A 144,179-nucleotide genomic window follows, 5' to 3' on the forward strand; every position below is an offset into this window, starting at 1 on the left:
AGGGACCTTGAAACAACATAGAGTTGTGGCAATAAACATTGCTCCAGCCAGTACCTCTGCCATGAGGCTAGACTCTCAGAAAGCTAAAGAATGGGCTGGGTTCAGCTGTCAAAGCCACAGCTTTAATCCTAGCCATATTGCTTAGCAAATTAAAGATTCACATGGACAGAAAAAGATAGATTCAGATGAAGAAAACCTCTAAATGGTGGATGGTGTGTTTAAAAATATATGTAGGCCTGGGAAAGAAAATATGGATAAAGTCCTTAAATGAAAAAGAGAGAGTAGCCTGTTGTGCTGGCACACACCAGTAGGATTTGCTGATGGAGCAGAGGCAGACAGATCTCTGTGAATTCAAGGTGTAGTGGCACACACCTTTAATCCCAGCACTTGGGAAGCAGAGGCAGGTGGATCTCTGTGAGTTCAAGGACAGCCTGGTCTACAGAGTGAGTTCCAGGACCAAGATACATAGAAAAACTCTGTCTCAAAAAGCCAAAAATTAAAAATAAAAATAAAAGAGGGCTGGAGACATGGCTCAGTGGTTAAGAGCACTGGCCGCTCCTCCAGAGGTCCTGAGTTCAATTCCCAGCAACCACGTGGTAGCTCATAACCATCTGTCATGAGATCTGGTGCCCTCTTCTGATGTGTAATATATAATAAATAAATCTTTAAAAAAATAAAAGAAATAGAGTTTAAAATAAAGCCATGTAAAGATGGAAAACACACAGAGAATCTGGATTTGTATGTTATTATGTTCTCTTTGAATTGTTTGAATGCTGAGGAAGGAGCAATAGCTGCTAAAAGATATTTGTTTATAAATGCTGCTGAATTAATCTAAGATAGGCATTTTGAAAATACCTTGACTTCAAAATTGAAGTCAAAAGATATGTTACTTTGGAGAAGAGGTTTTGTTTTGTTTCCACAGGAAATGAGAGGCTGTGGATTCATTCCAGGTTAAGAAAAATCAGGTTTGATAAAGGAAGACTTCCTGAGAAATCTCTGATAGGAACAGATGGCCCAGATGTCTGAGTTCTACATCCAGAACAGATTCAAGACGCTGCCTGAGATGATCAAGCCTCACAGCATACTCCAGTCAGGACTTGATCATAATTCAAAATTTTCTTCAGGTCCCCAAAAGATTATCAGTGCCCCTAATCAGCAGGAAGTATACTGAAAAAACTATGCCCACTTTTCCAAAAAATATATTATGGATTTGTTTAGAATGTTGGTTACAAGTTGTTATGAATAATGGTCAGGAGAAAAGATATACAAAGTGATGTAGGTGTGTCTTCTATCTATCTGATGATTTCATTGGTTAATTAATAAAGAAACTGCCTGGCCTTATAGGTCAGAACATAGATGGGTGGAGTAGACAGAACAGGATGCTGGGAGTGAGGCAAGATGCTTCAGGCAATCGCCATGCCTCTCCTCTCTGGGACAGTCGCCATGAAGCCAGCCACCAGGTCAGACATGCTGAATCTTTCCCAGTAAGCCACCACCTTGTGGTGCTACACACATTATTAGAAATGGGTTAAGCAAGATATGAGAATTAGCCAGTAAGAGGCTAGAGCTAATGGGCCAGGCAATGTTTAAAAGAATACAATTTGTGTGTTGTTATTTCCGGGGCTAAGATAGCTATGCGTGAGCTGGGTGGCGGGGCACAGTCCGCCTGCTTCCTTTTCACTACAACAAAGGAGATTTGATTCAGAGTTCTTGTACTGGCTTTAGGAGAGGGAGGCCTGCGACCTGAACTTTACACAGAGAGCCGAGAAGGTGGTTGAAGCCTGGGTTCCTGTTGTCAAGCTGGCAAAGCTATTTATCAGTCATCAAACTGCATCAGAGTTCTGGAGAAAGATGAATTTTACCTGAATCAATGATTAAAAATAACAGAGACTTACTTTTTGGCTCCCTAGACAGCCAACCCCCAGATCTTCCGTGGTCGTTGATGGCAGCATCTGTCTGCTGTTAGGTCTGGACCTGCCGGGCTGCAGAAGAGCCTGTGATTAGGAGCTTGCAGGAACACCAGCCTACCTTTGGCGTAGGCAGCTTGAGGCAGTCGATTCCCAGTGTCCTGTCATCTACAATCTGAAGAGGGTCTCAACAGCAGTTGGGTGAAATGCAGCTTGCTCAGTGGCTCGTGTTGCCACGGATGAAGCAAGCTCCGAGTAGTTCTGCTTCCATCTCTCTTCTTTGCAGGAAACAGGGGTGGTGCCAGGAGCTGACCTGTCTCTCTATTACAAAGTCTTTTTAATTAAATGTTTTAAATGCCGTACTCTCTAGATCTCTGAGCACCTGACGGCTGTCTGTTGGGTATATCTTGAGTTAAGACTACAAAGGCGCTAGCACAGCATCTGCCTGGAGAGCTGGATCCAAGATGAGAGGTTGTGGAGGAATGTTTTGCCCAGAATCCTCCAGCCTGATGATAACTGGTTTTAACTTAGCAGGTCAGATTTATGCTTGTGAAGGACAAAGAAGAAAAAAAAAATTCCCTTTTGCAATAGAAGCTTAACACTAAAAACTGACAACAATGAAGAACAGTTTACAGGAAGGGCTGGATGGTGGAAATCTTTAAGTTAGCTTTTTTGAATCTGAAAGAGATCCATATAACCTTAACTTTTTATTATTATATAGAATATATTTTAAAGCAGAATTAGGTGAAAATCTCTAAGTTAGCTTTTGTTAATCTGAAATAAATCTTTATTATTTATTTATTTATTTGGGGGGGGGGTTTCGAGACAGGGTTTCCCTGTAGTTTCTAGAGCCTGTCCTGGAACTAGCTCTTGTAGACCAGGCTGGCCTTGAACTCAGAGATCCGCCTGCCTCTGCCTCCCGAGTGCTGGGATTAAAGGCGTGCGCCACCACTGCCCGGCTGAAATAGATCTTTATAACATTAAATTTTTATCACTGTATAGAATATATTTTAAAACAGAGTTAAATCACATATACAGTATGTTGTAATAGAGCTAACCATATATTTTTTTATCAAAAGTACAAACCAGTTTAAAATATCTGAAATGTTCTTTTTTAGTTTAGTTGGAGATATAATAACCAGAGCTTGTTGGAACATTTTTAACCATAATTTAAAAACTTTTATTTATTTATTTATTTATTTATTATGTATACAACATTCTGCCTCTATGTATGCCCCCACACCAGAGGAGGGCGCCAGATCTCATTACAGATGGTTGTGAGCCACCATGTGGTTGCTGGGAATTGAACTCAAGACCTCTAGAAGAGCAGCCAATGCTCTTAACCACTGAGCCATCTCTCCAGCCCCTTAAAAACATTTTTAATCATAATTATATGAACATACATGCACAGTTGAATTTAAGATGCATATACATATATTAAACAGGAGATGAATAAATAAGAACGGAGAACCAATGAGTATTGAACGAGACAAAGCTGGCTTTTCCATCTCTGACTTGCACATTGTAACAACCAGACAGGGCATTTAAAGAGAGAGAGAGTAGACAGACATATGCAGGTCTTTGGAGCAAATAAAGAGAAGATTTGTTGCATGTGGAAGAGAGCAGATCTGCTATAGAGTGGGTGGGTGGGGGGTGGGGGTCCCTGTGTGAATTTGTGTGCTCTGGCAGGCCCTGCCAAAAAAGCACACTACTGTGCAAACATGCCACATACAACAGAGTTAGTGTAAGAGGAATTCCACACAAAAATATAAGTAAGAGGTGAGAGACAAGGTGAAGACCCTACTTAATAAAGACAGCGACTAGGTCATCTGACCTATCTGTCTTGCCCTTAGTCTAGATGGTGGTGGTCACATGGTCGCCCTTAACAAAGATGGCAGTTAGGTCATCTGGCCTGTCCTTTGCCAAGATGACACTGCCCACGTGTTGTGACTCCTTCCCTTTATCTGTCCACTAGCAGAAGTTAAAAAGGTCCCATAAAGTTTTGGGCTATAAAGAGCAATTAGGTGGTCAAATTGAGTTGTTATCTAGGGGATATTAGTACAGAGATGAGTGAGTAAAATACATCCCAGAGGAGTGGATGGCTTTATACTTTTTTGTCTGCTTGTTTCCCATGAGGGAGGCAGAAAGATTTTAATGATGATGGCCCAAGTCGTTTTATGATTATTCAGCCAAAAGAAAAAAGAAAAAAGAAGAAAAAAAAAAAAACAAGGGCCAGGGCGCTGAGGCCCCCAAAGTATATGAGTCCAAAAGACAAGAAGGCACGAAGGCTGTAGGGCTGAGCCCGAAGGATGCTTAGGTCTGAGAAGGTGGGGGGTGGGGACCTGTGTGCAGGGGTCTGAAGCACGTGGAGTCTGAGAGACAAAAAGCCTCACTTGTGGGAATTTCCCCAAGGTGATTGTTGGCAAATGCTGACCCGGAGAAGGGGATCTCACTGATCGTAGCTGATGTTGTGTGGAGAATCCTAGTGGATTAGTAGTTAGAAAGCGGGCCGTCGGCCCAGGTCAGGGTCCCTGTGTGTCTCAGGCTGTTTGCCTGCGAGTGGGAGGAACCATGGAGAGAGGCTGGCAGAGTCCTAGCACCAAATGTAATGATTTGGCTGGGTGAGTGAGAGCCAGAGACTTCATGGCAGGCAAGATGCCATGCTTAAGTGAGGAGTTTTATTGAGGTAAAGGAAATGGGGAAGGGAAAAGAAAAAGAGAGAGAGAGAGGTAGAGATCTGCTTGCCTCTTCAGAAGAGCAGTGGGAAAGAGTGGGAATAGGTAGCGTTTGTCTCTTAAAGGAACATTTTGCACCTTCATACAGACTACATAGTGATGTTGTAGTCACCAGGGCACTGCCCGAGGGCATCCTGCCAGGTGACAGATGTTGTTCTTTTCCTAAATGCTATGAAGTCCCAGGTGGCAGCTGTAGGCAGGCAGCGGACTCTGTGAGCAGCCAGTCCCAAGGCAGAGACGGCTGCCGGTCCCAGAGTGGGGTGGCCCAAGCAGTGATGGCGGGCCATGCAGCCAGGAGAGCCAAGCAGTGGCAGGTTCCCAACAGCAGGCGGGCCTGTGTAAACAGGCGGTGGGTAAAAGGCACATAGACACAGAAAATATGCATAAAGCTAAACATTTATTAAAGGAGAGAGAGAGAGAGAGAGAGAGAGAGAGAGAGAGAGAGAGAGAGAGAGAGAGAGAGAGAGAGAGAAGGAGGGAGGGAGGGAGGGAGGGAGGGAGGGAGGGAGGGGGAGGGGGGAGGGAGGGAGGGAGGAGGAGGGGGAGGGAGGGAGGGAGGGGGGAGGGGGGAGGGGAGGGGGGGGGGGGGGGAGGGGGGAGGGAGAGGAGGGAGAGGAGGGAGAGGAGGAAACGGAGAAGTGGGGAGAGAGGAAGATGGAAAAGAGAGTGAGCTCAGACTGGAAGCTGAAGATCAGCCTGCCTCAGCGGATGGGGAAGGGAGTGGGCATGGCTTGTCTCTTAAAGGGACCAGGGACGAAAACCATAACAACAGGGGCCAGCATAATGCCAGAATCCTAACACTCTGCCTTCATCCTTCTCACCTCAGAGGAGGTGTGGACAGGTCCATTGTTCTGCGCTTGTTCACCGGGAGGACAAAGCTTTGTTAGTGTGATGCCTCCTCCAAGGCAAGTGGATTTTCCTTCCGCTCCCACCCTGAGCTCCTTTTTTTTCTCTCTCCCGAAGAGGTAGTCTCTCTTCTCCCCTTCCCCCTCTTCTCTCTGGTCCTCTCTCTCTCTCTCTCTCTCTCTCTCTCTCTCTCTCTCTCTCCTCATCCCCCTTCTCACTCCCTCTCTCCTTCCCCTCCACAACCCACTAAATAAATATCCAACGTCACTCTGCATGGAGTGCCTATCTGCCTCTATCTCTTACCCGCTGCCCGCAGCTGCCACTCAGGGAATGGTGCCATTTCATTTTTACCATTACAGTTAGCAAGTTAAATGTCGGCATCTTCTAATTATTTTTGATGGGATTGCTCATACTGACATAGTCAGGTACCAGAACTTGGTTTCATCCAGGACAGTCCCCTGTTTCTCACCCATCCTTGTGTTGTTCTAATATCACCAGGATCTTGGTGTCTCTTTGGTGAGCTGAATGTCATCTACTCTTTCTTTGAAGGAGCACTGCAGTTTGAAGGCCTTCAGTAGTAGGGTGTGGGGGTGTCTTGTGTCTCCTGAGCCTGCAGCTGGGTCAGAGGACAGATAGCATGCCAGTGGGGGTGGGCCTGGACCCTCTAAAAGAGTTTTGTTTGTTTTCAAGCAGGGTTTCACAACCTGGCCTTGGCTGTCTGAAGCTTGCTATGTAGCCCAGGCTGGCCTCTGAACTCACAGAGATCCAGCCTCCACCTCCCAAGAACTGGTATTAAAGGTGTGTCCTCCACGCTGAGTTAAAGAGGATTTTTTTTCTTTTTGAAGGTTAAGTAGCTTTAAACTTGCCCTGTAGTGAAGGATGACCTTGAATTCTTGATTTTCCTGCTTCTATCTCTAGTCCTGTGATTATTATAGTCACGTGTACCACCATGCCTATTTTCATATGGTCCTGTAATTTGACCTAGGGTTTTGTGCATATTAGGCAAACTAGTCGGGTTTCTGTCCAATAATAGGTTCTCTTACAGAATATGTTTCTCCACGAATGCAATAAACCAGATCAATCCTGATTGAACAGAAGAGCTGGGCGGTGGTGGCACACACCTTTAATCACAGACCTTGGGAGGCAGAGGCAGGCGGATCTCAAGGAGTTCAAGGTCAACCTTATTTACAGTGAGAGTTCTAGTTCAGCCAAGAGAAACTCCATCTTTTAGAAGAGAAAAACAAAAAGCAGAAGAACAGGTTTATTTGAACAATGCAACTCCTGGCTGAGTTGCTCAGTCTCCAAGGAGAAGCCCCACACCCAAACTAAAGCAGGAAGATTATATAGCTGGTAGGTGAGGGGTGATGACGTGTCTGGGTTTGTGCCCAAGTGTGGTAAAAAGTTGAATGCTTAGTTAGGCAGGGACTTGGGCTGCTGGCAGCAACAGGGGAGGAAGTTGCGACTATTGAGTCGCCCAGAATCCGGAACTGGGCTTTTTGGTGGCATTTTGTAAAGCTTTAAGACAATTCTGAAGCCATTTCTGACAGTTCTAAACCCTCTCAGCCTCCATGCCTTAGTGCTTCCCCTCCTCCCCTGGAACCAAGGACCTAACAGCTACACATGCACGTACTCAGTTCCTGCACAATTACCCATATACATATGTTTTGGTTCAGTGCCCTGGGAAACGGGGTCAAAATGACCTCTTACCTCATCTGATCTGGCAACAGCTCTCCAGCCAATTATTGGTAATAGCCCTTTCGAATAAGCCAATCATAACAGTCAAAGAACAACCCCCCTTGCTTCTGTGGCCTTCTCCTTTAAAAGTAGCCTGTACCAGCTATTTGAGGTCTCTCGGCTTCCCGAATGCTGAGGGACTCTGTCATGACAGAATTAATAAAATCCGACTCTCTATTCCATCTTCCTCTCGGAGAGGCAGCTTCGCTTCTGCCTTTCTCCCCACTTCTCTGCTTCCCCCCTCCCCCCTTTCCCCTCATAACTCCCCTGAATAAATATTCAACCTCAAAAAAAAAAGAATTAATAAAATCCTCATGCTTTTGCATCGGCTGTGGTGTGAGGGGTGGTCTCTGGGGGCGACTCCTCCTCGGTGTTTGGACTCTAGAGTCCAACAATTTGTTTGTTGGAGATTCTCTGAGAGGATAGGGTTTGGAGAGAGAGGGAGAGGGGAGAGGGAGAGGAATGGGGCTTTTTGGATCAAGTGGAAGTGAGTCGGAGGTTCCAACCAAACACAACTCTCTTAATTAACATGTTATATCCCCACTATGGGCTTACAATGTATTTATTTATTTATTTATTTATTTATTGATTGATTGATTGTTTTTCAAGACAGGGTTTCTCTGTAGCTTTTGGAACCTATCCTGGAACTAGCTCTTGTAGACCAGGCTGGCCTTGAACTCACAGAGATCCACCTGCCTCTGCCTCCCGAGTGCTGGGATTAAAGTCCTGCGCCACTACCGCGCGGCTCATGGGCTTACAATTTTTAAAGTTTCATTTATGTTTATTTAATTACCCATTTATTTATTTATGTGCTGGCAATTAAACCCAGGGCCTCCAAAGGCTAAATATCAAAGCACATCTTGTGTTTTTACCACAGAAACACATCCCAATCATTCATTTTTCCCACATTTATTAATTTAGTTTGTGATGAGTGTGTGTGGATGTGTGTGTGTGTGGGAGTCAGTTCTCCTCTTTTCCATGCGTATCTCAGGGACTGAACTCAGAACTCAGGCTGCAGTCTTGGTAGAAAATCCTTTTACCCACTGAGCTATCTCAATAGCTCCTTGAAGAGTTTAAGAAGGGAGGAATAAACCTATTAACGCTATCTTAATATATGTGCATGTGTGTGCATGTGTGTGCATGGGCATGTGAGTGCCCATGTGTGGATGCCTTTGGAGGTCAGAAGCGGGTATCATTTCCCCTGGACCAGGCTGTAGGTGCATGTTTGTTGAGCGATCCTGTGGGTGTGGAAACAAACCCCAGTCCTCTGCAAGAGCAGCCAGCGCTCCTAACTGCTGAGCCATTTGGCCAGCCTTGACATTTTAGGTACTAAGTCCATTTTTTGTCAAGTTCAGACTTTTCCTATCCCAAATTTACCAAAACGATCTCAGTTCTCTGTTTGCATTTTAATATTCTATCCTCTTACTCTAAACCTTTTTTCCAAAGAGCGAAAACATTTGGTCAAGCAGTGAGATGGTTAATGTCCCACATATATTTTTGCTGTGTAGAAAAAGCCAGCTGTTTGATCACATATTTCATAATTTAGCTCTCCTCATGATCTGACAATAACATATAGGCAGCTCTCACAGCAAACTATCCTAAAACTTTTACTTTTAATTAATTAATTTTGCATGATCAAGGATCAAACATAGGGCCTTAACCATGTTAAGCAATCACTCTACCACTGAGTTACACGCCTTGTCCTTTTTATACTTTTGATTTTGAGACAGGGTCTCCCTAAGTTGTCACGCTGGCTTTGAGCCTTGGCTTCTCCTGCCTTAGCCTTGCAAGTGCTAGGATTACCAGTGTGCCACCCTTCCTAACTTCATGATTTTATTTTTTTAACTTTTTTTAAAACATCTATGGGTTTTTTGCCTGTGTGCATGTCGGTGTACCACATGCGTGCCTGGTGTCAGCTGAGGCCAGAAGAGTACAGAACAGATGTTTGTGAGCCATCATGTGGGTGCTGGGAATAGAACCTGGGTCCTCTGGAAGGGCAGCAAGTGCTCTGGATGGTTGAGCCATGACTATTTTTCACAAGAGCACAGACTGCTACCTATCTCTAGGTCGGGTGTTGGCAAAGTTTCTCTTTGGCAGAGGCCTAAAGCAGAAGACACGTTATTCAAAAGACAAAATCAAGGTGGGACTGGAGAGGACTCAGTGGTTAGGAGTTCTGGCTGCTCTTCCAGAGGTGCTGAGTTCAAGTCCCAGCAACCACATGGTGGCTCACAACCATCTGTAATAGATCTGATGCCCTCTTCTTGCATGGAGGTGTACATGCATAGCACTCATACATAAAATATAAATACATTTTAAAATGTTTTTTAAAAGAGCACCTGTTGCTTTTCAGAGAACCTAGTTTCAGTTCCAAGCACCCACATGGTGGCTCACAGTTACCCTTAAATCTAATCCCAGGAGATCTAATGACCTCTTCTGACCTTCATGGACCCATGCAGGCAAAACACTGACACACATTTTTAAAAATGTATATTCTATAGTAAATATATACTACGTGTATAATGGCCAATCTTGAGTATACACTTGATTGTACTGAACACAGAGGAGGGAAGTGAAGATCATTTCTGAATCTGTCCATGATTGTGTCTTCAGAGATGCTCAGATGACAAGGGGTGGGAAAGTTTCTGTTGTAGGACCCACGGGTCTACCCCTCCTCTTGGGGTTCATCTTGAGGACAGTTCTGGCCAGACATCTTGTTGCAATTTCCGGCTAAACATCCTGTTTGTTTCTGTGCTCCCTCTGCCCCACTGGTGGTTAGCTATAGGACCACTGTGTATTCCATTTTGTGCTTGGTAATTTCCCACCTGCCTGGGAGGTTTTCCATTGTGCAGCAGTTAGGTATATATAAGGAATTTCCTAAACTTGAATAAATGGCATCTGACATTATCTCCTCACGAATGACCCATGTGTGTTCTTTTAATCTCCAGGCCCTTGCCCAGCTCGCCAACGGTACAGTAGAGTGAACTGTACCATAGAGAGTAACACAGGCGTCACATTCTGTATCCTGATAATAAACCTCTTTGCTGATGCAGCCAATCAAACCAAGCTGAACTAAGAATGAATAAATCCAGGTTTAATCTGAGCAGAGCATTCCTGGGAGGCCCCATGAGAAGAGGAGAAACCTACTCTGAGAGAAAAATCAGGAGAGGAAGTCTTAAAGACCTTAAATACCCTCCGGAGGTGCAGCTGCTGTTTGGTGGGCTTCCTTTGGGGTGGAGTTTGGAATGCCCCCCCCCCAAGCTAGAGATGCAAGAGTGCTGATAAAAAAATGCTTTAATTCATTGATTTATTCCAAATAATATGTTATCACAGGAGAGAGAGGTAAAAGTCCTTGCATGGTTGGAGAAAATAGATTGTTAGCTCATTCAAGTCATCCTTCGGCTATATCCTTTCCTAATCCCTTCTTTCTTTCCTTCCTTCCCTTTCTGCTTCTTGTCCCAGGTTATAAACCACTCTAACATGCCTACCCCACAGTGATGAAAACCTCCCCAAGGCCAGCCTTGTCTACAAAGTGAGTTCCAGGACAGACAGGGCTGTGCAACAGAAAAACCCTGTCACAATAATAATATAATAATAATTAATAATAATCCTTTCTCCCTAAAGTTGTTTATGCAGATATTTTGCTTACAGTGACAAGAGCCTGTTTACCATGAGGAAAATCAAAGGTCCACCTTTTTATTATGTGTGGTGTTGGGTACTGAAGCATTACAGCTTACAAGGATGGAAAGGGATCCTGGCAGTCAGGAGCCAAGGAATATTGAGTGTTTCAGCTCAAATGGAAAGGTATTCTGACAATTGGGAGCCAAGGAATACCACAAGGGTTGCATCTTACAGTCAAGCTCCAGAGAAAGGTTTTCCCAATATAACAACTCCAACAGGGGAGGGTTTCCTCAGCAAAGTTGTTACAGTTCTACCCTGGTCCCCCAGAGTGTATCCAGTCTACTCTGCGAGGGGAAGGTTTCCCCAGCAAAAGTGTTAAAGCCTTGTTTGGCTCTGTTCTGCTCCAGTGTAAAGTTGTTACTTCTCTCCTCTGCTCCACTCAGGTGAAAAAAGGTCTCCCCCAAACCTCATTCAAGAGACTTATTGGGAGGGAATAATCCAGGAGAGTGGCTGCCTCTGCCTCTCTCAAGGCAGATGTAAACGGTACAGGTACAAGTTTACCTGTTTATGAGGATCTTCTTAGTGGAGAGTTTTTCCAAGGAGATTTTCAGGGTGGGAATTGGTCAGATTTCAGTCCCTTGAGCTCAGATCGGCTAAATCTTGTGCTCAAGGATTGGTTGGTTTTCTGCTTAGTCGGTCAGGGGCATATTTGGCTCTAATTTCTGGGATCAGAGTATGTTTCTTTGTAGCTTTTGGCTTTAATTTCAAGTTAGGGTATGTTTCACAGGCTCTGGTTCCAGGACCAAAATGTGTTTCTTTGGCTCTGGTTGCGGAACCAAAGTGCATTTCTTTGGCTGGCTCGTATTCCCTATAGGCATGGTAGCCTGTGCCTCTAGCTTGCTAGGTAACTAACTGCCTTATGTGGAAGTTACAGTCCAAATTCCCATAAAATTGTCATTTTTTAAAATATTTATTTATTTATTTATTTATTATGTATACAGTATTCTGTCTGTGTGTCTGTAGGCCAGAAGAGGGCACCAGACCTCATTACAGATGGTTGTGAGCCACCATGTGGTTGCTGGGAATTGAACTCAGAACCTTTGGAAGAGCAGGCAATGCTCTTAACCACTGAGCCATCTCTCCAGCCCTAAAATTGTTATTTTTGTTATTGACAAATAGTTGTGTGAAATTTTCTGGTTTCCCCCCACCCATTTTTTTCTTTTCTTTCTTTTTTTTGACCATAAATGGTATCAAGGTTTATTTTTTTTAATATTTATTTATTTATTTATTTATTTATTTATTTATTTATTATGTATACAGTATTCTGTCTGTCTGTAGGCCAGAAGAGGGCACCAGACCTCATTACAGATGGTTGTGAGCCACCATGTGGTTGCTGGGAATTGAACTCAGGACCTTTGGAAGAGCAGGCAATGCTCTTAACCTCTGAGCCATCTCTCTAGCCCCTCAAGGTTTGTTTTTTTATTGATATTTACTGAGCTCTACATTTTTCTCTGCTCCCCTCCCTGCCTCTCCTCTCCCCACTTTAATTCTCCCTCAGGGTCCCCTTGTTCCCAATTTACTCAGGAGATCTTGTCTTTTTCTACTTTCTACTTCCCATGTAGATTAGATCTATGTAAGTCTCTCTTAGTGTCCGCATTGTTGTCTATGTTCTCTGAGATTGTGGTTTGTAGGCTGGCTTTCTTTGCTTTATGTTTAAAAACCACCTATGAGTGAGTACATGTGATAATTGTCTTTCTGTGTCTTGAGTTACCTCACTCAAAATAATGTTTTCTAGCTCCATCCATTTTCCAACTGGTGGCTGGCATCTTTCTCCTTTAGCTGCTACGTGGTATCTCTCTGACTCTGCCTACTTTCTCTCTACTTTTCTGTTTGGCATTCCTACCTTGCTCTATGCTGCCCTGTCTATAGGCCCAAAGCAGCTTCTTTATTAACCAATGGCAATAAAACATATTTACAGCATAGGGGGGGGGGGTCCCACATCAGATTGAGTTTACTGACGTTTGAGAACAAAAGCTAACACAAAAAGTTGATCAAAACATGAGCGTCTCTAAGAGAACACTGATGGAGACAAGACACCAAGCTTGAGTAGGTGGTGGTGGGAATGGTGAGTCCAGCTAAATAAGAAAATGTACAGATTCCTTATGCCAAGGGTGCGTGCGTGCGTGTGTGTGTGTGTGTGTGTGTGTGTGTGTGTGTGTGTGGCACATTGAAGCTGTTGAAGGCCAGTGAAGCTAGAGGGAGGGAGCCAGGGGCAAACTGGGTATGGCATGGCTAGAAAGTCTGGGCCAGATGATACAAGATCTTGGAAGAATTAACAAGTTCTTTTTCATGTTAAGAGGAATGGGAAGACATGGGGATAATGGTTGGAGAAGTAGAGAGCACTTTCTTTTGTCTTTTCTTTCTTTCTTTCTTTCTTTCTTTCTTTCTTTCTTTCTTTCTTTTTTTTTGAGACTGGATTTCTCTGTAGTTTTTTTGGAACCTGTCCTAGAACTAGCTCTTTTAGACCAGGCTGGTCTCGAACTCACAGAGACCCACCTGCCTCTGCCTCCCGAGTGCTGGGATTAAAGGCGTGCACCACCACCACACAGCTCTTTACTTTTTCTATGGCTGGTTGTATAACTAGGTAGCTGGCCCCTCAAGTCCTCCTCTCTTTCTCCTTTTCTCACTCCTTGATCCTTCTTCCCAGATTTCTCCTCCTACTTATTCTTTCTACCTACCAGTCCCTCCTATTCTTTCTCTTGCCTTGCTATTGGCCATTCGGTCTTTAGTAGACCAATCATGTGTTTTGGGCAGGCAAAGTAAACACAGCTTCACAGAGTTAAACAAATGCAACATAAAAGAATGCAACACATCTTTGCATCATTAAACAAATGTTGTACAGCTCAAACAAATGTAATGCATCTTCAACTAATATTCCATAACAACTTTCTTCCTAAACGATTATTTACTGCAGCTTGGACAAGGATTTCAGAGGAAACAACATAAAGAAGAAGCCAGGAGTATCTGAGGGCAGAAAGCTGACTTAAGATAGTGACTGCAGAAATGGATACAAATGGAGAGATTTGGACAAATATTTGAGAAGTCAAACTAGGAACAATCAATAATTTTTTTTGTTGTTGTTCTAATTGAGATAGGGTTTCTTCAACATTAGCCTCCCAAGTGCTGGAATTACAAGTGTTAGCCTGCCATTCCTGCAGGAGATTGGATAAGAGGAGTCAGTAATTGTGTGTTTTAAGCATGACCCATCCCTAATATAATCTAATATAGGAAAAAAGTATGTATTATTAAATTTTTTTAATTTTATTTTTTAAATGTTTATTACATATACAGTGTTTCTGCCTGAATGCCTGCATGCTAGAAGACAGCACCAGGTCTTATTAAAGATGGTTGTGAGCCATCATGTGGTTGCTGGGAATTGAACTTGGGACCTCTGGTAGAGCAGGCAGAGCCATCTCTCCAGCCCCATTTAAAAATTTTTAAAAAGTTTAACAGATTTTGTATGAGTGCTTGCTTGAAGGTGCACATGCACACTAAGTGCATGCTTGTACCTCCAGAAGCCAGAAAAGGGCCTCATATCCCCTGGAAGTTCAGTTAAAGACTACTGGGAGCTGGGAGCTGAATCATGGTCCTCTGGAAAAGCATAAGTGCTCTAAACTGATGAGCCATCTCTCCACCTCCTTTGAATTTTTTATTCATGTGTGTGTGTGTGTGTGTAGGCCAGGAGTGGACATCAGATACCCCGGACCTGGGGTTACAGTTAATTTTGAGCCACCCAATGTGGGTCTGAGAATTGAATTCTGGTCCTCAGGAAGAACAGCACCCTTAATGGCAGAGCCATTTCTACAGCCTCCAATATTTATCTTCTATGTATCTTTCCAGGGCAACTCGGTGAATAATAATACCATACACTGAGCTTGAGAATGTGGGAGATGCAGAGCATCTGCAGGGAGATTGTGAGTCTTCAACATGCTAAGTGTGTAAAGCCTTTCATCAGCCAGAGAGAAGGCAGTATGCACAAGGACCTTGACTTCAAAGGAGGATTGTGGGCTGAAGATACGATCTGGGGAGTTGTCACTGTATTAGTGGTAAATGAACCTGTGGCATGAATGGATTTATTTAGGGAGAAAATGATTAACAAGTGAAACTACAGTCAGGATTTGAGAAATTCCAACATCTAATGTCTGTGCACATGACAAATTAGTTTATGAAGGGTGGTGTTGGCTTGTCCTTCATCCCAGCACTCCACAGGCAGAAGCAGGCAGATCTTTATGAGTTCAAGGTCAGCCTGGTTTACAACTTGAGTTCTAGGACAACCAAGGCTGTTACACAGAGAAATCTGTCTTGAAAAACAAAAACAACAAAGAAACAGAAAAGCTAGCTTAGTAGGGCTGACTGTTCAAATTGTACACATTCTAAGGAAAACCTTGTCTTTGGCTTCCTGGGAAGTAATTTCTGAGTCCTTGGAATACTCTGACTTTCTGTCTGTTTGAGGAAGTGGCCACAGCATACATTTGACCTCTGGGAGGATAGTCAGAGTAGTTGAGCTGTCCCAAGGGCACTGCATGTCTCTGGGATTGACTCCCAATAAAGATCCTGCTCAATACAGCTTGGGTCTGCTTCCCTGATTGACAGCACAATATACACGTTGACACATATTGTTGAACTAATGTAACTCTAGCATGAGGGAACACCTGGAAACTTTGAGCCTATTTTCTACTGGAATTTGTTCTCCATGCTTTTTGCTGATGATTTTTTTATGGTTACTGTTGTTGTTTTTTTAAAGATTTACTTACTTATTTATTTATTTCTGTCTGCATGTATGCCACCAGACTAGAAGAGGGCACCAGATCTCATTATAGATGGTTGTGAGCCACCATGTGGTTGCTGGGAATTGAACTCAGGACCTCTGGAAGAGCAGGCAATGCTCTTAACCTCTGAGCCATGTCTCCAGCCCCCTGTTGTTTTGTTCTTGATTTTCGAGACAGGATTTCTCTGTAGTTTTGAGGCCTATCCTGGAACCCACTCTGTAGTCAAGCCTGATCTCGAACTCACAGAGATCTGCCTGTCTCTGCCTCCCTAGTTCTGTGATTAAAGTTGTGTGAGTCACTACCATCCAGCACCTTTGATGATTTTTACCTATACCTGTTCATGTTAATAAATTACAACAGACTTTTGAAATTGTGTAGGTTCATTCATCAAATCACTGAGCCTAAACATGGTACTGGGGGCCTCTAACCTAGTCTGTAGCATGGAAACAGCAGTTCAAATGGTTAGGAGGAAAACATGGAGAGGTTGTTATCTTGAGAGCCAAGAAAATGATTCCGGAAGAGAGAGAGGGCAACAGTATTGATTTCCTTTGAGAAGACAATGATGGTTGGGAGCCAAACATGTACACAAAGCAAAGATATGGAAATCAACCACAGTGTTGGCGAAAGCCATTTTGGTAGAGTGATTTTTTTCTTTCTTTGTTTCTTTTTTGTGTGTGTGTGTGGTTTTTTTTTTTTTTTTTTTTTGGTTTTTCGAGACAGGGTTTCTCTGCAGCTTTTTTAGAGCCTGTCCTGGAACTAGCTCTTGTAGACCAGGCTGGCCTTGAACTCACAGAGATCCGCCTGCCTCTGCCTCCCGAGTGCTGGGATTAAAGGCGTGCGCCACCGCCCGGCCGTGTGTGTGTGTGTGTGTGTGTGTGTGTGTGTGTGTGTGTGTGTGTTTTTGAGACAAAGTTTCTCTGTAGCTTTGGAGCCTGTCCTGGAACTAGCTCTTGTAGACCAGGCTGGCCTCGAACTCACAGATATCTGCCTGCCTCTGCCTCCCGAGTGCTTTGGCTTTGGTAGAGTGACTGAGAGGAAATCTGGCCAGAACAGATTCAGAAATGAGTGGACTATGAGGAAATAGAGATCTTAAATGTGATAAATGTAACAAAAACTGAAGGTTAACTTCAATTATATTTATGAAAAAATGCAATGAAACTATTTTTTTTGTGAGTTCGAGACCAGCCTGGTCTACAAGAGCTAGTTCCAGGACAGGCTCCAAAGCCACAGAGAAACCCTGTCTCGAAAAACAAAAAAAAAAAAAACCCCAAAAAAAAAAAAACAAAAATAAAATAAAGGTTCATTTCATCTTTCTCCACATCGTCTCCAACATTTGTTTTTAGATTTTTTGAAGTGGTACCTCAAAGTCTCTCTCTCTCTCTCTCTCTCTCTCTCTCGGTTTTTCGAGACAGGGTTTCTCTGTAGCTTTGGAGTCTGTCCTGGAACTCGCTCTTGTAGCCCAGTCTGGCCTCAAACTCACAGAGATCCGCCTGCCTCTGCCTCCCGAGTGCTGGGATTAAAGGAGTGTGCCACCACTGCCTGGTTTAGAAACTTTTAATTACATGTAGTCTCCATCTGTTGAAACTTGGAGCTAGTCCTGTGCTATTATTCTGTTCAGAAAGTTCTTCCCTAGCCTAATGGTCATTTAATGGCTTAAGGGGTTTGAATTTTATTATTAAAAACCTGTATGATGGCCCTACTATTTAAATCAACATTTTTATTTTTAAGAATATTCACAAGAACCCGGGCAGGGGTGGCACACGCCTTTAGTCTTTAATCCCAGCACTCGGAAGACAGAGGCTGGTGGATCTCTGTGAGTTTGAGGCCAGCCTGGTCTACAAGAGCTAGTTCCAGGACAGGCTCCAAAGCTACAGAGAAACCCTGTCTCGAAAAACCAAAACAAACAAAATATTCAGAATAAATAATAAGAAATATGTAAAGTATAATCACAGTGTTTATCACTGTATTTTGTTTGGTTTGTCTTTCTTTTCCTTCCTTTCTCATTCCTTCTTTGTCTCTTTCTCTCTTTTATTCCGAGACAGGATTTCTCTGTGTAACTGGCTGTCCTGGAACTCACTCTGTAGGCAGGCTGGCCTCGAACTCAGAGATCTGTCTGCCTCTGCCTCCTGAGTGCTGGGATTAAGGTGTGCAACACCATGGCCCAGCAATTGATGTTTTTAAACATACATTTAGAAATCACCTTATTGTTTAGAAATAGATAGCCAATGCATTATAATACATTCATATAATGAAATCTACTTATTGTCTAAATTAGGACACATCTTACTAATTGCAAGAATTACAGATAAGCCGGGCGGTGGTGGCGCACGCCTTTAATCCCAGCACTCGGGAGGCAGAGGCAGGCGGATCTCCGAGTTCGAGGCCAGCCTGGTCTACAAGAGCTAGTTCCAGGACAGGCTCTAGAAACTACAGGGAAACCCTGTCTCGAAAACCCCCCCAAAAAAAGAATTACAGATAATATGTTTGAAGGTCCTTTGTAAATTGGAAGTTTCTGCTCAAATACTGTTGTTTTTATTATTGGAATAACCAACGTGCCCCCTCAATGATCTTGGAAATACAGAAAAGCTGATAGATAATAATTGGATGCAGAACTCCTATCTGTTCTCATTCTCTTGGTCTTAGTGGTTCTCTAGTGACAGAACTCCGGAAGTACTCCTTGCAAGCCACAGTGACAAACTTCCCCCAACGAGGCCACGCCTCCTAATCCTTTCAAGCAGTTCTGCTCCCTGTGGACCATCCATTCAAATAAATGAGTCCATGGGGGCCATTCTTAGTCAAACCATCACAACAGTGTTATCTCCCCGTTCTCCTTTCCTGGCTCAAGCCATTCCAGCCCCACCGACTCCAGTCTGTTCCTTTATGAAACCAGGATTCTCTATTTGCCTCAGGGCCTTTGTATTGGCTACCTGTTCCTCTATCTGGGATACCCTTGTGCAAGCCAGGCTTCTACACCTTATCAACAGAGCCTTACTTAATCAGCACTAATCCTTCAAACTCCTTATTTTCACTCCACACCACGTATCCATGACACACTACCCGTGTCCATCCATTAGATTTGTCAACTTGTTGAAGGCCGAGAGCTTCTTTGTTCTAGTCTTGCAGAAACCCCAGTGTTTGTATCTAACACACAAGGGGTCCGCAGAGATTTTGAAGGGCTTAATGAAGAACGTTCATCTGTAAACGTAAGGACACCGACAAAAAATATTTCCTACAATATTATCTACTGTTCAGGACGGACTTCTGCGCCTAACATTAAAACAGCTGTTGCACCTACATACGCTCCCCTTCCCCCATTTCTTTTTGGAGACACCGTCTCCCTACGAAGCCAAGCTGGCCTTGAATTCAGCCTATCTGCGAGTGACTACAGGTGGCCACTATCACGTTACACCTGCACTGGCAGAACTGGGAAAGTGGAGGTCTGATGCCAGCCTGAGGCAGAGAGGCACGATCTCAAACAAAACAAAACCCTTTCCGAAAGCTACGACTGAGACGGTGAGAGGACAGCCAGCCAGCTCACCCAGGAACGCTGAGTGAGCCTCTCAGGATAGAATATTGGTTAGAAACGTGGTCTCCTAAACTAGCACATCAGCCACAGGGACTTTTCAACATCCATCTGCTCTCCAACTTCCTGATTCTGTTCTGGGGTGTGGCCCTGGCATCTCCGTTTAGAAAAAGCTCGTTTGATTGGCTTCTAGGTATGGAGCAACGTTGGAGAATCACCTTAAGAAGCTAAAAATAGCTATTAGGAGACTTCTTTCTCACCGGAGGAAGCCGATACCTTTGGGGGGTGTGGGAGGTGGGGGGAGTGGGGGTTCTCCCCAGCTGCTCTCCGGAGTTACATCCCTCTAGAGAACACGGTCCATCAACACCTAGCAGAGACCCAGGTGGTCCGCACCTCCTCGCTGGGAGGCCGCCGTGTCCAAGCGCGCGACAGGTGAAGCTTCCGCGGAGGCGCGCCCGTCGCTGGGGACGGCGTCGCCGCGGAGACGCTCGCTCGGGGACGAACGCAGGCCAGCCTCCTACTCTTGCACGCTTTCCCTCCCTCCTCCCACGCCGCTGCCCCTTCGGCCCTAGCAGCCACAGAGACCCAGTGCCACTAACTTCAGGCTTTAAAAGCTCCTTCCGAGCTGCCAAGCCCCGGCTCTGTCGCAACGCGCCGGCCCGAGGCGCGGACTGGCTTCGCCGACCGTTCCTCGCGCGCGCACGATCCGAGTTCCCGCCTCCCTCCGGAGGACGTCGGGGCATGCGTGCGCGCGCCCGCCCCTCCCGCCGCGCGACGCGAGGGCGGGGGCGCCGCGTGCGCGCGCGCTCCCGTGGGTTCGCTTGCTCGCTACCTCGCTCGCTCTCGGCGGCCGCTCTCGCTGTGGCTGCGGCTGAGGCTGGGGGCGGCGGCGGCGGCGCGAGCGGCGGGCGGCGCGGGGCGGTCCGGCGGGTTCAAAGAGGAAAACATGGCGGAAAACAAAGGCGGCGGTGAGGTAGAGAGCGGCGGCGGGGGCAGCGGCAGCGCGCCGGTAACCGCCGGGGCCGCCGGGCCCGCGGCGCAGGAGGCGGAGCCGCCTCTCGCCGCGGTGCTGGTGGAGGAGGAGGAGGAGGAAGGCGGCAGGGCTGGCGCGGAGGGCGGTGCGGTTGGGCCCGACGACGGGGGGGTGACCGCGGCCTCCTCCAGCTCGGCCCCGGCCGCCTCGGCTCCCGCGGCCTCGGTGGGCTCCACGGCTCCCGGGGGCGCGGCATCGACGCCAGCCCCAGCAGCAGCGTCGGCTCCGGCCCCGGGTCCCTCGTCGGGGCCGCCGCTCGGGCCACCAGCCTCGCTCCTGGACACCTGCGCCGTGTGTCAGCAGAGCTTGCAGAGCCGGCGTGAGGCGGAGCCCAAGCTGCTCCCCTGCTTGCACTCCTTCTGCCTGCGCTGCCTGCCGGAGCCCGAGCGCCAGCTCAGCGTGCCCATCCCCGGGGGCAGCAACGGCGACGTCCAGCAAGGTGAGTAGCAGGCCGCACCCTGGTGCGGGTCTGGTGACGCGGGCGGGGGTCCTGAGGCTGCTCGGACGGGGCAGTGCCGAGAGGTTGCGGAGGCGAAAGCCACAGCCCCGGGGACGGTTACCAGAGAAGCTGCACCGCCGGAGATACGGGGAGGCAGAAGGGAGGGGTGCCGGCCGCGAGGGGCTGGGGGAGGGGATGCTGCGAGGGAGGTTTGAGGCGCTTCTGCAGAGGGTGGACTAACAGAGACAGAGAAGGGGTCTGCGGAAGCCGCCCCGAGAAGTGTTTTTTTGGGGGAAAGGGTCTGGTCCGGGCGAGTTGGACGAGAGAGTGGTCAGAGGGGGTTGGGATGGATTGCTTCCGAGAGGGGAATTGGCCTGCTCCCGGTTAGGAGGAAGAATTACCGATTGAATGATAATAAAAGACATTGGAAACCTTGGGCTAAAAGAGGGCCCCACGCTGACATTGTGACGAGGAGCTCGGTAAGTGATGATAGTTGAGGGGCCTGCCTGGCTAGGGGAAGTCCTTGGATTTGAGGATGAAGAAATGAACTTGGAAGGGAAGACAGTGGTAGGAAGAGTGTTGGGCTTACGTTGTTTGTTATGCATTCTTTCAGGGCGCCGTGCTAGTACTGAATAAAATACTCAGGATTTCATTAAGTCTAGGTTGGGGGGGAAACCTTTGTAACCTGCGGCTGTAGAGGTGGGTGTAATGGAGGGAAGGTGTAGGAAGCTCCCTGGTGAAGGAAGTCCTGGAGCATGTTTCTTGCTGGCTTGGATGATACTCCCGGCACAGGGCACTTTCTACAACCCTTTAAAGGATATGTGAAGTGATTGGTGGAAGTTAGATTGTACTAATGGACTCAGTAGTTAAGGGATCTACCCTTCCAGTTTCTGAAATTGTTAGGTTTAGTTTGTTAAGGATTTGAGATGCAGTATTGGAATTTTTCTTTTTCCTAGAAAGATCTGTGTGTAGTACTCTAGCAGGCTGTAGGTACCCATTATGGAACAATGTTTCTATATAAAAATTAATAAATACATTAATGGGTTAGATACACCCTGCAATTAAGTAAGTTAGGCTTTATGACATGCTTGCTAAAAGTCTTAAAATTTCAAAGCTTTTAAAATTGATTTTGGAATTGCCGGGAAGGAATTGTGGATTATACCAAAGGGGTTTATCCCGTAGACTAGAGGACCTTCCTGAAGGGTCTCTTGTTGTAGGCTGGTCTCAAACTCTAGTGTCTAGGATGGCCTTGAACTTCTGATCCTACTGCTTCTACCTTCTAAATTCAAGGATTATAGCCATGCACCACTACTCTTAGATTTATGCAGTGCTGGCTGTAATTGGAATTTTCTTTGGGGTGCCAACCAGTTCCCAAATAAAGACACGGAGACTTCTTATTAATTATGAATGCTTGGCCTTAGCTTAGACTTGTCCCACTAGCTCTTTTAATTTAACATGTTTCTATCATCTACATTTTGCCTCGAGGCTTTTTACCTTTCTTTCCTTCTGTATGTCCTACTTGCTTGCTTTCTCTGTGTCTGTCTGTCTGGCCCCTGTCCACTCTCCCCCACCCCCCAGCCTAAATTTCTACTCCTACTTTTCCCTGGAGGGAAGTCCCACCTATACCTCTCCCTCACTATTGACTGTTCAGCTTTTTATTAGACCCAATCAGGTGTCTTAAGCAGGTAAGGTAAAACAGCAATGCGTCTTTACATAGTTAAACAAATACAGCACATATTTGCATAGTTAAACAAATACTCTGCAACAGCTGGTGATGGAATCTGCGGTTTCTTGCATGTTAGGCAAGCATTTGACAAACTGAACTAGCCCAGCTTCTGAAGAGTTTTTGTTTCAAGAGGAAAAAACATTCAGATTTGTGATCCAGAAAAATGATTAGGGCACTTGGAGGAACAAGGAGAGGCAAGGCTGCAGGCAGGGATACTAGATAGAATCTTGACAATGATCTTAGGTGAGAAATTGTTTGGAATAGGTACTAAAGTCTGATACCAGATATTACACAAGGGTACATTTGGTATTAGGGTAGGCATTGGCTTGGTAGATGTTGGCTTTCTGAGAAATGCTGAATTTGGGTTTTTCCCTTGGCCCATTTCCTAAGTAATTGGAGAGATGAATTCTTCCTTCCTTCCTTCCTTCCTTCCTTCCTTCCTTCCCTCCCTCCCTCCTTTTTTTCCTTCCTTTTCCTTTATTTTGGGCCTCTGGCTCTTTATTTATTTATTTAAAAATTTCCATTTCCTCCCCTCCTCCTCCCTTTTTTTTTTGAGAGATAGGGTTTCTGTGTGTCGTCCTGGAACTTGTTCTGTGAACCAGAATGATCTTAAATTTAGAGGGCCCTCCTCTACCTCCCAAGCGCTGGGATTAAAGGCATGCACCACTATTGCCTGGCCAAGAATAAAGTTCTGAGCAGAGTGTGATGGCATATATCTATAATCCCATCTCTTAGGCTGAGGCACTGGAATTGCTGTTGCTTTCAAGGTGAGCCTGGTTTACGTAGTGAGTTCACAGTGAAACCCTATCTACAGATACAACAACAACAAAACAAACTAAAATTTTAGTTTTTTTTTTTTTTTTTAACAGAACTTGCCTCAAGTTTATTTGTAAAAACAGCACAAGGTCCTGACAATCTGCAGACACTGTGTAGATGTCCACACCGGTCCATCTGTCTTCACACTGGCACTGAGACCTTTCTTATGGGGTCTTCACAGGGGCCTGGGCACCTTTGGGAGCCTGAGCTGCAGCTGAGGCCTCTGCCTTGGCTTGAACCTTGGGCTTTGTTTTTTGGAGCCTACGACCCCTGGCCATGTAGCTTCTAATCCGCTTCCCAAGCTTGGGGTGAGCAATAAAAGCGAGGCGGGTGAGTTTGCTGCTGGGGCCCTTTGGCACCTTGGGCTTCACCACCTGGGGCTTCACCAGGGCCTTGATGGCCTCCGCATGTGTGCTCATGGCCTTTGTATTATTTGCCTGTGTCTTCTTCAGGCCTTTCTTGTTGTGCTTCTTGGCAAAGCGCATGTTCCTCAGGAACTTGGGATCAACCCCCTTGAGAGATTCGTATCTTTGTGACCCGGGTTTCTTGATGCCATTTCTGTGCCATTTCCGGGACTGGTTGTGTGTGGTGTGGGTCTTGGACTTGGCCATGGCTGGATGGTAACCGGCGGCTCCCGAAGCGCCTGCGACCGGAAGAGAAAGAGCTAAAATTTGAGTTTTGATTGATGGAGATACGAAGTGAAAATAGATGTAAAGAGGATAACTGCTTATGGTCCTGAAGAGCATAATAGGACACATGAGATTCAGTGGACACACGAGATTCAGTGGACACATGAGATTCAGTGTTCTTGTGAAAGCCTGTGTTATGGGAGACATTTAGAGGGAACCAAAGATGCAAATGTATCTGACTGATTAGCTGAGGGACTGAAGTTACAAAGTTGGCTCTCTGAAATATGTTCAGGAGACAGAATAATCTGTAAATCCTTCAGTTCTCTTCTCTCTTGGTGGAAAGGAAGAAACACAGTCTCATCTAATGCTGCTTTCTAAGTAGTTTTGCTGAGAAGTATCTAAAACAAATTGAATATTAAATCAGCCATTTTTAGGCAGACAGCCTAGGAAATATTTTATCAGTAGTAACTTTAATATGTACCCTTTGCATTTCATACCACAGTTAAAAATCTAATTTTTTACTTGCTCATCTCTATTTCCTATTAGACTATTGCAGAATATATGTTCAATAAATATGGCTTTTGAGCAAATAAAAATAATCTAAAAGCCAGGGGTTGATGGCACACGCCTTTAATCCCAGCACTTGAGAGGCAGAGGCAGGTAAATCTCGAGTTGGATGCCAGCCTGTTCTAAAGAGTGAGTTCCAGAACAAACCAGGATTACAAAGAGAAACCTTGTTCCAAAAAAACCAAAAAACCAAAAAATTATCTTCCTAATGCTTCAGCCTTTTAGTACAGTTCCTCATGTTGTGATGACCCATAAAATTATTTTTGTTGCTACTTCATAACTGTAATTTTAATACTGTTATGAATTTGTAATATGAATATTTCTGGAGATAGAGATTGATAAAAGTCATGATCCACAGGTTGAGAAACATATCTAGAGGGACAGGAGAGACAGCTCTGGTTAAGAGTACTGATTATTCTTACAGATGACCAAAATTGGGTTCCCAGCACAATGGGAAGCCATCAGGGGGCTTACAGCTTCCTGTATTACTGCCTATAGCTCTAGCGTGGACAGACACACACAACAAATCTTTTAAGATAAGAATCATCTTCAGAGCTTTATTAAATGTTGATTTAGGGATTTTTTTTCAGAAATGTGTTTGATTTGAGATATGTAACTGTACCTTAAAAAAATTATTTGTGAGCCGGGTGGTGGTGGCACACGCCTTTAATCCCAGCACTTGGGAGGCAGAGGCAGGTGGATCTCTGTGAGTTCGAGGCCAGCCTGGTCTACAAGAGCTAGTTCCAGCTCAGGCTCCAAAGCTACAGAGAAACTCTGTCTTGAAAACAATAAAACAAAACAAAACAAAAAAAACAAACAAAAAATATTTGTGGGATGTTTTGCCTTCATGTGTGTAACTGGTGCCTTTGGCCAGAAAAGGGCATCAGATCCACTAAAACTGACTGGGAGCTACCATGTGGGTGCTAGAAATTGAACCCAGGTCCTCTTGAAGAGTAACCAGTGCCTTTACTAGCTAAGCCATCTCCATTTCTTTTATTTATTTATTTATTTATTTATTTATTTATTTATTTATTTATTTATTTATCTATTTATTTATTATCATCACAATTTTTTAATTTAATTACCTTTTTATTTTCAAGGGGGGAGTTTGGATTCAGGGCCTTATCATTTGAGGCAAGCTCTCTACTACTGACTATACCTTCACCTCTTGTATCTGCCCTTTTATTGCTGGTTTTGAAACAGGATCTCATGTAGCCTGGGCTGGCCTCAGACTTGCTATGTAACTGAGGATGGATGGTCTTTAACTCCTGATCTCCCAAGGATTATAATTATAAGCATGTGTCACCAGATTGGGCTTTGTACACAGACTTTGAACATGATCCTCATGTGGTTCTGATGCAGGTAATAATCTATCATACTTGAAGAACTTGGATTTGAAAATTTTAATTTTTATCTTGTGAGTGTTTTATGTGGGTGTGTTCACCATGTGCATGCAGTGCCCATGAGGTCAGAAGAGGGCATTGGATTCCCTAGAAATGGAGTTACAGAAAGTTATAAGCTGCTAAGTGGATGCTGGGACTTAAACCCATGTTCTCTACAAGTGCAGTAAGTGCTCTTAACCACTGAGCAATCTCTCCTGCTCCTAGATTTTAAGTATTTTGAGGAACAAGTTTAATTTAGTGTTAGGGCATTGGAAAATCAAGCCAGCTCATGCTTGTTGAATCTCAGTACTTTTAAAAGTGCTTTTGTGGTTTAAAAAAATGTTTGGTCTTGGGGCAGGGCAGTGGTGGTGCATGCCTTTAATCCTAACACTGGGAAGGCAGAGACAGGCGGATCTCTGTGAGTTTGAGGCCAGCCTAGTCTACAAGAGCTAGTTCCAGGACAGACCCCAAAGCTACAGAGAAACCCTGTCTCGGAAAAACAAACAAAACAAAACCAAAATCTGCCCCCTCCTCGCAACAGGATGTCTTTGTGTAGACCTGTCTGTCTTGGAAGTTGATGTGTAGACCAGGCTGCCCTTAAACTCACCTCGGCTTCCCAAGTGCTGGGATTAAAGGTGTGTGCCGCCAGATAAACTCGGGTACATTTGTGATAGCACAAAGGTGGTGCCGCTGGTCCCTGAGGTGTAGTGAGCCACTTGATGTGGGTGTTGGGAGTTGTACTTGGGTCCTCCAGAGGAAGAGTATGTACTCATAACAGCTGAGCCCCCTTTAATTCTTTTTTTAATTTTAATTTTTTGAGATAGTGTCTTATATATCAGAGCCTTGAACTTGAGCATGATTTTGAACTTTCTGCCTCTAACTCTTGAGTACTGTGATTACAGGTGTGTGTTACTACTCCTGGTTTTTATGGTGCTGAGGATTGAATTTAGGGCTTAATGCTTGTTAGGCAAAAATTTTACCAACTTAGAATTTTGGCCCCGTTTTTCCAGATAGGGTCTTGTAACTTTGCCCAGACTGTCCTTGAACGGGCTCTAGGCTCAAGTAATTGATCCTCCTGGTTCAGTTTCTTGAGAAATTGGGATTCTTGCCTGGCTAAACGGTAGTTCTTAAGGGGTGGTCCACCGAATGTGAATACAGTTATCTTTGAGACCCTTTCATGGTATGCAGGGTTAAAGCATTTTATTTTAAATAACTGCAGTTCCTCATTATTTGCTTTAATTAGTGTGCTGACACAGCAATGGTAAAAGAGCAGTAATGGGTGAAACTGCTGGTCTATAGCAGAAGACTTCATGCCTTACTGCTGAGCTGTGTGCCCCTGCCCAGCCTAAGTCATTGTCTCTGAACTGCTATTTGTTAAGAGTTCTGAGTTAAATTAGCTGCATTTTTTAAATAGAAAATAATTTTTTAATTGAAAATGAATGACTGACAGACGATGTTTTTAGGCATGTGTGTTTGGCAGCCATTATCTCAAGAATGAGTGAATTGAGCCTGTCACAGGAAAACAAGTTGCAAGTATATGTTTGCCAAGGATAAAAATTGAGTGAGCTTTTAAATAAAAATTGGAATTTTGGAAAAACGGTATCTGTTGCTGTGAGCCTGACAGTTTTTCATTATTTAAATCCTTTTCTGATGAGATTTGTAGAATGTGTGTGTGAGCATGTATTTATTATATTGCATAATAAAATGTCAGCATTTGGAAGATCTATACAACTCAGTGAATGAGTATTATCCAACTGATCAATGTAATGCTATAATATGCTTAGGAAAGAGATTCAAAGCACAACAGGCTAGAAGTACATACGTTGTAATATGAGAGAAATAAAAGTATACCTGTGAGGCTTAGGAGTCCACATTACTGCAGACACTTAGGAAATGTGCCTTTGAGATTTTTCTCTTATGAGAAAGAACTGAGAGGTTTTCTACAATTATTTGAAAAGACTACTCAATGTAATCTTCCTTTTTTTTTTTTAAAAAAGTATATAGTTATATGTGGTCAGGTTTTTATGTGCTTCAAAGAAAATAATTAAAAACAGATTAAATGAGGTTGGCTTGGTGGTGCATTTCTGTAGTCCCTGCTACTTGAGAAAGTGTTAGATTGCCTAAGTCTACAAGTTTAGGGCCAGTCTGATTTCAACCTAGTGGAACTTTGACTAGACAACTCTGATTAATGTGGAAGTTTATATCAGGCCAGCTTCTGCTAGCAGACTTTAGAGGAATTGAAAGTAACATAACACAGTGCCACTCTTAACTATGTATGTATGTATATGTGTTTGTATTTATTTATTTTGGTGGTAGGGATTGAATCCATGGCCTTGGGCATGCTAGGCACATGCTTTATCACTGATTTAGAGCTCTAGCTTGTGTACACACATGTGCGCACACATACACATGAAAACTATTTCTGATAGAATTCTTTTTTGTAATGTGTGTGTTTGTATGCATGGGTACATGTATGTGCAGGTATATGTTCACATGTGGGTGCCTGCCCATGGAAGCTTGAAGTTTATTTTAGATGTCTTCTTTGAATACTCCACTTTACTCAGGCAGGGTTTCTTGCTGAACCTGGAACTTGCCACTTTCTGCCAATCTGACTGGTGGTTCCCGTCTCTGACACTGAAGTGTTGAGATTACTGGCAGCAATCAGGCATACCCTGCTTTTCTTTCTCTCCTCTCCTCTCCTCTCTCCTCTCCTCTCCTCTCCCCTCCCCTCCCCTCCTCTCCTCTCCCCTCCCCTCCCCTCCCCTCCCCTCCCCTCCCCTCCCCTCCCTCCCCTCCCCTCCCCTCCCCTCCCCTCCCCTCCCCTCCCCTTCTTTTTTCTCTTCTCAAGACAGGGTTTCTTTGTGTAGTTCTTGCTGTCCTGGAACTCACTCTGTAGATCAGGCTGACTTCAAACTCACTGAGATCCTCTTGCCTCTGCCTCCTGAGTGCTGGGATTAAAGGCATGTGCCACCATCGCCCTGCTGGATCTTTTTCTGTAGACCAGGCTGCCTCTGCTCTCTTCTTTTTAGCCCTCTAGCACTCTTCCCCTGCCTCTGACTTCCAAATACTTGGATTAAAGATATAATAATGTTCATCACTACACTGGTCTGATTTTTTTTAAAATGTTGGTTCTGGGGATCTGAACTCCAGTCCTCATGCTTGTACAGCAAGTACTTTGTATACATTGAGCCATCTCCCCATTCCCTAATGAATTGATAAATATTTTAAATTTTTAAAGAAGTCTTATATATGTGCATTGTTGTTTTGCCTGCATGTGTATCTGTACAAGGGTGTTGGGTACCCTGGAACTGGAGTTGCAGACAGTTGTGGCTACCATGTGGGTATTGGGAGTTGAACTTCGGTCTTCTGGAAGAGCAGCAGCAGCCAATGCTCTTAACCACTGAGCCATCCCAATATTTAAAAATTTTTAATATTTTATTTAAATAGCTATAACATAGGCAGAAGTGCTTTGAGTCCTTTAAAAACTAGAATACAAGGATTCTGAGATCAAAATAACACCCAGTTCTTTAAAGGACAATATGAAAATGGTAATTACAGTCATTGGGATAGAGAGAAAGAGTAGGAGGCGGCAGGTTTATTCACTTAAAGCTTTGAGATTACATAATGTAAAAATGAAGTCAATGCTTCTTTCCTGGAGTTAGCCTTTTCATAAGTAGTTCATCATAGACCTACTATCTTGTTTTCTTTATGGTTATGACTTTTCTATCACTGTATTTTTGCTAGTGCCAAGTTCAGAGATTAGGCTCAGGGTGATGGATAAATTAACCTCTGTCTCTTCTATGAGTCACAAACTGCCCCTCTGTCCCTAGTCATTAGACTTCAAGGGACAGTGGGAAAGACTGCAAGGATGAATGAACACAGTTGCATCCTTTATAGAGAAGTGCTTAGTCTTTGGCTTAGCGATGAAAACCCATGCACTACATGGTACTAATGAACAACTCCTAATCCCATGACCTTTACATGTTATGTTAGAGAAATGCTGTACTGCTGAGCTACACCACAGCTCCAGTAATACTTTTTGAATATGACTTACGCTCCTTCTATGACTTGTCTATATATTTTCTATTTTTCTTCAGACTGCTTATCCTTTGTTTTTGCAAGAATTCTCAGTGGATTTTGTACATTTTTTTTGTTGAACATGTAAATTGAAGATTATTTTGAGCCTATGTATTTTGATAAGGTAACCAGCCTCTAAGGTAGATCTTTTTGTGGTTTGTCCACAGTTTCTCAAGGCTGATCCCTTTGACCAAGAGAACAGGACAGTTAACAGTGACTTCCTAAACAGCACAACCAGCTGGACACCAGGTGTCCCGTGCCGGAACCTAAGGGGGACTTTTCTCATTCAGACCACCACATCAACCAAATGGGAAACGCGTCAGCTACATAAAGCAGAGTAGTGAGTAGTCATTTAGTGAAGAAGGAAAATGAGGCTTGGATAGAGTGCTCAGGACATGTGTAGGGGAAAAGATGGCAGAGAGCAGAATTGTAATCAGGTAGGGCTGCAGGGAATAAAAGAAACAAAAGAAATAAAAAAAGAATAGACCCAGCTGTGGTGGTGTATGCCCGCAATCACCAGCGCTTAGTTGGTTAGTGGCAAGAAGATCAGGTCTTCAACATCTTCCCTAAGTACATAGCAAATTTAAGGACAGCATGAGCTATGTGATATATGCAGCCTTGTCTCAAAAAAACAAATCCTCAAAGTACCTCAAGAATTTGTCAGTTTGGCTCAGTGCTTCTTGTGAGATTGTAGTCAAAATCACTAGGCTGCAGTTACCTGAAATTGATTAGGCTAGAAGATGCACAACCTCCAAAGTTGCTCACTCATATGGCAGGAAACTTCTTTTCTGTATTGGCCCCTTTCCAAGGACTGAAAACACAACAACTTTCCCCCAGAACCAAAGATGCAGAGTATAAGGAAAATAGTTCTGTGCCTTAAATGACCTGGCCTGAATCACAGCAGAATTTCTTAAAAATAAAAAAAAAAAAAAAAATGAAAATGACCTTAAGGTCTACGTTAGAGACTGGCTACCATACCAAAATACATAGGCTCAAAATAATAAACAAGGTAAATTTTTGAGTGTCTTATTTATAAGTCAAGTGAGGAAAGTCCTCTACATGTGGGAGTCATAACTTCCTCAGTTGAGCAAAATGTTGCTCTCTAAAACTCTAAAACTACAGGGAAATCCTGTCTAAAAAAAAACCAAAAAAAAAGTTGTAAATTATTCTAAAAACGATTCTGTACTTTTTTGGTTTTGGACTTTTGACATGGTTTCTCTGTATAGCTCTGGCTGTCCTAGAACTTACTCTGTAGACCAGGCTGGCCTCAAACTCCAAGATCCATCTGCCTCTGCCTCTCGAGTGCTAAAGGTTAAAGGCGTGCGTCACCACTGCCAGGCCTCCATTCTTAGTAGAGTATTACAAATAATTTTACTAGGTTATTTTATTTTTAAATTTCTGTCAATAAAAATTACAGAAATTAGTTTTCTTTTGTTACATAAATTCCTTTAATATCTTTGATAATTGCCTTAAGGCCTAAAACTGTACTCTCCGGTACTGTGGCCCCATATTTGGATTTGGTGGGAAGTGTTAGGTAAGAGTTATGAGTCAGGTCTCAAGAAGTGTGTTTGCAGTGCAGTGTGCTATGCAGGATTTGAAGAGTGCTCAGATTTTTATTTGAAACAGTACAAATGACTGCTGGAATAAAATTTTTGCAGCACTCTGGCCTGTTATCCATTTGTGGGTTATTAGTAGAATGCTAATAACCAAATTATACAACATATTTTTTAGGAACAAGTCTCATATAATAAGTACTAGTGTACAGGGAGGATGTCATTATATGGAATACAATAGATATGAGGCAGGGTGCTTAGAATTATTTCACTGTGCTTGTACTTGTAAATCTGAAGAATCAAAAGTAGCAAAAAACACGGCATTTCAGTGTTGTCAGGATATTAAGTTTTCTGTTTTCTACTTAGTATTACCTTCATGTATTGTGAAGCATATTATAGGGGGATGTGTAGTAAACCTTGAGCCCATTGAAACTTGAAGTGATTATTGATCAGATTATTTTAAAAAAATGGTGTGATATTTTGTAACAGTAAGTCAAATATTCACTGAAATGTTCAGAAATAGAGGTTAGTTATGGTTGAAATTTGCTGCTTCTGCCCATAGTGTCGGCTTGGAGGTGATCCCTTTTGCTCATATGCATATTATTGTGATTGATTTTGGTCCTCCTTTCACTTGCAGCTCAGGCTGGTTTTACATCTATCCAACTTTTTCTCTTGTTTGTCCCTTATAAAATATTATATGCTTAGCCAGGCGGTAGTGGCGCACGCCTTTAATCCCAGCACTTGGGAGGCAGAGGCAGGCGGATCTCTGAGTTCGAGGCCAGTCTGGTCTACAAGAGCTAGTTCCAGCTCAGGCTCCAAAGCTACAGAGAAACTCTGTCCTGAAAAACAAAAACAAAAAAATTATATGCTTTTAAGATAGTGTCTGAATTAATAATGGCAGGAAAAATTAACTGTGGACAATTGGTGGATTATTAAAATAATTCCCTTGCATCTAGATCACTTTGTAAATAACATGAAGTCCAAGCCAGATAATGGTATTGCTCCTCTCCCTCTCCCTCTCCCTCTCCCTCTCTCTCTCTCTCTCTCTCTATTTTTTTTTGAGAAGAACTTGATTATGTAACCCAAGATGGCATCAAATTCAAATTTCCAAATGCAATACATACATACATACATACATACATACACACACATTATTATATATATTATATATACATTACTCCTTATATAGTAAAGGTTAGTATTTCCAACATGTAAGAGCCATATTTAAGTATGATTTTATCAATCTACCTCAGGGGCCTTATTTATTAAAGTGGGCTTACAGTGAATATTCTCAAAACAAGGAAATTACCAGTTTCAATGTAAAATATTTTCATGTTACCTTATTGCTTATAAAGATCTTCTCAAAGGTACAATAATGTTATTTTCTAATGCTAAGAATCAAACCCAGGACTTTTCCATGTCATGACCATCTCTACCTATTCACTCATTTATTTCCCCTTGGAAAAAAATGCCAGGCTTCACTGTACTTAACTTAAACTGCCAAGTTAGAAAATTAAACTGAAGTTGCAGACTGAAGTGAACTGCCGTGTCAGGGGGGATTGAATCCAGTTTCTCTGGAACAGCAGCCAGTGCTCTTTTCCATCTTCGCTATCTCCAGCCCCTCAGTTTAATTTTCTAACTTGGAAGTTTAAGTACTTAAGTAAAATTTTCCCTTTAGAGGGTTTTTAATAGCTGTATTGTAATATATTGATGTTATTTGTATGTGTGTGTGTTTATTCTTATGTGTGTCTGAAGTGTGCCTAGAAATATTTGAGGAAGAGTTTCTTATTGAATCTGATTGAGCTAGACTGGCTCTCCAGCAAAATCCCGAGATTTTTCTATCTCTGCCTCTCCAGTGTGGGTCACAGTGTTGTGCAGTCCATCTTTTTTATCTGGGTTCTGGAAATTGAACTTAGGTTCTTCAACTTTTATCCAGTGAGCCTTCTCCCCAACACTATAATATGTTATTAACAACAAGCATCATTATAATCATCAGTGTTTCACTGCAAGAAACAAATGCAAATGTGTTTTCAAATTAATATTTGAATCTTATAGTCATATTTGGAAAGTGATTGGAATGCCACACTAGTAGTGTTTGGGTCAGAATTCACATAAGCACTTTTAATTATGATATAGATGTCTTTAGAATGACACTAAATCTTTGTGTTGGGTATGTGATAGAATAATAAAAATTTAAAATGTTATATGTGTATGTGTTCAGATGACGGGCAGTTTGTGGGAGTCTGTTCTCTCCTTCCCATGTGTATGTTCTGGTTAATGAACTCAGGTCATTAGGTTTAACAGGTTTCTTTGCCTAGTCATCTCTTGATCCTAGGTATTTTGGTTTGTAGTTTTCTTGAGAACTTCTAAAGTTTAGCACCATTTGGTATGTTGTCCCCTTCTATTTTCTCCCTCTTTGTTGTTTTGCAATACTGGGGATCGAACTTAGGGCCTCATGTTTTCTCCCACTGAGCTACAGCTACACTCCCCCCAACCCTATGTGCCCACATTCTTCTTAGTGGATTTTCTGCCTCTTTTTTCAGTGATTCTGTATATGTATATATGTATATATATAATTTCCAGATATATAGCCTGGTTTGTGACTTGCCTTATACTTGCATTTTATAATTGAAATTATTTTTCGCTCTTTGTGTGTATATGATTTAGGGAGGTGATGCATGTGTGTCATAGCATGTGAATGGAGGTCAGTGGTGTTGGTCCTCACCTTCCATTTTTATATGGCTTCTGGGGATGAACCTCAGGTTATCAGGCTTGTGTGGCAGGTGTGGCATTGAGCTACCTTGCTAGCACATACTTTTCATTTTTTAAATCTTTATTTTACTTTTTATTTGCTCAAACATTAAATAAATATACAAAACTATACAAGGAAAAGGTTCCTCACATTTCTTGTCTTCGTGAAGTTCCTGACCCCTCAATCATAGCTTGTATTAAGTTTATTTTGACTGTCAGTGTAGTCAGGTCATTTTCTACTAGGGCGTCAAGTTGAGTGGTGGAAGATAGTCTCTTCAGGAAAACAGTATTGGGAAAATGGGTTTTCAAGAACAGATGAAATTATATCTCTGTCAGACACCATGTGTAGAAATGAACTTCAGATGGACCAACAGCTTAAGTATAAATGACAAAGTCATAAAACTCTTTGAAGAAAATAGTAGTAAGTATTCATGACCTTGGGGTTGACAGTGGATCCTTATATATGATACTAAAAGTATGAGCAACAAAAAGAAAGCAGAAAACTGGGCCTTATCAAAAATATATACTTACAGTGATATTAATTAAGAATGTGTAGACGACTAGGGAGATAAAATAGCGGATGGGGGCTCTTGCTGCCAAGCTTGTTGACTCAAGTTTGATTCCCTGGGACCTGCATTGTGGAAGAAGAGAACTCACACCCACAGGTTGTCCTCTTATATCCAGATGCATGCCTTGGCATAAGTGACCCCCCCCCCAATACACACACAAACTGTATAACTGTATTTAAAAAAGAAAGTGAAAAGACTATTTTAAAAGCAATATATTGAACAATGGTATAGTAAGCAGAAAGTTGTAGCCCATAAACACATGAAAAGATGTTCAGAATTCTTTGATAGAGCAGTATAGTCCTTAACTGAAGATGCAGCTCAGTGGAAAAGCATATGAAGCATAAGGCTGTGTGTATCATTGGGGGCAGGGTGTAAACAAAACCATACTGCTTCACACTTAGTAGGATGTCTATAATAAGAAATAAACAGGAAGTAGTGACCAGAATGAGGGGAAATTAGATCACTTGTACCTTGTTGGTGAGCTGCCATTGTGATGTTTATTGAACCCAGGGCTCTGCACATAAAAAGCAAGTGCTTGGCCAGTGAGCTATACTCAGTTTTGGGATTTTCTATTTTAAAATATATTAAATCAGTGAAATGTACTTGTAAACCCAATATCAATGACTGTGTTGCTTTGGGCAGTGTGGCAAGATATTTTACCTGATATAAGTACTTTCAGCTGAGGTTGAGCTAGGAAGGTAGTGTTCCTCCCCCTCCCCCCAGGGTTTCTCTGTGTAACAGCCCTAAATGTCCTGGAACTCACTTTGTGGACCAGGCTGGCCTTGAACCCACAGAGATCTGCCCGTCTCTGCTTCCTGAGTACTGAGGTAAAAGACATGCACTACTAAAGATTTCACTGTTTTAAAAATGGCCCCAAGTGCCTTCTAGTATTTCACTCACATGAATGCTCTATCTGCATGTATGCCTGCATGGCAAAAGGGCATCAGATCCCACTATAGATGGCTGTGTGCATCGGTGTGTGTGTGTGTGTGTGTGTGTGTGTGTGTGTGTGTTTAGAAAGTAGTAGAGGCTTTGTTCAGGCAAGAAGACTAAAGCTTGGAGGGGTGACTCATCTGTTAAAGCACTTGTTACCCTTCCAGAGGACCCAGGTTTGATTCTAGCACCTACATGGTAGTTTACAACTCTCTGTAATTACGGTTCTAGGGGACCCAAAACCCTCTTCTTGCCTCTATGGTTAAAAATGAGGCACATTCAAGGTACGCAGGCATCCAGGCAAAACATCCATACACATAAAATAAAAAAGGGAAAAAGACACCACACATCTTAAAAAAATAATAAAAAGGAAAAGACACCCCACATCTTAAAGTTTCAGAATTCTGTGGATTCAGTGTCATTGGGCCAACAGTATGTATTAAAAAGTGTCTTCAACAGAAGATTGCGTAGCATAACACTGTAATAAATGGTAGATGAAGATGTGACCAGAACTTTGTAGAAACCTATGTCGCATTTCTTACAGGGTAGTAGTTCAGTATTTGTTAATTTTTATTTACAGGCAGCCTTATAGAGAGAACTTTCCTACTTAATGAGTTGTCAGTGCAAATAAAGTCAATGTAAATGGAAATACTTCTCTGAAGACTGTTTGGTCTGATATTTTTTTAATTGAGATGTAGCTCATTGGAAGGGGACATGCCTCGCTGACCACAAGACCCTGGGTGTTCATTCCCCAGCACTGTAAAAACAAACCTTACTTGTAGACTCGGAGGTTGTGAGCCACTATGTTGGTACCAGGAACTGACCCCAGGTCCTCTGTAAGAATTTTGATGCAGAGTCATCCCTCCCTACAACACTACCTTGTTTTTAAAGGATTTTCTGGGTCCCTTAACTTTTTTTTTCACTACATATAGATATATGTTGATATCTGTATGTCAGTGCATCTGACCCATAATCTTGTCTGTCCAGCCATTCGAGGGACTGAACCTTTGGGTTCATGTGTGCTAAATATGTGCTCACCCCCCAGCTTACTGCATTAAAATTAATGTATTGATTTTTAAACTGGAATAGATTTTTTTTGTATATCTTTAGAGAGTCATTATTTCTATCTTAATACAGCTACTCCAGCTTTCTTTTTAAATTTTATGGGCATGGGTGTTTTGTCTCTCTCTAATCTGTGAACCAGTTGTGTGCCTGGTGTTCCCAGAGTACAGAAGAGTGTGTCAAATCTGAAAATGGAATTATGGAGAGTTATGAGCCACCATGTAGGTACTGGGACTCAGACCCAGGTCCTCTGGAAGAGCAGATAGCTATTAGCTACTGAACCATCTCTCTAGGCATGTGTACACCTTTCTCCCCTTGTTGCTTGCATGATAAATTCTTTTCTCACCCTTCTGCTTTGATTGTGTTTGCATATTTGAGTGTAAACTGTCTTTCATTTACAACATACAGTCAGATCTTATTCTTGTTTTTAATCTAATTTTTAAAAATCTTTGTCCATCTGTCCTGGGACTTGAATTGAGCTTGTTTTAAGTTACCACTGAGTTGTGACCCAAGTACCACTGTCTGCCTTTTGTTGTTTAATCCATTCATACTCAATGCTCTTATTGGTAGAGTTGGATTCATACTACCATTTTGGTTTATTTTATTTCTCATGAATCGATATGTTCCTCTTCTAACATTGCTACCTTCATTTATTTGCTTTGGTTAAATTTTTTGAGACAGGGACTCATGTAGCCCCCAGTTGGCCTAGAACTTACTTTGTAGCCAGGGATGACCTTGAATATTTCTGCCTTCCCAAGTACTGATGATTCTCACTTCTAGTACCGTCAGTTGTTACTTACTGAATTTTGTTTAGTGACTTCAGGAAGTCATTTTAGGAAAGTCTTATCATCCTCGCCTCTGTGCTTTTTAGGTTAATCTTAGAGACAGTGTTCTGCCCAGAGGAGGAGTATGCTTTTTAGTGACCTGTCTTGTCAACTTTGGTTTCATTTGTTCTGTAGAGTTGTCATCTTCATCTTAACTGTTTGTTACCAGAATTTATTGTTTTTAGGCCTGAAATTTTCTGTTTTGTTCCAAATGAAGTCAGTTTTTTGGGAAGAGCTTGGTAGTTCTATGTTCTTATGGCCTTCCTTTTCCCTGAGCAGATCTCTTTGTGTATGTGCATGTGCACATTGTTTTTTACAGGCCCCACTGCATGTGCATGAAGATCAGAGGACAAGGACAAGTCAACCGTGGATATCTGTCCTTGCTTTCCACCTTTTTGTGACTAGTGTCTGTCTGTTTTGTCACTGAATGAATATGCAAGTCTAGCTGGCCTACAGATTTTCAGGGATTCTTCTGTCTCTGCCTCCCATCTTGCTGTAGTAACGCTGTGATTGTTACACACTTGGTTTTAACGTGTTCTGGAAATTCGAATAAAGGTCTTCACATTTGACTTTACCCACTGAGCCATCTCAGCCACCTGGGCAGATTTTGAGCCTCTGCTCTGGAGTGCTAGACAGGAACTGTGGCTTAGTTCTCAGATGACATCAGCAGGATGTTGAAGAGAAGAGGGAAGCCATAGCTATTGACTTCATTGGCTTGACTTTCCTGGAATGAATTCTTCGTCCTACAGGTGAGCTGTCTCATTATCTTTTGGTCTGCAGTGCTTGGGACAGAATCTTTGCACTGGGAGTTGGGATTGGGGCAAGAAGGAAGCTCCAGATCTCTGGCTACACTGCCTTGGCTTTGGATTTGAAATTCAAACATGGGTAGGATAAGAAATATTTGTAGCTGTACCTTCTTGGGGATGATAATGTATGTAGTTCTTGACCTGCGTTTGACCAAAACCACAAAAAACGTCTTTTTGGCTATTTGACTTTGACCCAAAACACAAAAATGGGTGTGTTCACCTAGAATGTTGCTTTCATTATTTTGATAGTAGGAGAGGTTTCTTAAGATTACATTTTTATTTATGATTTTATGATTTATTATGATTTTAAGTAGTGTTTTGGCTAGTTTCTTTGGAACAGAGTCTCACATTGTAGCCCTATCTGGCCTGTAACTTACATAGAGAGATACGCCTGTTTCTGCCTTCTGAGTTAAAGATTTGTTTTTTAAATTAATGTGTGTCTGTCTGTGTGTGTCTGTATGCGTGTGTGCACATAGTGCACATAGAGGGCAGAAATATCCCTAGAGCTGTAGTTGCAGGTGGTTGTGAGTCACTCCGTATGGATGCTGGGAATGGAGCTCTGCAAATTCAGTAGGCATTCTTAACAACTGAGCATTTTCTCCAGCTCAGCTAGTTTCTTAATGTTTGTTCTATATAAAATATCATCTGCAACTTTTGTTTTTGCTGATGCTTTGCTATGTGGAGCAAGTAATAGAAATTTTAGGCTGAATGTGATGGCATACCTGTGATTACATGTAAGGATGAGGCAGGAGGATTGACAATTTCTATGCCAGACTGGGCTATATAGTGAGACCATCTCAAAAAACTAGTTGTTTCTGAAGACATTACTTGTTAGCTATCGATTTTGATTTCAGCTGTCCTTCGTCACTGAAATTAGACTTGTTTAAGTCAGTGAGAGACCTTGTCTCATAGAAATAAGGTAGAACGGCCAGGCGGTTCTACCTTTATCATGCCTTTAATCCCAGCACCCGGGTGGCAGAGGCAGGCGGATCTCTGTGAGTTCGAGGCCAGCCTGGTCTATAAGAGCTAGTTCCAGGACAGGCTCCAATAACTACAGAGAAACCCTCTCTAAAAAATCAGAAAGAAAAGGTAGAATGTAATTAAGGAAGACATTTGATGTTGACCTCTGTTCTCCACACACCCACGCACAGGCAAGCTCAACTCCACATGCATGCATACAATTTTGGGCACTTGCTCCCTTGTGAATGCACATGTACACAGACCTCAGCCTAAGCAAAAATTTAAGGATGTGGTATGTGTGTGCATAAGTGTGTGTACTGACCTGAAGAGGCAAAAGATGTCTTATCTCATTGGAACTGGAGAAGCAGTTATAAGCTGCCTGACATAAGTGCTGGGAACCAAACTCAAGTTGTTTGCAAGAGCGATACTTGCTTTTCATTGCAAACTGATTTCCAGTCTTGAAAGAGAAATTTAAGTGAGCTCCAATTTTGTTAAAAGCATGACGAAATCTGACAGAAAAAAATTTAATTTTTGTCTTTCAAGCTTAGTCTTTTAAAAATTTTATTAAAAGTAGAGTAACATTTTGAGAAAGTCTAGTTGCTTTGATAATAAAGTATGAAAATCCATATAAGCATTTCAGTTATGTTCTACCTTATTTTGTATAAATTATGTAAGACTTATTTTCTGTAACTCATAAATTTACATCTATACCCTGAAGAAATTATGACATTTGTAGATGTTGCATTTGTCAGATATGTGTACCATTATATTGCAGATATAACATATTTTTGTTGTAAACATGGAGTCTAGTGATCTAATGAACAGATTTTAAATGTAGTTTTGCCTTTTTTATGACAGTACTGATTTTAGCTTCTATACTCACCAAATATTAAAATTTCAAACTCCATAGCATTCATAACAAAATGTGTTATCTATTAGCAGTGATCTAATGTTGAGCAAAATTAGCCTGTCTCAACATTGACAAAGTATATGAAAATATAATCTTTAAATTTATTTTTTTACCTTTAATGTGTATGGGTGTTTTGCCTAGGTGCATGTCTGCACTATGTGCGGGCAGTACATGTGAGACCAGAAGAACATACTGGATGTACTTGGAAGAACAACTGCTGATCCATTTTCAGTTCTTTTTTTTTTTTTTTTTTTTTTAAGTTTAGTTTAGTTTTGTTTGAGACAAGTTCTGTAAGTAGTCCTGACTATTCTGGAATGACTATGTAGATGAGGCTAGCCTTGAATGCTCAGATATCTTCTTTCATCTGTCTCTTGTGTTCTGGGAGTAAAGGCTTGTACCTCCATACCTGATTTGGACTTAACTTTTTAAATTTAAAGTATAGTTTGTCTAGCTAAAAAGCAATTAAGAATTTTTCAAGACACAAGAGACTAGGTAGCTCTCTGGTAAAGCTACATAGCTCTTCTGTTACACAGAGTAAACTTACCCATATCCCAAATGTTACTGTTTGTTAGTGATGATGGGATCCTTCTGCAATTCTCATGAAAAATAAATTTAGTATAACAAACGTATATTCTTCATTATAGTATATCAAACATATATCCTTCATTATATTTATATGACAGCCTTAATAAAAACAATCTCACATTTACCACTTTTATATTAAGACGTTCTGGAAAAGAAACCTATATTCATATTCTAATAAAAGTCCCCTATCTTCTTCATTTGTTGTTTGTTTTCTTTTAAAAATTTATTTATTTATTTATTATGTATACAATATTCTGTCTGTGTGTATGTCTGCTGGCCAGAAGAGGGCACCAGACCCCATTACAGATGGTTGTGAGCCACCGTGTGGTTGCTGGGAATTGAACTCAGGACCTTTGGAAGAGCAGGCAGTGCTCTTAACCTCTGAGCCATCTCTCCAGCCCTGTTGTTTGTTTTCTTGATGGTAGTCAGTTATGCTTGAGGTGTGATGGAATGTCAATGTAGGTCTTTATTTCTTTTTCTTTTTTTCCATGTTTGAGTAGGACTACACATGCATATGGGTGTCCAAGATTGATGTCAGAAATCCTTGATGGCTCTTCCACCTTATTCATTGAAGCAGGATCTCTCAGTCCAACCCAGAACTCACTAATCTTGCTAGCCAGCTTGCTCTGGGGATCCTTTAGAGGCTGGAATGACAGACAGCTTCAGTGTCCACCTCACCACCTGGCATTTACATGTGTTCAAAGGACTTGAACTTCAGTCTTCACACTACAGGATAAACACTTTAATCACTGTCTCCCCAGCCTTTGGATATAATTTGTTTATTTTAATTTTCTCAAGACAGGATTTTACTATGTAGCTCCGACTGTCTTGAAACTCTCTGAAGAACAGACTGGCCTCAGACTCAGAGTCTGAGTGCTGGGAATAAAGGTGCACCACCAGTGCTCCAGTCTTTTGATATAATTCTGATTTTTATTTCCCTGATTGTTAAAGATGATGAAAAATTTATTTTAAGTATATTGTGGGCTATTTTTATTTCTTTAGAGAGCTGTCTGTTCAATGCACTTGGTTATTGTGATTTTATTTTGGGCATTTAATTTTCTGAGTTCTTTATCTATACTAGTATTTTAAAAATGCTTACATTCTGTCTAAGTGTGGGTTCAGTGGGTCAAATTTAGGGCTGGTTTGCACAGCAAGTACCTTTACCAGCTGAACTACCTTGTATAATTTAATTAATTAATATGGATGAATAATGTTTCCTTTTGTTTGTATGTGATATGTGTTTATGTGTATTTACCACATTTTAAAAATCTATTCACTTATTGATGGAAACCTTGTTTTACTCTATATGTTTGTTACTACTGATACAGTAGACAAAGGGAATTTTCAGATATCTCTAGAAGCATGCTGATTTCATTTCCTTTGAATATATACCCAATAATGGGATAGCTGAATTATAAAGAACTGTTATTTTAGTTTTTCAGAACCTCCATACTGTTGTATAAATTGCTGTGCTAATTCTACATTCTCACCAACAGTGCCTAAGACTCTTTTGCTTCCCCAACAGCATTTGTTATTTATTGTCTTTTTAATAATAGCTGTTCCAACTGGAGTAAGAGCATAACTCATTGTAGTGGTGTTGGTTTATATTTCTTTGTTATCAGTGATGGAAATTTTTCATGATACTGTGTGTGTGTGTGTGTGTGTGTGTGCATATGTATATGCACATATACTTGCACATGTGTACAAATGTGGGTCACAAGGATTGAATTCAGGCCATTGGGCTTGCAGCAAATATTTTTACATGCTGAGCCACCTTGCTCATCCTTGAACAGTTTTTATATAGTTGCTGACCATCTGTATGTCTTGAGAAGTATCCAGATCACTTTTCCATTTCATTTGTTGTGATAGGGACTGATTACACACTAGGCTATCACTCTTTCTGAGCTTCATTCTTATCTATTTGCCCATTTTTAGCTTGGATTATAACTACTACTGGTGTTTGCTGTTGTTTTGTGTATATCCTGACTATTAATTTCTACTCAAATGATTAATTTGCAAATCTTTTTCTCATCCTGAAGATTGTTTTTTTACTTTGTTTCCTTAATTATATAGTTTATTTTTCTGTTTTTGAGTCTTCTATAGTTGTGCTTTGTAATTTGACCTTCCTGAGTAGTTTACTTCTGTTGCTTTTCTATTTTAATGACATCCAGGTTTTAAAATGTAGAAATCAATTTATTTCATTCTTGCAGAGCTTTTCCTTTTAATTGAATTTCTCTGAGTGTTTTTAATTATGATGCCACCATCACCACTGTAGTCTCTCCTTCCTTTTTTGATTTTTAAAAAAGCTCCTCTTTCTTCTGTTTCCTCCTCTACTTTTCTTTTTCCTTTTTCCCCCATCTCAGATTTTCTTTTGTTTCTTCCATTAGTTTTGCCTTAGTAGGAATTTCCTCGCCTATTCAGATTGTTCAGCTTGGCTTCCCTCAAGTTACCGAATCTCCTTAAATGGGGTGTACTTGTTCTTTGCTTATTCATGAGTTTACTCCCTTTACAGGATCAAGTTGGTGCATGACTTTGTAGTTATTGGTCAGTGGTGAGCCAGCAGACCATGGTAGACAGGCTACTTTGTTTCAGTTGCCCTATACTGACTACATTTTCAAATTAAATGTTGGGTTCCAAGAATAACAGATCCTCACTATTCCTGGTTGGCTAGTACAAACCAAACGGGGTTAGGATAGGCCTCTCTTGATCTTCTCTTAACTAAGTCTCTTAGTACAAGACCTAAAGGGGAGTCAGAGAATAAGCAGATGCATTGGATCCTAGCAGTCATATGGGTCCTCAGTTCATTGGGTCTGTTCAGTTCAATACCTTCTTACATAAAGAGAAAAAAATATAGTTGTTTATATATGTTTATAAGTTTATATAGGCAAGCAAACATGAGCCCTGTGTCCTGTGACTATATCATTAGACTCTGGATTTCTGTAATTTGGAATTGAATATTTTAAGAGCTATCTTGAAATTTCTTGCTATGAGGTATAATTTCTGCCTATGTTAGTGAAAAATTGCACCAAACTTTATGTGAAGGACTATATAATAAATGTTTTTGTAGAAATACAGAAATCATTTAAAAATAAACATTAACAGTTTTTCACTATTTTGTACATACATAATGTATTTCTATGGAATTTTCTCCTTTATACCCCCTTCCACTGAACACTTGACCAAATCCTCCTCCTCCTTAAAAATCATTCTTGGGTTAGTAGCTGAAATCTTTTACTATTGGTTTGATTTTGCTTTGGGTTGAGATAGAATCTTGTTTTATATACATTTTAATTGATATTTATTGAGCTCTACATTTTTCTCTGCTCCCCTCCCTGCCTCATCCCTACTCCCTTCAATCCTCCCCCAAGGTCCCCATGCTCCCAAGTAACTGAGATCTTGTCTTTCTCTACTTTCTACTTCCCATGTAGATTAGATCTATGTAAGTCTCACTTAGTGTCCTCATTGTTGTCTAAGTTCTCTGGGATTGTGGTTTGTAGGCTGGCTTTCATTGCTTTATGTTAAAAAACCACCTATGAGTGAGTGCATGTGATAATTGTCTTTCTGTGTTGGGGTTACCTCACTTTTCAAAATAATGTCTTCTAGCTCCATCCGTTTTCGTGCAAAATTCAAGATGTAATTTTTTTCTGCTGTGTAGTATTCCATTGTGTAAATGCACCACATTTTCCTTATCCATTTTTGGTCGATGGGCATTTAAGTTGTTTCCAGGTTCTGGCTATGACAAACAAAGTTGCTATGAACATAGTGAGCACATGTCCTTGTGGCACAATTGAGCATCCTTTGGATATATGCCCAAAAGTGGTATTGCTGGGTCTTGAGGAAGGTTGTTTCCTAATTTTCTGAGAAATCGCCACACTGACATCCAAAGGGCTTGTACCAGCTTGCATTTCCACCAGCAATGCAGAGTGTTCCCTTTTCCCCACATCCTCTCCAGCATAAGTTGTCATCAGTGTTTTTAATCTTGGCCATTCTTGCAGGTGTAAGATGGAATCTCAGAGTTGTTTTGATTTGCATTTCTCTGAATGACTAAGGATGTCAAACATTTCCTTAAGTGTCTTTCAGCCATTTTAGATTCCTCTGTTGAGAGTTCTCTTTTAGGTCTGTACTCCATTTTTTTTTTATTGGATTATGTGATCTTTTGGTGTCCAATTTCTTGAGTTCTTTGTATATTTTGGAGATCAAACCTCTGTCTGATGTGGAGTTGGTGAAATCTTTTCCCATTCTGTAGGCTGTCGTTTTGTCTTGTTGACCGTGTCCTTTGCTTTACAGAAGCTTTTTAGTTTCATGAGGTCCCATTTATTAATTGTTTTTCTCAGTGTCTGTGCTGCTGGGGTTATATTTAGGAAGTGGTTCCCTGTGCCAATGCGTTCAAGTGTACTTCCCACTTTCTCTTCTGTAAGGTTCAGTGTGACTGGCTTTATGTTGAGGTCTTTGATCCATTTGGATTTGTGTTTTGTGCATGGTGATAGATATTGGTCTATTTTCATTTTCTACATGTTGTTATCTAGTTATACCAGCACCACTTGTTAAATATGCTTTCTTTTTTTTTCCATTTGATATTTTTTGCTTCTTTATCAAAGATCAGGTTTTTGAAGATAAGTGGATTGATATCCAGGTCTTCTGTTCGGTTCCATTGGTCCTCCTGTCTGTTCTTATGCCAATACTAGACTGTTTTCAGTACTGTAGCTCTGTAGTAGAGTTTGAAGTCAGGGATTGTGATGCCTCCAGAAGTTCTTTTATTGCCCAGGATTGTTTTGGCTATCCTGAGTTTTTTGCTTTTCCAAATGAAGTTGAGTATCGTTCTTTTGAGGTCTTTGAAGAATTTTGCTGGGATTTTGATGAGCATTGTATTGAATCTGTAGATTGCTTTTTAGTAAGATTGCCATTTTTACTGTGTTAATTCTTCCTACATAAGAGCATGGAAGGTCTTTCTACTTTCTGGTGTCTTCAGTTTCTTTCTTCAAAGATTTAAAGTTCTTGTCATACAAATCTTTTACTTGTTTTGTTAGAGTTACTCAGATATTTTGTGCTATTTGTGGCTATTGTGAAAGGGTGTTGATTCTCTGATTCTTCTCTAGCCCATTTATCATCTGTGTACAGGAGAGCTACTTATTTTTTTGAGTTAATCTTGGATCCTGCTATATTACTGAAAGTGTTTATGAGTTGTAGAATTTTCTTGGTAGAATTTTTGGGATCACTTATGTAAACTATCATATCATCAGCAAACAGTAAGAGTTTGACTTCTTTTTCAATTTGTATCCCCTTGATCTCCCTTTGGTGTCTTATTCCTCTAGCTAGGACCTCAAGAACTATATTGAATAGATATGGAGAGAGTGGACAATCTTGTCTTGTTGCTGATTTCAGTGGAATCGCTAGGAGTTTCTCTCCATTTAGTTTTATGTTGGCTGTTGGCTTGCTGTATATTGCCTTAATTATGTTTAGGTATGTTCCTTGTATCCCTGCTCTCTCCAAGACCTTTATCATGAAGGGATGTTGTATTTTGTCAAATGCTTTTTCGGCATCTAATGAGATGATCACGTGGTTTTTATTTTTCAGTTTGTTTATATTGTGGATTAGGTTGACAGATTTTTGTATGTTGAGCCATCCCTGCACCTGCCAGATGAAGCTGACTTGGTCATGGTGGATGATGGTTCTGATGTTTTCTTTGATTCGATTTGCTAGTATTTTATTGAGTATTTTTGCATCAATGTTCATGAGTGAGACTGGTCTGTAATTCTCTTTCTTAGTATTGTCTTTCTGTGGTTTGGGTATCAGAGTAATTGTAGCCTCATAAAAAGAGTTTGGCAATGTTTCTTCTGCTTCTATTGTGTGGAATAATTTGTGGAGTATTGGCATTAGTTCTTCTTTGATAGTCTTGTAGAATTCTGAGCTAAAACCATCTGGTCCTGGGCTTTTTTTGGTTGTGAGACTTTTGATGACGGTTTCTATTTCTTCAGCAGTTATAGGTCTGTTTAATTTGCTTATCTGGTCTCAATTTAATTTTGGTGATATTTATCCAGAAATTGTCCATTTCCTTTAAGTTTTCCAATTTTGTGGAGTACAGGTTTTCAATATATGACCTGATGATCCTCTATATTTTCTCTGTATGTGTTGTCATGTCCCCCTTTTCATTCCTGATTTTGTTAATTTGGGTATTCTCTCTCTGCCTTTTGGTTAGTTTGGATAAAGGTTTGTTTATTTTGTTGATTTTCTCGAAGAACCAACTCTTTGTCTCATTGGTTCTTTGTATTGTTTTTTTTTTTGTTTCTATTTTGTTGATTTCAGCTATCAGTTTATTTCCTGCCATCTAGTTCTCTTAGGTGAGTTTGCTTTTTATTCTAAAGTTTTCAAATGTTCTGCTAATTCACTAGTGTGGGATTTTTCCCATCTTCTTTATGTAGGCATTTAGTGCTATGAACTCACCTCTTAACACTGCTTTCATTGTGTCCCATAAATTTGGGTATGTTGTGTGGTCATTTTCATTGAATTTTAGGAAGTCTTTAATTTCCCCCTTTATTTCTTCCTTGACCCATTGATGATGACCCATTCAGCTGAGCATTGTTTAATTTCCATGTGTTTGTGGGTTTTCTGGAATTGGTATTGCTGTTGACTTCTAGTTTTAAAGCATGGTGATCTGATAAGGTACATTGGGTTATTCCAATTTTTTTTTTGTATTTGTTGAGGCTTGTTTTGTTACCGAGTATGTGGTCAATTTTTGAGAAGGTTCCATGAGGTGCTGAGAAGAAGTTATATTCTTTTGTGTTTGGATGGAATATTCTATAGATGTCTGTTAAGTCCTTTTGAGTCATAATATGTATTTTATTTCTCTGTTCATTTTTGTCTAATTCACCTGTCCAGTGGTGAGAGGGGAGTGTTAAGACTCCCACTATGAGTGTGTGTGGTTTAATATATGATTTCAGCTTTAGAAGTGTTTCTTTGACATATGAGGGTGCCCTTGTATTTGGGGCATAGATGTTCAGTCTTGAAATTTCCTCTTGATGGATTTTTCCTGTGACTAATATGAAATGTTCTTCTTTGTCTCTTTTGACTGATTTTAGTTTGAAGTCTATTTTGTTAGATATTAAGATAGCTAAACCCGCTTGCTTCTTAGGTCCATTTGATTGGTATATTTTCCCCCAACCCTTTACTCTGAGACAATGTCTGTCTTTGAGGTTGATATGCGTTTCTTGTATGCAGAAGAGGGATGGATTCTGTTTTCTTATCCAATCTGTTAGCTTGTGCCTTTTTATAGGGGAGTTGAGTCTGTTTATATTAAGAGCTATTGACCAGTGGTTGTTATCTCCTGTTAATTTAGTTTTCATCGTTGGTGATGTTAATTTGTGCATTTTTTCTTTTGGATTTGCTGTAATGAGATCATCAACTGTCTGTGTTTTTGTTGGTGTAGCCACCTTCCTTGGGTTGGAGTTTTCCTTCTAGTATTTTCCTTCTAGTAGGACTGGGTTTGTGGCTAGGTATTGGTGAGATCTAGATTTGTCATGGATTATCTTGTTTTGTCCTTCTATGGTGGGGTTGAGATAGAATCTTCTTCTATAGCCTAGGCTTGCCTTAAACTCAGCAGTCTTCCTGTCTCATTGTCCCAAAAGACTAGACTTATGATTTTATTTTACATAAACATTTTTTAAAAAAATATGTTCATTTGTTTTGTGTGTGAGCATGCATGTGTATTTGAACATGTGGACATCATAGCATTCTTTTAAAATGTTTTAATTTATGTATATGCTTTATTTGTATGTATGTCTATGTAACACATGTGTGCTTAGTACCCATGAGAACTGAAGAGGGCATTGGATCCCCTGGAATTGGAGTTTCAGACAGTTGTGGTCCTCCATGTTGGTGCTGGGAATGAGCCTGGGTTTTTCAGAGGAGCAGCCAGTGTTCTTAACTGTTGAGCCTCTTGCTTGTCATAGCATGGCATTCTTTCTCCAGCATGTGAGTCCTAATATTTACAATAATGGTTTTGGTTTTTCAAGACAGGATTTCTCTCAGTGTAACAGTCTTGGTTGTCCTGGAACTCACTTCGTAGACCAGGCTGGCCTAGAACTCAGAGATCTTCCTTCCTCTGCCTCCTAAGTGCTGGGATTAAAAGTGTGCACCACCACTGCCTGGCTCAGGACAGTGGTTTTGTTGGTCCTACTTTGTTTTTTAAACTTGCACTTTTAAAAAACATAGTTAACAATCTATAATTGCTTTAATTTTATGCATCACTGTTTGAAGTGTGTGTGTGTGTGTGTGTGTGTGTGTGTGTGTGTGTATAGGCTTCTACCATTGAAAAAACTTGTAGTGTATTTTAAACGATGCCGAATATTAATTTTATTGTATATTGACTTATTGTTTTCTGGTTACATAAGATTTTAAAATTTTAATTTGAAGATGTATAGATCCTTAAGAATATATGAAATTTAGCCAGGTGATTGATCTCACACCTTTAATCCCAGCATTTGGGAGGCAGAGGCAGGCAGATCTTGAGGCCAGCCTAGTCTACAGAGTGAGTTCCGGGACAGCCAGGGCTACACACAAAGAGACCCTGCCTGTCTCATAACAACCACACACATTGAAAAAGAACATGTGAAATTAAGAATATTAGTAGTTATTTACTCTAATATCTAATTTCATTATATTTGATATCAGAATTTGGCTCAATATGATAATGTGTGCACATATCTTACCATGTAACTAACTAATTGCAGTAGATATTTTCATGAATAGTGCTAAAACTGACTTGTGGGAATTTGCTGGATATTTATGATCATAATCTCAACATATGTTGCTATATGGTATTATATAGATGTGAGCCAGTTCATAAATTGTTTTCTGTATTACACCTCTAATTTTCTTTTCTTTATTTAGATTTATTTTATGTGTAAGAGTGTCTGCATATATGTTTGTGTACCATGTGCATACAGTTCGCTCAGAGGCCTGGAGAGAGTATTAAAGATTATGAAACTAGAACCACAGATGGTTGTAAGCTGCCATAAGGATGCTAGAAATTGAATCCGGGTCCTCTGGAAGAGTAAGCCTGTGGTCTTAACCACTGAGCCATCTCTCCAGCCCTCATCCAATTTCACCTGTATCAAGTAATGGTTTTTTATTTGGCTTCTCTTAGCTATTGTCTTTTTTTTTTTTTTTTGCCAATTGTTTTGTCATAGTTTTCAACACTTCTCATCTCCAGCTCTCCATATGCTGATATCTCTGTCTTCTGTTATTTTGTGGGACAGGCAGTTGAACACAGGGCTTACAAGTGTAGGGAGGAATAACTACTCAAAGATATCAGAAGGAAAATCTAGCTCTGAGTAAAGATTTTTAGGTTGTACAAAGAACTAACTGCTGGTCAAGTATGGTACATATTTAAAAGTAAATTGCTGCAGTGATGAGAAGCTAATTATAAATGATTAATGGGAAAGCAGTTTGCTATATGTTTATACACTTCAGTTTGAAAATGTTGGAAAGCTGCTTTTTGTGTCTTAGAACTCCTTTTCTTCTTTTAGATGTGTAAATATTGACATATTTAAAGGTTCCGTGTCTAAGCTGGGGCCCTAACCTTATGTATGCTAGATAAGCTTTCTCCTGCTGAGTTACAGCCTTGCCCAGCCCATGTTCCATCCTTTGCTTCTTTAGTAGTCACAGTTGCTTGTTAGAATTGGCTTGCTTACCTCCTGGCGCCTCAGTTGAGAAGCTATTTAAACAGTATTTGCCTAAATCATACTTGTTCCATTCGACTAAAACATCTTTCTCTCATTTTGAATAATTATGTAGCTTTCAATTAAAATTAACCATTTAGAAACTTGAAAAATATTTAGAATTTCTATTTTTTTTATTTTCTTTTATTTTTTTTATTTTTTTTATTTTTTTTAGAATTTCTAATTTCTTAACTATAAATATTATATTATCATAATGTCATTTATTTATGTTTTTGTGTATATGTGAACCTCATGTGAGTCCTTCAGGAGTTGTATAGTTTATCTTTTTTAAAAAAGAAAGTGTGTGTGTGTGTGTGTGTGTGTGTGTATCTGTGTCTGTTTGTGTGTGCATGTGCCTGCGCCATGAAGAACTATTTATCTGTTGAGATGGGGGAAGACAGAAGGATAATAGCTAGATCCTGAAGCAAGAGGGCCACTGATCTTTTCTATAGAAATTGTTTAGCATGACGATAACAGCAGACAGATGTTAAGAGAATGATGATTTTTTTCCTCATCACCTGGAAATCACCAGGTAGGCCAATCTGGCTAGCCAGCAAACCCCAGGGATCATCTTACTCTCTTCTTCCCCACCAAACTACCACCAGGCCTGACTTTTTAAGCATGTGTTGGGATCAGGTTCTCAAGCAAGCATTTTACTTACTCTCTAGCCCTAGCTAGAGAGTCCATTTGATTCTGCTGCATTTTTTCTTTATTTTTTAAAAAGATTATTTAAAGTGTATGGGTGTTTTGTCTGTGCAACATGTGTATGATGTGCCTGCAGAGGCCAGAATGAGGAATCAGGTTACCTGAAACTGGAATTACAGGTGGTTCTAACATGCCCTGCGGGTGAGTTGAACGCATTTTATCGGAGAAAAGCCAGTGCTTTTAACTTCTGAGCCATTTGCCCTAGCACGGTTCTTTTTAATTTAGCTAGTTAATTTATCTTTAAACATTTAGTTTACTTTTTAAATGAAGAGCATATTTGTGTGGGTATGTGCAGGTGTATGCAGGTGCCTAAGGAGACCAAAGGCATTGGACTCCCCAGAACAAGTTGTAGGTGCTGGCAGCCAAATTCATGTCCTCTGTAAGAGCAACAAATGCTCTTTATCACTGTTCCATCTCTTCAACCTCTTAATTTAATTTTCAGAAACATCTATTTAGGTGTGTGTGTGTGTGTGTGTGTGTGTGTGTGTGTGTATATACACACACACACACACACACACACATAGGTGCCTGCTCTGTAGAAACCAGAATAGGTCATTGGATCTCTGGAGCTGGAGTTGTAGGCACTTGTGAGCACTTGTTCTCTGAAGAGTCCTGTCATTTCCAAAAGCAGCAAGCACTTTTAACCTCTAATTGAATTCACAGAAATTCTGCTGCTGCTGTTTCCCAACTACTGGGATTAAAGAAGTTGCTGGCCACCATGCCTGGCAACTTACTTTTTAGATTTTTTTTTTTAAGTTATAAACTGATTGGCCTAGTCACCCAGACTTCTTATTAACTCTTGTAACTTATATTAGCCCATTATTCTTGTCTATGTTAGCCACATGGCTTGGTACTTTATTCAGTGAGGCAGTCACATCTTGCTTCTTCTGTGGCTTGGTCACAACTGCAGACTAGGACTTTTTTCTTCCAGAATTCTCCTGTTCTCACTGACCTACCTCCACCTCCTGTCTGATTGTCCCACCTATACTTCCTGCCTGGCTACTGGCCAATCAGTGTTTATTTAAACTATAATTGACAGGATACAGACCGTAGTCCCACAGCATTTCCTCCTCTTTTTTCTTAAAAACAACAACAACAACAACAACAACAACAACTCTGAATCTAATAATCTTTGTTTAGCATTTCTTCTGACTATTATTCATAACAACTTGTAACCAACATTCTAAGCAAAGGAAAATATCCATAGTCCAATTTTTTTTGGGGGGGGGGGAATATGGGCATAGTTTTCCAGGCTACTTGCTGCTGGTTGGGGGCATTGATACTCTTATGGGGACCTGAAGAAAATTTAAAATTGTGATCAAGTAATGACTGGAGTATCCTGTGAGGCTTGATTATCTCAGGCAGCAGTCTTGAATCTGTTCTGGATGTAGAACTCAGACATCTGAGCCATCTGTTCCTACCAGAAATTTCTCAGGTGATCTTCCTTGATCAAACCTGATTTTTCTTAACTCAGAATGAATCCACAGCCTCTCATTTTCTGTTTAAACAAAAACAAAACCTCTTCTCCAAAGTAACATACCTTTTGACTTCAATTTTGAAGTCAAGGTATTTTAAAAATACCCATCTTGGAATAATTCAGCAGCATTTATAAATAAATATCTTTTGGCAGCTGTTGCTCCTTCCTCAGCACTCAATTTAAAGATAACATAATAACATACAATATCCAGACTGTATTTTTTATCTTTACGTGGCTTTATTTTAATCTCTATTTCTTTTACTTTTATTTTTAATTTTTGGCTTTTTGAGACAGGGTTTCTCTGTGTATCTTTAGCTGTCCTGGTACTCACTCTGTAAGCCAAGCTGTCCTTAAACTCACAGAGATCCACCTGCCTCTGCCTCACAAGTGCTGGTATTAAAGGTGTGTGCCACCACACCCAACCACTCCCAACTACTCTCTTATTTTAAAGACTTTAACCTTTCCCCCCCTCCCAAGCTTGCATATATTTTTTAATACATTGTAAACCATTGAAAGGTTTTCTTTGTCTTTGAATCTCTCTTTACTGTACATCTCTCTTTTTCTGACCACATGCGTCTTTAAGCAATATGACTAGGATTAAATCCGTGGCTTTGACGGCTGGATCCAGCCCATTTCTTAGCTTTCTGAGATTCCAGCCTCATGGACTTACCAGTGGAGCCATTTTTATTGCCATAACTCTATGGCATCTCAAGGTCTCTGCCATCAAGCAAGCTGCAGCAGTCTGCTCACAAACAATACTCAAATGCTCTGTAGTCAGGACCTCCTGTCTGAAAGAATCAGAGTTTGCGCTGGCAGGACGGCCCAGAAAGCCAGCATTTAAAAGTGGCGCACCTTTTTTCCTGCTATGGTTGAAAACCAAAAAGCATGTGGTCAGCTTTTCATCAACACCTTTTAAGTGTTTTGTGGCAGAGCCTCTTAAAAGGGCTATAAAGTTTTTGCAGCTAAAGCTGAGTCAGGAAGCCTCTCTTAAATGAGAGCTTTTGCTTGCCTCTAGCAAGCAGAACAGACCCGAGAAATTGCTGCTACCAAGAAACCATGCGTAATGCTGTTATTTTGTGTCTAGAATTAGTTCCCAAGCTTTCTCAGGCTTTATGTGGATGCGGTTGCCCCACGTTGGGTACCATTCTGTTGTCTGAGTTTTCTGTCCTTCCCGGTTCCCGCACTCATTACGTCCCAAAGAAATCACACAGAGGTCTACATCAGTTATAAACTGATTGGTCTAGTAACCCAGACTTCTTATTAACCTTTATAACTTATATTAGCCCATTATTCTTGTCTATGTTATCCACGTGGCTCAGTACCTTATTCAGCGAGGCAGTAGTCACATCTTGCTTCTTCTGTGGCTGGGTTAAGCATTTGCCTGTATATATGTATGTGAGTACTTGTTTCCCATGGCTTTTTTCATGCATCCATAGTTTTGGTTAACCCTTTCTTACCTTCTTTCCTCTATCCTTGCTTAAATTTCCATACCGTCTATTCTCATTTCTAATTTTATTGCATATGTGTTGTGCTGTTACTGCCAAAGCTTCCTTATTCCCCCTCTTGTGGGCTCCTTTTTAGTTACTTGACCTCTACATATACTCCCATGTAAACACACACACACACAGCTTTTCCATCAACCATTTACAATTAGCTTATCACTGCATCAATTTAATTTAAAATTTATGTGCTTTGTTTAAATGTACTATAAAATTTAGAAGCTAGGATCTGCATATGGGAGAGAACCTGCAGTATTTGTCTTTCTGAGCCTGGGCTACCTCTGTTTATATATTTTCCATTTTCCTGCAGATTTAATAGCTTCCTTTTTCTTTGTGGCTTAATAAAATTTCATTAAATACATAAAGTTGTGCACCACCTCCTGGCTAGTTTATCCTTTCTAATAGATATTGAAACACTAATAGGTAAAAGCATGGTTGCTCTTTCTCCCACAGTTGCATAAGTTATATTAAGTATCAAGCTAAAATTTATAGAATGATTGTTTATTTCTAATTTGTTGATTTGGAACACGTATACCTTATACTTTTAAAGCTATGGAGGCAGAAGTTTGAAATCATTTTCCCTTGGTCAAAGGCAATGTTGATAGGCCTGGTTCTACAGGCTTTGGGGAAGAATCCATTATTATCTTTTTAGCTTTTAGTGGCCACCTTTCTTGGAACATCATTCCAGTCTTCTGTTTGTCTTCAGCTGCTCTGTTGTTCAGTCTGCATCTGAGTGCTAGAGAGGTGGTTCAGTGGTTAAAAATGCTTGCTGTTCCTCCAGAGTTGAGTTCCCAAGTCGGATGGCCTGGAACTCCTATACCCTTTTTCTGTCTTCCTTGGGTATCCTCTCTCTCTCTCTCTCTCTCTCTCTCTCTCTCTCTCTCTCTCTCTCTCTCTCTCTCTCTCTCTCTCTCTCTCTCTCTCTCACACACACACACACACACACACCTTTCTCACTCTTGTAGGGTCCCTCAGAATAATTCAGAAATAACGTACATCTTAAGCATCTTGATGACATCTTCCTCTCCCCGACCTCCTTTTGAGACTAGGTCCTTCTACATAGTTCTGACTGTCCTGGAACTCATTATGCAGACCAGACTGGCTTTAAACACAGAGATCTGCTGCCTCCCTAGTGCAGGGATTAAAGGTGTGCACCACAACCACCTGATTCAGAATTCTCTTCTTCCCATTTTGAAAAATATTATCCACTGTTAACCTTTGTCTCTTTTTTTAGTTGGTGTAATACGGTGTCCAGTATGTCGTCAAGAATGCAGACAGATAGATCTTGTGGATAATTATTTTGTGAAAGACACATCTGAAGCTCCTAGCAGTTCTGATGAGAAGTCAGAACAGGTATGCACCTCAATTTTTCTGTATATTTTCTGTTATTAAAATGTAAATTATAAGAAAAATATTTGATTAAGTTATTTAGGCACTTTTGTAGTTCTGCATTTCCTATTAGCAATAAATAATAACTCTTCCACACCCTCAGACTTGGTGAAATAAAGTACTTATTTATTTATTGGTTTTTCAACATAGGGTTTCTTTGTAACAGTCCTAGCTGTCCTAGAGCTAACTCTATAGTCCAGGCTGGCCTTGAACTCAAACAGTCTGTCTGCCTCTGCCTCTCGAGTGCTGGGATTAAAGTTGTGTGCCACCATCGCCCAGCAAATATTTATTATTTCAAAAGATAAGTTTTGCATAGACTTTTATGTTCTGAGTATTGGATTTTGACCTATGTTTTACCTAGGGTTATTGGTTAAGGAATTTTGTTGAAGATAAATGAATATCAAGATGATTTTATTCTTTGTATAATGAATTAGTGTTTATTGAGAACAAGTTGCATAGTTTTTTTTTTTTTTTATTTGTGGATCTACATTTGGCAAATGTAATTTAGATTGGTGCTTTTCTCTTTTAGGTCTGTACAAGTTGTGAAGACAATGCAAGCGCAGTTGGTTTTTGTGTAGAATGTGGAGAGTGGCTATGTAAGACATGCATTGAAGCACATCAGAGAGTAAAATTCACTAAAGATCATCTAATCAGGAAAAAAGAAGATGTTTCAGGTACGATACATACAGTTGCTATTTAAAAAAGTGTGTGTGTGTGTACGTGTGTACTCATGCTACAGTGCTTACTTGTGGAAGTCAGAGGACATCCTTCAGGAGTTAGATTTCTATAGCATTTGAGTCCAGGGATTGGATTTTCACCATCAGGCTTGCCAGCATCTGCCTTTATTACTGAGCTGTCTTGCTTGTCCCAATACACATATTTTGAATGCTCACATTTAACCTTTTGAGTCTAAAATAGTATGGTCTACTTATTTATGATTTTTGATTGCTACCACCAATAAAAATAAAGTTAGTAAAAAATTTTATTGTTTAAAAATATTTTATTTGTTACAGAGTCTGTTGGAGCATCTGGTCAGCGCCCTGTGTTTTGTCCTGTACATAAACAAGAACAGTTGAAATTGTTCTGTGAAACATGTGATAGACTGACATGTAGAGACTGTCAGCTGTTGGAGCACAAAGAACATAGGTACAGAAGTCAGTTGTTTACTGAAAAATATTAGAAATAGTACTGATAAATTTGTTTTTAGACAACTATTGGTTTCATAATTTTGTTTTTACAGTATTTAAGCCCAGATTTTATTTCTTGAAGCAATCTATGTTTGATAAGATGTCTTTCATGTTCATATCTAATTATATTATGAATATTTGTTTTGGTATATCATTAATGTGGGTTTGAGTTTGTAAGATTTGAGTTAGGTTACTTCCTTCTTCATTAGTCCTATGGTTCAAATAAGCTTTTTCCAAATGTAATGTATTTAGGTCGGAAGCTATATGTGAAGTAGTATTTGTATGGAGGTAACTGATAAATATTCTCACATATGCAACTGATACCATGTTTTAATATATAAGCATAAATATGCTGGTTTCACGTTAGATATATTATTTGCAGGAAAACAAGGACTCTATAAACAAACATTGTTACTTAGTATAGTTTTAATACATAACTTTATTAGCCATATTTTAACTGAATCAGCAATACTCACACATGTCTGTTTCATCTGAACTGTTTCAGGACTGAAATAGAATTTTTAGTTAGGCATATAACATAATTTTTGCAAGCTCCCTCACTTTCCATGGCATTTATTTTATGAATAGTAGGTGATGTGGCCCATCTACAAACTAGAAGTATCTAGGATATTTTTTAAGATAGATTTCTAAATGGATGAAAGTAAGTTTTATCAGTCTACTCTCAAGAAAGAGTAGTAATGAGTTTCTGCCCCAAACCCCCAACTAACCTATATTTTCCATCTCTTGCTTTCTTATTTTCTTTCTCAAATGAAGTCTGGTTGAGTTGCCCAAGTTGGTTTCCAGTTTATGATCTTCCTGCCTCTCTCAGACTCCCATGCACCTGGGATTATAGGAATGCACAACTGTTCCTGGAGCAAATGTTTTCTAACTGTATGTTTGCTTCAGTGGATTTATTGAGTGTCTCTGATGCCGTCATCTAATTGCTAACAGTTCTTGTACTTTATGCTGGGCACTTTCTCAGTGCTGAGTGCTCATTTAATTCATGAAGTATGAGTGTTGATGTTAAGACTGAACGGTGAGAGAACCTACTCTCAGGAGGCTTTAGTAATTTGTACAAGTGGTAGAGCCATGATTTGAGGACCAGTGTTTGTGCTCTAAATCTCTTTAGTTTACATGTTCATTTCTCCCCATATTGTGTAGAAACTATAGAATACAGTGTACAATATATAAAGCAGCTCACATTCGATTTTATAGGTAATGCCTTTTGGAAAAAAAACCCTCTCACTGTTAGAGAGCCCTCTTTTTAGCCTTAATTAGCTATATTCAGAAATGTTGCATGTCTCTCATCTGCAGCTTGGCCATGTTACTTATACCTGAAGTGACTAATCTTTGAAGACTTCACCTTTAGGGCCAGATCACAGTATTATTTTCCTCCAGTTGTCTCAGACATTAAGTTATCTTTGTCAGAGCTTCAGCCAGATACTTTGATCCCTCAGATATCTTTCATAGTATTTAAATTTTCATAGTATGTAAATTATATAAGTTAATTATTTGGGGAGTGCCAAAATTCAGCGTGGAGACCAGAATTGGTTCTATCTTTCCATTATAGGACTTCCAGGAACTGAGCTTAGGTTGTTAGACCTGACAGTGTCTTTCTCTTACTGAGCCATCATCTCTCAGGCTACATGGTAGAAAGGAAGATGGTATACTTTTTCTTCTGACAAGATAGTTTCATTGGTCTTAAAGAAGTAGAGGGTTCATGGGTAACAAGTAGTAGAAGAGTAGTTTCAACTAACTTCTCACCTTGAAGTTTTTAAAAAGTTGTTAACTTTTTTCCTTTATCATTTACATCTTAGTCCTGATTATATTAATCTGTTCCTGTCTTCTGTTGTTCCCCCTCTTTCTCTGTTTGAGACCGTCTGGAACTTGCTATGTAGACCATGCTGGCCTTACACTTCTAAGGATTCTTCTGCCCCTGTCTCCTAAGTGCTGAGATTATTAAGTATGCTTACCCTACCCAGCCCTAACGTGTGGTCTTGAAGATATGGAGGTGAGGGGGGATAAACTTTTTTTCCTTCTCCTGTATTCAGGACATTTCTTCAGAACATTTCTGTGGCCATTTATGTATGTATGTATGTTTGTTTGTTTTTATTCTTAGTGTTAACATTCTGACTAAATGTCCTTTAATTCACTTAGAACACCTGTGTACCTCGAGTTAGTTTGGTCAACTGATTAAAGGTCCTTTGGGGTGTTCCTTCTTGAGGTACCAGTTGTAAATTGGGTTATGGTCCATAGACTAGGACCTCTTTAATATACAATTGTGTTTATTATGAAGATGTTTTAAATACAAATAGATAGCCATTGGATGAGATACATAGGGCAAGGTATAGGAGAAAGGGGGGTGTATCGGTAGGTTTCTTATTATCCATATGTTCAGTAACCTAGAAGCTCACCAGATTCTGCCTTTTGTATTTTTTTAATATAGATTCATTATGTAGGTATTATTGTAAAGTCACTGATGTTTTGTGATCAGCTCAAGTTTCAGACCATTTCTTTTAAGTTTAGAGGCACAGTGATGAAATTTCCTAATGACAAAGCACTTAGCGTGTATCCCCCAGTAAGAGGCATATGACATATATCATAGTATCACATCTTTCTCCTGTGTTTGCACTTCCATTTTGTTTTAGTGAATGTTTGTTTTTTGATGTCTTGATGTGTAATCTAGGCTGTCCTCAAACATGCTGTCGTGCTGTAGCCTCTCAGATCACAAAGATGACATTATGCCCAGAACTGCATTTGCATTATGCTTTGCCTGGATGTATGATTGTAGAACTACTTAAAAAGCTGTTTCCCATTACTACAGAGAACTTAGGGCTGGTCTCACTGCTTTGAATCCTGCTAGGTTAAAATTTTTTCCTATCTACATTGCTGCCTGTTATTTAGTTGAAGTATGTTGCTAACATAAAACTTGAGTAGAACAGCAAAATACTTTTAAGTGGTCCCTCTTTAATAAAATATGAGTTTTCAGTGTACTGCATGCCATATAATTTTTATCTTTGTCTTCATCATCCATTAGCAAGACTACTTCTTTTGATATCATCTTCAGAGTACAGCAAAACCCCAAATGTTTGGGCAAGTGGCCTATCCACCAGAGTGGTAGTGTTCTAACGAAACAGGATGCTGGTCCTTCATGCTATAATTATAGTCTATAAACTATTCAACATTTTGCTAACCAAGAATAGTTTGCTAGATCCTAATCAAAGGATCCAGCAGCTCTTGAGTTGACCCCAAGTTCCTTTTGGGGAAGAGGGTACTTGTTTACAAGTATGCTGAGCACTGTTTTGTATTCTCTTGGTTACATATTCCTGTAAAAAAAAATTTCCATTTTATAGGATCCTTTATAGGATCCATTGGATGCTTCTTTCCACATTAGAGTTTCTGCAACACTTGAACATGTGATAGTTATTCTAGGCTTCAGGATTAATTTCTGTCATCCAGCCACACAGTCTTGACCATTTTCCATCACCCTTAGTTTTTCTCGAGTGCTCTACATTATCTCTCAGTGTCTAGAAATTTCCTCCTCCAAAAGTGTAATGCTTGTTGTTGGGTGCCACACACAACCTTTGCCATAAGCAATAGCCTGCATAAAAGTGTTGCCAGATATCTACAGAAGCCACATATAAATGTGTATCATATATATTGAGTGTAAGAGTATTGGGAGAGTTGACTTTTGTATTTCAGAATAGCCTGATTTCTTCAGACCTCATTAAAGTATGGGCTTCTTTCAGGTATATTGCACCCCACTTTAGTTTGGTGCAGCACGAATAATAAAAACCTAGAGACAGATACTGGGGTTAATGCTGAGGGTCAGAAAAAGCAAAGCATCCAAGCCGTTAGATAGTTCTAATCTCTACCAAGGCCCAAGTGACTGCAGACTGCAATGCTCTCTACCAAACCTCAGACTGCACTGAGCTCTTATCTCCTCCCGCCTTATATACCCAGTGCGGCGAGCGAACCCTGACCAGCAGGGAAAGATCACCACCGACACAGGATTCTTCTCTGATCACACTTTAATGAAGCGCTGCTTGGTTGAGGGAGAGCTGGAAGCAGGGGGCTCCGAGCCGGGCTGGGTGGCGGCTTATATAGAGGAGGACGGGGCGTGTCTACTGATTAGGTGACGTGGCAGAAAAGGATTGGTGGAAACCTGTTGCCAGGCAGATGTGGCGCGAAAAGTTCGCGCCACATACTTGTTTACTTTAGCCCTCGGCGCCATCTTGTAATGGCGAATGTAAGTGCGGCCGCCACAGTTCCCCCCTTTTAATTTTATGAAATTTAAAAGACAGTCAAGGCTGAGGTCAGAGGACCTTACCCTGAAAATGTAGACATGTCCCGTTTTTCTCAGGGATGGGAAAAATAAGCGGGACTACCCATATGCATAAGGTCATGATCTCCTGAGTGGATCTACTCAGTGCACTCTTAGGTGCAAAACCTCCTGTCCAGGACAACACATCCCCAGATTCAGGGGAACCTCATCGATCCCTCTTTCCGAGTGCAATGGCTCAATGGCCTTCGGGTGCAAAAGCAGGGATTAGGGTCAGGAGTCCTGTAAGATGCTGATCCAAGCTTGGGGGGAGTTACCGGCCTCCAAGGCTGCGAGGGCACGAGCAATGGCCACCTTTTCCCGTTTCCTTACCCGAATCAGCCTTAGAATCAGAAACAACGCCAATATCACTCCCGAAGTTAATATTAATCCTAGCACGCCAACCCCTGCCCATTCCTTAATATATGAAAAGGTATCTACCAGCCAATCTGTAAATTCCCCCAGCGAAACCATAGTCGCCTGGGTTTGATTCAAAGCCAAAATCTTCAAACTAAAATTTGCTTGCAATTGTTCCAATTCCCTTGTCCAATTGCCATTTAGATATTGAGAAATCGCTCGGGATTCATTAAGGGTAGCAGTATAGGGGGTAACACACAAGTGCTTAGTACGATCCACACAACCAAAGGTAACTATATCAAACATTTTTAACATATTTCTTTCCACCAAATCAACTCTCTTATTTAACAATAAAATACCTGACATTAATTGATGGTTAATCTTTTCTTGTATATACATAGCGTCCGAGGTTTTTTGAACCACGGAATTGATAAAAGTAACTGTCTGAACTTGATTGGCCATAGCTACTCCTGCAGTAACAGCTGCAGCAGCAGACACTGCAATAGCCGTCACAATAGTTGCTGTAATGCCAAAATCCCTTTTCCGGCGAACCAGGGTGGCTAATGGGAAGTTCTTAGGATTGGCTTTTACAGGCAAAAACACAAAGGTAGGGATGCGCATAACAATTGCACCTGAATGGTAGAAATTCCAACATTGTGACAGAGAGCAATTATCCTTCTTGCAATCAACTGCAGTATTATTTGAACTCCCTGTAGTATTAAACAAAAGCCAGACAAAGGGAGGATCCAGGCAAACTCTGGTTTGCCGTAGAGTAGTATTATGTTTTTTCTCTACACTAGTTATATTAATTTCTTTAGAAGTGTGATTCATAATCCCTGTATAATTATTTAACATAATTATTCCAGAGCGAACAAATGTAGCAAATGGAGACAACTCAGTTATAGCTCCTCTGGAATTCATAAGTATCCACGGTGTAAAGGGTGATCCAACCTTTATCATAAGTTTTCTTTTAACCTTAAAATGGTTAAGATTCCTAAGAACCCATCCAGAATTATTGTAAAACTTATCATATCGTCCTCTGCAATCCACAAATTCAGGGGGATAGCTCAAATCATTACCAGAGCATCTAGGGACAGACGAAGAAAAAATATTATTACTAGTATGATTACTATTGCCAACCTGTGAATCACTATTATTAACCTTGCTAACCTGTACCCAATTGGGCGTTGTAAGGTTGCAACTGATCCCATAAGTGGTAACATTAACAGTATCATTGGAACCGGAATAGGAGCCAGATCCAGATTTAGCTCCAGATCTGACCTGAGGCAGGGCTACGCTAATGGCCTTTCTCAAAAAATTAGGGGTATCTTCTAAAAATGGATCTCTAGCTACAGTAAGATTCATAGCATCTAGCAAGATGCAGTCTGAGATAGAAGTGCTCTGATTTGTGGTAAAACATAAAGTTCCTGCTAGGGGCACTACAGTTTGATTAAATTTCTGTTCCTGAGCATCCACCTTTTTGCAAACTAAGTTCAATTGGCAACTATCAACAAAAAATTGTGGCAATATTGTGGACTCATTGTGAACAGGAATTGGAATGGGCCATGTACGGGCCACAGCCCAGAAATAAGATTCTTCAGATTCAACTGGAACCGGCAGGTTCACCAACAGGATCAGGAGCAGCAACATCTCCTTGCTCTTCGTCAGGCTGTTCCAGTGTTGTCACGATCCTTGTCAGTCTGGTAGGGATCCACACCGGATCTGGCCGATTCTGAGGAAAGACACAAACAGCTCCCCTGGACCTCTGTATCACAGGGTCCGGTCCATACCATTTGTTATCAATTACATCCTTCCATTTTACTAATTCTGTATTTCTGTGTCTGTGGTCCATATGTCTTTCCGCGGCTGAACAGCCATTGGAATCCAAGGTCAAAAAATTAAATGTAAAGAGAGCGAGAGATATTCTATCTCGCGGGGATGCGCCCTCGGCTATTCCCCCTTTTTGTTTTTGAAGCAATTCCTTAATGGTGCGGTTAGCCCTTTCCACGATGCCTTGTCCTTGTGGATTATAGGGCAAACCAGTAGTATGATTAATTTCAAAAATAGAGCAGAACTGTTGAAAACTTTTAGAGGCATATGCCGGGCCATTATCAGTTTTTAAAGAATAAGGCTTGCCCCAAGCAGCCCAGGCTTCTAGGCAATGGGTCCTTACGTTAAGGACCTTTTCACCACATAACGGGGTGGCATGTATAACACCTGAACAAGTGTCCACAGAAACATGCAAATATTTTTGTTTGCCAAATTCTGAAACATGAGTAACATCCATCTGCCAAAGGGTAAGTGGCTTTAACCCACGTGGATTAACCCCAATATGAGGCGGATGATGAAAGATCACACAGGAGGAACATTGTTTAACTATCTCACGCGCTTGGTCGCGAGTAATATTAAACTTAAGGCGAAGGGTATTTGCAGGCACATGAAACTTTCTATGAAATTGTTCAGCCGATTGCATAGGATCCAGGGCAACTAAAGCCATTTCCCTGGTAGCCCTATCAACCATATCATTAGCTTCAGTCATAGGTCCAGGAAGACCGGAATGAGCTCTAATATGACCGATAAAAAATGGTTTAGCACGTTGAATTATACAATTCTGAATTTGTAATAACAAAGATGCAACCATGCTACTAGGTTTAACATATGCAGCCACTTCCAGATGTTTTACAGCATTAACTACATAGCATGAATCAGAATACAAATTAAAAGGCTGATGGGGAAAGGCCTTAAAGACCTCCAACACTACTTGACACTCCACGACTTGGGGTGCTCCAGAGCGAAATTTCAGAGTAACAGGCGGGGAGCCATATACCATATAGGCTCCAATTCCAGTTTTGGACCCATCAGTAAAAATAGTCAAGCCATTATTCAAAGGAGAAGCACTGGTAATCTTTGGAAAATATACAACATTCTGTGCCATAAAGGACAGCAATTTATCAGACGGATAATGATTATCAATAACGCCTGAATATGAGGAAATCAATACGGCCCAATCATCAGTAGTCCCTGTCAAAACTTCAATTTGATCTTTGGTATAGGGCAATATTAACTTCTCTGGCATTTTTCCAAAGGTGGTCAAGCTGAACTTCACTCCCAATAATGCCTGTTGTGCCACTAAATCAGGATAATAGCTTAACGTGCGTGAACCAAGTGTATGACCATGTATCCACCAAATCGGGCCTGTCTGCCACAATACTCCAGTAGGATGACCAACAGTGCGCAGAATGCAAAGCAATAATGGTTGTTCTGGATCAAACCGAAGAACCTGCGCTTGTTCTATGGCCTTTTCCACTATCTTTAATGCTTCTTTTCCCTTGGGTGTAAGCTCTCTAGGTGACGTTACATCAGGATTTCCTTCTAATATTGAGAACAACGGCTGCAAAGCTTCACGGGTAATGGGGAGATATCCTCTCAGCCAATTTATATCTCCGAGCAACTTTTGAAAATCATTTAAAGTGCGTAAATGTGATGTGCGAATGCAAATTTTTTGTGGAAAAATCTGTTTTGGGGTAACACGGGCTCCTAAAAACTCTATAATACTTGTTTTTTGAATCTTATCGGCGGCAATAATCAGCCCCTTTTGTTTTAAGGATGCCTCCAGGGCAACTAATGCCTGTTCTAGCATATGCTCTTGTTTTGCTGCCAATAGGATATCATCCATGTAATGGATCAGCCTAACTTTGGGAAAACTACGTCTCACTGGTTGTAACGCCTGATCCACGTATAGCTGGCACATGGTGGGACTGTTGGCCATACCCTGTGGTAAGACCTTCCATTGATAGCGTTCATCAGGCTGTTCGTGATTTATAGAGGGAACAGTAAATGCAAAACGATGTTTATCTAAAACATGCAAGGGTATAGAAAAGAAGCAATCCTTAACATCTATGGCAAAAACAGGCCAATCTCTTGGTAAAGCACTTAAAAGAGGCAACCCTCTTTGGACAGATCCCATGAGTTGCATTTGTGCATTAACTGCTCTAAGGTCATGCAGCAGCCTCCATTTTCCTGACTTCTTTTTTATGATGAAAATAGGGGAATTCCAAGGAGACACAGAAGGTTCAATATGACCAAGCTGAAGTTGTTCTTTAACTAATATGTGTGCGGCCTGGAGCTTTTCCATAGACAGGGGCCACTGAGGCACCCAAACGGGTGTATCTGTGCCCCAGGGGATGCGTAACGCATCATCAGTGGCCCCTAGGAAAAACCCAAGCCCTTCCGATCAGATTTGGGAGTGGGCAACACGGGATCACTTCGTCCTTGAAGGCGAGCCCCCAGCCCTTTTCCTGGTACAAAGCCTTGTGCCTTCATGACATCTTTACTCACTTGAGAATAATCATTGGTAATTATCAATTTTAATTGTTGTTGTACATCCCTTCCCCATAAATTTAAAGGAAGGTCTATGACAAAAGGCTGAAAAATGCCTTGACTGTGTTCCATCCTCCAATGCAATTGCTTAGCACTCATATCTGGAGTATTTTGATATCCTAGACCCTGTAAGGTTTGTGCAGCCGTCTGTAACGGCCACCTCTTCGGCCAATCCTGTTTACGCATCACACTTCTATCCGCTCCGGTATCCAACAGGCCCGTAAAGAGCTTTCCTTCTACTTCTAGGGTACATATGGGGCGATCATCAAGTCCTATAGACAAGCATGCTAGTTCAACCCCAGAGGAGCCGAACCCTCGCTTGCCCCTCTCTTTCTCATAAGAGGGAAATTTTTCATGGTCTGATCGAAGAATTAACAATTGTGCAATACGATCTCCGGGTGCAATCGAAATGATGCCAAACGGAGAATGACACATTACCTTAATAATGCCTTTGTAGTCAGGGTCAATCACTCCAGGTAGCACTAATAACCCTCTAAGAGTACTGGAGGATCTTCCTAAAACTAGTCCCACTGTTCCTTCCTCTAGAGGTCCTGACATATCTGTGTCTATAGCTTGAACACCCATACTCTGAGTCAGTACCAATCCGGTGGTGGCACGGAGGTCCAACCCTGCGGAGCCTGTGGTGGCCCTTCTGATGACTGGGGTGGTCTCATGTTTGGCTCCTGAATTGCCCCATAAATTCTCGGGCCCTGGGGTAGTGGGCCCTTCTGCCCGTTTTTTGACATGGCTGATGTTGCATTAGGTATGGGCTGTCCATTGATATCCTTTACGGATCGACACTCATTTGCCCAGTGTTTTCCCTTTTTGCACCGCGGGCATGTGCCCGGCTGTCTCTGACCTTGGCTCTTTTTATGTGTGCCTTGGGGGCAATTTTTTCGTACATGCCCCGGCTTCCCGCAATTAAAGCAGGTACCTGATCTTCCCTGCCCCCTGGAGACTGCTAGCATAGCAGCCGCTAGACCAGCATTAGTTAGAGGGCCGCCTATCTCTCGGCAGGCCTTAAGCCAAGCATCCAGTCCTTTATTTTTCCATGGCATGATGGCTCTCTTACATTCTTTAGTAGCCTGTTCAAACACTAGCTGTTGAACCAGAGGCATAGCTTCTTCCGCCTCACCGAAAACTTTTCCTGCAGCTTCCATCATGCGAGCCACAAACTCCGAAAAAGGTTCAGTAGGGCCTTGAATAATTTTAGTAAGGTTGCCCGTCACTTCACCTCTTTTTGGTATCATTTTCCATGCTCTTGTGTAAATTTCATTAATTTGTTGATATACCTCCACTGGATAGGCTGTTTGATTAGCCGTCCATTGCCCTTGCCCTAATAACATGTCTGCATTCCAGGGAGCTCGATTTGGCGTTTGCGCATTTACTCGAGCCTGAGTGTGAGCAGCTTCTACCACTATAGATCTATAATCTAGATATTGACCTGTAGAAAGGCATGCTCTAGCAATTTCCCACCAATCTGTTGGTGTCATAGCTCTGGTGGTCAACCGAGTCAGTAATGTGCGGGTATACTGCGCATTAGCTCCATAAGTCTTTGCCGCTTCCACTAAATCTTTTAACTCTTTATAAGGGACTGGCTCATGATATCTTTGTTGATTTTGATCCTCAAAAACAGGAAATACCACCACTGAAGGTGGATAATGCACAGCTAACTGCGCAAGAGTGCCCCTGTCGATGAAATGGCAGCTACTCCTGGGCTGCACGTAAGGAGGGGGAAACTCTCTAGTAGGCACTTTTAGAGCTGGCCCATATCTCTCCTCCTCATAACGTGCATCTTCCTCCTCTAAGCTCTCCTCCTCTGCCTCTACCAGCTCTTCTTCAGCCAGCCGCAAGGCTGCGAATTCATCCAGCACCGGATATAGGGGAGGTGCTGAAGGTTTATTTATCTTAGGATCCTCTTTTTCTTTTATATCTTTCTTTTCTCCTTTTTTGTTCCTTATTACCGTGCACTTTTCTTCTGTATCCTCCTCTGTCTTTGAACCTGCTTCTGAAAGGCTGTCCTGGTGTCTTGCCAACATTTTCCTTCCTTCTCTTAACTCCTCTACATTTTTTCCGTCTTTCAAACAGGAGTGTACTAATCTCCAAAAAGGATAAGTCCCCTTCTTTAATTGCCCCTGTTCCTTTGCTGCCTCCAAATCTTTGCCTAGCTTTCTCCAGCAATGCAGATTTAGATCCCCAGACACCGCAAACCACGGCGCCATGCGATCAATATCCCCGACAATCACCTTTATGGTGGATTTCGAGATTTTCAATCCTCTCTCCTGTAGTAACCGCTGTATGGGATCTACAAAATCGCATACACTGGAGACAGACTGATCGTTGCCCATCTTTGCTCACTTTTCTACAAGAGGCTTACAAAAGGGCAGAAAAATTGCCTTATCTGCTACGGATTTACTTTCACTTTAGATGTTACAGCAGAGACACTCCTCTCCTGGTCTATGACAACGGATAAAAATGCAAAAGGCATAAACCACTACAGCAAAAACAACCACTGCTAGTGCAAACCACAAAGGACTAATTCCTCCAAGAAGCATACCTAAGGATACTTACCGGCGCCGACCGCTTCGTGTGTAGAGTTCTGAATCCTTTTCGGCCCCCTGTGTGTGTCCGCCGAAGTTCCCGGGTTTCGGCACCAGCTGCGGCGAGCGAACCCTGACCAGCAGGGAAAGATCACCACCGACACAGGATTCTTCTCTGATCACACTTTAATGAAGCGCTGCTTGGTTGAGGGAGAGCTGGAAGCAGGGGGCTCCGAGCCGGGCTGGGTGGCGGCTTATATAGAGGAGGACGGGGCGTGTCTACTGATTAGGTGACGTGGCAGAAAAGGATTGGTGGAAACCTGTTGCCAGGCAGATGTGGCGCGAAAAGTTCGCGCCACATACTTGTTTACTTTAGCCCTCGGCGCCATCTTGTAATGGCGAATGTAAGTGCGGCCGCCACAACCCAGCCATATCACTCCTGTCTCCACCTCCCTAGTGCTGGGATTAAAGGCGTGTGACTCCTGAGTGCTGGGAGCACCTTTATGTGAGTTCTATTTCTCTTTTTAGACAGATTCCATCTCATGTAGTCCTTTGAGTCCTGGGTTTAAAGGTGTATGTATGTATGCTACCACGCTCTGGCCTCAGTGGCTTAGCTCTGCACTCTGATCTTCGGGTAAGCTTTATTTATTAAAATAAAAATAAAATACAACAGTTTGTCTTAAATTTTTTACCTTCTCCCTAAATTCTTACACTAAAGTAAAATAGTAAAGTGAGCCTGATATCTCTAGCATGTAGCTTCAACCATGTTTGAAGGGGAAAAGTTGTTTCTTGTTTCACTTGTTTCTCAAAATAGGTCTTGTACATAGTCTGGATGGCCTAAAACACAGTGTGTAGCCTACGGTGGCTTTGAACTCATGATCCTTCTACAATAGTTTCTGAAGTGCTACAATTCTAGATATGTACCACCTTTGCCGTGTATTTTCTTTGTGTTTCTTACACCTCTTCTCTTTTCTTACCCTGGTTTTTAGGAGAATATTCCAGACATGATGAATGTGATCCTTTAGCTATGTTATATGTTACACTACAGATGGTCTAGAGGCCTTGTGTTATATTATTTGTTATGTTATTTTCTAAATAATCTATTATATATAGTTCTGAGTTACAAATGGTCCAGCTTAGAATGTTGCAAAAGGAATTTGCATTCAGGAGAAATAATACTTTGAATTTTGAATTGGGATTCTTTTCCAGACTAGTGTGTGATATGCAGTGGATGATATTATACTCTCTGTAATAGGCAATTGCAAGGAACTATATTTTTTAATAGTTTTAAATTTAAAATTTTGTTGTGTATGAGAGAGGGCGTGCATGTGAAGAGTGCGTATGTGTAGGCTAGAGGACTGTTTCACTAGCTGTTCTCTCCTTCTACCTTGTTTTTGAGACAAGGTCTCGTTTCTACTGTTGCACTACGTATTCTATGCTTTCTGGCCTGTAAATCTGTTGTCAGTTCTGTCTCTGCCTCATCTCACTGTAGAGTGCTGGGATTCAGATGTGTGCCACCAAATCCAGCTTTCTTTTCTTTTTTAAAAGGCTATTTATTTATTTATATGGTTCCCCACCACCACCATCCTGGAATTCACTTTGTAGGATTAGGATCAGGCTGACCTTCGGACTCAGATCCGCCTGCTTCTGTCTCCTGACTGCTAAGATTAAAGGTGTGTGCTGGCTATCTGTTTTAGAATACTTGGCAGGTGAAATGTTCACCAGAGAGACTTGATATCCATCTTAGTAATAATATTCAGATGAAGGAAATATAACTATTTCAGATTAAGTCTATTAAAGTCATTTTAGTTGTTACCTCAATTTTATTACACATTGCCATAGTTTAATTTTATTAGCTTTAATAAGTGTTAGAATAATGGGTTTTGGAATGCTAGTGCATTGGATTTCCCTGTGAAATAGTAAAGTGTTCTTTATTTACTAACGCGCTTTTTTATTCACTCATGTTTATACAGGTGGCCCTTGACCATATAGGTTTGAAATATGTGGACCCCCTTCTCATGTTCTTTACTTTTATTTTTTTGAGATTAATGATGCTCTGAAAGAATTCTCAGAAATGTGTGTAATGAAGTATAGAATAAAATAAGAAAAGTTGTTCTGAATTAGTAGGCATATGTAGGCAGTGGTTTCCTTTTTTATTTATTACCATGAAATACACATCATTCTGTTGCCAAAGGTTAATCAAAACATAAACACCATTATATGGCTGTATTGCAGTTAAGAGAGATGTAACCAAACATAAAGTATTAAATCATAGCCACAAAAATTTAGTTGTTGTAGTATGCTTTCTGTTTATATTGGCAGTGCGATCAGATGTTGGATATATCTGTTCAGAGTGCTTTGTGACACCAGTCATCTCTGTGTGAACAGTTTATCTCTAGAAGATGTGTTTAATCAAATCAAATTTGTAAAACAAAAGAGTAGAAGAAAGAGGAATGCCATTGAGGTACAATTATTAGACTGAGAATGAAAATTACAGATTTTTAATCGGTTATATTGGGTCTTTTAAAAAATAGTGACATTAGCTTCAGAGAGATGGCATGTTAAGAATAATTAATATTACCAAGGTATGGAGGCACATACCTTTAATCCTAGTACTCAGGAGGCAGAGGTAGGTGGATTTCTATGAGTTTGAGGCTGGTTGATCTACATTGTGAAGAGCTACTGGCTCTCAGAAACAAAATAAGTAAGAATACTTGCTACTCTTAGAGAAGACCTGGGTTTATTTCCCATGATCCATATGGAGTCTTAGAGCTGTCAGTTAAGTCCAGTTCCAGGGGAATCTATTGCCCATTCTGGCTCCTGTGGATATCTGTGTATCTGCAGACTAAAAATTCATATATATAAAATAAAAGCAAATCTTAAATATAATTATGTTCATGGGAAAGTATTAGAGAACGTCAGCATAAAAGGGAACATGCACACACAGAGTGCGGCTTTTTCTCTTGAATAGTTACTCAAAGGTCACACACATTCTGTTTACTTTTAAAATGTTATCTGGGATGAAGATGGGTTGACTTAGTGTAGGGTTTCTTTTCCATTGATAGGTTACAGAAGCAAGTCCCAGACTTTGACTCTATTCACTATCACCTTTTGAAACTTCTCTGTCACCCTTAGCTTTCAGTCTACTGAGACCAGTATCCTTTATTCTTGTCACTCCAAGAGAGTACTACATAACCATGTATCCTCTATAGTGTGTTAATTCCCGTAAGACTGATAATGTGCCTAGTTTCTTCATTTCTGTGTTCACTAATTAAATTATGGTTTGCCATCAATAGATTATATTTTCAACTTGTATCATCCTGTAGGTCTTTCCTCCTACAGTTGGACACTTGTGGTTCTCACTGCACTTCTCATGTTCACCTCTCATTGGACCTGGAAGTTCTTTACTGTTGTTTACCCCATTCTCTCCCTCTTCCCTCCAGATCCAGATTGTATCATTCTGTCATCTATACCAGTTATTGTTGCTATTCTCTAAGTGCTTTTATCATTATGTTCATCTCTTAAAGATTTTAGTTCTTAAATCAATGACTAACTGTATAATGCCTTAATGTCCGACAGTTACACTACACAGCAGTTTGCTCTCTCAACCCCCCTTAGTTTTTGTAGGTTTTCGGTTTGTCGTGTTCTGTTCTGGTAGGCCCCCCCCCCCTGCTTTTCTGAGATAGGGTCTCTATAGCTCAGGCTGGCCTTGAAGTCACTGTGTAGTTTCCCAAATACAGCTAATAATATGGCATTGAAAGATGAAAGTCTTAAACTCTGTAAGACACCACAAATAGAATTTGCAGGCCTGAAAGTTGCTCTGGATGAGTAAGTCAATTTGAAGGCCTAGAAACTCAAAATATTACGATGTTCATAAGCACTGTATACTTGGGCTGCACTAAAAAAAAAAAAAAACCCTTTGTCTTAGATAAGGTTGTTATTGCTATGAAGATACACCATAGCCATGGGAACTTTTATAAAGAAAACATTTAGTTAGCGTGGCTCGCTTACAGTTTCATGGGTTCAGTTTATTATCATCACAGTGGGGAGCATGGCAGCTTGCAGGCAGACATGGTACTAGAGCTGAGAATGCTGTATCTTGAAGGCAAGAGGAAGTCAGCTGACAGTTACACTGAGGTACGCTTGAATAAAAGAGACCTCAAAGCCTGCTCTCACTGTGACACACTTTCTTCAACAGGGCCACACCTCCTTTTAGTGCCACTCCCTTTGGAGTCTATTTTGTTTCAAACCACCATAACCTTAAAACATTTTTAATAGTAAGACTTGAGCTGTAAACATATATAGTATAGGAATTTTTCCATTATAGTCTGATGAAAAGTCTGTTATTAACCAAAACATGTGTAGTACATTTTTATAGAAATATTTTAAGTTGCATAAGTAGCCTTGCTTTATCTTTAAATTGGAGGCCCCATCTCTGTCTTGTGTGTGTAGTATATGAGTGCATGTGTTTGTATAGGCCAAAGGCCGGTGTCAGCTGGCTTCCTTGGTCACTTTTTGCCTTATTTTTTGAGACAAGTCCTTTGCTAAACTTTGAGCGTACAGATTGGCTAGACTAGCTAGCTAGCAAACCTCAGAGAGATCTTCCTGCCTCTCCACTACCTCAGCCCTGAGGTTACAGTCATGTAACACACACCTGCCTTTGTGGTAGGGGCTGGGCTTCTAAACTCAGGCCCTCAGGCTTACACAGCAAGTACTTTACCATTGGAGCGCTTTCTTCTGAGACACTGTCTTTTGTGGTACTGCTTATTGAAGCTAGGACCTTGCAAACCCTAAACATGCATTCTACAACTGAACTATACATCTCTGGCCTTGCCTTTTTTTTTCTCCTTTTTGTTTTGTTCTTGAGTTATTTTTGTTAGGTTTATAAATCTTTTTTCTTTACTTTTGGCCTTTAAAGCTGTACTTCATTCTTTTGTCTTAGTGATGGCTTTTGGATGATGATATGTAACTCTACTGACTTAATGTCTATAAAGTATTTTTACTATTTCTCACTACACAAATTTAGTGACTTTACAGAATAAGTCGTTATTAAAAAACCTAACTTGACTGCACATTATTTAGTCATATACAGTTGCTAAGGTTTTTTTTTTTTTAATTGTGTAGCTGTGCATGGGTGTAGAGGTCAGTGGACAACTTTGGAAGCAGTTCCCTCCTCGTACTTTTAAATGGGTTGTGGGAGATTGAACTCATGTCTCACTTGTGAAGTTAGTGCCTTTACCCAGTGAGAAGCAGTGATTAAAAAGAGCTGTTGGTTTGGGGAGATGACTAGCTCTTGAGAATATTTTCTGTATATGCATGAGAACTTAGTGCCATCCTCAGAAAAAGTAAAAATGCCACGCCTGGTGGCACATGCTTGAATTCCCAGTGGTGGGGAGGAAGAGATAGGTGGGTCCTTGGGTCTTGCTGGTCATCCAGTTTAGCCTGATCTGTGAGTTTCAGGCCGAAAGTATGAAAAAAACAAATAAAAACAGGGGTGGATGGCTGGCTCACTTTACATGGGTTCTGGGCACTGAACTCTGGTCATCGGCTTCTGCAACAAGTACCTCTGACTGCTGAGCCCTCGCTCTGGCCCTCCAGCATTTCTTGAAAGTCTACTGGCAATGGCTTCTTTCAGCTTGTGTTAATATGAAAATTCTTTTTTGTTTTTTCGAGACAGGGTTTCCCTGTAGTTTCTAGAGCCTGTCCTGGATCTACCTCTTGTAGACCAGGCTGGCCTTGAACTCAGAGATCCGCCTGCCTCTGCCATCCGCCTGCCTCTGCCTCCCATTAAAGGCGTGCACCACCACCACCCGGAATATGAAAATTCTTAACGTAGAAAAGGGTGCTTTAAACTTCTGAATTGACCTTTTTTCTTTAGCTCTTAAAATGTGTTAATACTGTGCATTGTTATCCCATTCCCCATTTGATGTTGTTAGAACCTGCACTTTGTATGTGCTAGGTGTATCATTAATACATTTCTGAATGTTATATGACCTTTCATTGGTTGCTTTCAACTTTTCCTCTTTTTCTTAGATATTTCGCTTAGCAGTCTTTCCCCCTACTTAGGGTAGGTATTTCAATTCATTCTGTGTGAGATTCACTTAGCTTTTATCTGCAAATGGACATACATGTGTGTGTTTTGTTTTTGTTGTTTTTTAAATATCAAATGTAGCTTCTTTGTAGCTACTCAGGAACTCTTAAGATTTCTGCCTGTGTTCTAGTTGATTTTAGCTCTTGTCCCAGTTTTTATAATACTGTCTTTAGGGGAAAGAGGATGTGGCTCAGTAGTAAAAGTACGTACTCACCATGTACAAAGTCTTGGGATTGAGCCGTGGCAAGCCCCACAGAATGAAATAAATTGTCTATAGACAGAAACGCAGGGTGATTGTGATTATCTTTTCCTGTCAGCAGTTCCTGAATATAATTATTGCCTTTTATTTATTTTTATTATAATCTTTAGTGGCAAGACTATTAAATATTGACTATTCCATCATGCTTTAAAAGGGAATATCTTTAACTTTAATGTTTTTATGCTTTATTGTAATTTTGTGTTACTGAGAATTTATATGATTGCTTAAAACATGTATATATGTGTGTTTTATGTATATGTTATAAGATAATATATAAAGATTACTTGAGTAGAACTTTGTAAGTGAAATTTCTTTACAGTCATTCTAAAGAAATTATTTTTCTTGGTATTTGGTTGTCTTTGACATTTTTAAATAGATAGGTCGTGTGGCTGAAATTTACAATCTTAGGTGTGTATTCAGTTTTACAGTGATTTAAAAGAAGGGGTACCCAGGGCTAAGTTCAGATTTACAAACAAACAAACACTATAATAAGAAACAAACTGATCCTAATCCAGGCTGGTTAAGAAGAGACGGGATTTCTCTATAGTTTTGCTGTCCTTGAACTCACTCTGTAGACCAGGCTGGCTTTGAAAGCACAGAGATCCATCCGCCTGTCTCTGCCTCCTGAGTCCTGGGATTAAAGGCGTACACCACCACTGCCCACCAAGAATCTTATATTATGGCAAGAGCAGCAAATTGTTTTACCCTATGACCCTCTCTCCAGCCTTCTCTTCTGTGGTTGTTTTACTTCACTGTTTGCCATCATTTTCTATTCCTTAAGAAAGTTGTCTTTGCTGTAAACACATCTACTTCATTGATTGTGTCTATATAACTGTAAACACCATCTACTTCATTGATTGTGTCTATATAACTGTTTTTGTGGGCTTCTGCCCAAGATGCCTTTGTTGCTACAGTTCTAATCACTGTCAGATAGAGGAAGGCTCTGAATTCCAAATCTGGTTTTTCATTAGTTCATCTGCCATGTTGCAAATGCAGCCAGTTTCCAAGATAAAATTCATTCAGTTTGTTCACTTCACATGTCTCAGTAAGGAGACACAAAGAACCTAGTTCCTTTCGCAGAATGTCTGAACCCTTTCTCTCAAGGTCTCTGTGCATACCCCTTTTTGCTTTTGCGGCTGTGAGATTTTATATTGTAACACTAAATCATTTCAAGTTACTGAAAAGAGGTCTGAGGAGATTCTTCAGTTTTTAAAGTGCTTGCCTTGCAAGAATGATGACTTGAGCTTAATCTCCAACATTCATATTAAAAAGCCAGGTGCGGTATTGCACACTTAAAACCCCTGCTGGGTATGGGGAGGCAATTGGGTCCCTGGGGCTTGCTGATCAGTGAACATATTCTAGTCCTTGAACCCTAGATCTTGTTGGGAGATGGCTCCTAAAATCTAATATCCTATGTTGACCTTTTGCCTCTACATATGAATGTGAGTACACATAACATAAAAAATTAACAGTGGCTGGAGACATGGTTTAGAAGTTAAGAGCATGGCTACTTTTCCAGAGGAGCTGGATTCAGTTTGTGGCACCTACATAGTGGTTCTCAAACAGCTGTCACAACATTCTGGAAGGATCTTCAGGTCTCCAAGAGCAACAGGCATACACATAGTGCTTAAGTATACGGGCAGGCAAAACATGATAATAGTAGTGCATTTTCTTTTTGCTTCTTTTGTTTTGTTTTTGAGACAGGGCTCTCTGTATTAACAGTCCTGGATCTCCGTATATAGACCAGGCTAGCCTTGAATTCATAGAGATCTGCCTGCATCTGCCTCCGAAGTGCTGGGATCAAAGGCATGCACTATGCCTTTTTAAAAAGAAAAATGTTACAAAAAATAACAGTGACTAGCTATAAATCTTTAATGTGTCCACAATTTCTTTTTGTTTTGACAAATGTAATTTTTAGAACAGTCTGATAAAGGTCAATATCATTATGTATCTTACTGAAGAGAACTAGAACATACAGTCATCCAGCTCTTGACTGTGAACCATAATATATCTAAGTCATGTCAGAATGATAAAATGCTTTATCTAAAATGTGGAAGCCCCCTCCATTGCAATGGCAGCCTTGGCTGTCCTGGAACTTGCTCTGTAGTGTAGGCTGGCCCTAAACTTAAAAAGGAGAAACCCCTACCCCACCGCCCTACCAAATGGTTTTCTCAAAATGGTTTCTTAAAAGTGGTTAAACTGGATTGGATGTAGTGGTAGTCCCGTATGGAGGTCAGCCTGGTTCTTCTACATAGTGAGTTTTAGGATAGGCAGAGCAAATGGTGAGACCCCTCTCAGAAACAAACAAAATGGTTAAACTGTGACTTTCCCTGAAACTTACTTATCCTTGGGGCCCCCCACAATCAGTTGTTCTCTGCATTTTGGACAGCCTCTTGCTATTGTAGACACAGAAGATCCCTAAGAAAGAGTAATTGACCAATGTTAACTCTCCTAGGTAGTGGAAAATTACAATGCAGGAAGTAAAGATGCTTAAGAGAAGTATTAGCTTGAGGCCTGGCCAGGAGTTGACTAGACCAGAACGGTGTGACCTGGAGATAGATAGATAGATAGATAGATAGATAGATAGATAGATAGATATGTTAGACACTGAATTGCTGCGGCCCAAGTGGAGGAGAGCTGGAAAAGGGCAAGGTGCAAATTCAGCTTGACCTTTCTATATGTGGGGCGTGGCCCGAGGAATACATCTCTGTGTTGTACTTTTCCTTATGCAGTCATGTTAAAAATCTATTGAAATAAAGTTTTTTGTAAGATAACTGAGTAGCGATCTCAAACTGAGAATAGAGGATGCTGTTGGCATTAGGATTCCTAACTCAGACACCGAAACACATGAAAAGACAATTAGTTTTTATTAAGTACAGAAGAGAAACTTTCAAAATGGTCTGAGTTTAAGGTATAGAATAATTTCTAAGTCTTTGGTTTTTTTTTTTCATGCTATCTATGGGTTGAATTTTGAAGTTGGTTCCCACTGTATGCTTAAAATGACTAATAGAAATATCTGTGACAGTGGTTTTTTTCCATCTAGTGAATATCGAGCAAAAGTATAGATTCAACAGTCCATTAGATTCTTTTAAAAATAGAAAGGGTAGGTGATTAACAGCCTTTTACCCAAAAATTCTTTTACTTCATCAAAAAAATTGAATCATACAGTTTGTATTTAATTGGGTATGGTTTCATAGTAATGCATAATGTTTCTGAGATTTATGTTGTTATATTAACATGATAGATGTATATAATGTTAACTGCCCCCCCCCAAGCATCCTCTACTTCTTACCTATTCTTTGTATTGAGAAAGAGCAGTCAGTTGTTGGAATTAAAATGCCATATTAACATTGGACTCCTAAAAATTAAGCTGGTAGATTTTGTTATATTTTATAGAGAGATTTTATTATATATGTATATATATTTTACCACAAATAAAAGTTTAAGCTAGCACCTTTCCAGCTATTTTCTGTAATACAGAGATCCATGCTCTACTTTGTTGAAGCCAACCTTGGCCTTAGTCTCCCAGTTCTCCTGCCTCTTCCTCTCTTTCCCTTCTGTTGTCCTCCACTCTTCCTTTTTTTAATCCCACTATTAAAAGACTTTTTGGTAACAAGTGTTTTTTATGTTAATTTTACAGCTTTTTCTTTAAATATTTTAGCTCAGGCACCAACTCTTGAGTTATAGTTTTCTTGCTCATTTAAATTCTTGCCTTTCCGTTTGTGATTTCAGTATCTGGTAAATACACAGTGGCAATCTTGTTATTATCTTTGATTCCTCATCCCCATTGACCCACTTTTCTTTCTCTTCCTCCCTTTTGCTTTTTGGAGACAGGGTCTCACCTTATCCTAAGCTGGTATAGAACTCACTTTATAGCTCAAACTGATCTCAAAACTTGCAACGGGCTGATAGGAGTTCTTCATCAGCCTCCCAAGTGTTAAGATGGTAGAGGGAGAAGTCCTGGCTCTGCTTTGGTTAGGCATTCAGCCCTCTTTCTCTCCCCTCCCCTGTAAAGGATAGCTTGTATTTATTCTTTGATAGTTTGATATATGTAAATAATGCACCTTGAACATATGTATCCCAGTTTGTATTCTACTCCCAGGAATCCCTTCTCTTTCCCACATGCCCACATGCTCAACACTGCCAATACCCCCTTTTTGTGATCTCTTTTTTTTTTCTTATTTCCTACTCAGTCAAGTTAGTGCTACCAGTTGTGGAATACTGACTGCTCTTGCTGACTTGATCTTGTGTGGGTGGATCATAACTATAGTGAGTCCATGGATGGAATGACCATTTCATATTCCCTTACTGTCCTCTGGCTCTTATATTCTTAAGCCCTTTTGTGATATTCTCTCAGCTGGGGCAGGGGTGGGTGGGGTGGTATTGTTAATACAGGTGTCCCGTTTAGTTAGGCCTGAGAACTCAGTGGAGACTTATTCTTAGCACTTTGACCAGTTGCAGGCCTGCATTAACTGCTGGGTATTGCAGAGAGAAGTTTCTCTGGTTAGGATTGAAGACAGGCCTAATCTATGGATCTGAGCATAAATATTTAGAAGGCAGTTTGACAACTTGTTTAGCAAAAGAACAGTAGTAGTAGGATTCCTGTCTAGGTCTATGACCTCTCAAGCCTCGGACTTTTGGCCAGATTTATAGTATGGGGCCCAAATCTCATTCTGTGTAATTAAATCCAAAATAATTGATCACCCCCATAACTTTCATGCCATTATTATACATACCATTGGGCTAATCTCATTTCATTGCTGTACTCTTAACATTGCCTTAATTGACTTCTCACGTCACTAAAACATCTTATCTTTCACAAAATTATTTTAGCTGGTTTGGCTCTACCAACCAGCAAAAGTATCCTGATCTCTTGCCTGTGCTTCTGTCTGAGTTTGAACTACTCTTATACTGTCTCATTTAGGTTTTGCGCCGTTTTTAGTCTTATATTTCTGTTGGATGATTTTCCTAGAGTGGTCTGAATTTTCACATTCTGCTTAGATCCCCTCTCCCCCAGGAGTTTCTCTGTATCTCTGGCTGTCCTGAAACTCACTCTGTAGACCAGATTGCCTTCGAACTCACAGAGATCTGCCTGGCTCTGCTTAGAATTCTTCAATGGCTTCTTGTTGCTTAGAAAACAAAACAAAGAAATGACATAGTATACCTGGCCCTTGATACTCAGTTTATTTTAAATTAGGTTTTGTCTCATATTATGACATTTTGTATATTCTTTGACTCTGTAGAAAATGCACTAAGCAATGCACTGAACATTGTCTGAAGGACTTCTCTGTGAAGCTTCCCTAGGTGAAGCTATTTTCAGGCACCTGGTTTTGGTACAGATTATATTTCGTCACAGTGTGGTGTCGGTGCATATTTGTGCCTGCTTATTACTATACTGTGAACCACATTGGTCTTTTTACTTACATAGAAAGTACACTAAAGAACAACAAAGAAGCTGGACAGTGGTGGCACACACCTTTAATCCCAGCACTCAGGAAGCAGAGGCAGAGGCAGTCGGATCTCTGAGTTTGAGGCCAGTCTGGTCTATAAGAGCTAGTTCCAGGGTAAGCTTCAAAACTACAGAGAAACCCTGTCTCGAGAACAAAAAAAAAAAAAAAAAAAAAAAAAAAAAGCCAAAACAACAACAACAAAAACACAAAAAAGAAAAAAAGAGACATATTAAAAATTAATTTGTTGAGTTAATCAATAATTTATAAAAATGAAATAAAAGTATTCTAGCATCCTAGCAGCCAAGGGGTTTGGATTTGAACATTAAATCTAAACTTCTAGTGTTATAATTAGAAAATTTGAGCATGTATAATTATTGATATTTTTAGAGTAAAAACTGCATTGATGTCTTTATTTAATAAAATTTCTTTGGAAAGCCTCATAAAACATAGTAGATAATTAAAAATCAAATGCAAAATTGCATGTGTATTATGACTATAGTTCTATTTCAAAATGCTTGATTAGGTTTGTGGGTGTAGATCTGTTTTAGAGTACTTGCCTAGCATGTGAATTTGATTTACAGAACTAGTCACTGAGTAGATAAACACAGACTGATAGCAGCTATTTTGGAACTTTGATTTTGATAGTATTTGTACAGTATGTTGTATTTTATGATTTAAATTGTATGCACCTTATTCAGATACTTGGATTAAAAAAATAGGCCCCTCAATTAAAACTCTGATGTAAGAATACTCATAGTTTTCTGAGGAAGTTTTTCTTTCATAGTGGCTTTTCCAGATAGGAGTTATTGGATTGCCAGTTAAAAGTTGCTGTTGTAGTGATATACAAGTGACCAGCAGCAGATAATTACTTCAAAATTGGCTCGTAACTATTATTTCCTAAATATTAATTACAAATTCTCTGTTTTGAATATAGCTTTTGTTTATTTGTTTTAAGGTATCAGTTTTTGGAAGAAGCGTTTCAAAATCAGAAAGGTGCAATTGAAAATCTGTTGGCTAAGCTTCTTGAAAAAAAGAATTACGTTCATTTTGCAGCTACACAAGTGCAAAATAGGTAAGTTTGTTGCGTAAACAAACAATTTTGCTTTAAGGATTAGTAAGGAAGAATGTATCTACATTAGATTTATTTTCCTACTACATTAAACGTTCATAGAGCAGTTATTTTTAATAGACCTGATAAAATTTGAGCTTGATGTATTTGTTAATTAAAGTTTACCAAAAACATTTAAAAATTTTAAGGATACATCTTTGGATTTTTATAATTAATAAGACTTTAGTGTACATGAGTTTTGAACTTGGAAAATAAGTTAGTATGGAGAGAACTGAATTATAAAATTAAAGGTAGAAATTGTATGGAAGATGTAAAGAGAATATTGATAATGGAGAAAGGCTTTAATAGGTAAGAATTTTTGATGTGGAAGCATGAGGACCTAATAGCCCAGCACCCATATAGAAAGCTAAGTATGGGCTGGCTGTATACCCACCGTAAGCCCAGAACAGTGAAAGGTAGAGACAGGAGGATGACTGGGCCTTCCTGCCCACCAGCCTAACTCCAGGTGCAGTGACATCATTTCAAAGAAATGAGGGGAAATGATAGAGCAGGGCATCCAGCATCTTCTCTGGTCTATACCCTGTGCTCTTACCCACACATAATGTATGCAGGTACAGCACAACTAACTTACATAAAACAAAACAAAATAACCAACAGTAGTGAAGACATTAATTTTCCCACCAAACAAACATTCCAAACTACTTATTTACTTGTAGCATTATAAGGTGAATCTATAATACAGATTTTTGTCATCCTAAGTACCCAGCTGCTGTTATTTTTATTATTGCCGTAACCATCATCCTTATTATTTTATAATTATTCTATTTAGTCACATTTACGTATTTTTTGTACTTAATTTTTTTAAAAACTTATCATTTTTCTTTGTGTCTTTTACATCATGTATCTCAATTCCATTCATTTCCCCATCCTTTTGTTTCTACCCTCTGCCCTTACAACCTTTCCCCAAAATAAGAGAAAATTTAAGAGGAAAAAAAAGAAGGAAAAATCAATCTTGTCATGAAAGTAGTATGACATGGTAAATTCTTTATCCACATATCTTTACTTGCAAGTGTTCATTGTAAAGAGGCTTTAGTATTGTTTGAGGCCTCTGGTTTCTGCTACACTGTTGATGCTGGACTCTAACTGGGACTCCTGGAATATCCAGTTGTTGCCCTGTGTTGTGGAGATCCTGCAGCTTTGGGTCTGCAGGACTGGCTTATGTAGGTATATTTATAAACAAACTCGATTGTTTATAGGGAAATCGGTAATAAGTTCTAAAGAGTGCGAATTAATAAGGTTAGGACTCTTGTCACTGGAAAAACACATACTTGGAACTGGATGGAACACTTTAAACCTAGAAATTGCTGAGAGTATGAATTAGATTGTAGTTAACTGAGTAGACTCAGTGATCTTGAAACTTTGTCTTGAATATTAAAACCACTAGTTAGTTCATGATGCTAAAATAACACATAATAAGACATACAAAGTATTAAATATTTGAGTGAATAAAATTAATGGTTTATGATTGAACTTTTCATCTTCAGTGAGACCAGAAGAAAATAAAAGGCCAGACTAGAAAGATGGCTTAGCAGTTGAGTACTCACTGCCCTTCCAGAGGATCCAGTATTGGTACCAGAATCCTTGTGTCTGGCTTGTATGGTTTCTGGGATCTGAACTTCAGTCTTTAACTTTGCAGCGAGTTCTGTTAATCAATTTTTCTCCAATTCCGCTCCCCATTATTTTAAAATTTTATTGAGTGTTTTTCCATTTGCAAAGTACTTTTTAAAAAATATCTGTATGTGTGTTCGCTTGCTTATCTATAAATGCAGCAGTGCGTACCCACAGATTCCAGAATAAGGGATTAGAACCTCTGGAACTGAAATTACAAATGGTTATGAGTCTCCTGTTATGGGCACTGAAAATGAACCTAAGTCCTCTGTAAGAGCAGCAAGTGCTTTTAAACACAGAGTCATCTCCAGACCACATTATTTTAAAATTTTATTTTATTTTTTATATGTGTGAATGTTTTGCCTGTGTGTATATCTGTACCACTGCATGCCTGGAGCTTGAAGATTCCAGAGGGTGTTATATCCCTTCAAACTGGTGGTGTAAACAGTTGTGAGTTGCCACATGGGTTCTGGGAATCAACCTGGATCCTCTGAAAAAGCTCCAAATCTCTGAGCCAGCTCTCCAGCTCCTCCCACCCCCAGTAGTTTATAATGGATATATTTTTAAGTACAATAAGTCTGAGACTTTTCTCAGCTTCTAGCATGCATTGTTACTTCTTTTTTGTTGTTGTTGTTTGTTTGTTTTATGTTGGAGGCCTGAATATAATACTGTTCATGGGGTGTGTGTGGGGTGTGTGTGTGTGTGTGTGTGTGTGTGTGTGTGTGTGTGTGTGTGTGTCTGTGTGTTCATGAGTGCACACATTTAGAATTTGGGTAGCATTTCAAGACAGGGTTTCTCTGTAATAGTACTGGCTGTTCTGGAACTCACTTTATAGACCAGGCTGGTCTTGAACTCACAAAGGTCTGTCTGCCTCTGCCCCCCAAGTGCTGGGATTAAAGGTATGTGCCACCACCTCTCAGCAGTAACTTTTTATTTTTTATGTATTGTTTTCTATTTACTTTAGTAAGGACAGAATTCAGTAAAAGTTGCAAATAAGTAAACAAGCAGTGATACATAGACAAAAGAGGAAAATTGTATTAAATTGATGAGAATGTATGAAAAATTGTAATGTATTTGGCTGCTGAAAGTGTATACAATAGTAGAATACATAAAAGAAAAAGATTAGATATTATAGTTGGTATTGACATTTTACTTTTATTAATGAGATGACTTCTCATTTTATAAATATGAAAGCAATCTAACATTTTATATTTGTAGCCAGAACTTTAATATGTGTAATTGTAATAGGTAGATACATTTATTTATGAAATATGTAGGAGCTATTTGTAAAAATGGATTGTTTCATAATCTTTGGGGATAAAACACATTCTTAGCAATAAAACAGATCCTGGGTCACTGCTAACAGGTGTACTCCCTACCCCCAATGATTTAATGTTTTACTCTCTGAGGTATTAAGCCAGTTTGAGAGGAAATTATGAAACAATCTTAACTATAACCCATTTTTGAAGTGATAAACTTAAAATGAAAATAGATGCTGCTTTTAAGTGAAATTTCTGCCGTTGCAAAAGGTTGTAACTAATCATTGTGATATTCTTTTGTATTTTGTTTGCAGAAAGCATCTCAGGTAGAATTTTCAAATATGATTAGACAATATATGTAGCAAATTTGATTGACAGTCAATAGTGCTAGGTATTTATATCACATTCATGCCATAGTAATTTGATATTTTCAGATAAATAAACTGGCCTTCATAATCTTAATTTAAATCACTAAATACTGAATTTATTCTTTGTGTGACTTCTTTGACTCTAATTAAATGGTTAGGTCTGCTACAACATAAGTTGTGTGTAGTCGGAAGCTGCTTGTTCGTTTCCTGCTGCCCAGACCTGAAATAATCACATAGAATCTGTATTAATTAAAACACTGCTTGGCCTATTAGTTGAGGCATATTCCTGGCTAACTCTTATATAAACCCATTTCCATTATTCTATGTAATGCCACGAGGCTCGTTGTTTACTGGTAAGGTTCCATCTGGTGTCTGTCTCCTTCAGCAGCTACATGGCTTTTCTTTGACTCCACCTACTCTCCTCTATCTGTTTGGAATTCCCACTTTGTCCTATTCTGTTCTTCAATAAGCCCAAAGCAGCTTCTTTATTATGGTATTCACAATATACAGAGGGGAATTCCACATCATCTGTGCATGCTGACAAATATTTAACTTTAATTACTTGGAAAAATGCCTAGTTGTGTTGATAACCTAATGATGCATTTTTCTTATTCAGGATTAAAGAAGTAAATGAGACCAATAAACGAGTAGAACAAGAAATTAAAGTGGCCATTTTCACCCTTATCAATGAAATTAATAAGAAAGGAAAATCTCTCTTACAGCAGCTAGAGGTATGGTTAAAGCAAAATAAAACAAAAACTACTTCTCTTGCTCTTCCGCTATTCTCAGTGTTTATTCAAACCTCTTTTAAATGGGTGGGGGATATTCTTCCTTGCAGCATTTTTCTGAGAATCCAGGATTGCTACTATGGGATGGAGAACTAGCTTTTTATGTAATTAATTTTAATAACACTTTGAATTTTGTTTTTTGACCAACTTGGAAATCACTATGTTAGTCTTTCTTAACCTATAGAGCCTAGCTCTGTCTCCCGAGTACTGGAATGAGAGTCGTGTACTGCCATGCCTGACATAAAACATTTTTTTCTTTTTTCAAGCCATATAACTAGATAATTGTGATATTGAATTATTACTAAAGCATGATGTAAATGAAGACAAAGCAAGCTCTTTGAATTTCTTTTCTTCCTTTTTAGCAAGAAGCCTCAATTTAACTTCTTTATATGAATGCAGTTGGGCTTATGTTTGAGCCATGTTTGTATTTCTGTAATTTGCCAAAAATGTTTCATAGTTTGAAATACATAAGCCTTAAACTTAGTTACTAATTTTATAGTATTAGGTCTCTGTTTCATATTTTGTGATTAATATGTAGTAATCCAAATGAAGTTTTTTGTGTTTTGGTTTTTCTAGACAGGGTTACTTAGTGTAGGCCTGGCTGACCTGGAGCTTGCTTTGTAGACCAGGCTGACCTGGAACTCAGAGTTCTACCTACCTCTGCCTCTCAAGTGTTGAGATTAAAGACATATGTCACTACTGTCTGGTCACAAATAAAGTTTTAATCTAAATCTTTACTGCCCAAAGTTGATGTGGTCTCAGAAAATTTCAAATGTGAATTTTTGTTTATTTTCTTTTTTTTTTATGGCTGGGTTTCTCTGTGTGGTTTTGGCTGTCCTAGAACTCATTTTATAGACCAGGCTGGTCTTAAACTCAAAGAAATTTTCCCACCTCTGCTTCCCAAATTCTGGGATTAAAGGCGTGCGCCTTTAATTAAATTAAATTAAATTAAATTTAATTTAATTTAATTAAAGGCCTGGCCAAATGTGAATGTTATAGAAGTTGAGGTGGTTTTTTTTTTGTTTTGTTTTTTGTTTTTGTTTTTGTTTTGTTTAAAAAACTAATTAGATTATCCTTAGAGGGTTGTTTCTATTTCATTTAGCCATAGAACCTTTTAAAGGTATGAGATACATGTAGTTATATGCAAATGAAAGAAATCTTGTGAACAAGATATTTGAATTTTTGTGTTTTAAATACATTCTGCATTGAAAATCAGTAGGGATGTTAAAAATCTTGAACATATCACTAAAGTTGGAGTGTCTTTCCTATTGTACTTGTATTCAGTGAGTTTTAACCCTACTAGGCTTTTTTTCTTTAGGATAACCATATGAATCTAGAGCAGTTAGTATTAACTACTTTTAATATATTTCCATGTATTATAAATACATTTCATACATTTAAAAGTGATCGTAGTAAATCTGTTTCAAGAGCTTCAGAATTTAAAAATGTGTATTAAGATAAAGGTGTACAAAAGAATATTTTTGAGACAGGGTTTCTCTGTGTAGCTGTGGCTGTCCTGTAACTTGCTCTGTAGATCAGAACGGCCTCGAGTCTGAAATCTGCCTGCCTCTGTCTTCTGAATACTAGATTAAAGGTGTGCAGCTTTATTACCTAGCAGAGTTGATGATTTCTAGTGAGGCTATAGATCAACATTCTGTCTATTGAACACTTTCATTTATTTATATTATAAATAAACTTGTTTCCTTTTGAAAAATACTGTTTAGTAAATTAAGTTGTAGAATTTGGGGAGAGAAAATGTTTAAGAAAGAAGTGCATAGGTTCTTTTTGGCAAGATGTCTAGGACATTGCCACATCTCCTTGGGTAGTGGTCCATTTTGGGCAGTTTATTCTTCCTGCAGCATTTTTCTGAAACTAGTTTTTGTTTGAACTTTGTTATGCCAATTTGCTTAATTTCACCCTTAGACCTTTGGGATTTATCATTTTCCCCTTTGTTTGAGAAATTTTAACCTTCTCAAGTTATAACAGTAGGTGGCGCTAGTAATTCACATTTTCTTTAACCTAGAAACTATAGTTAAGATTGTATAAAATGACTCTTCAAAGTCAACTCAGACTTTATTGAATTAACCTAAAAACAGGAAGACACTGTATTTGATGAAATAAAAACCATAAACTACTGCTGATGTCCTGAATGGAATGGATTCACTTAGAGCAGGAATATTTAGTCCCACTTTTGTTTGTTCCTTTCCTTCCTATTGTTCATAGACTCACCAAATAGCTATAGGCTTCCTTTGAACCATTTCTTGAAGGAAATACAGGTATTCATGTATGTGACTTTTTAAATTCTTCAGTGAAACTCTTGTTCTATTTCAGAATGTTACAAAAGAAAGACAAATGAAGCTACTTCAGCAGCAGAATGATATCACAGGCCTTTCCCGGCAGGTGAAGCATGTTATGAACTTTACCAACTGGGCCATTGCAAGTGGCAGCAGCACGGCACTACTGTATAGCAAACGGCTGGTGAGACACATAGCATCTTTATATTTACTTAATGGACCTATTATTTACAAGTGTGGAATGTTTATATTATAAAAACTAAACCATGTTTAAAGTATTAATATGCATTTTGGTTATTGTAACCATCTGTATATAAGGATAGAGTAGCTGAGCTTGGTGACTTAACTAATTCGAGCCGGCACTTGGGAAGTTGAGGCCAGAGAATTGTGAGTTCAAGGCTAACCTTAACTACATTTAATTTTAAGACTAATGTGAATTTTTTTTCCTTGAAGATTACTTTTCAGTTACGTCATATTTTGAAAGCACGGTGTGATCCTGTTCCTGCTGCCAATGGAGCAATTCGTTTCCATTGTGATCCTACCTTCTGGGCCAAAAATGTAGTGAATTTAGGTGAGAAATCATCTCATGGATATGATTTGGGCTATTAAGTTGAGAAGAGAAACCATTTAAGCAAATTGTATATAAGTTTTTAAACTTTAAAATGTGAGTGACATAAGGAATGTAATGTGTTGGAAACTGTTTAGTTGCAGGCTGGCTTTTGCTTTTGGTGCTTGGGGTTTGGACCCTGGCCTCTTGCACACTGAGCATGCTCTCTATTCTTCAATCCTTGTAGGGTGTGGTCCCTTTGTAGCCTTTCCTTTTCAAAATTTACATTGATTGTTTCATATAGAAATGATTATTCTCTGATAATTCTTATAGTCGTTTATAAGTGGTGCAGTGGAGGAGGAACTTGAGGACACTGTAGTGTTTATAATAGTCACATTCCAAAGAGTGTTTGACAAGAGGAACTCTTCACTTTGTAAAACTATAAACTGTGCTTTTATTGCTCCATATTGTTGGCTTAAAGACCATGGGTGAAAGTTGTATGGGTCAACGATAAAAACAAGAAACAAAACAAACTTGAGAACGAAAAAGCCAAGCAAGTAGTGCATATTGTGATTTTAGCTGTTTAGGAGATTGAGGCACAAGGATCACTTGAGTCTAGGACTCTGAGGCCAGTGTAGGTGACGCAGTAAGATCCTGTCTTTTAAAGAAAAGTAAAATGAAACAAAATGACTCAAAATGAAATCTACCATCCGTTCACATATTCTCAGTTTCAAAATAATCATGTCCTTGAGATATGAATTGCACTATTTAAAGTTAGGCATCTTTGGGTAAACGAAAGAAAGTGGACTCTCAGTTTTGCCTTCGATGCTATACCAGAAAATCACTGTTGTGTGTGTGTGGTGTTCTTCAGTTTCAAAAAATGTAAAAGTAATTGACTGTTAGCAGAGTTATTTGTGGCCTGCCAACAGCCACCTTAAATCATACCTTTTGAGAACTTATCCTCTATTCTCAGAAAGCAACAACTGTGTAAAAAGGGAGGGAAATGACTGAATGCATAAATGCTTCAAAGCATTCAGGATTTCCATAGAAAATTATTTGTTAGCAGGGTATTTTTTTTTTTTTTTAACTCTTAACAATAGCAATTGGAAAGTAAACGGAAGATGGGGTGATGGCTCAGTGGTTAAGAGCACTGGCTGCCTTTTCAGAGGACACAAATTTGATTCCCAGCATCCGCATGGCTGTTCACAACTGTAACTCCAGTTCCAAGGGATCTGATACTCTCTTTTGATCTCTTCAGGCACCAGGCATACAGTAGTTGGTTCACAGACATATATGCAGCCAAAACTCTCGTACATTCAAAAAAAAATGACAGCACATAGAATCAGTATAGCAACTGTCATGAGTATCCTGGAGTCTTTCGTGGAAGAATTGATTCATACCCACTGGATCCTTCCTCTAATAATGTCTCTTTCAGTCTCCAGCCAGCTAGCCTGGGTTATGCAGCAGCAAAGACACTGTGCCTCAAGCTAGCTGGAAAAGTGAGGACTAACATCCAAAGCTTGTCCTCTGACCTCCACCTGTGCACTGTTGTGCCTGCCCACAACCATCCACACATCCAAACATGCACATGCATACACATGTCATGCGCACATAGGTGTAAGAACAGATAGTCTATTTTAAATAATGAGCTTATTTGGGGGAGGGTTCAAGGGGCTTTGGAATCTAATTTTTAATTACCGTCTTTGGACTTAGTGCTCTTTTATGCTTTGCTGTTGGATACTCTGAGGTGCTAATTGTTAGGAGGAGGAAAAGATAGTGATTCGTCTTTAAAGTGGACAATTTAGTTGATTATTTGTAAATCCTTCTTATGTTTTTAAACCCTCAGGTAATCTAGTAATAGAGAGTAAGCCAGCTCCTGGTTATACTCCTAATGTTGTAGTTGGGCAAGTTCCTCCAGGTACAAACCACATTAGTAAAACCCCAGGACAGATTAACTTAGCACAGCTTCGACTCCAGCACATGCAGCAACAAGTGTATGCACAAAAACATCAACAGTTACAACAGATGAGAATGCAGCAACCGCCAGCTCCTGTACCAACAACAACAACAACAACACAACAGCATCCTCGGCAAACAGCCCCACAGATGTTACAACAACAGGTAAGCATTGTGTCCCTCCAATATTGATAGAAATTAGAAAAAGACCATACGACTACACTTCATTCTGTGTATATGAATTACACATTCAGAGTTACTAGACAGAGTTCAGAGATGTGGAGAAAGTTTGAAAAATATAGGTATTATGTAAGAACAGAGGAAGTAGTGACATTTTTGCTCCTCCATACCACGTTACCCCCACCCCATACAAATAATATCATGAGCCAAAGAATCAGATTGTTTCTAAGATCTGTTGCATTCTTTAGGCATTTGCTCAAATTTTTCTTATTTTTGGTCTTTTGTTTATGTACTCCTTCACAATCAAGTGTTATCTCCATGCTGAGACGAATTAATGTTAACCCGCCCGCCCACCCTCTTTCCCTTTTTTTCCCCTCTCTCCCAGAAACAGTAGATAGAGAAAATTTGGAGTGACCAACTTTTTTATAGTTATTATCAGACCTATAAATTATTGGGGTTGGAAAAGAGCTTATTCTATTGCTTTATACTATTCTGTTATAATTGAATTACTTTTACTTTAACATTTTATGATTGAAAAATAGATTTGTAGAAATATATGAACTGGATGTGGTGCCACATGCCCTTAATCCCTGTACCCAGGAAGTTGAAGGCCGGCCTGGTCTACAGAGTGAGTTCCAGACAACCAGAGCTACATAGAGAAACCCTGTCTTGAAAAAGAAACAAACAGAAACTAAAGTGGAAAATATGAATTGCAATTTTTACTTTTTATAGCCTCCAAGATTGATCAGTGTGCAAACAATGCAAAGAGGCAACATGAACTGTGGAGCATTTCAAGCCCATCAAATGAGACTGGCTCAGAATGCTGCCAGAATTCCAGGGATACCAAGGCACAGCGGCCCTCAGTATTCCATGATGCAGCCTCACCTCCAAAGACAAGTATGCCTAGAGTTACATTTGTAAGAATCATACAATTTTAAAACTAAAAGACATTATTTTTCATAATTAGTTGTTGGTGTGGGTCTTTCATACTTCTGATAATTTGTTTTATATCTGCTTGTCCCAGAAAAAATACGTGCACAGGAAAATTTGTTTCTTTAAGCCTATAATACTATGAATTAAGGTACTCCTGTTTAACTAAACTCATCTATAGAGTGAAAAACAAGGAACTTTTGACTTATCCTTTAGTTCCAAATGATAATTCTGAAAATCAAGGTTAGAGCTTTAATTTTCTCATATTTTATTGTGCTTTTTAACATGACATTTTAATACCGATAAAAAAGAAAGTTTTAAGTTTAGGGCTAGTTGTATGCATGTATGTATATGTGTTTATATACTTTTTTTCTACAGAGTGTAGATATGCTTAATCTTAAAAATTATTGTGCCTTAGGATCTAGCTTAGTTGTAGAATGCTTGAAGCCCCAGGCTTGGTCTCTACTGCCAAGAAACTCTAAGAGAACAATAATAAAGTAAATTAAGCCAGGTTTAGTAACTATGACTGTAATCACAGTGCTAGAGAGGTAAGTAGGAGGATCGTAAATTCAAAGTTACCCTTGGCTTCACGGAGAATTCAAGGCCAGCCTATGCTACATTATAGCCCTTCTCTTAAAAGGCCAACTGTCTTAGATAGAGATGGAGAAATGGCATAGTGGTTAGAGGCACTTTCTATACATAGGACTTATGTGTAGTTTTTAGGACTCACCTGGCAGCCCAAAACCATCTATAACTCCAGTTCCAGGAGATATAGCACTGCCTTCTGGCTCTTTTTTTTTATGATGCAATTTTACATTTATTAAACTACAGCCTTCTGGCTCTTGAAGTCATTGTACACCCGTGTTGCACAGAAACTCATGGAGGCATCACACAAGGCACCTACATAGATAGATGAATAAAAATTTTTAATGAAATAAAATACAAAAAAACAAAAAAAAAGCGATTTAGGGGTAAATTTATAATATTTAAATTATATAATATGTAAACTCAGTATGAACTATGATTATAAAATAAAGTGTTTAAAACAGTATTTCAAGTTAAAAATATATTTTAAAAAAAAACAACTCAGTGCTTTCTTAAAACATGAACATGCTGTGGACTGAGTATGGTAATGCACACCTATAATTTTAGAACTCAGGAGATAGAGTAGTCGTAGTGGGAGTTGAAAGCCAGGCTGGTCTATAGAGATCTTGTCTCAAAAATTAAACAAACATGCTGTAGAGGCTCTTAGGATCACCGGTTAATTTAAAAGTGCAATGGTGATGTTACTCTAACAGATTTTAAGCCATAACCACTAGGCTAAAATTTGGGGAATAGGGAGTTTGTCAGTGGCTCAGGCTATGAACACTTCCATTAGTTCATAGCACTTGCATGGCAGCACCCTCTCTTGCATACATGGACTATGTTTACATTCAGCTAGACATGCACACATACACAGAAACTAATACACCTTAAGTAGAATCAAATAATTTCCAAATCAAAGAAAGACTAGGGTAAACTTCTAAGTTTGCTTGTTTAGTCTACATGTTAAACACTTAAAGCAATGATTCTGTAGCTCTTTACCAAAATTACACCCAGAAAGATTTCTGAAAAAGTTTTCTTACCTTATATTTAAAATTTTTTATATATTTGTAACTAGTGGTGAAAATATTCTAGGATATTGTAAATATTGACTTGAAAGCTAAAAGTGGGATGTAAGATGGCTCAGACAGACCACTGAGAAAGTAGGCCTTAGAGATGGCTCAGTGTTTAGAGCAGAGGCTGCCCTTCTAGATTTGATTTCCAGTGCTTGCTTGATGACTCATAACCATCTGCAACTCCAGTTTCAGGGGATATGAATACTTCTGGACACACTGCATGTGGTGCACAGATGTACATGCTGGGAAAACATTCATATACATAGAAATAAAATTTTTAAAAAGATAAAGCTATTTTTAACAAAAATTACTGGTTAAATTGAGTGATAGCAAGGCTTTTCCTAAGATTTAAATCCTTTCTGTTGAAAAGTTATCATTGTATTATTTGTACACAGTTATGGAAACAAATTAGGTTTATGTGGTTTAAGACAGATGAGGCTGGAGAGATGGTTCAGCAGTTAAGAGCACTTCTACCTGGCTTTGGTTCCCAGTGTCCACATGGCATCCAAACTGTCTATAACTCCATTTCCAAGGTATCTGATGGCCTCTACTGACCTCTGGGCACTGCACACATGTGGTGCAGACATATACATGTAGGCACACATTTACATAAAAAAGAATACTAATCAAATGGTGTAAAAAATTTTAAAGTATATCTTAAATTAAGTGTAGTCTTTTAACCTCCTTTTCAGTTATATGCTTTTTACTGTTATTTATTGTTAAAATAAGAATAATTGATTCTTACTGTGTTTTGTTTTTATGCAATGCTCAAGAAAATTGATAAAAATTAATGTAATTGGAGAGTAGAGATTTTATTACAAAAATATTTTCTCCCTTTTTTGAATGTTTTCTAATGGAGCTTTTCACAGTTCTGTTTCATTAGTCGGGTTTATTGGCTCTTCATTTTTGTTGGTCTGCAGTATCAGCCCCTTTGATACCCAAGTCCTTTTTCAGTTGTGCCTTTGTTTAACTTTGTAATTTGGTTTTAGCTTTTCCCCCCATATTTTTTCAGCAGTATGCCATTACTTTGTCAAGTGAGAGAAGGACAGTTGTGAAAAGACCATTCATGACACAGTCTTAGGCAAACACGTTTAAAATAATACCTAGGAAGACTGAAGATGCTGGTTTCCTTATAACTATTGAGATACCCATGTACCCCTTAGTTCTTGGGTACTTTTAAATATTGTGAGTACCAAGGTTTAACATTTGAAAGGGTACCAAGAATCAGACCATTAGGCTTTAGAGTTTTCCCTTCAGAAGTCACTGTCAGCATTTTAATTTTTTAATATTTGATTGATTTAATTTTGTATGTTTAGTTATTTCCCAAAGACCTGCACATATATTAACTTAAATAATTCTCATAGCAGCCTGGTCTATGAAACTATTAAGAGATCATTTATCTATATATTACAATTACTGAGATTATGTGACTGTTTAAAACTTCATAGTATTAGAACTAGGAATCAGTGTCATAGTTTCTTTCTTAAATTCATCGTTCTTTTTACCATATTGATAAATTTTGTAGTTTTTTCTTTTCATTAGATAGAAGACTAACGGACCACAGAATAGTGCCTTAGAACTGTGCCTTACATGGGCGGCTATTTGTAAACTTGGTACCTTCTACATCTTTATATCCTTGTTCTGAAGATCATATCAGTAGGCTGACTAGTTGACAATTATTTGCAAATCTATTTCCCCTATATAGTACATAAAAAGGAAAGATTAGTTCAAACTCTTCTCGTATAAATTTGAGAGGCTCCACTTCTTTGTCAACTGCAGATACTTTTAGTTTGGAAAGGATACACTAAAGATAGTTATATTGTTCTAAGGTATGGTTCAGAGATGGTGGCAAGAGCACATAATTATAATACCTTCTTTCTTAAACAGCACTCAAACCCAGGGCATGCTGGACCCTTTCCTGTTGTATCAGCACACAACCCAATCAACCCAACAAGCCCTACCACAGCAACTATGGCAAATGCAAATCGAGGTCCCACCAGCCCATCTGTTACAGCAATAGAACTAATTCCCTCAGTCACCAATCCAGAAAACCTTCCATCATTGCCAGATATTCCACCTATACAGGTTTGTATTTAAGTTAAACAAATTGTTTAAAATCTCATACTAATTGAAAAAGATACATATTTCAGAATTTTTTTAGTTTCAGGACCAGTGATTTACTTGAACGAACCTTCTGAAGAGTAAAGGACACATATGTAAAGTTTAAAGTTACTGTGCTGAAACTCGTATTCCTCCATGTTTTAAAGTTAGAAGAAGAGTCTGTCTAAACAAGTACAGTAATGGTTGTCCACTCCTTAAAAGCAGTTGAGCAGAGAGTGGCTTGTGTTGAAAGGTTTAGATATCAGGCACTTTGGGGGACATAATAAAAGAGAAGAAATAATGATGAAAAGGAGAAGATGAATCACAAGGTGCTCTCTGAGGTTTCTCATTTCTTCAGCTTTTATAAATAAAATATTTGAGGATTATACTATTTTCTCCCTAATTGTATGACTTTGGTTGGGGGTCACCAGGGCGTCAAGGAGCAGTGAAGCTGCTGAAATAGTAGGGCTGTTCTTCCTGTGTGTTCCTGGCTAGCCTCAAAGTCACTGAGATATCTGCTTCTGACTTCTGAGCAGGATCGAAGCCATGAGCCACCGTTGCCTGGCTGTGTCAGAGTTTTAAATGATGCTTTTATAACTTCAAAGTTATTTGAAAACCACTGGCTTCTTGTGATTCTGTCAATCTATTATAGATTCTTGATATCTAAAGAGATTGGGGTCTCTCGACCAAGGAAATGGTAACCGGATTGGTACTGCAAGGATTAGACTATATAATAGAATGTAATTAAATTTTGGGAATGTAAGTTAAAAGGTTACATTTGTAAGTTATCTTATAATTAACAAAATGCTTTCTTGGGCAATTTGTGAGTTTTGATGCTGGAATATGTAGCGTTGATATTTATAATGAAATAATGGTGAGTGACTTTTCTATGTATATAGTCGGTAAAAATGTTAGAAATTTTTAAAGATTTATTTATTTATTATACATACAGTGTTGTGCCTGCACACCAGAAGATGGCACCAGATCTCATTACAGATGGTTGTGAGCCACCATGTGGTTGCTGGGAATTGAACTCAGGTCCTCTGGAAGAGCAGCAGCCAGTGCTCTTAACCTCTGAGCCATCTCTGCAGCCCCCCAAAATATTAGAATTTGATTCAAACTCTTGACTATAAATTTAGGCTCTCTTCATTATTCATAGCAACACCAAGAAAATAGTAGACCTGAAAAGTTAGTTTGTCATTGTTTCAAGTATGGGTGCAAGATTGTTTAGCTGTCACCTGTGGTTTTAGGATTTTCATGGTTTCAAACTGTAGCATTGGCGTCATCTGTTTCCTTCTTTTCTTGCTCCTAGAATCTACTAATAGTTCTTCTGTTTCTGTTATGCACATTTTTTGAAGATAAAATATGTGGGCTTTTATGTCTTTCATTTCTTTATACCTTTTATTTCTTTCACTTAGTATAATGTTTACCAAGTCTACAGAATAACAATTTGTTCTTAGGGCTGAATAATACTGTGTTGTGTAGAATGTTCTTTCTCTTTTCTTCTTTTGAAGATAAGGTCTTTAAATGTAGAACAGTGTGGCCTGGAATCCAGTATGTATCACATGCTGATCTCAGTCTGACTTTTCATTTCACTCTCTCCCATGGTAGGATTATGGGCATGTATCCTGTGTCTCTCTCTCGCTTCGGGTCTTTCACAGTGTGTTCATGCAGTAGATGATGGATATTTTGGTTTCTGTTTGCTTCTAAGGACATACTAGTACTGTGGGCTTTTGTCTAACAGTGGTTTTCTTCCTAATGTTGTGACCCATTAGTAGAGTTCCTCATGTTGTAGTGACTCCCACCATAAAATTATTTTTGTTGCTACTTTGTAATTAATTTTTCTACTATTATGAATTGTAATGTAAATACCTTTCATGCAGGCTATCTAATATGACCCTGTGAAAGGGTCATTTGACCCCCAAAAGGGGTTGTGATTCACAGATTGAGAACCACTGGTCTGTAAGCTTTGTGTGTGTTTGTGTGTGTGTGTAAGTTATTTCTTTAATATAAAATAAAAATAACTTCAATAGGGCAAAACAAATGGACAGGAAGAAAAAAGGAGCCAAAGAAAGACATATAGATGTGGATGCACACATTCACAGAAATCCCGTAGAAATACAAATTTGGAAACCATAATATATAAGCAAAAGACATGTAAGCTTTTCTTTTGTCTGTTTTTTACGCCAAAACAAAAAAAGTCTAACTATACCATGTCATTGATTTTGTTTTGTGTTGGCCGCCTGCTGATGAGCATGGTACTTTCCTTAAGCATTCAGTTTATGAAACTGTTGCCATCATAACATGGTATAGTGCTTATCTGTATCATGTATAAGAAACCAACCTACCTACCTTCCTTCATTTATTTTGAAAGACAGATTCTCAATTTATAGCCCTGGCTGCCCTAGAGAGTTCACCATGTGGACCAAGTTGGCCTCCCAACTCAGAGACCCACTTGCCTCTGCCTCCCAAGTGTCAGAATTAAAGCCGTGCGTCACTATGCCAGGTTGTGAAGTCTTCTCACAGCTGCAAGGACTATAGCAACCAAAAAAGTATAGTAAATACATACATCAAGAGTAGTCATTATTTTCATTTTTAAGTTTTATGTGCTGTATGTAAATATGCTGTATTTTTACATAATTTTTCATATGGCAGGTTTCCTTGCATCAGCAACATTACAGGTATGAGTAATGGCTTTGTGTTGTGAATGGCATTATTAAGCAACAAGGATTTAGAAGGATTGTTTAATGCACAGGATAGTCATGCGTTCCAAAAAACTGATTTTGTCTGGCAGTCACCATAATAATATTCCAAGAAATTATGTAATGGAGCTGAAATTGGGCTAAATTAGGAGTTTGCATAGAGAAATCCAGCATTGACATTAATCAAAGTAAATGAATATAACAAATAATACGTTTAATATGAAACACAGAGATAAACTCTCAGACTTAACTGTTTTGCACAATCCAGAAAATAGCTGATTTGTACTTGAATATGTGAGTGTAATGTGTGGTTTGGTTGTCAGCATAAGGATTTTGTTTTAGATGTTAAAATACTATTAGCAATGGCTTGAAAAAGTGCTCACTACGGGGAGATAATAAAATACTGAAGAGATAGATGAAATGAAATTGGTTGGGAATTACTACCATATAGCCTTTTCCCTAAGATATTATAATTTGACAATTAGCCAGAAAGAAATGAGGTGAGGGGTGCTGTAGAGATGGCTCAGAGGTTAAGAGCACTGGCTGCTCTTCCAGAAGTTCTGAGTTCGATTTCCAGCAACCACATGATGGCTCACAACCATCTGTAATGAGATCTGATGCCCTCTTCTGGCCTGCAGACATATATACAGACAGAACACTGCATAAATAAATAAATAAATAAATAAATAAATAAATAAATAAATAAATAAATCTTTAAAAAATGAGGTGCAGACTTAAAAAATTCAATTATTGGCTGGATAGATGGCTCAGAGGTTAAGAGTGCTGGCTGTTCTTCCAGAGGTCCTGAGTTCCCAGCAACCACATGGCAGCTCATGACCATCTCTAATGAGAACTGGTGCCCTCTTCTATTGTGCATGCATGTATGCAGGTAGAACACTGTATATATAATAAATAAATTTTTTAAAAAGTAAATTATTGTGGGGTGTGTACATCATTATATATACCCACATGAAGGAATAACTTTATGATTTGAACATGCCTAAAAAAACTATATCCTTATTACATGGTAAAACCTTTGAGATCAAAGATTGTTTCTCTTTGATCTTTAGACCACCAGAACTTAGAGCCCAATATGTGACAAGTTCCCAAATATTTGAAGGAAATGCAGCTATAATCTAAGTGATCCATGTTTCCAGGAACATGTTACTTTTAGACCTCAGTATACTGAAATCCTGACCTTGAACCTAATTAAAACTATTTTACCAGTCATAAGGAAAATATTACAATCTGCCAATATGCCTACTGTATCAATCAATCAATCAATCCAGCACATACACCATTACTGTAAGTGAAACATTAAAATATGAAGCATTCTGCTACCCATTTACAACTTCCTATCACCTTCTCATGAAAGCAGACTGCATTTTCCGACCACCAGGAGGCTCAGCAGCCAGAAACCTTGTTTACAAGCCTAACATCTGCATTCATCCCTAGAAACCATGCAAGGGTGACTGAAGAGAACCCGACTCTGCAGACTACTCCTATGACTTCCGCATGCCTGTGTGCAGTTCACAGGATCAATCACTTGGTTGTAATACAGCAGGCGGTGTAGGAAAGTGAGATTAGAGTTTGTAGTTTCTGTTTGTTTTGTTTTTGTTTTTTGAGACAGGGTCTCCCTGTATAGCTCGATCTATCTGTAGAATGGGCTGGCGTCAAACTAAGAGAAGAGATCTGCTTGCCTCTGTCTCCTAAGTGCTGGGATTAAAGGTGTGTGCCACCACACCCACCCAACCATTCTTTAATTTCTTAAATGGTTGAGTCTAATTGAATTTGCCTTTTAGGCTTACTAGGAAAATTAAATAATTTATGTAAGTTGGTGTCTGTAATATATATATATATATATATATATATACACACACACACATATATATATATATATATATAATAAATATTTGTTGTTATAATTAGCTTGCCTCCACTATAATTTTTATAAAGTAACTAGGGGAAGAACCAAGAGATTTTTATATTTAAAAGGAAACATAATATTTACTTGACAGATATGTTAGCACTTACTTGAGGAACACTGGAGACAAGAGAGGCTTGCTGGCAGAGAGTACACATATTTAAAATCCTAATCATGATTGTTTCTTAAAGAGGAAAGCACAGAGTAAATCTGGTAAGGAGTTAAACTTCCTTGAAACCTGTAGGGTGAGTAGGAATTAGGAAAGCAGTGATTGGCAATAGACTACATGAGGTAAAATGACCAGCAGGAGTAAGGCCAGTGAGGAAAGGAAAAGGAGAACGGGATGGAATGAAAGCAGTCTAGAGACAGTAGGGAGGGGTGCCTGGACTTCTGCGAGCTTCATAAAGGGGTTCTAATTTGATCCTGTGTTCAACAAGGTCCTTGTGCTTAAAGGGCTACGTGGTAGGTGAGGAGGGATGAGAAGAATATTCTAATGGGGCCGGCCTTCCTTCCTTCCTTCCTTCCTTCCTTCCTTCCTTCCTTCCTTCCTTCCTTCCTTCCTTCCTTCCTTCCTTCCTTCTTTTAGGTTCAAAAGGTCTCCGTATACTTTATAAAAGAAACCATTATAGATTTTTTAACTTAATCAGAAAAAAATGAAAGTACCCCTTTTTTCTTGTCAGTTCCTATATCTTTCTTGCTTTTAAAACTACATGATTCTTTATTTTGTTGGTCACGGCATGTATGTCATGTGCATATGTACATATATACATGCAGGCAAAACATCCATAAACAAACAAATCTTAAAAATTAAAAAGATAACAGCTGTTCATTTGAAAAATCATTTCTAGTCACTGTGGAAATGATGACTGAGACATTACATATTAACTCTAGTATTGGTGAGAAGGGAGAGGAATTAGGTTCCTCACACACCATTGGTGGGAATGTAAAATACAACGACCACCTGGAGAAAAGATTCAGCAGTTCCAGGACAAGTCAAGTGTATATCTACCACTGGACCAGCTCACTTTTTTGATCAGTCATTTGTACATTTGATGATGCTAGAGATTGCTGTAAAACTTAGTTCACTTTTAGGGAGGAAAGAAAACAGGCAACTAAGTGCGTAGTTTTGTCTTAAGCAAGAAATAGATTTGTATAAGAAATAATTTGGCCTTTGTCTGGAGAACAGATTGAATTGTGGGAATAAATAGAATCAAGCAAGATTGACAACTAATAGTGTGGATTTTCAGATAGCTTCAGCGGTGTCCTTCTACTTGTGTAAAAATTTCCTCACTGAATCATCACTTTCTACGGGATAGAGGACTTACTTTAGGGCAGGAAACTGATGCTCTTTTTTTGGAGAACTGTCCCAAAATTGCAATGCTTTATCCTCTCTTTATGCCTCTTAAGTATGAATTGAGTTCAGATTTCCGGCTTTTTCTTTCTTTTGTATACAGTGATGCACCTTGCTCAGGCTGGATGCTGCTGTCAGAGCTTAAAGCTGGGTTTTGACATGTATTTATCCTTGTATGAGTGATTCTGGTGGGACACTACAGAAGGGGAGACATAGGACAAGGAAGTGAACTGTTAGTATGTCAGAACTATTTTTGTAGTTAAACAGGGCTTAATGGATTATTAAGTTTGTCTTAGCAGCTGGGTATCTGTTGTATAATATAAATTACAGTTTCAGTAACAAGCTTCATACTGTGTTTGTTCTCAGAAGAGCCTAAGGAAGCAGCAGTTAGGTTGAACTTGATATTGCATAATCTGTTGTAGTAAAGTAAGTACAAACAGTGACATTAATTTATTCATCCTCAGTTTAATCAAAGCAAATTTATTTTTATCTCTTTTTAGTTGGAAGATGCTGGCTCAAGTAGTTTAGATAATCTACTGAGTAGATATATCTCAGGCAGTCATCTACCCCCACAGCCTACAAGTACCATGAATCCTTCCCCAGGACCCTCTGCTTTATCACCCGGATCTTCAGGTAAAACAAACAGGGATATTGCTTCATTGCTCTTAACACCTTCAGATAGGGGTGGAGGAGTGAAGGCTGCCTCCTGGTGTCTGTATTAGGTAAAAACAGCCACAAGAGGGAGGTGTGTGTGGAGGCACATCATATGTATATACACTTTACACACATGATGTGGTACAGAGGATGGAAAAGGATAAGAAATCCTCTTAAGGAATTGGCTCTCCTGATTATTTTTCTGGGCATTGGCAAGCCCAAAATCTGCAGGGCGTTTTCGCAAGCTAGAGACTCAGGGAAGAGTTACTTTACAGTCTAGTGTACAGAGTAAAACTCAGAAGTGGACTGGAAGGAAGGAATAGTTCCAACTTTTCAAGGGCTTCAACTGGTTAAATGAGGATCACTTGGATTATGATGGAGAGTTTGCTTTTCTCAAGGTTTGTCGACTTTTCTTAGTTCGTTTTTCAAATATGCATGCATATATGATGGGTTTTATTTTATTTTGTTGTTTGTTCCCTTTTTGTTTTGCAAGACAGGGTTTCCCTGTGTAATAGTCCTAGCTGTCCTGGAACTTGCTCTTGTAGACCAGGCTGACCTCAAACTCAGAGAGATCTGCCTGTCTCTGCCTCCCAAGTGCTTGGGATTAAAGGTATACGCCACTACTGCCTGACCGAGGTAAAGATTTTTACATAAGGTATATTAACATTTTTTTGAATTATATTGTTGAGTTTTAGTGAGATTTTTTTTTCAGGATGTTGAAAAAGGATGACTGCCTGATTGGTTTGTGTGTCACTTAGTGTCAGCTCTCAGATGGAGGCAGTGGACAATTGAGGATTTAAGGCCAGTCTGGGCTATATAATGAAACACTGTCTCAATTTTTTAAAAAGAGTAAAGGACTACATATAGTTTATTTTGTGATGTGAAGAAATAACTTTCTCAATCTACTACTTCTTGCTTTTGAGCAATACTTATAAGATGCTGAGGTGAGTCTGGATTCAGCTGGAAGAAGCTGGTCGGTGTCTGCTAATCATATTTGCCATCTCTGACTTTACAGCTGTCTGTGATTTACAAGAGTCTCTGAGTCAGGCTGTATTGTCTGAATGTTCCGATCCTCAGTCTGACTTTTGTTTTTTAGGCTTACCCAATTCTCACACACCCGTGAGACCCCCTAGCACATCTAGCACCGGCAGTCGAGGCAGGTGAGTTTTGTTTTTTAATGGTATTATGTTACTTACAACTTTTTTCTTAAGAAAAATTTCAAATGTAGTTAATAAAAGTAAACTCATTTTTATATGCTCAGTTTCAACAGTCAGTACATTAATTATACCCAGTCTTCTTTCCTTTGTACTCTTTTCTATTCCCTTGTCTGGTTTATTTGAACCAAAACTCAGAAGTTATGTCATTTTACTTGTGGACTATTCAGTATTGTTTAGGTCCAGTTAAATAAGTTACCAATTTATCCACATAAATGCTTTTTTTTTTTAAACAAAGTATTTTTTTTTTTTTTTTTTTTTTGTCCCCCCAACATTTTATTACAGAAAACGACAGCATTGCCTCACGGTGAGAAAGTGTCAGGGGCATAAACAAAGTATTTTTTGAACCATATTTAAATAAACCCTATACACTGTCATCAACAGATTGGTGATCAGTTTAATTTTTTTTAAGATGTAGTATTTTCTCTTGTAGACTTCTAATTCTCTCATTGTTTTTAATTTGCTTCCCTTTTTGTCAATATGGGCAGTTTAGAGCATAGGTTTGCATTTGTGGGGGCTTGTTGGAGAGGTAACTCGGGATTTAAGAGACATCTGACTCTTACATCCATGTCAGGTGACTCACAACTGCCTGTAACTCCAGCTCTCGCCAGATCTACCACCTCTAGCTTTTGAAGGCGCCTAAGTTAGGTGCGTGCATGCACACATACATACAGGTGCACACACACTTAAAAATAAGCCTTAGAAATAAGAAGTTTAATAGAGCATGTTTAATTAGGAAGCAAGAATACTTCATCTGTAGTATTGTGTGCTTCCATTGGGAGCACATATTTATTTATTTATTTATTTATTTATTTATTTATTTATTTATTTATGTTTTGTGTGTGTGGTTTGTGTTCCTATGGGCAGTGTTGGGGGGCAGAGGTCATGTACGGGGTCTGTTCACTTCTTCCATTTGAGACAGTCACTGGACCTGGAGCTCAGAGTGCTCACTGGCTGACCAGTGAGCTCTTCAGATGTTCCTGGTGTGTGTGTGGAGGGGCGTGTTTATGGGAATAACTCCTCCTTCTGCCATGTGGATTCTGGAGATCAAATGGAGGTTGTTGAGCTCTGTGTCAAGTATCTTTACTGGTTGAAAAGTATTGTTTTGATAATTACTGCTTTAGAATGCTTCTATAAAGAAACTTTGTCAGTTATTGAATTAAGGGGCAGCAAGATAAATTTTCTTTATTGACTTTTGTAATGAATGGTTTTCAGGTTCCTTCAGTAGTGTTCCAGGAGTTTGACTATTGTACTTTTATGAATTTACTTATTCCAGCACACTTTTAATGCTTTTCTGGGTATCAAGAGCATTCATTACTTCTAAACTGTTCATTTTTTTCTTCAGCCTTTGAATAGAGCTAAGAAATAGGTTTTTAAGATTAAACAATGCATACATTCTTTTCACTATTTTGTACTTTGTTGAATTTAACACAATATGAAGTTTTAACTAAGATATTAGAGAATTGGGATTTTATATGTGCATCTATTCTGAAAGCTGTTCCTATTAAACTACTTGGTTGACTTTTTAGTACTTTAAATAACCAGTGCTTTCAGAAGAAAGATAAACGGTGAAAACTTCTTTCTGAGTAGCTACACTAGTCTTTTTTTTTTAATTTAATTTAATTTTATGTGCATTGATGTTTTGCTTGCACGTATATCTGTTTGAAGGTATTGGATTACTTGGGATTGGAGTTATAGACAGTTGTGGCTGCTGCGAATTGAACCTGGTCCTCTGGAAGAGAAGCCAGTTTGTTAACTACTGAACCATCTCTACAGCCACTAGCTATACTAGTCTTATTTACTTTGCTCAGTGGTGAATTGTTTTTGTTGTTTGTGCTTTATGTAAAACCTTTAACCACATATCTATACTCTCCACTTTCATTCATACTGATTCTAATAAGTTTGTACCAGGTTGTTTGCTATTTATTGTTCTGTTCTTCCAGTCATCCCCAAAAATCTGAAATAATCTCTCTTTGTGGGGCTTTCTTTACCGCTTGTGCTGATGTTGTATTCTTTAGATGCTTGAGATGCTAGTGTTGGAACTGTTTCTATAAAGAGACACAATCATTGATGTTTTATGCTACAGGTTGAGCATCCCTAACACGGAATTTGAAATATTCTCAAAATGCAAGCACTAGCTTGATGGTCTAAGTGGAAAATTCTATAGCTAATCTCACATTACAATAGGTTGCAATCAAGTTGCTGAGTGTACTTAAAATATTGTATGAAACTACTCTCAGGTTGTATATGTAAGAAACATAAATAGATTTCATATTTATACTTGAGTCATATCCCAGGTCTTCCCACTCTGGATTTGTAAATATTTCAGAATAGGAAAACGTCTCAAAACTCTAATCTTAGGTGTTTTAGATATGGATACTCAACTTGTAGTGGCATGGAAATGTAATCACTTACTAGGATCCTTAAATGGATTTTGGATCATGAAATGTACTTTTAAGGTCTGGGCTTATGTCTGTTACAATTCCTTTTTGAGGTAATTGTCTACTATCTTTAATAATAGTTTTTTCATTTTATTTATGCTTTACGATCAAATGTGGCTTTTGTTTCTTGTTAGCTGTGGATCTTCAGGAAGAACTGCTGAGAAAAGTCATAGTTTCAAATCTGATCAGGTGAAGGTCAAGCAAGAACCTGGAACTGAAGAAGAGGTCTGCAGCTTTTCGGGAGCTGTGAAACAAGAGAAGACCGAGGATGGCAGGAGGAGCGCCTGTATGGTAAGCTCCCCAGGCTCTTAGAGGACGTGGGAGGTCACATTGCTTATCTTCCGTTTGTCTTTAAATTCTTATGTCTGACACAAGGTAAGCATCTCCTTTTTTCTTTCTGCTCTTAAGAGTCAGCTATAATTAATCAGAAAAGACTTGATTGCATTAACTATCACTTGATATTATCTTGAAGTTTATTTGTGCCAATGCCGTGATGCTATATTATGTTCTAATAATGTTCTCCTTGTACACATAGGATCTTAAGGCCACAAGAGAACCTTAACTGTGGTCTGTAACCTAGGAGCTCAGCACTAAGATAGTTTATTTAAAAGATTGTTGATCAAAGTCTTTGTGATAGATTTTCTTTTTGTCTCATACTAACCATTCTAGAGTTTCTTAGATGAAATTGTTTATATATTAAAAAAACAGTGGAGGAAAGTTCAAACCTATCTTCATTTATTTCACGCTTTATTATTCTTCTTGCCCAGGCTTTTTACTTTTCTGTGTTATTGACACATAGGAATCTCAATGTATTATTATGTTCAGTGTGATGTATGGATTAAAAAGCTACAACCTTAGTTGGATGCCTATATCAATGTCATCATCTTCTCATCTAAAACTCTTAGTTTAGAAAGTTCCCAAATGATACATTAATACTCACTGATAAAACTTCCTAGATTTTCCGCATGTTATTGTCCTTAACTTAAGGTGACCAGCATTCTTTTCCATGACATGGACTTTCCCTTTATTCCACATGTAAGCGACTGTCTCTGTTCACTCACCTCCATCCTGCTGTCATATGGCCAGGGTTTTATTCCATTGTACAGATGCGTGTTACTTTCATCCACTCAGCCACCAGTTCACGTGTAGAGTTGTTCTCTGATTCTTAGCCACTGTGAGTATGATAACGTGTGTATGGCCGTGCAGATGCTTCCTTGAAATATGAATATGATTGCTAGGTCACATAGCCATATAGTCGTTGATTTCTACTTCAGAGAGTTCCTTATGGCAGATAGTGATATTTTTTACTACTTTTCAGATGTTCTATAATTTTTATTAATTCTGAATATTTTGATAGAGTCTGGGAAATTTTCTATATATAAGATCATGTCACCTGTAAATAGTGACATTATGAATTCTATTCCACTTTGCGTGTCTTTTGTCTGATTGTCATGGCTAAGAATTCCAGAAGTATGATGACTTAAGGTAGTTGAAGTGAACATCTCTTTATTTTTTCTCTTCTAGGAGCAAGCTTTTAGCTTTTCCCCATGAAACATACAGCTTATTAGATTATCATGAATTTCTTTTGTTTTGTTGGAATGCGTTTCTGCTATACTTAACTTGCTCACTCCTTTCCATTCATCATGGGATATTGAACTTTATTTTTTTTAATGTTTTAAAAGTGAACATATGGACTTTATGTTGGTTACTTTAGCAGGGAGTATCCTGTTTATTGAGTTGTATATTGGACAATCTTTATACTCACCATGGTTTCCCTCCTTTTGTTGAGTTTTGTTGTCAGGGTTATGCTGTCATTTTGAGAGTGTTTGAAAGATCATTTCCTTTTCTACTTTTTGATAACTTGAGCATAATTAGTATTATATCTGTATTTGTTCACTTGAACCACATAGTGGAGCCATCTGGTGCCAGGCTTTTTTTTTTTTTTTTTTTTTAACATTTTATTGCTTATTCAAATGCCTATTTTTGTCATTCATTCTTTCTGATCTCTATTACTTTATGATTCAGTCTTATTGTAGTTTATCTGCCCAAGAAATAGGCATTTATTCTAGGTTACCAGATTGGACAAATAGGCCTTCAAATTTCTGTGATAATGGCAATGTCTCCCTTTATAACTTTGATTTTATTTGAATCTACTCTGTTTTGCTTAATCTAACTGAAATTTTTTTTTACATTTTTGAGAAGATAGCTATTAATTGTTACTATAACCATTACATATTTTACATGTTTTATTTATTGTCTCATCTTTATTATTTCATTTCTTTTACTGTTTTTTTTTCTTTTTGTGGGAAAAAATATATATATACACTATGATAATAGCTTAATAAATTTAGAGATGATTTGGAACAATCTTTGTACAGTGTAAATATGTATTGGTCTCAATATTATTAAAAAGCTGATTGGCTAGTAGTTAGGTAGGATTTTTGGAGCAGAGAGAATGCTGGGAACGAGGGTCAAGTTGGGAATGTCACCAGGAGATGCAGAGGGAGGATAGGTAAAGCCATGAGTCACATGACATAAATTAATAGAAATGGGTTAATTTAAGTTGTAAGAGCTAGTTAGTAATAACCCTGAGCTATTGGCCGAGCATTTATAATTTAAGAAAGGAATAAAAAGAAAGTGCCCCCACTGAAGAGGGTGGTCTGGTAAAAGATCTATTTTACATTGCCATAATCTTGCATTAATTGAATAATATGTGTGCCAAAAGAACGTATAAAATACTTCTCAAATGCTATATAACTGATTTTGATTAGTAAATTGTAATGAGCTCTCTGTAAGAAAAGTATGATTGGTAGTTAATTTCTCAATCACTGTGTATAATGGTTAAATTCCCAAATTATCTGAGTGAACCAATATTAGAGGGACCAAACCCTGAAAAATCATGTTAGCATATGCCAACAATTTTTTTATATTCTTTTGTTTCACTAATGTGATTTCCGGAATAATTTTTATGTATATATTTTAATTTAACCTTAATGCATATACATACATGCTATATTACAAGTAAGGATTAAATGATTTTCTAAAAATATTTGTCTTTGTTTTCTCGTAGTTGAGCAGTCCTGAGAGTAGTTTGACACCACCTCTTCCAACTAACCTACATCTAGAGAGTGAGCTGGACACATTAGCAGGCCTGGAGAACCACGTGAAAACAGAACCTACAGATACGAATGAAAGCTGCAGACAGTCGGGACTCAGTAGCCTGGTCAATGGAAAGTCTCCAGTGCGGAACCTCATGCACAGGTCGGCAAGGATTGGAGGAGATGGCAATAGCAAAGAAGATGACCCGAATGAAGACTGGTGTGCGGTCTGCCAGAATGGAGGGGATCTGTTATGCTGTGAAAAATGTCCGAAGGTCTTTCATCTTACTTGTCATGTTCCAACCCTTCTCAGCTTTCCAAGGTACCAGGGGAAGAACTGATTTGTAACCCTGTTATTCTCAGATTTAAAAGTCTAGCAGAAAGTTGTTCAGGCTTTTCTCAAAAAAAAAACAAAAAACAACAACAACAAAAAAAAAAAACCATTTTTAAGATCGCACTTTTTCACTGCAAAAACCAGCAGATGATGAGGCTGAGAGGATGTAGCCCAGTGGTGGAGCACATGCCTAGCATACATAAGACCCCTGGGTTCAGTCTCAGCCTCTAAATGGGAAAAGGAAAGTAGCTAAACAGTGCCAGGATAGCTTTCGGTTGTTCTTGGTTTTGTTTTTTTTGTTTTGTTTTTTGTTGTATTACATACCTAATTTTATCAGGTGTGATTTGCTAATGATCTAATAAAGAAGATGGTTTTTAAAAATTATTACATATTTATGTGTATGTCTGTCTGTACACACATGCATACACACGTGTACACGAATGTTGTGAAACATGTATGGGGGTCAGAGAACAACTTATAGAAGTCAGTCTTTCCACTATATGGGTTCTGGGAAATTGAACTAATCATCAGGCTGATTTTAAAACTATACTTTATCTGAGTTAAAAGTTACTGGAATATATATGTTTGTGCTTACCTGTATGTGTTTGTATATCCAGGTTTTTGAGTGGCTCTGAAAAAGACTGTTATCTCTGTGTGTTTAATATACTATATTACTTATAGTGTATTAATTTACAGTATATTTATGTGTATTTAGAATATTTTAAAGCACATACTCTATACGGTTTCTTTGTATGTATGCCCGTTGTATGGGGAGGTGCATGTATAGGCCAGAGGACAGCTTTGGGTGTTGTTTCTTCTTGGCTACTTGACCTACTCAAAAAGCTAGGCTTGCTAGCCAGTATGCTCCAGGGTTCCTCCATCCCTGTCTCCCTGTGATGGGAGTTACAGGTGCCAACTAGGTCCTTGTGCTTGCAAGAAAGTAAATGACTAGCCCAGAATTTCTGTCACAGAATTAGAACTACCAGGTATTTCTATGTAGGAACTGATCGTTGACTTTGTGACATGAACAGACTAGTGTTTAATGTTTAATTTTCTAGATTTCCAGAAGGAAATGACTTGATGTGTCATTGGGAGAAGTTTTTGGAGAATTTATTGTACAAGTTAAGAGATTTAACAAATTCGTAAACTTATTTTCTCTACAAAATTGGAAATTAGGGTAACTAGAGACTTACAGCTAAGGACTTGTCTTCTCCAGAATAGACTTTGTTGTGATTTGTGGAGTAATTACCTTTTTCCTTGTGCAGTGGGGACTGGATATGCACATTTTGCAGAGATATTGGGAAGCCAGAAGTTGAATACGATTGTGATAATATGCAACACAGTAAGAAGGGGAAAACTGCACAGGGCTTAAGCCCCGTGGACCAAAGGGTAAGTGTCGAAGCTGACTTGTTAATAGTGATTTTGTGGTTGCTAGCCTATGTATGTAGGTGCTCCCTCTCTCACCCATGCAGTGTACAATCCCTACCCTTGGGTATTTTGCACATTACCTGGTACGTTTTGTATCATTTGGTGTACCAAGATTTTTTTTTTTAAGGTAGCAGTCTGTGACTATACTGCCCTGGCTTGGCTTGAATTTGCAGTAGCTCTCCTTTGTGAGTGCTCAGGTTACAGGTTTATACCATCAGATCAGACTTCACACTTAGTATACTTCAACTAAGATCCTGATTTCTGATCCTCTCCCTCCAAAATGATAGCAAATGCCAGGCGAATAATTCCTTTCTCGGTGTTTCCAGTCACTAAAGACTGGGAATACTGTTTACCTCTATTGTTGGGACCCGAAACCTATGAGATAAAAAGTCAAACGTGATTATAATGCCATTTTGCTTTAGCTCCCCACTATTACCATCCTAACGCATTCATAATTTCTTTTTTAAAAAATATTTATTTATTATGTATACAATATTCTGTCTGTGTGTATGCCTGGAGGCCAGAAGAGGGGACAAGACCTCACTAAAGATGGTTATGAGCCACCATGTGGTTGCTGGGAATTAAACTCAGGACCTTTGGAAGAGTAGGCAGTGCTCTTAACTGCTGAGCCATCTCTCCAGCCCCATTTCTTATGTGGAGTGTAGCACAGATAATAAAAACCAAAGAGACAGATGTTGGGGTTCAAGCTAAAAGTTGAGAGAAGCAAAGCAGCCAACCACTAAAAAGCTTTTTTCTCTGCTAACTCTTCAGACTGAAGAGAGACAGTTCCTGTCTCATCCCGTCTTATATTCTTCTCTAGTGCTGTTATTAAAAGCATGCACTATACTGCCTGGCCTCTATGAATGTAGTGTGGCTGCTGGGATTAAAGGTGTGTGCCACCACTGCATGGCCTGTATGGCTGACTAGTAGACCAGCTTTTTACTCTGATCTTCAGGCAAGCTTTATTTGTTAGATCATAAACAAAATACCACTATATTTCACCTTTTTGTTGGGGAATGGATATAGCATGAATAATAAAAACCCAGAGACAGATATTGGGGTTCAAGCTGAAAGATCAGAGAAGCAAAGCAGTTAGCCACCAGAGAGGTATTACCTCTGAAATCTTCAGACTGAAGAGAGAGAGAGTTCCTGTCTCAGTGGACTGTTGTGATAATTTCCTTGTTTCTTCTCTTGCCCTTTTAATCTGTTTTTCTGTATTTAAGTAATGTTCTTTTTCTTTTTTTTTAAAAAAAAAAAAGTAAATTTATCACTTCATTGTTTTATTATTCTTTAATAGCTTCCCATGTTAAAAATGAAACTCAAAGTCTTTCATTCAGATTTTTGCTGATCTCCTCTCAGCCTGATTTCTAGTGACCAAATACCTCTGTGGTCATCACAATTAAATTTGGCTCTAATCTAATACTTGAATATCTAATACTTATAAAATCCTCTGTGAAGAGAAGGAATGTGTTTGGAATATAGAAACTAATGCTAGACAAAGTTTAAGTAAGTATAAAACTACTAATATAACACATTTTAGTATAATAGTTTGTCTTATAAATCTTGTAAGTCAGCAGAGGTAAGAGAGTGGTCACAAATTTTAGGTCAAGTCTGGTCTACATAGAAGTTCTAAACCAGCCAGAGCTACATAGTAAAACTGTTTCTCAAAAAGGATAAAAAAAATGAATGAAAAGAGGAGATGTTTTAAAATTGGATTGAAGAGAGTTTTTGTTCATTTTGAACTGAGTGGAATCTTTGACAAACAGGAATACTGGTTTTTGCCTGCCTTAGAGAATTGCACGAGGTACCAATGGTGAAAATTTTTTTACTCATTTACTGTAAGTTGTTTTTATGACTCATTTCTGTAAATATGAATAATAGATAAATTGCCTTAGTTCTCTTAAGGATATACTTAATTAAAGTAGAATAGAACATAGTTTCAAAATTTAATGGAAAGCAAAATTATTTTTTGTGATCTATTATATAGAAGGCACTGTTCAGTTTGTTGTAATAATACTTTGTAGCTATATTCTCCAAAATATCTTGCCAGACGCCCCCCCTCCCAAAAAAATTTTCTCTTTTTTTCTTTTGTGGATCAGAAATGTGAACGTCTCCTGCTTTACCTCTATTGTCATGAATTAAGTATTGAATTCCAAGAGCCTGTTCCTGTTTCGGTGAGTTGCATGCTTAGTATTATCCTGGTAAAGAAATCTAACACAGAGTATGGGCTGTGGCTTAGACAGATCTTCTTCAGTAAGTTGCTTAACTACTCTGTGACTCAATAGCTTCTGATAACTTCTCCAACTTTTAGAACTCAGTTGTTATTTATATTTGTAGGTCATAATATGATGTTTTCATCTATACAAATCGAAAGAGATAATCAAACTAACACACCCATCGATCATTAATATGATTTACCTGTAAGTCAGGCAGTAGATCAATAGAACTTTTACATCAGCCTAACTGAAGTTTTCTGTTCTTTGGGCAATGTCTTCTTTTCTTTCCTTGTCTCTCATTCTAGACTCTAATCACCTTTTTCCTTTTATGGGGTGGCTGAGGAAATGGGGGACATTGAAACCGGCTGTCCTGGAATTTTTAGAGGTCTTTCGCTGCCCCCCTCTTCCACTGTTGGGATTAAATGCTTTGTAAACACCTTTTTAAAAAATAAAACAAATATTTTAAAAATTTTTAAAAAATATTATTCTGTTACTTATTTTTATGGATATGGATGTTTTGTCTGCATGGATATTTGTGCAGTATGTGCATGCCTGGTGCTTGGGGAAACCAGAAGAGGGCACTGGATCCCCCTTAGGACTGTAGTTATCAACAGTTGTGAGCTGTTGTGTTCCTGGGAATGGAACTCAGGTCCTCTGGAAGACTAACCAGTGTTCTTAACTACTGAGCCATCTCTCCAGCTCCTAAAATACTGTTTTTACAATTTAAAAAAATTATGTATATGAGATTCACTGGCCTCTGCCTCTGGAGTGCTGGGATTAAAGATGTGTGCCACTATTCTTAACCTTATTGAAATATTTAGAAGATTATATAAAACAATCAGTATAAAATGTGTATATAAATAGTATATAACATTGCTAAGGGTATATTGTTTAATTAATATGTATGTGTATTGGTTTGGGAAATTGAATCTGCACTTCTTATCAGGCAAATTTTCCACTACTGAGCTATGTCCTCATTGGAAAATTAGAACCTTATAAGAGCTAAATGGATATAAGATTCATTTGTTAAGATTACAGTTTGTTAGATGGGTTTATTTGTAGCTAGTGCTTGGGTAGCTAGTACTACCCAAGGGTAGGAACATAGCAGTTTTGAGGCTAGTCTGGCCTTATGCAAGACACTTTACCCTGTCTTTTAAAACAACAAAAATAAAAATAAAAAACATTGTGTGTATGTTGCTCTGATAGAAACTTTTTTATTTCTACATTCTCCTTTTTAAGGTTGACATAAGGGAAATAATTTTGATGAGAAGAACATTGAGCCGGGGGCAGACAGGTTATTCTTTTAGGTCCTTCCTCTTCTCCTCTTCTCTTTTTCTTTTCTCTATAGGATCCTGCCTCTAACTCTAGAGAGCTAGGATTACAAGTGTGAACTACCACATTCCATGTCAGCTAACTTTATAACCCAAAACACAATTTTCTGCCTTTTGTTTCTAATTATATAGTAGAAATACTAATTTTATTTGAGTCTGTGTCTGCTATGTTCCAGTGTTGCTCATAAAGAAAATAAATGTATAAATGTTAGTTGAATAAAAGTGTGTGGATGAATTTTTCGCAGTGACTTTGCCATTTGAAAGTCCTCTTGATGCAAATAGTTAAGATTGAGAAAAGACACCTACAAAACTTAGCATGTTAGTGGTTTTTTTATTGATTCTACTGGAGACTTGGAAGAAAGACTTTAAAATACTACAATTTAGAAAACAGGCTAGAGATTGTCACTGCCTTAGTAGTAGAAAAATGTGCTATATGCACTTGTATTTTAAGTTCAGGGATTTCACAATAGAAAATAATTCTCTAGTCTTTTCATGGCGTATTCAGATAGCTTTTAGCTCAGTATGGTACTGCTACCAATGTGGTAGATGCTCCGGAGACTGAGGGCAGAGGATCTTCAATTTGAGGCCAGCATGAACTAACTGCATAGTAGACTGTCTCAAAACAGTAGCCGAAACCCTAAAGCAGCCTTACTGTGTACACTTGTATCTCATTGGTAGAAAACTTGTGACCAAAGGTGAAATCAGAACACTAAATGCAAACCTTCCTTCAGTGTTTCTGATATTCTTTGTGAGGTGAGGATGTCTTCTGCAACACTGTGCTCTAACCATAACATTAATATACTTTAAAAATTTTTTCTTTCTCCTTTAAAAATTTTAAATAAGTACCATATGAGCTAGATATGACTAAGTTTTGAAGGAGGCAATTTCTGTTGGTTGCTTTGTCTCATTCATACTTATTAATGATAGGACCTTTGGAACTTATAGTAGCCATGGAAACCAGCACATATTTTGCAGTAAGATTTGGTGTTCAAGATACGATTGGGCAGAAAACTTGAAATATATTTGCTGTACCTCAAATATAATCAATATGCTGTACATTTTCAAATTAAATAGTTCGATATTTCGGGAGAATTCTGACCTGCCATGATTTATTTTATAGATACCAAACTACTATAAAATTATAAAGAAACCAATGGATTTATCGACGGTGAAAAAGAAGCTTCAGAAAAAACATTCCCAGCACTACCAAATCCCAGATGATTTTGTGGCTGATGTCCGTTTGATCTTCAAGAACTGTGCAAGGTTTAATGAAGTATGTTAGCTTCTAACTTACAGAGTATTTATTGGCTTGTTAGTTTTCCTTTGCCTGGTTAGTTGTTTTTTGGGTTTTTTCCCTGATGAAAGAATATCCTGTTTTGTTTTTGTTTCTTGTTTGTTTTTGTTTCTTTTTACTTTTTTTTTACTTTATAAAAAACAAAGCTTCATTCTATAAAAGTGAAATTTGATTTTATTTTCCGCTCCAGAGAAGAAAGTTTATTATTTATAATTTGGAGTGTATTCTTAAATATGAGACACTAAGAGTGTTCTTGAATATCCTTTCCTAAGGGAATTTTGGTTGAATATAGCAAGTAGTCTGAAGTAATTTGGTGGGATATGATTATGTATGCCCACATTTGGGGCACTTATGGGAAACCTAACAGTGCCCATGTTTAGTTCCATCACTGGCCACATAAACAGACTGTTAAGACTAAACTGAATACCCATTGAATAATAGCCCCAATATGTAATCATGAGGGTTTGTTTTCTACAGTGAGACTTTCGTTAACTTTATCTATTTCTTGGAGGCTAAAGATATATTACCCATACCTTAAGAACAAAAATGTAACAGATAATCTCAGTCAAGGGCATACTTTTTGTTTTCTTTGGAATAAAGTCAAGTTTGTTATTGTTATAGAGGATTTTCATTATAGGAGAAGAAAATGGTCTTAGATGAAAATCCAGTTCTACTGACAGCTGTCTCTAGAGGTATCCAGGAGGTGCCTTAATACTCAAGCCAAAGTCCCTATGATTTTTGCCTCAGAACAAATCAGTAAAATCTTACTTCATATTACAAGCTATAAAATCTAGATTGTTTTTTTTTAAAAAATAGATTATTTTCAAATGGATATATTATTATATACTATCATTGACAAAAAGACACATTCTGCTTATTTTATTAAGAGTTAATTTGTAGGCCAGGCATGGTGGCACACACCATAATTCTAGCACTTGGGGAGGCAGAGGCAGGCTGATCTTTGCTAGCTCGAAGCCAACCTGGCCTATACAGAGAGTAGTTCCAGGACAGCCAGGGCTGTGTAGTGAGACCCTGTCTCAAAACAAAAAAAATAATTTGTGATAATGTATTGCCATAAAGATAAAATTCTGATTATCTTGTGGAAAGTTTGGCTGTTTTAAAAATAGCATTTCTTTTAATATTTGTTTTGCAAATACTTTCGCAAATAAGTAGATTATGTCTTCAGATCAGTTCCTACTAAAATTGACCTCAATAATTTGGAATGAAATTGTTATTGAGGTTTCAAAGTAACTTTATTAACAATTTTGTAAAGAAAGTGTTTCCATGTTCTATAGAGTTTTAGGTAGAACTTAACCTGGTTTTAGCAATTTGTTCTCCCTAGTATGGCTGACTTTCGTCACCAATCCTATACAGTTTCTTAACTTTAGAAAGGATTATAATTTCCCTTTTTTTTTTTTGACTCTGGTATCCTTTTTAGATGATGAAAGTTGTTCAAGTTTATGCAGACACACAAGAGATTAATTTGAAGGTAAGCTTTTCAGACCATGCAAACTTGGTGAAGGAATATGCATTATCAGTAGGTGACTATTCCTGTCTTTTGCTTGCAGGCTGATTCAGAAGTAGCTCAGGCAGGGAAAGCAGTTGCATTGTACTTTGAAGATAAACTCTCAGAGATCTACTCAGACAGGACCTTCGCTCCTTTGCCAGAGTTTGAGCAGGAAGAGGATGATGGTGAAGTAACGGAAGACTCTGATGAAGACTTTATACAACCTCGCAGAAAACGCCTAAAGTCAGATGAGAGACCGGTGCATATAAAATAAAATGACGTGGACTTAATCAGTTGTTTTTTAAAAGAAAGAAATAACAGAAGAAGGAAACAAAACAAAACAAAACACCCTTTTATTTAAGTGTTACTGGGATATCCTGTGTACAGTGGGTACTTCCTTAAAGAAGCTGGTAGCTCATACAGTATTAGATTGAAACAACGGACACAGAAAGCATTCTTGTCAAGAAATGGGGAGCGAGTGCTGCAACTTTTAAGTAAGAGTAAAGTGAGACATGAAAGAGTTTGAGGATTTGTTACAAATGAAGATGGTTCTCTGTTAGAAACTTAAATGATCATGTGTGTTAATTGGTGCAGGATGCTGAGTCAGGCGAGGCTCCTGTTGCATCATTGTGTCTCTGCTAGAGCACACAGTTACTCAAACAACTTATAAGTCTCCTCCTACACAGACACAAATGGGTTGTTTTCTGGTTAAAAATCGAGTAGATCATATTCCACTTGAATGTCACTAAAGATGCTTTGAATCATGCCACTGTATTTTCTCTCATTTTGATCTATTGGGCCTTAGTTTTTAAATTGGTTTAAAGAACTCAACCGTAGTTTTATTTTCTACTTAGATATAGGGTCTAGGAACATAACTATTGATCATCTAGTCAGCTTCAGTGGTGCACTGAAATAAATATGGTAACTTCAGTAGTGGATCATACAGATTTATGGAAGTCATTTCCAGAAAACCCTTCTAAACAGTTACACGTACTGCTCAGATCATCTGATCATGCAGTTAGTTATTCCCTCAAAAGGCAGAACATTTATTTCAAAATTTTCTGTACATGTAAATTAGATTGAGAAGGTGACAACTGACTCTCACCCAGTCTTTCTTTGTACCAGTTTCCAGTAGACCACTATTGGTAAACAGAAATCTGTCAGCTACCAAATGTGTACAATTTTCTGTATTTCACTTTGTCTTATTTGTAAATAGTGAGCTCAGACTTCTGGCAGATCAGCAACATTTGCTGAGCCTGTTTTTTAAGCTAATGTGTATTCTTACTAATGTTCCTATCAAGAATGGATTTGTAATATATGCTGTCTATTTCTAATGTTCACATTCATATTTTGAGGTTCTATCTTATTTTAATAGAGAACAGACTTCTCAGAAAAATCTTCAGAAGCAGCTTATTATTGAAATATCAAAATATTGAAATAAACCCGGTGGGGTTAGATTACTCATCTGTCCACCAAGTGGGACATGTGCATGGACTGGGGGCTTTAAATGACTTAGAAGATACTTGTAAGTAAATCCTGAGAACGAGCCAATCCCCATGTGAATGGTAGTTGGAGTACACCCAGCTTTGTTTACTACCTGATGACAGGAGTAATACCTGAAGCAGATAGACCAACTTGATCTGGTTTATTTTCTCCTCTTCGTTGTGATGCTCAAATCAAGTGTGCTCTAGACTGCGTGCGCATCTCCGTTGGATTAAAGTTGTAGTCCTACTTCTGTATGGACACAGTAGAATTACAAAGTGACCAAAGTAGAGTCAACATCAGAAGCGTTTCAGGTGTCAGCAGATGTGTGGCAAATTACTTGCCTTTTAAAAAAATCAGTTTAAGCAGTTCAGACTGTAGACATACTCAGAAAACTATTTGACTTAATTGTCGAAGAAGTGAATATTTTTAGTGTGCATTGAATCAAATAAAGTGCTCTAAAGAAATTATTATACAGATTCCTTTGGGTTTTTCTTTTCTTAACAAGGGATGTGGGTAAAGAGGAGTATGATTTAGGCCTTCTCATACTGCGCTTAAACAATATTGATCATACTACTGGCTTCATCTCTTGGCTTCCTTCTAGCTTTTCTTTCCTTATAAATTAAGCTTCATTTAAAAAGAAATGCTCCAAACTGATTTATTATTTTATTGAAGTTTCAAGTTCTGTTTTTTTATGAAGGGGATGAAAATTTATTTTTAAGATGTTTTATTTATAACTATTTTTCTCTTTTCTTTGATATCCATGATTCTGACTTGCAAGTAGATGTATATCTAGGCATATTTTTGGCAAGTGGGGGAATAGGGCCTAACTTTATTTTGTGACACTTCTCAGCCGGGGTTTTATATTTGCTTTTCATATTAATCCTTTACAAAATTCTTAGTAATAAGTTATAAATAAACTCTTTCAAGTGGGCACAGATTTTAAGCAAATGTTCCCCACGAAAGCCATTCTCAGGCTACATGGGAGCTTTATTTTCCCTTTGCTTGTTTGTTTTAATTTAAGACCATCCATTTAGAAGCTTCCATTTCTGTTAGCAGAGACCCCTACTGCTGAGGAGTTAATTTGTTATCAACAACTCTCTTCACTTGAGCTTTCTTCCAGCGCTTCTGCACACTACTCCTTGTGTTTTCAGGCTGGTTAGCTTCAACATATGTATGGCTTAAAAGTATAAAAACTTAAATTCTTGCTCAAATTATCTCATATTTCCCTGTTTATATTTTTAAAAGACAAATGTAGAGTGTCTTTTAAGTCTTAGGTGCAGATGCCATAACTCTCAGTTTGTATTCTTTGATAGAGCCTCTGTCTCAGATAGGGAGAAGAGTTCACACGTTGATTCCTTTAAATCCTTCAAAGCTCTTGATGAATTTAGGGTCACTTTTCCCATGAGAGAACTAAGAATAATGTCTCTCAACCCATTGACTGGCTTAACTCACCTATCTCAGTACTTGACTCCACTGCTTGACTGAGCGAAGGAACTGCTTTATAACGGGTGGTGTGCAAGGGCTCCAGAGTGCCTAGATTATCAACCTTGCTCTGAACAAACATCAAACGGTTACCGTGGAGCTATGCTAAAACATTAGCTCACCTACTGAAATTCCCCTCCTTGGAATCAACAGGTTGTGAGTTTTTGTTGTGTCCCCCCCCCACACACACACTTTTGTTTCTTACTTGGAATTTTTAGGTTATTAGAAGTCAGTTCTCATTCTTTGTTAAAATAGGTTTTGGAATTTTTTAGTTAATCCAAAGACAATGCTTTAAAGTGTGCAAATTACAGATTTATCAATTACCTCAGCAGGTATCCTGCCATGTAATTTTTAGTAAGATCCAGAGGTCTTCCGACTATGTCCTTGGGTTGTGGATTACCACGATGTAATTAAACAGTTTGCTCTATCCAAAATGGGGAGTAGATGCTGTAGGCCTCCCCCACTTAGCCTTTACATCTGGTACCCATCCTCATTCACATATAGCACATTAGGTACAAAAACTCGTTTCTTGTAGCCAGCATTAGTTGAATCAGTAAGTAATTTTAATAAAAATTTAAGAAAATAAACACGCTAAGTCCCTGAATTAAAACAGCTTCTTTGGGCTGGGGAGATGATAAGAGGAAAGTACTTGTTCCCCAAGCATGAGGTTCTGGGTTTGCATCCCCAGCACCTATATTGAGGTGGCCACAGTAGTGTGCATCTGGAAGCCCAGTGCTGCTACAGCAAAATGGGAGGTGGAAGGTGAGGACCGCCACACACACCCTACACACCTCCACATATACCCTCATATACAACCTGCAAGCTTACACAGCTCCCCACACATGCACCCTAGCATGTGTACCCTCACACAACATGAGTGTATACACCTCCACACACGTCCTCATAATATTCAAGCGTACACACCCTTTTTGCCTCTACTAATTATCTGCTGAAGGTTATTAAGAGTTTCAAAATGTATTGCAGTTGGATTGTACACCTGACCTGGATTAACTTACTTCTTCCAGTTAATGCTTCCTTGATAAAGCAATAACGCTGCTTTGAGTCTGTTGCCTAATAGCATGTCATAACCCTCTCCTAAATGGTGATTTTATAGGAAAGTTTGTATGCATATCACCCAATCTATCTTTTAAAACAAATTAAGAAATTTAAATGTATGCTGGAAGTAATGACAATATATTGTGGCATTTTATTTTAAAAAATTCGGGAAAGTTGCATATTTTTTTAAAAGTAGCTGTTTGAGTAAAAAAAATTGATGGTACTTTTTTAAGGAAAAAAATTTATATGCCACAGTTTACATAGACATTTCCAATGTCAGCATTTACTCTTGGGTATAACAGCTTCTTTACTGGCTAAATGCATGTTTTACTTGGTCAGAAGTGCATCTCTCCCATCTTAGTTACTTCTGTTTCCTTACATGATCCTTTATATATTTTTATTGTATCTACAAACTAAATTATCTTCAAAAGTAAGTTGGGTATATTTGTTAAAACTACAGAATGTATAGAATCAAGGTTCTCCCTTTTCTAGTGTTCCTTAAAAACTGAAAACGATACTGTGTGACATTCAACAGATCCCAATGGAGGCACCAAAACGATCTTAAGTGCCACAATACTCCATTCAGTTGTGGCCTAAATTTCATTCTTAAGAGTGAAATGCATGTCTGCTCCTGACCTGAGAAATGGAGGCGTTTACTGTGTGTCAGAGCGCAGTGGAACACGGATGTAAGCCTGTAACACAGGTGTGTGCAGTGGAACACGGATGTAAGCCTGTAACACAAGGTGTGTGCAGTGGAACACGGATGTAAGCCTGTAACACAAGGTGTGTGCAGTGGTGTAAGCCTGTAACACAAGGTGTGTGCAGTGGGAAGCCTGTTAATTTTTCTACGCAGACATGCACACACATAAGGATTCAAGTCACAGCCTTACTAGTTCCTTGCTTCCAGTATTTAAACTGGTCCTCCCCTCATTACTACTATTTTTGCACATAGTTAACTATCCTTCAGAATGATTCTTAAAAAGTGCTGTTTCTGTGGTATTGTATTCTCTAAATGGTCATATTTAATTTTTTAAACAAGGTTACAATTTCTTATTGTTCTGTTCCTGTGTTTTTTGCTGCCGTGTAATAAAAGCAAGTTTTTTCTTTTCGTGGTTATTTAATACATTAGCTGCTTGTAAATAATTCTTGTTACAATGCTCTGGAATGTGTTGTAGAAGTTGTATTAGATTAGTTTGAAGCCTTGTTTAAAAACCACATTGTTTTGGTTATTTCTATTAAATTAGAAAATTGCAAAAGTTTTCAAATGAATTTCCTTTCTTTTTGAGACTTAATTGCAATTCACTAGACACAGATGCTTAAAATATACAGCCCTACCTTCAACTGTGAAGGTTTTCGACTTAGAATAATGGTGTTGTGATCAGTATTGGCGCACAAGACCTATGAGTGAGTCGCATAAGTAGTTTTCAAGAAAGGGAGAAGTGGTGGTTTGGCAAGAGATAAGGATAAATTGAGTTTAGCCATAAGGAAGCCATAGGCATCATGAGTGGTTCAAGTTTTAGTGGCATGAACTCTGCTGGCAAAGTGAATAAGGTGGATGGAAACTCTTGCTTCTGTAAGTTGTCACCCTGGCCTTACGTACATGTCACCTTTAAACTTAAGTACATGACTTGCCAAGTAAAAAATCAACAGGAAGTGGTTATGCTCTGTAGCTCGTCTTTATGTAGTAAAGATGGATTTTGTTTATTCATTGTGCAGACTTTGATTTGAGCCCAGGTTTTGCCATTTGCTTTTGTGGGTCCTAGTCACATGACTGACTGGTGCGATGATGAGGAGTGTATCTGGCGGGTGGGGCTTGTCCATGGGCATCAGGTACATCAATTTCAGTGCCCATGGAGAGTTTTAGTTTGGGACCAACCTGGGCCACATAGTGAGATCCTGTCTCAAAAACAGTTTTTTGAAAGAGAAATAAAATTCTCTTCTAAAGATGAAAAAGGCCTTCCACACTAGATATAGTCTAAATTCTTATCTTTTACAAATAAAATTTATATTAATTTAGTTGATCTGTTGATTTTGAGAGTTTGGGGGTTTTTTAGAGACTAAGAACACAGAAGTAAAAAGATAATGGTAGTTTTTGTCTCTAGTTTTCCATTTTTCATATTACAAAGCCTCAGATGGTGATAAACACCTTACTGTTTGGCATTTGTGTGTGTTTCTCACTTGTAAAGATGTTAATGTTAGTTATCTGGAAAGAAGTAATACTTAGGGATGTTTGTTTCTGACAGTACCCAAAGGAGCCTTCTTTATGGTGTGAAAATACCTCAAATGTTGGGTAAGATTGATTTCAAAAAACAGCTTTATTTTAAAATATTTAAATATATAAATATACTCAAAGCTCTACCACACCACTGGGGTAGGTAGCGTTTTACCTCAGTCTAAGTATGTGGGATAGTAAAATAAAAGGGGAAAGTGGGGGCAGTTGTGAGACCTTGGGCCTGTATGTTTTAAGAAAAAAAAACAAAGTGACTGAAAGGATCGAGGACAAGGTGTGAACATGGGTGTTTTTTAAAATATTTATTATGTATACAATATTCTGTCTGTGTGTCTGCCTGCAGGCTAGAAGAGGACATCAGATCTCATTTCAGATGGTTGTGAGCCACCATGTGGTTGCTGGGAATTGAACTCAGGACCTTTAGAAGAGCAGGCAATGCTCTTAACCGCTGAGCCATCTCTCCAGGCCCCTGGTTTTTTGTTGTTGTTTTTTCTGTTTGGTTTTTGGCTTGCTTTTGATTGATTGATTTTGAGTTCTTAAGCTAGATTTTAACTTCTAGGGGCAAATGATTCTCTCATCTGACTCCTGAGAAGCTGGGACTGCCAGCCTATGTGCTGGATCCAGCTTGGGTCAATACTGAATTACTTGACCATGGCCACTAAAGACATTTGAGGGACATTTCAGAAAGTTGTGGTATGGACTCTTATATGATCTGGAGCATATTTTCTAAGATGTGACAGAATATAACTTTTCCCTTTGGAAAGACATGTTAAAATTACTGGAGGTATGATGCCATCGTTTTGCTCATTTTAGTAGTTAAGTGGCCTTGTGTGCAGAATATCATACTTGATGAAGTAGCAGATAACATTTGTGAGTCTTGATGGAAGCCAGATGAATATGGTAGTTGTTCAGCCCCCCCCCCCGCCCATAGTCTTGAAAATGTGGGGGTTTTTTGAGAATATTTATTCTTTGATAATGTCATACATGAATATCTGGATCATACTCAACCCATTCTCCGGAATTTCACCCTGCCTCCTTCATTTTTAATTTGTTAAATGACCCACTGATTCCATTTAGTGCTGCTTGCATGTGCTTGGGTGTGGGACCATCCACCAGGGCATGGGTAGTCTTACAGCCATCAGTTGCCCATAGCTCCTCAAGTAAGTGTGGGTAACTCCTGAGTCCTCCCATCCAGGCTAGAATGTCAGCTGGCTTGCTCTTGTGCGGGTTCCGGTAGATGGTGGGTTCATGAGTGTGAGCCACAACACAGCCGGAAGAAGGTAATATTTCACAGCACTCCTTCCCGTCTCTGGCTCTTACCATTCTTTCTGCCATCTTCTCACTGTTGCCTGAGCTTTGGAGGAGTTGATAGAGATGTCCCATTCAGGACTGAGCACTCATTCAGCAAAGTTATTCTCAGCACTTTTGACCAGCCCATTGGGAAAAAGAGAAGCTGCTCTGGCCAAGATTGAAAGTAGTACTAAGCTTCAGTATAAATGGAAATATTTAGAAGGCAATTTGGTAACTTGTCCATTTAACAAAACAGTAGTAGTAGGTTCCCCTCTAGGGCTCGACCTCTCTCGCGATGGGCCTTTGGCCACTTTCATAGTACCAGATATGAATTCCCTCCGAAGGAACAAGCCCCGTGTCAGTTCATCATTGAAGGAAGTCTGGCAGGAGTTTAAGCAGAATCTTGAAGCAAAAACCATGGAGGAGTTCTGCTGGCTCACAAGCTCATGCTTAGCGAGCTTTCTTACACAGCCCAGAACCATATGCATAAGGGATGCTACCACCACCTTGGGCTGCCTGCATCAAGACAATCTACAGACTGATAAAGGCTGTTTCTCAGCTAAAGCCCAGACGGACTCTAGACCACAGCTAGTCCCCGTAACAGTCATGCCACCATTGCACAGCGGGCACATCTTACCTGGCAGGTTGTTATGTAGCACTCAGGGTCTACTGCTAGGTACAGACTTGAAGAGTCCTTGTTTAGCATGCATGATGGCCTGGATTCAAACCTTAGCACCATATGAACTGGCTGTGGTGGTACATGCCTCTGATGCTAGCACTCAGCAAGTAGAGACAGAAGGATCAGAAGTTTAAGGTCATCCCAGCCACTTAACGTTTGTTCATAAGACCCTGTTTGAAAAATATTTTAACAGCTTAAGCTCATAGGCTTGCTCATGATCTGCTCAGCTTGGTTCTTTTTTTTTTATATATATACAACACAGGACCACCTGCCCAGAGGTAGCTGGGCCTTCCCACATCCCCAAACACTCATCAAGAAAATGCCCAACAAATGTGACTACAGGCCAATCTGGTGAATTTTCTCAACCAAGGTTCCTTCCCAGATGACCTGGGCTATGTCAGGTTTAAAAAAAAAAATCAAGCAAACAACCCAAAAACAAAAACCTAGCCCAAAATGAAAGCTAGTAAATAGCAAACCTTTGAAAGCCGTCATTAAGAACAGCTTGGTACTACACTTACCCCCCCCCCCCCCAGTTGTAGCATGCTCGCTTGCAAGGCACTGCAAAAAACTCAGAACTTGCTGTGCACAGTAGCTTGGGCACATGAAGTCCTAGCTAGTGGGGAAGTTAAGGCTGAGGAAGGAAATCTGTTGAGCACAAGGGTTGGTAGTCAGGCTGGGCAACATAGTTAACCCTGTCTTAAACAAAACCAAACCACCAAAAACTGTTCTCAGAACTAAAGGGAATCAATGAAAAGGGGTTAGCACACATATAATGACACTGTTGTATCAAATAGACAGTGAAGGACACTAGAAAGTACAAAAGAGAACTTCTTTAAGGACACTATCATATCCAGAAAAGAGAAGGAAAATGAAAGTACATTTAAAGAAATAATGGCTGAAAAGTCCACAGATTCATTGGAAAATGCCAGAGACCAGGTTCAACAAAAATGCTATTTACCAGAGTAGGAGCATGGGGATCAGAAAATAAGAGAACGGAGATGGGAGTGAAGACAATAAAATAGAAAACCTAGGATACTGAAATCGCCCATGTTTAATTCCCTTTGCTTAAAATACCCCGACCCCAAAAAGCTGTAGTAAGATTTAAAAAAAAAACTGCATTAACATGATACAAGGAACTGAACAAACAGTTGAAGGCTGTGGGCTACATTCTTAGTTAAACATTGTGTGCTTGAACAAGACAAGTAATGCTCACACCCTAGACCCAAACATCCTGTAGGCAAACCACTCCCTGGATGGAATCCAATGTTATCTCCTTAGGGAATAGGATCCTTAGACTTTTGTTTGGGGTAGAAATATATCTACTTCTCTATTCCTGAAATGAAAGGTCTGGATATTAGCCACACCTGTTGATAATAACCTTGAGAGAGCAGAACTCTCTGAATCTAGGTGGGACCTTTGGTTGAGGTAGAAACAGACAATAACCTTGACAGAACAGAGGTAAATTCCAACTCTCTGACCTTCCAACAAGGTGGAAATAGGCTCACGTTTTTTGAGCCTCCACAGGAAAACAGTTGAGACCTCTAGGAACCTGTATGGACCCCAGGTGGGATATAAATAAGCACAGACCCACAAATAGATGGGCCATGTAAAAAGCACACAAAGTCAGACAAGGAAATCTTCAACAGTGAAGATGGGTGAACAGGTGCCCGGCTGGACTCCAATTTGTATTTTTGAACCCCTCCTCCTCCCTCCTCCACCTGCTGATTTTATGAAGGCATTTTCTCAATTGAGGTTACCTCCTCTCAGCTCACTCCAGATTTCATCAAGTTGACATAAAAATTAAGCAACACTGTAATGGTAAAAATAAAATGACAGTGTTCCCTGAGGGGTGGCAGTGGGTAGCGGACCTCGAGGGGCAGTGGGTCCCAGGCAGGAAGCCGTGCAGTGGGTGAGCCCGTCCCACGAGGAGCTGTGGTGAGTGAGAGACAGAGATGGCTAGGCATGCCATGCAGAGCGAGGTTGGATATTTATTTAGTGGGTTATGTGGGGAAGGGAAGAAGGGAGAAGAGCAGAGAGAGACAGAGAGAGAGAAAGAGAAAACAGAGGGGGAGAGGAGAGGAGAAGAGAAGCTACCTTTTTGGGAGAGAAAGCTCAGGCTGGAAGTGGAAGGAAGATCCACTTGCCTCGGCAGATGGGGGAGGGTGTGGGTGGGGCTTGTATCTTAAAGGGACAGGACAGACCATTACATTTCTATCTCTTTTTATAAGAAAAAGGTGGGAATTTAGGCATAACAGGTTAAAGGAATTGGGGCGGCAGATTCTCAAGACTGCTTCCTGCTTACTTGTGGGCGTTGTCTTTGGGGAGAACCTGAGAAAGCTGGGTGCTGGTCATGTCCTGGGGTATCTGGTCTCTTTGCTCCTGTCTGGTGTTTGTGGTATGGAAATGTCTGGTGTCTCTTACACCTGTTTAAGGTACTGGCAGAACAGAGGACAAAGTTAAGTTTAGAAAAAAAATTAGGATCAGGGAATAGAGAGGGTTGTATCTGACCTGTTTAAGGTGGATCTGTCAATTCGGCTCCCTGATACTCACAAGAATTCTTTGGAGTTGTGAAAACAGAAGTTTTAAACAGTAGCATAATTATATCAGAATAACTGTGACAGATATTTTTTGCATAATGAAAAGTATCTTTAAGACTATGAAAGACAGTGTGAGAGAGAATATCTTACTGAAATTTGTTTGGTGAGGCTGTCCTTTTATACAACAAAACCTCTAAGCTGTCAAACTGCATCAGAGATCTTTTAGAAGGATAAAATTTCACTTAAGTTATTGATTAAAAAATGACAGAGAGCTTACTTGGTTGGCACCTAGAGCTACTCCTCAGGGTCCTCCATGGTCACTGAACGTTCTATTTGCCTCTTGCTGTTTGGTGCAGGGCCTGACAGGCTCTAGAAGATCCTGTGAGCTAAGAAATCTGTAGGAAGACAAGCCTACCTTGACCTGAGCAGCTAGGCTGTCAATTCTGGTGATTCTGTTCCCTGTCTGGAGAGCTTCAGTTTAGATAAAAAGCAGTTTTGTCCAGTGGTCAGCACTTAGAAAATTGCAGATGGACGTTGTTCTGTGCCCATTTGTCTTCTGCCTTCTTTGGAGGAAGTAGAGCGCTGCTGCTAGGAGCCAACCTGTCTCTTTTTGTTATGAGAAGTCTTTTAAAAATTAAATATTGAAATACCATATTCCCCAGATCTCTGAGCAGTTGAGTGCTGTTTACTGGGTATAGATGAATTATAACTACAGTATAGAATCTGCCTGGAGAGCTGGGTCTGAGCTTGACTGTACTGGCTCTTAAAAGGTAAGATTACTTTTAAGACAGAAGAAGAAACTGCTTGCAGAAGAAGGTTAGCAGCAGAACTGACAATAGTAGAGAACAGCTTAACATATCTTAAATGAGGGTTGGATTAAATATAAAGTGTTTTTGTAGGAGACTTAATTTTAAGTACCAGTTTAAAACATGAGAATGTGTTTGTAGTCTGGAATGAGATACAATGAACAGACAATTATAACATTTAATAGTAAACATAGGTGTATTTAAGTTACATTTATGTGCACGCGCACACACACACACAGACACACACACACACACACACACACACATACACACACACACACACACACACAGAATGAACAGGTATTAGGCGAAGTAGATGCTTTTGCTGGACCTTACCAAAGGCATGCCACTCACAAAACACACAAGCAACAGAGTCAGCACTGGGGGACCAGGCAGGATATACTTCAGTAAAGATGGCAGGACTTGGTCACCTGACCTGGCTCTCAGTAAAGTTGGCAGTTAAATCACCTGACCTCAGTCAAAATGTCGGCAGTCACATGTTGTATGGAGAAGCCACGTTTTTTGAGCCACGGGAGTTTTAAATATAACAACAAAAGAGACCTAGAAGCATGATCTGCCCTGTTGCTGAACTGCTATGCCACAAGCCACAGCAGGGAGCAAAGGCTGGAATTAAAAACAGCTGCCTTGCGAATCCGGCTAATCTTGTCAGTTTCTGGGGGACCAGCAGTAGCGGTGGCAGGGATAGTTTGAGGAAAAGCAGAGTTGGTGGGACAGCAGCAGAGTGTCTACATGCAGGTGACTGATAGTTTTCAGGGTTTATATTCCATAGCTGAAAATGTGAAAACCTGGCAAAACAGCAAACAAACACAGCAAGGCTTGTAGAAGAATGTCTTCTCTGTACAGGCGGGGTGTTAATAAAGCCGAGCGAATCGGAAGCCAGAGAGGCTAGAGGCCGCTCTGAGCAGTCTCTTATGGCAGGGACCACTTACAAGTGGTCCAAAAGAAAAGAGAAAGAAAAGAGAAAGAAAAATCTGAGGAACCTTGGGCCCCAAGGTGAACGCACTGCTCAGCATATGCATTGCTAGCGCAGGTGGACTACCCTGGGCTGTCTGGTCACATTTTTAGCTATGGGAAGCAACCAGAAATGAATGTCAGTGAAGGGCTCAACTGTAGCCATGAGGGCTGTGGTTGGGGACAGTACGGTTAAGCTGACTGGAAGGGGAAGCTGCTGGTGTGCGTAGAGGTCAGCATTTAGGCAGATAGGATGTGTTGCTTTTGTAAAGAAACCCAGTTCCCGAGCCCAGGGTTCCATGTGTCCTCAGCTATGGGCGGGAGGGAACATGGAGAGAGTCTGGCTGAGTCATGAGCACCAATGTAATGGTAAAAATAAAACGACACCATTCCCTGAGGGGCGGCAGTGGGAAGTAGGCCAAGAGGGGCATATACATGAACATGCAAACACATATACATACAAACATGCACACACACATATACATACAAACATGCACACACATAATGTGCAGGCCCACTTGGCTTTACTCTTTCATATTTTTGTTTTGTTTTACACAGAGTCTTATTATACATAGCCTTAACTTGTCAGGAACTCAGATAGAGAGATCCTCCTGCGTCTGTTTCCAAAGAGCCACAATTAAAGGCATTGCACCATGACACTGGGCATGCTCTTTTTTTTCTAAGTTCCACTACTGAGCTGCACCCTCCAGCCCAGCTTCATTGCTGAATTCGATCAAACACGAGAGTTAATGATAATTCTTCATAAGTACTTTGTTTTTATAAATATTGAAGAAAATATCTTTGTGTTTATTGATTTAGAAGGGCTAATGCGATTATGATGGCAGTAGAAGAAAAAATGTTTTAATTCATTGTATGAGATTACCACTATCCTGCTGAAAAACAAAACAGAACAAAGACTTCTTGAGAAAGACGGTACCAGTATGTCTCGTGTATGTCCGTAACGTCTGAAGGAAATACTAACAAACAGATCCAGCAACATAAAAGTTCTGTACCAGGAACGTGATGGTTAATGTCCTCAACCTGACAGGTTCCAGAATCATTAAGGAGACAAAGCTCTGGACCAGTCTGAGGGATGCTCTAGATTAGGATAACTGAGGTGCGGAGATCGATCCTAACTGCCAGACTAAATAAGAAGGAGAGAGCGAGCTAAGCGAGCTCCTTGCTTCCTGACTGCAGGTGCAGTGTGACCAGCTGCCTCAAACCACTGCCACACGACTGACCTCCCTCCCCTTACCCCGAACACTGAGCCAGCAGGTATTTGGCCTCTTCTAGTAGTGAAGAAATAATTTAATGCAGACAAAGTAGGATTTATCCTGGGGTGCAAAGTTTTTCATCATCTGAAAGTCAATATAATATATTATGACAAGTGTAAAAATGACATTTCAGTAAATAGACAGCATTTGACAAAATCTAGAACCTTTCCATGATCAAACATTCAATACACTAGGAACAGCAGCCCAACGTTGTCTGAGGGATCATCCTCTTTACTGTGACAGACTAAACACTTTCTTTAGTAAACAGAATGTCTGCTCTCACTATTTGTTGACTATTTGCTCTAGAAGTTTTGAATAGTGATAAGAAGATAGAAACCGAAGCAAAATCTATCTACATTAGAAATGAGGGTGCAAAGCTATTTACAACATGAATAGATGATCCTTAGGAACCATCACAAATAAATAAAATGGAAAAAATATCAAGGTTGCAAGACATTACATGAAAGCCATTTGTATTCTTTACATTTACAATGAATGAACATCTAGAAAGGAGATAAAATGGTTTGGTTTTGTTAATGGAACGGGGCCATACATATTGATCAGACTGGCTGTGATCAATCTGCTGCTTTACTCTTGGGGCTGACAGTTTCTGGCCAGAAAGACAGTAGATATTAGCACTAGGTCATGAGATGAAGTTGGGTTGTGTTTGAGTGGCAGGTTTGATAAAGTTATTCCTTTGCCTGCACCTGTCAAAGCAGGTGATGGCTGATACTGACCAGCCAGCAGGAGCCTTAGTCCACGCCAGGCATTTTCCTTGTTAAAGGAGCTTGGTTCATTAACTCGTTCATTAACCACACCCATCCTAAATGCTGTGAAGGGGTGAAGACTCCATCAGGCCTTGGCCTGTCCACTGGCCATGTGCCCGTGTTTCCACTAGCCCATTGCTGCCCTGCCTCCCTGGCATTTCTACAAATGGACTGTCTGTGGTAGTGCCGCAGTAACCTTCTTGTCTCTGGGCTTAAACCTTCTTCTGCTCTGCCCTTCAAAACTGGAGAACAAAAGAAAATGTACATCCAGTCTCAAAGACATCAGTGCAAGAGGAAGAAAGACAGGAAAAAGGAACCATAGATGGGGTGTTGTCTGAGTATGTGCAAAGATTAGATACAAGGGGCCCAAGAGAGCAAGTTAGAGGAGGTTCGGCTCGTGGGTTCGGGGAAAGGTGGATGGGAAGTGGGATCACAGTACAGCGGTGGGATTTCTTTCTTTCCAGTTTCTGTTTTGGAGAAGTCTTTTCTTAGGCAAACCAGAGTAAAGGAAACCAAGAGAGCTGCCTGAGCCTCTCACTATGACTGTCCAAGCTCCCCACTCAGTTTAATTGCTGCTGCCTTCACCCCCAAGCTTTCCCACAGGATTGTTCCTCCAGTTCTCACGTCCCCCTCCTTGTAGCGCCCGCACTACAGGACGGTGAGTGAGCTGGGAAAGGGGCTGGAGATTTCAACACATAGACACAGGGACACGGATCATCCTTGAAATAAGAATGCCACTTTATTGTGCTCCGGGGAAGTTTATATAGGAATCCTTAACCGATAGCCACACCCCAGCTCCTGGGATCTTCAGCTATAAAACCCACCAGAAACTTCCCCACCACCATCAGGAACTCATGAGGGAGGGTCTCGTGCTCAGAGCAGCTGCGGGCACAGGAGAACAAGTTGTTTCACTCCAGCAGGCAAAGGGTCGGAGGCAGGCAAATAAAGTCACGGGGCCGGGGGTCTGCAGCCCCCAACACCTCCTCTTTGCTGCCCTAGGCTAGACCTACTCTCTACTGTGACATGGTCTTCTGGGAGCTGAGGTCTTGACAGCTCTCCTTTCAGACTACGCCTTCTCTGTGGGGCAGGACACTCCTCACGTACCAACCTACTGAGGGCCTGCCACTCAGAGAATGAGTCCAATTCTGAAAAAAAAAATCGTATCCAAAAACTTTACTGATTTTTTTTTTGTGTGTTTAAAAGCTGTCTTTATTAGTGTGCACATGCATCTGTGTGTCTGCCTTGTGAGGCACTCAGAAGACAGTTTTGGGGAGTTGACTTTCTCCTTCCAAGTGTTGGTCCCAGATATCAAACTCAGGTCATCAGGCTTGGCTGTGAGCACCTTATTGTTTGGTCAAAAGCGAGACCCCAGCCCTCTGACACCCCTATATCCAAAGAGGCTGGAAAATAATATTGAGTTGGAAGTGTCACCCCAGCCTGCCCAGCGCTTGGACTCCAATTCCCAGCCTGCCAAGCGCTTGGACTCCAATTCCCAGCCTGCCAAGCACTGACCCCTCCCCCCCAGGGAGGGGCAGGACCACTCCCACAGGGTATTTAGGCTTGCGTTGGAAAAAGGAACACGCGGTTTTGTTTTGCATGTGTGCTCCCAGCCACCTGGGGGTGCGTCATTTATTAAACACAGGCATTTAATTTGGTCTAAACTGAGTTCTGTTGATCTGACTCAAGACAAATTCCATGAAGGATGTTCAGCAAGTCTGGAGCTAAGGTGCAGGCTTCACAGGGGATGCTCTGTGGAGGTCTGGGATAAGATTGGAGGTTTATAGAAGTCAGCACTTGCTTGATTCAGCAGGCTTGGCAAGAGTGGGGGTTGTCCCTGTGGTCCCAGACCTCAGGAGTCTGAGTGACTACATAAATCTCCTTTGGCCAGGTTCCCTGTGCTCAGCCTGTACGGCTTTCTTCTCAGGTAGTCAGGCATGCCTGGAGTACCAGAATGTTTCCCCGAAGCCTTTGGGAGCTCTGCCCAGAGCCTTAACAGTCTGAGGAGTGACTGGCTGACCAACCATGCGTTTGACCAACCCGTCTGTCTGCCAGTCTGTGTGTTGGCCATGCCCCACCTCCCCCGCCTCCCCCAGTTTCCTTCACACTGAGGTTTCTAAGAGTAAAGTTTTAGGGACGGGGCAGAGGAACTAATGCTGGGAGGCAAGCCTGAGAGGTTTGGATGAAGAGCACTTGAAATGGTACGGATGGGAGGCTCCGTGGAAAAGCTTCACAGCTGAGTGGGTTACCCCTGGCAGGTGAACAATGATGTCTTCTTGGGAAACCAGCTGATTTAAGCTTTGGTTCCACAGCCAGTGCAGAAATACTCAAATCTGCATTATCTTGGATGAGGTCACCTTTGTGAAACAGTTGTTAGGCTCCCTGAAATCCCAGTGTCTTCTCTATGTTAAAAATTATTATTATTGTTATTATTATTGTTGTTGTTGTTGTTGTTGTTACTTTGCTGCTGGGAGGTGGGGATACACGGATTTAATCCTAGTGCTCAGGAGGCAGAGGCAGGTAGATCTCTGTGAGTTCGAGGCCAGCCTGGTCTACTGAGTTAGTTCTAGGATGGCCAGGGTGACACAGAGAAACGCTGTCTTAAAAAGAAAAGCAAAAAAAGTTTATTTTTTTATTTTATGGATATGTTCTGTCTGCATGTATTTTTGCTGTGACCTGCCATGTGGGTGCTGGGAAGCAAGCCCAGGTCCTCTGGAAGGACAGCCAGTGTTTTAACCACTGAGCCATGTCTCCAGCCCTATATTAAAAATGTATTATTATTATAGGGCGCACACATGCATTTCAGCACATGTGGAGGTCAGAGAACAACTCTGGGAAGACAGGTCTTTCTTTCTGTGCTGGGATCTGGGGCTACAGCTCTGGCTGTCAGTGCCTTTTTGCTGCTGAGTCGTCTTACTGGCCTGTTTTTTCCATGTTTTTAATACAAAGATTTTTTTCCAAAATGTATTTTTGTGTTATGTAAACGAGTGTTTTGCCTGCTTATCTGTGTATGCAGCATGCGTACGCAGTGCCTGCTTATCTGTGTGTGCAACATGCGTGTGCAGTGCCTGCTTATCTGTGTGTGCAGTGCCTGCTGATCTGTGTGTGCAGTTCCTATTGATCTGTGTGTGCAGCATGTGATGTGTGAGCAGTGCCTGCTGATCTGTGTGTGCAGCATGTGATGTGTGCACAGTGCCTGTTGATCTGTGTGTGCAGCATGTGATGTGTGCGCAGTGCCTGCTGATCTGTGTGTGCAGCATGTGATGTGTGCACAGTGCCTGCTGATCTGGGTGTGCAGCATGCATGAGCAGTGCCTGCTGATTTGTGTGTGCAGTATGTGGGCGCAGTGCCTGCTTATCTGTGTGTGCAGTATGTGATGTGTGCACAGTGCCTGCTGATCTGTGTGCAGCATGTGTGCGCAGTGCCTGCTGATCTGTGTGTGCAGCATGTGTGCGCAGTGCCTGCTGATCTGTGTGTGCAGCATATGATGTGTGCACAGTGCCTGCTGATCTGTGTGTGCAGCATGCGTGAGCAGTGCCTGCTGATTTGTGTGTGCAGTATGTGGGCGCAGTGCCTGCTTATCTGTGTGTGCAGTATGTGATGTGTGCACAGTGCCTGCTTATCTGCATGTGCAGCACACGTGTGCAGTGCCTGCTGATCTGTGGGTGCAGCATGTGTGCACAGTGCCTGCAAAGGGAGAACATTAGGGCCCCTGGGACTGGAGATGGTTGAAAGAGAGAGCTCTCTCAGGAGAGTGCTGAGAACTGAATCAGGGTCCTCTGCAAGAGCAGCCAGTGCACTTACCCTCTCCAGGCCCCAGCCTTGGCTTTACTGAGATAGTCTCCCGATGTAGCCTTGGCTGTCTTTGAGTTCATGATGCTCCTGCCTCAATCGCTCCATCTCTTGAATGATTAGATACCCACATGGCTCAACACACCTGGCTAAAAAGGCTTTCTTCTTCTTCCCTTTCTTCTTCCCCTTCTTCTTCCTCTTCTTCTCCTCCTTCCCCTCCTCCTCCTCCTCCTCTTCCTCCTCCTTTTTAATCTGATAACTACAACGGTTTCACTTACTGTGTTTTCAAGTCCTCAGGTGTGGTATCCAGGAAGAAGTAAAACAAAAAAAGCCAGGAGATGGAGGTCAATGTAATATAATATTAGTACTAGAGGGTGGTTCCTTAAATGTAATCAAAGGGCCCGGAGAGGCTTTCTGTGGGTCCTGCTGCCCCAGGACTCTCTAACGGCAGGGGCTCTGCCAGCTCAGCCTAGTTTCCAATTCCCAATTCTCATGCCTCAGCCACTCCCAAATGCTGGGAGTACAGGCATGCTCCACTGTTCTGCATAGGCAGAAATACAAAAGTATTTCTTTTCCTTTCTTTCTTTCTTTCTTTCTTTCTTTCTTTCTTTCTTTCTTTCTTTCCTTCTTCCTTCCTTCCTTCCTTCCTTCCTTCCTTCCTTCCTTCCTTCCTTCCTTCCTTCTTCCTTCCTTCCTTCCTTTCTTTCTGGCTTAAATGATAGGTTTTTGAACAACACTTTAAAATTGCGAGCCAAGTGTGTAATGAAAGATACTATTAAACCTTTGAAAATACCAGAAAAGATAGTTCAGTGGATAAAGGCACCTGTTGCTAAGTCTGACAAACCGAATTCAAGTCTCAGGCCCCACAAGGTGTGCTCCTTCAAGCTGTCCTTTATCTACATGCACGGTGGGACCTCTGACTTTCTCCCGGAAATAAACCAAAATTATAAAGTCCCTGAGGGAGAGGTTATTTGAAGGCTGGTAACCTGTGAGAAACAGCCGATTATTCTGGGCCAGAAACCCGTAGGGGGCTAGAGACCATTACAATTAAACCACAACCATCATTGTGGTTGTTTATTGTCATTTTGATGATGATGATAGCGATGAGGACTTTAAGGTTCTGCCACAAGGGATATGAAATAGTTTCAATGTAAAAACCCTTAGGCTGCATGTATAGGCAAATTTATGCTATTGAAGGAAGCTGCACTTATAAAATTATTGCAGCCTCCTGCTTTAGCCTCCTTGAAATTCAGGGTGGCATTCTCACAGACACGGCTGCGTCCTTCTTCAGAGGAGCACGGGCACCCTCTGGTGGACAAAATTGAGCGGAACGCCAGTGCTCTGCAAAGCGGCTGGGAGGCCGCTAGGGGAGCTGAAGAGGTTGCTGGAGAGCCCAGAGGGGTTGAAAGTGTTTGGACAATCTTTAGAGCAGGCACTTGGGCTTATTTCGGTCAGCCATGTGTTTAGGCTGCGGCGGGGAAGTCTTACCGCGCAGGTAGAGCTCACTGGACAAAGTTTTGTTTTGTTTTCGGTCTGTTGCTTTTCCCAGAGTATCAAAAACATTTGCTAAACAACCTAACCCCCTTGCTTTTCCATGCTTTAAATTCCATGACTACCTAGTCAGAGAATTTGGGAAAAGGAGGTAGAGAAGGACAGAAGGATGCAGAGAGTCCGAGAGAGAGAGAGAGAGAGAGAGAGAGAGAGAGAGAGAGAGAGAGAGAGAGAGAGAGAGAGAGAGAGAGAGAGAGAGAGGCGCGAGAGATGAGAGAGAGAGAGAGAGAGGAGACAGGGAGGGAGGAAGGGAGGGGGTTGAGGGAGGGGGTTGAGGGAGGGGGGCGAGGGAGGGAGGGAGGGAGGGAAGGAGGGAGAGAGAGAGAGAGAGAGAGAGAGAGAGAGAGAGAGAGAGAGAGAGAGAGAGAGAGAGAGAGAGAGTGTTTCAGCCAAGGAGTGCCCTTGGTGAACAACCTCCTGGGGTCCAGAACCCAGAAATCTTCCCTGACACATGACACAAGGCCCGTCTTATCCACGTCGGTCTTGTCTCTGCTTCTCTCTGTACAACTCTGTAATGGGTTTTCTCTATAATGGGATTAAAGGCTTGTGCCACCACTGCCCTGTGTTCCTATTTTCTCAAGGGCTTACCAGGAAACAAAAAACCTGGAGAGCTGTCTTAGAGGTTAAGAGCACTGGTTGCTCTTCCAGAGGAGCCGAGTTCAATTCCCAGCACCTACATGACAGCTCACAACTGTCTATAACTCCATTCTAGGGGATCTGGCTCCCTCACATGGACATACCTGCAGGCAAAAACTCAATGCACATAGGATCATAATAAATAAATTATTTTTAAAGGATCAGACTGTACCCAAATTGTTTTAAAGATCATTAAATGAAACTGACAATGGGGAAATTGCACTTGATAAAATCTGTCAGACTGAAAAATAACTGAAGAATAAATTTGAATCACCAAATACAGACAATCTGATTAGAAACAATGGTAACAAAAGGAAGCTCCCAGCTGCAGATCTGTACTTGCTAGAATAGAAGGACCTGGCCCATGGTCAACATTTTCTGATGAAGAATTTAACTAGAAAGGATAATTGCTAATGAAAAGAGTTTCAAGACTATGATGATGGATAATGGGAAAAACTGGAAGATTTCAGTTGCCCAGTAAACAGATCAAGAAATAAAATTGAAGCCAGGCAGTGGTGGCGCACGCCTTTAATCCCAGTGCTTGGGAGGCAGAGGCGGACGAATCTCTGTGAGTTCGAGGCTAGCCTGGTCTACAAGAACTAGCTGCAGGACAGGCTCCAAAGCTACAGAAAAACCTGTCTCGAAAAACAAAACAAAACAAAAAATGAAGTTGAGGGGCTGAGGAAATGGCTCAGTGGTTCATGTGTTTGTCACAGGATCTCTAAAGCGCACATACATGTTGGGTGGGCATGGTGGCCCTTCTGTAATTCCAGTTGTGGAAGGTGGACACGGGGTTTCCAAGGGAAGCTGGCTAGCACATTTAGCTATATGGGGGCGCTCTGGGTTTGACTGAGATAACCTACCTCAAAGAACAGGGTGGAATGGCCGTGAAGGATGACTCCTGACATCAGATCTCAACACACAAGCATGCACACATATGTGCCTTCATATGCAGCTACACATGTGCTTTTCACATGCAAATATACATACATACATGCAAAACATTCATATATATATATACACATGTATTCCGCACACATATAAAAATGGAAAATAAGAAAAACCAGAAGAAACAAAGTTGAATTAAAACATTTTCCCTGAAAGATGAGTTTCTCCAACTTTTCTGCTGCCCACACACACCCTGTCGGCCTCTTTCCTTACAGCCCCTGGGGGCATGCGCAGAAGGCACTGACCCACGGAGTTTCGAATAGCGAGCTTTGAACTGAGTTTCTTTGTACTCTGTCTCTTAACATTCTGTGTCTTCCATTGGCTGCCCCACCCCCACCCCCAATCAAGGCACACTCCCGGCCCCCATCAGTCCTCTGCTAGGTCACTGTCTTTCCTTCCCAGAGGCTCTCTTTTCCGCTTGCTTCACATCTACCGCTTCTGCCGATGGGTGGCACTTCTTGGCGGCAGATTGGGTAACGGGGGCGGTCAGAGGAATTGAATGGAACAGCATTAGGTCTGTCCCGAATTGGCAGGCAAGCTGGAGCCTAGGCTTAGAGAAGGGGCAGGTGTTGGGGAGGCAGCAAGCAGGCGCTTCTCCAGGACACACCACAAGGGCCATGTGGTCGGGACCTGCTGTCCCTTCAGCGTGAGCAGCACACTGTCCCTGAAGATGGGCCACCGCAGAGGGGTTGGCTCTGTGCCACATACCTGAGATGCCCTGGCTACAGGGTGAGGGGCACACAGACCTCGGTGGAAGGAGGGGCCCTTCCTCTCATCATCCACCCTGTGGCGGATTCTTCACACACAGGAAGCAGGTTCAGAGGCATGAAACCTGCCACACCTAGGATGTTTGCCAGTTGACACGCCCTACAGACGCTGTCCTGACTCCATGATAGGCAAACAGCCTGATTCATAGTTACAAGAGTTTTCAGGCCTGGCTGGTGTTGTCTCGGGCTTTCTTGCCTTTTTGCTATTGGTTGGTTCCAGGTGGCACCCACTGTGTCTGAACATAGATTTCTAAGCCTGACGACTCTGGTTTTGGCTTAAAGACCTTCATGCTTCCTGCCCTGCCCCTTCCTTCACCCCACTCTCGGTTTAAATTCGGGGCTTCCTGAGATGAAGAGTGTGTGCTAAGGGGTTAGTGGCACAGCCCTTTCTGGCCAATGAGTGGGTCTGTTGTCTTTCAGAGAGGCTGTGAAGAGGCTCAAGGAAGATTCAGGCTAGTCATGGGTGACTCCCAGCCCCAGGCAGTCTGCAGAACAGCTGAGTGATTAAATGTCCTTATCTTACGTGTGCTCTTTTTCTGTCTTCAGCAGGCACCCCTGCATACACCACACACGCACACATATGCACACACACGCACACACACATGCACACATATGCATGCATACACGTACACGTACACACATGCAATACACGCACATGCACACACACATTCATGCATGCACGCATATACACTTACACATACACACACGCGCGCACACACCCTCTCTCAGGTTGTAGGCCGAGGAATAGCATCCTCAGCAGAGCTGCTCTCTCTCCAGCATCCTTGCAGTCTGTCTGTCTTTCTTCTAGAACCATCTTTCTTTAGCCTTTATTTTTATTTTATATACATGTCTGTTTGTTTTGCCTGCATGTATAACTTTGCACCTCATGTATAAATGAAGTGGCTTTGGAAGCCAGAAGAGGGCATTGGATTCCCCTATAACTGGAGTTACAGACTGTTGGGAGAAACCATGTGGGTGCTGGGAATTGAACCCAGGTTCCCTGGAAGAGTAGCCAGTGCTCTTAACCACTGAGTCATCTCTCCAGCCCTGGGACCGTATTTCTTTTCTTTTGTTTTCTATCTTTTTCTTTTTCTTTTGAGACAGGGTTTCTCTGTACAGATCTGGCTGTACTGGAACTCACTTTGTAGACCAGCCTGGCCTTGAACTCAGAGATCTGCCTACCTCTGCCTCCCAAGAGCTGGGATTAAAGGTGTGTGCCACCACTGCCCAAAGAGGGATTTTCTTGTTTTCTTGATCAGATTATTTGAAGTTGGAAGAGCCACCTAAATCTGGTTGTATCTTGGATAAAAGGTCATGGATGAAAGAAATTTTGCTTTTTGACTGCTTGCCCTAGCTGGTTAGCAAGTTGGTCTATTTGGTTACTGTCAGTTTCTTCAGAATTCTAAGATGGAGAGAAGAGCAGCAGCTCTTCAGGGATTCTCCCCTGTATGCTGTGGATATATTTTATAACCATTGGTTAGTAAAGAAGCTGCTTTGGCCTATGGCAGGGCAAAATAGAGATAGGCAGGAAAACTAAACTGGATGCAGGAAAAAAGAAATCAGAGCCAGAAAGATGCCATGTAGCTGCCAAATGAGAAAGATGCTGGAATCTTACTGGTAGGCCACAGCCTCATGACGATATACAGATGAATAAAAATGGGTTAATTTAAGATGTCAGAGCTAACTAGGAATATGTCTAAGTTATTGGCCAAACAATGTTGTAATTAATATACTTTCGGTATAATTTTTCAGGTCTGGGTGATCAGGAATAAAACAGCAGTCTCCATTTACAAGTGGTGCTCAACATGGGACCCAAACCCACGACCCTGAGATTAAGAGTCTTGTTCCATAATGGCACCAACATGGGCCAACTACATCCACATAAAACCTGAGAGAGCTTGGGAAGGAATGCTAGCCACAAAAGAGCAGAGTTAAGCACAGCTTATTGGCAACAGCATTTTCTCAGGTGGGCTCTATTTGCGAGAGGCAGGCAAAGGCATGGCTCCTTTAAGAGAGGTCTTCCTGACCCAGCATTAGCAGCAAAAACTGCATGGGTTCTTTAAGAGATGGCTTTCTAGTTTGTGCTGGCAGTATGAACTCTGGCTCTTTTAGGAGGTCCTGCACTTTAATGGGGTTTATGGGCAATATACTACTAGTTGCTTAACAGCAACATAGACCACTGCATTCCTGGAGCTGGGGCAGTGAGCTTGGCTTGCAGAGGCAGTGGGCATGGCTCCACCATGTTGGACTGGGTGGAGCTAACAGGCAGGACTGTGGAGTTGGTCCTAGACACTCCGCTTAGCATTTTTTTAAAAAAGGACACTCCTGGTCAGAAAATGCTTACAATAAAGACAGATTCTGGTGAAAAAGACTTCTAAATGGGTCATAGTGTTAGATAAATGTGCATGAGTTTATGAGAGAGAAGAAAGAATACAGAAAGTCATAGATTAAAGGTGAAAAGATAATTAAATATTAAAAAGTAATAGAGTTAAAAAGTCACATAAAGGTGGAAAATACACAGAGTCTGAATTATGTATATTATTGTGTTTTCTTTGAATTTTTTTGACTGTCAATGAGCTAGCTGCAGAGGGACAACTGATTGTGGGGACTGCTAAGCTAAACCAACATAGATATTTTAAAGTTATCTTGTCTTCAAAATTTGAGTCTAAGTATATGTTACTTTGGAAAAGAGGTTCTGCTTTTGTTTCCACAGAAGATGAGAACCTGTGGATTCCTTCCTTCCAGGTTAATGTGGTTTGATGGAACAAGACTCTCGAAAAGGTCTCTGTGAACCCTAAAACTACTTTGCCCAATAAACAGTAGGAAGCAGTTTAGAAAACAATACCCAAATTCCCAAAATGATTGTTTATAAATGTTTATTTTCATTTAAAAGGGTTTATTATAGATGTTTAATGAAAAACATAAGATGGTTATGATATAGAAATAAATACATTGGTATGGATCTTGGTCTACCAACACAAATTCAAGGTCAATTTTGTTGCACTGTGTATATGTATTTCTGCTCTTGTTTAAGGTATTATGTTTGTGCAGCTCATTAAAAATGTATAGTTAAGAAATACAGATTAATAGATAGTCATCTATACTAATAAAACTTTTAATTACATTAGTTAGGTTTTCAGATATACAGAGATATATTTCAATTAGATAAATAATCTTCAACACTTCAAAGACCTACAGAATATGGCATTTACAAGATTTCAAGAGCTTAGACTTTTCTTGACAATGAGACATATCTGCTTCTGGCAACACCAACTACTTCAGAGAGGTTGATGTGTGTTGGAGAAACTCGTATGGAGTTTGCCTTCACTGTGACAAGGCTAGTCATTTGGGCAAGAAACTGCTCTTGCCTGGACTGCTTGATGGTGTGCTGTGTAAACTGGACAGGAAGGACCCACAGAAAAATGACTTCTAAACTTGCCAAAAGAAGGTGAGATGGTCCTTCAGGGTTCCTGCTTCATGAAAGAACTGCCAGACATTCTTCAGGACACAGAAGAAAGCAAATGATGAACTTTGTCAGTACAAGGCAAACAGATCTTCAAATTTCCTGCTTCACTGAAAAGTCTGCCAGATACTATGAGCCTATATGGTGTGGGAGAATGGTCTGTATTCTGTCAATTATATTTTAAATAAATGCTGATTGGCCAGTAGCCAGGCAGGAAGTATAGGCAGGACAACCAGATAGGAAGTAGAGGCGGGTTAATGAGAACAGGAGAATTCTGGGAAAAGGAAAGCCCATTCTCTCTGCAGTTGTGACTCCATCACAGAAGAAGCAAGATGTGATTTCATGCTGAAAAAGGTACTGAGCCATGTGGCTAACACAGATAAGAATAATGGGCTAATAAAAGTTGTAAGAGTTAATAAGAAACCTGAGATACTAGGCCAATCAGTTTATAGTTAATGTAGACCTCTGTGTGATTTCTTTGGAACTTAACAATTGTGGGAACTGGGCAGGACAGAAAACCTCAGATAATACCTATAGGCTGAAGATGGATGCCCCAATGTTACAAAAAAACTTTGGTGACTGTCCAGGCAGCAAGATGTCGCTGTCAATTCTAGAGTTTTGGAAGTTGCTTACAATGCACTTTCTGTTTACTTAGGTAATATTATATCCTTCTGGGGTCTTTGATGGAGTTGAAGACATGTAATTATAGTTTTTCTTAGTTATGATAAAAGATGAATTAGATATAAATATTGTAACTATAAATATTGCTTGATAACTTTTTTATATGTAATTTTTACTATGTTAAAGTTAAAACTTTCCTTTTTATTTAGACAGAAAAGGAGAGATGATGTGGGAAGTTCTTCTGTATAAGTATTGCTTTTATTGGTTAATGAATAAAGCTGTTTTGGCAAATGGTTTAGCATAGTAAAGCCAGGTAGGAAATAGAGAGAGAGTAGGCAGAGTCAAGGAGACACCATGCTGAAGGAGAAGGACACGCCAGAACATTACCGTTAGGCCACAGCCTTGTGGCGATACACAAATTAATAGAAATGGGTTAATTTAAGATGTAAGAACTAGCTAGAAATATGCCTGAGACATTGGGCAAATGGTGTTGTAATTAATATAGTTTCTATGTGATTATTCGGGTCTGGGTGACTGGGAAACAAACGAACAGTCTCTATTTACGGGGATCCACCAGATGTCCAGATTGGGGCTGCTGAGACCTCAGCTTCATGGGCTGAACAACTCCCAGATTCTCGGCATTCCTGTCGGGAGGCAGCCATTCTTGCACTACCTGGACCATAGCCTGCCAGGCACTGTGATGCACATATGTTCATCCTGTCAGTTCTGCTCCCCAACTACCCACTCATAACTGGCATGCGGGGCCTTCTTATTAAAGTGCTAGTCTCCTCTGGAAACACTCTGGCAGACAAACCCAGGAATAATGTCTTACTAGGCATCTGGGCATCCCACGGCCTAATCAAATTGACACGGAGAATTAAGCAGTGCCTTCAGATTTTATTTAATCGGAGACCAGTGGGGATGACCTGGAGCAGAGAGAGAAATGTGTTATTGAGACAGACAGGTGATAGCTGGAGCTGTGTGGAGATTTGGCATCATCTGCTTTGGTCACTAATGGAAAACAATTAGAGGTACCTAGAAAGAGCAAAGGACCAAAGGCGGCGGGGGGGGGGGGGGTATTTGCCATGTAATGGAGACCAAAGTCTAATGCCGTTAAATGTCTAAACACACATGTTCCAGTGTGGAATGAATTTTAGTGTTGCACATGTAGATGTGGCCTGGAGCCCTTTGAAGAAAATTCCTCAAGGGAATGGGGGCGAGCTGCTACTGTTTCAGGCCTTTTGTGTCTCTCTGATTCCATCTATGTAACTGCTCAAACAGCATTCATGGGGATGCCAACAATAGCAGGTTATTATGTCTAAGGTCCAAG

General features: G+C 39.9%; 1 protein-coding gene across 2 annotated transcripts; it reads left to right on the plus strand.

Moving 5' to 3' along the window:
• Nucleotides 1-20,123: 20,123 nt before the first annotated feature.
• On the plus strand, nt 20,124-118,448 carry Trim33 (tripartite motif containing 33). 2 transcript variants are annotated; one of them, XM_038311081.2, is made up of 20 exons: nt 20,124-20,664; nt 55,446-55,564; nt 56,130-56,274; nt 56,614-56,746; nt 81,141-81,257; nt 85,166-85,280; nt 87,669-87,815; nt 88,085-88,202; nt 90,025-90,299; nt 91,047-91,211; nt 94,790-94,987; nt 101,480-101,612; nt 102,730-102,793; nt 105,423-105,579; nt 108,359-108,708; nt 109,986-110,109; nt 112,248-112,322; nt 114,816-114,968; nt 116,428-116,478; nt 116,558-118,448. In XM_038311081.2, exons 1-20 carry the CDS (start codon nt 20,139-20,141, stop codon nt 116,768-116,770), a joined length of 3,378 nt encoding a protein of 1,125 aa, XP_038167009.1. In that variant the 5' UTR covers nt 20,124-20,138; the 3' UTR covers nt 116,771-118,448. The 2 variants fall into 2 exon arrangements, with proteins under 2 accessions (XP_038167009.1, XP_038167011.1); XM_038311083.2 differs by lacking the exon at nt 116,428-116,478.
• The last annotated feature ends 25,731 nt before the right edge of the window (nt 118,449-144,179 follow it).

This window comes from Arvicola amphibius, chromosome 14 (genome assembly GCF_903992535.2).
Source record: "Arvicola amphibius chromosome 14, mArvAmp1.2, whole genome shotgun sequence".
In the NCBI taxonomy this organism is placed as follows: Eukaryota; Metazoa; Chordata; class Mammalia; order Rodentia; family Cricetidae; genus Arvicola; species Arvicola amphibius.

Coding starts and splice junctions, on each gene's coding strand:
- Trim33 (XM_038311081.2), top strand. CDS start 20,139: ATGGCGGAAAACAAAGGCGGCGGTGAGGTAGAGAGCGGCGGCGGGGGC. Junction 55,565..56,129: donor CTGATGAGAAGTCAGAACAG/GTATGCACCTCA, acceptor TTTCTCTTTTAG/GTCTGTACAAGTTGTGAAGA. Junction 88,203..90,024: donor CAAAAATGTAGTGAATTTAG/GTGAGAAATCAT, acceptor TTAAACCCTCAG/GTAATCTAGTAATAGAGAGT.